The sequence below is a fragment of the Haemaphysalis longicornis genome, unplaced genomic scaffold, assembly GCF_048455015.1.
Source record: "Haemaphysalis longicornis isolate Haplotype H1 unplaced genomic scaffold, Haemaphysalis longicornis Haplotype H1 scaffold_9, whole genome shotgun sequence".
NCBI classification, from domain to species: domain Eukaryota; kingdom Metazoa; phylum Arthropoda; class Arachnida; order Ixodida; family Ixodidae; genus Haemaphysalis; species Haemaphysalis longicornis.
Window position 1 is genome coordinate 64,055,074 of NW_027526460.1, and position 144,179 is coordinate 64,199,252.

General features: G+C 45.4%; 4 protein-coding genes across 4 annotated transcripts; 1 reads left to right on the forward strand and 3 right to left on the reverse strand.

Annotated features, from left to right (window-relative positions):
- Positions 1 to 727: 727 nt before the first annotated feature.
- On the reverse strand, positions 728 to 62,842 carry LOC144151589 (fatty acid synthase-like). Its single transcript, XM_077682696.1, has 26 exons — positions 62,727 to 62,842; positions 58,305 to 58,443; positions 56,049 to 56,369; positions 53,927 to 54,127; positions 53,343 to 53,465; positions 50,209 to 50,442; positions 48,388 to 48,689; positions 40,842 to 41,231; positions 36,709 to 36,898; positions 34,564 to 34,793; positions 33,503 to 33,706; positions 32,362 to 32,619; positions 31,804 to 32,020; positions 28,820 to 29,074; positions 27,323 to 27,496; positions 25,602 to 26,823; positions 23,375 to 23,529; positions 17,484 to 17,711; positions 15,731 to 16,060; positions 15,372 to 15,491; positions 13,529 to 13,887; positions 12,490 to 12,843; positions 10,315 to 10,558; positions 9,052 to 9,288; positions 8,426 to 8,644; positions 728 to 939 (listed from the first exon to the last, which is right to left on the reverse strand). Exons 2-26 carry the CDS (start codon positions 58,435 to 58,437, stop codon positions 908 to 910), a joined length of 6,732 nt encoding a protein of 2,243 aa, XP_077538822.1. The 5' UTR covers positions 58,438 to 58,443; positions 62,727 to 62,842; the 3' UTR covers positions 728 to 907.
- Positions 62,843 to 91,954: 29,112 nt separating this feature from the next.
- On the forward strand, positions 91,955 to 107,808 carry LOC144151476 (uncharacterized). Its single transcript, XM_077682530.1, has 5 exons — positions 91,955 to 92,094; positions 97,351 to 97,502; positions 99,451 to 99,518; positions 106,420 to 106,503; positions 107,600 to 107,808. Exons 1-5 carry the CDS (start codon positions 91,978 to 91,980, stop codon positions 107,749 to 107,751), a joined length of 573 nt encoding a protein of 190 aa, XP_077538656.1. The 5' UTR covers positions 91,955 to 91,977; the 3' UTR covers positions 107,752 to 107,808.
- Positions 107,809 to 113,768: 5,960 nt separating this feature from the next.
- On the reverse strand, positions 113,769 to 124,384 carry LOC144151477 (uncharacterized). The gene is made up of 5 exons (XM_077682531.1): positions 124,229 to 124,384; positions 122,823 to 122,974; positions 121,921 to 121,988; positions 118,625 to 118,708; positions 113,769 to 114,006 (listed from the first exon to the last, which is right to left on the reverse strand). The coding sequence occupies exons 1-5, from the start codon at positions 124,343 to 124,345 to the stop codon at positions 113,882 to 113,884; spliced, it is 546 nt and encodes a 181-aa protein (XP_077538657.1). The 5' UTR covers positions 124,346 to 124,384; the 3' UTR covers positions 113,769 to 113,881.
- A 1,312-nt stretch (positions 124,385 to 125,696) lies between these two features.
- LOC144151475 (uncharacterized) lies at positions 125,697 to 136,294 on the reverse strand. The gene is made up of 5 exons (XM_077682529.1): positions 136,142 to 136,294; positions 134,293 to 134,444; positions 133,296 to 133,363; positions 132,041 to 132,124; positions 125,697 to 126,099 (listed from the first exon to the last, which is right to left on the reverse strand). The coding sequence occupies exons 1-5, from the start codon at positions 136,286 to 136,288 to the stop codon at positions 125,975 to 125,977; spliced, it is 576 nt and encodes a 191-aa protein (XP_077538655.1). The 5' UTR covers positions 136,289 to 136,294; the 3' UTR covers positions 125,697 to 125,974.
- Positions 136,295 to 144,179: the final 7,885 nt, after the last annotated feature.

Genomic DNA, 144,179 nt, shown 5'->3' on the forward strand with positions numbered 1-144,179 from the left:
CTGCATATTAATTTCCAGGCCCATGGTTCTACTCTGCTCGTCCTGTGCGGAAAGCATGCTTTCCAATTCGTCCCCCGATTTACTTAGCAAGGCAACGTCATCAGCAAATCTGAGGTTACTGAGGTATTCTCCATTAAACCTTACTCCGACCTGTTCCCAATCCAGCGTTCTGAATACTTCTTGTAAACATGCTGTGAATAACATTGGAGAGACTGTGTCTCCTTGTCTGACACCATTCCTTATAGGTATTTTACTGCTCTCCCTATGAAGGATGATGGTAGCTGTAGACCCATTGTAGATATCCTCTAGTATTCTTACATAATGCTCATCTACCCCCTGCTTTCATAATGCCTGAATGACTGCTAGGGTTTCGACCGAGTCAAATGCTTTTTCATTATCTATGAAGGCTATGTGTTGGGGTTCAGTATGTTCAGCGCACTTCTCTATCACCTAATTGTTCGTGTGAATATGGTCCATTGTTGAATAACCTAAACGGAGCCCCGCTTGTTCTTTAGGTTTACTGAAATCTATGGTTGCAGAAATTCTGTTAGCGATTACCTTCGTAAGTACCTTGTAGGCGTGTAGTAGAGGGAAACATCCGTCAGCTTCGTTTAAACAAATTGATCTGTTTTGATACTGATGAATATGATTATGATGATGATGATGGTGATTAATGACCTTAATGAGCTGCAGCCAAATTCTCTGATGATGAAACTGGGGTCTGAAAGACCTTTATTTCGGTAAAATAGGAAAAAATGTATTGCGAATGTAAACCACCCCTTGCAGATCCTGTGCGCTGCTAATTCTACCAACTTATGCAGCTTCGAAGTCGGTTGTCTGGCCTGACGTCTCCAAAGTCTGCTGTTCGGCGTCAGGCTTTCTTTCCCGGTGACATTAGACGATTCGGTCATCCAGATTTGTCGGATGAGCCGGTAGGCGCTGCAAGGAATTGAAATGTGAAAGTGACTATTTGAGAACATAACCTGATGCTTACGGATAAGACATCTAAACATCATAATCTGCAAAACTCCGCGAGACGCGGTTTCAGTTAGTGAAGTTAATTTCTCTGCAGACTCGATAGAAGCATGGGCTATTAGTGCATAGATTCGAACATGAATACTATCACGCCTAACCGTTTTTTTACACCATTGGAGTTCTCACAACGGTTTGCTTGTATAAATTACTAATGAGCTTGTTGAATACTCATTTTAGGAGAGTTAAAAGTTCGGTCTTGAAGCGGTAAATTGTTACTCCTGTTTTTACGAATAATTTAGTTACGTTAAGGCTTCAGAGTTTAGGAATTTTTTTTGCAGCCTAGATATTACTTACACGAATCCCCCACAGCATTACGTTTTTTAAGAGTGAAATGCAAGTGGGGGCTCAGTAGCCCAGGCACAAGAGATAAAAGCCGCATAGGTGTTCTACAAAGTGGTGAAAAACCCATTATTGTCACTCATGCACACTGAACCATTCACACGAGCTTTTTTTGTGGTATTGCAGTTCCGTCTTTTTGGTAAATTCAGCCAACTCAATATTTCCATTCACTTTTCCTTTACCGTGTTTTCTTTTACGAAAATGCGACGGCAACAGCGTAGAAGTGCTAGTTTGTATTCAACATAAACAGCTACGCGACGTTTATACTTTTGGGCTTGGAAAAGCCAATACGTGAAATGCGCCGGTCCTTGCGTTCTTCTCTCCATTGGTGTCGGTAGCTGTGTGCACATGCCCCAACTGACACAAGAGCAAATCCTCCTAATCTTATCGAGAGATTCCAGTGGCAAATCAACACGATGTAGTCTGCTGATTGCGCACATGAACCACAGTACACACACTTTTTTTCGAAACTTATGCTCGGTTTAAATGCAGATTTTCCCCCGTACCGAAAGTCCGCCGAAATGAAGTGGGCAGATCTCCATTACGAGCTAGTGTTAAAGCTACTAACGAGACAGAAGATGGTGGCTCAAGCTGAACTTCCTTAAAAACGCGAGACTCCCAAGCGAGCTGTACAAACCACCAAATTACACCACTTAACCAGCCTACAATGCGTTGACCAAGTAGTGATCGTTTTCCACCTATTGACGGTATCTTGAATGCGAAATATTCATGGCCTGCCTTTCCCGGTTTCAATCAACTGGCTGTCTGGCTGACAGGTTTGTTTTGCGGCCTCCCGCGACAAAAGCGAACCTATGTCATAACAGCTGTACTTGCAAACAAAGCGGAACATGCATATTCACTCTTGCACACACGCAAGTACTCAAGCACAGCTGTCATAAACGCGCTCATGACCTTTTGCTCTCTGACCGCGCTGCGTATTTCAAAGCGCTGCGCGGGGGGGGGGGGCATCTGTGACATCACTTCGGGCGATGCAGAACAATATATAAACGTGATCATAGGCGGCGCGCCACCGCAAACCTGACGTAAAGCCCACCAAATAACCATAATCAACGAAAACAACGTGTAGTACACCCGTTAAAAACGTTTTTTTTACTATTAAAAACACAAAAATTGTTAGACATGCTGGGGCTCAAACGCAAGTGGTCTCCAAATCGACTCTCGAGCTCGAGGCTAGGCGTATGGAACTCGAGGAAAACCTAAACCGAATGGTGGGTTCCTTTAAGCAATTTTTCAAGAGAATAGCGTGGGATGTGACATCACACATTTCGCTGGGAGTGAGGGGAGGATGGGAGGGACTGGGCAGCTAAGCATTTGGAAACACGCAACCAGGGAAACGCATGAAATTCCAAGAAATAATCGGCAATTCGTATAGATTTCAAATGTTTCGCAAGTACAGGTCTTCAGCCAAACAATGCGTCGGATTCAATGCAAATTATCACAGATTAATTCTGGCTCTAGTTTTTGAACAAAGAAATTGCTTTCAAAAATGTTCTTTTGCGTCTACCGCACTGGCGAAGCGTATGACCAGACACGGTAACTCCCCGCGATTTTAAGTAGACCTGATAGGATTTGAACATGTTTAAGAACTACAAACCATTGACGAAACAAATATACATTTTTAACCACGATGTTCACGAAAATTGGAATTTGGAAAGTGAGATACCTCGAAATACATTGGAAACAATGTGGCATCCTAGTTTAAATTAGTGCGTGGCCCACGTATGGCGCATACGGTGTTCTGACCGACCATGCATTCAAGATAACAAAATGCTTTCGACAGGTGGCGTTGCTTCAGACTGCCACTTAATAGTCAGTAACCAGTTACAATAAGATTATGCAGAGTAGAGATAAAGAAAACCTAGAATCCAATTCAGTGTCCACTTAGGGTCAGAAAAGTGCGTAGCATGTTGAACAACTCGATGACCACAATTGATCTGAAGAACACGCGTGTTCAATTGATTTATGTATTTTTTTTTCAATTGTACGCAAGCGCCGACAGGTACATGTTCCAGTGCCTTATTACAGAATTAAGGAGCAAATCCAAAAGAAATAAAGGCGGCCATCCAGCCCTGTGCAAGTGGATGTCCAGCGCAGGAGTTGTAAAACCCTACGCAGGCTAATGGGGGAGGCTATGAAATGTTCCTGGTTGTCTCGGCGGACTTGCCGCTTGCACTCTTCTCTTGCGGAAGCTGCTGTGTCCTGACGCATGCGCTCGACGTCTTGGGCGAAAACTGCCGGGTGCTGACTAGCGTGACGTACTCGCTAGCTTTCAAATGACGTCAAGCCCTCTCCCCTTCCGGCAGCAGCTGCCCCCCTAATCTTAGCCAGAAGACACGGGTTGAGGTGTGTTCCCATTGTCCACCGGCGCCTTATCATCCATCATGGGGTTTCTACACTTGTTTTGTTGCCTTTTCTTTTCACGAACACTGAGCTCTATGCTGCACGCCTGAGTAGCCTGGAGCAGCTCGGCGTCTTGGGCGAGAACTACTGCGTCCTGCATGGGTTTTTGTGTTTGCGACACATAATTTCCCGACCAACGAGAGGCTAACAGCTTCGCTGTGAAAATGAAGGGCAAACCATTGATAAAATCGCAGATTGCCGGTGAAAGCTTAGGTTCCCTTCAGTTGCCCACATTTACGAAACAAAATGTCCGAGGACGCCTAAACACTTCTTATGTGTCGTAAATGCGAAAGCGAGTGTGTTCCCTTGAACGCCCCAGACGCATTGCTGTCGAGGCACAAATGTGTTTCGCGATAGGCTTTAACGCTTTCCAATAGCTTCGTTCTGTCTCCTTCGCGTTGTGACGCTGCTCCTTCCTGCTACAGTGCAGTAAGAGCGCTGGCGACTATGGTAAATCTTGGTTCATCTCTTCAATCATTGAATCATCTGTTCGCTCGATTGTCAGCGTTCTTCCACTCTATTCACCTACGGCGTACTGGTGTGGACGGCCACCTCTTGCTTGTGCGGAGTTCGTGCTCATTTTATGGACAGTGTCGTGGTGGGGTACGGCGTATATAGGGAAATTCCATCACGATGTCGTTCTCTCTATCATGATTTAGGTTCAAGTCTATTTCTCGGCTCAGGTATTGCCGCTGAAGACTTATTCTAGGAATGCACACAAGATTTAGAAGTACCGCTTCGCTGTAAAAGCTAAATGCCCCGTACGGAAAGGAGACGCCAGCAAGATCAGTTTTTCGCGCACACTTGTAGCTCACGCGTTGAATTTGGTATTTTCTGCACCCGTATTGGCCTGTTTATTGGGGCGGTCGACGCTCTCGTGATATTGCTTTTCACCGCCTGTATATCTGTATCATAAAATCGTGACCAGCAGTAGTGATACATGGGGCGAAAACTGGCGATTCAATAGAAAATGACAGAGGGCCAAAAGAGTTCTTTGCCTCGGTCCAGAAAAAAATACAACGGATTGACGGAAAGATTGGGAGCAACCATTGTCAATGGTGGTAGTGAGGCAGCAAGCGAAAAATGATAAAGTCGTTTCTTATCAACACGCCATTTTCGCGAGGCTGTAGCGAGCGAATTAGAAACACGCACAAGTACCGCTAAATGGAGGTGACCCACGCCCGTTCTGGCAAAAAAAGCAAAACTTTAACTTGTAATTGGGAGTTGTGCGTGCCGATGGCATCAAGCGAGCGATATTTGTTTTACTCCTCCCTTGTGAAATGCGGAAGAACAAACAAGACGTGACCGCACACTCTCCAACGGGCTTCCCTTCCTTTGCAACTGGGCAGCATGCACATGGCAAAATGCCCAGCTCGATAACAGTGTATATGACCGTATTGTGAATTATGGTGGCCTATAAGATTGCACAAAAAGCAATTTGTTTCAATGACGGTCGACGAATAGGCATACCAGCGCCTTATCAGGGCACCTACAGCAGAATTAACTACAAAAAAAAAAACTACTGGTGAATCTCGTAGCAACACGACCAATTTCGGCATGCGTGTTCTACAAACTGACGTGCCCATCCTCGTCGGTGTCGCTACTTGCTGTCAAGGCGCGGACAGACAAGGGCTGAGAAACCCACTATTGTACAAGTTGATTGATTGTAGGGTTTTAACGCGCCGACGCAACGCAGGCGATGAGGCGCGCCGTAGTGGAGGGCTCCGGAATAATTTTGACCACCTGGGGATCTTTAACGTGCGCCGAAATCTCGAACACACACGGGCGTTTTTGCTTTTCGCCTCCATCAGAAAAGCGGCCGCCGCGGCCGGGAATCGAACCCGCGACCTCATGCTCAGCAGCGCAACGCCTTAGCCACTGAGCCACCGCGGCGGGTCTATTGTACAAGTTACGGACTGCTGTAGACCGCTAGGTGTTTCTAACGTAAGCCGCCGCAGCTTTGACACACGGACGTTCGGTTTTCGCCTTCATAATCAAAACAGCTACCGAAGCAGAGAAGTGGTCCCTTGTCGTCTGCTTCAGTGGAGCATGTTCTTAGAGTCTGTAGAGCACATGTCATCGCCCTTGCTTTATTCATCTAGTGGTAGAGGAAATGATTCAAAGGGGTTTACTCGCGTGATATGCCAAACCAATTTATCAACCCAAAAAGAAAACCATCATCCTTATTCCTAAAACACCTAGATGTAGAGAATACTGAAGCGTTATTTGGTCAAGAGCGGTATTCAAAAGAGGCGACTGGAGTATCATTCGGGAAAACATAAAGACAAGAAATAATGATATGATCATAATCATGTTTGTTTGATTATACAGTCCGACGCTAAAACAGAAAGATTAGGAAAATATGAAGAGCAAAACGTCTGTGGTAGGTGAAGGAAGTTTTCATCTTTTTTGTGTGTATATATGAAGGCAGTTTGGTGAAAGGTAATATATATCGACGGAACTCCTTGCTTATCGATTTAAGTTGCGCCGCGCTAAAGGAAACGCGTAATTGCTGACCAGCTGCTCAGCCCCTTACGCGCTATTTCGAATTCCCAAACATTGTATTGTACGATAGTGTTCTGGCCAACGTGCTATTCCGGCCTTTATCGCATCGTTCGCCAAATCACTGGCGTAACATAACAAATTGTTCCTTTGTGATCTTAGATAAGATCGAACAGAGTGTGGCTCGTCGACCTGTTCAATTTGCTGTAACTTTTTTGTATCAAGTCCTAATTATTCAACAGTCTATATTCACCAATATGTTCTCTACAAAATTAGTCCCCAACTGCGAAAAAACTTAGAATGTGACGAGGTGGACCCCCGCCGCTACCTGCCCGTACACCTCGGCCAACCTAGCTGCGTGTATCTACGAAAATATGCATAAGGGGAATTCGAAATGTTTTGCCCAATTTACGCCTGCTGTAAACTTTAAATTTTGTTGCTGGGAAGGCTATAAATCTTTCGCAATAAAATGTCAAATTTCACTCAAAGGCCAATTTGTTCAAACTTTCAACGTGAATATTTCAAAAAGTGCTCAATTTACAACGTTCAAATTTTACTCCCGTCTGCTTCCTGCATTTCTAAGCAAACGTATGGTATAATAAACTTATGTAGAATACCATTAAGATGCAACGCGACGGAAGTTTGAAGAAAAAACTGAAAAACGCGAAGTTCGGACGCTGTTATAAAAAAAAAAAACACATTTTCGAGTTTTCTGATATTCTCCCCAGATGTAGGCCTTTCCATGTACTTGCATTAAAATCAATAAAATGTTGTAAGATTTCGTTCCTGGCGCGCACAGAGCGCGAGAGAGGAGCCTTATCCGCCCGGATTTTCAGAACCTACTGTTGAGATAGCAGCTCGCCTCAGGTTCCTATAAATTATGTATGGTTTGCATAAAAGCCAAATGATTCCTCCACGCATGCAAACCTCAGAACGAAACTGAGAAAAGGGCATAATAATTGTCTACGTTGGCACCATAACAACCAATCTGCGGCAACTTTAATGTGTACAGTTTAGGGGAAAAACGACAAAACTCACAGGTCCAGTACCAAATTAAAAAAAAAATCACTGCCATTTTTTGCGAAGCTCTCCCAAGATGTTAGCGGCCATTAAATATACTTTGGTTCCCTTGGGTTAGTAGCGCGGACATTGTCTTTAGACAGTAGCACTTTGGACTTTGGACTTTAATGAAGCAGATTATGGACTTTGATTTCACTCAGTATACACGGAGGAAGCTTTTCTTTTTAACTATCTTCCTCTTGAGAAAAAGACTTTGTTTCTAACAGCGCAGTTGTTTCAGCTTGTGTTTTATTCGTGCCTAGCTCCTCTCACAACACAGTGCAGCAAAGTTGGGAGAGGAGAAAGCTAGGCGAAGAATTGCGAGGGAAAGGGGCGAGGAGGTTGGTAGCTGAAAAGCAGGTGTGGAGGGTGCGCGTCTCAGCGCAGATGTTCGTGTAGGGAGACGCGTATCGCGGATGGCTCCGCCTTGTCATAACGTAAGCCCTGACATGGAGGTGTTCTCTTAGTCGAGACGTGCGTTCTGTGTCCCCTTTACCGATATGACAGGCAGACCTAAGAAAAGGCAATTTAAAGCTAGTGAAGACCAGCACCTCTGCTGTTTCATCAGTCTTCGCAGCTAAAGTGCGAATTTGGCGGCAATTTTTTATTGCAGGAATTCACACATCTCTTTTTGCTAGTCTTTTACGCTGTGCAAAAGTCTGTTTTCTGAGCTCCACACATTTCTGTTCCCACATCATTTTTTATGCGTAAGCATTTTCAACAACCAAGAAAAAGTTCATAATTTATGCCTGAATTGTTGAAGCAGTTTGTTTTTGTTTTAAATACGAAAGCCGCTGCTTTAGTGAAAACCGCCGGCATTCGTATCATTTCACGGCTAATAAAATTGAAGTTGGCAATGTAATTACAATGCGGCCATGTGCAATTACTCTACGAGTGCCTAGGAAATTATTTTTTTTATAAAAGACGCTGCTTTCACACTTCTGAAAATCCCGCCGTTTTCTGAAACTGCAGGTGCCTCAAGCTCGACCTGCTGGAGGCAGAAATTTGAGACTAAAAGTTGCAAAGTGTTAAATTGTTTTTGAAAATGGGACGGGTTGGGCAGTCCTACCTTTCCTCTTCATTGCCGTAGGGTTCTTCTCGGACACCACTATCGCCGCATGGCTCAGCTCTTCCAAGGCTTTCAAATTAAGCTGCCGGACTTCTCGCATGGACAATACACGGCCAGTATGTCGCTCTATAGTATCTTGCACTGCCACTCCCGTTAAAGAGTCCAGGCCAAATTCACCAAGGGAGATGTGCGGCTTTAGGCTCGACGATTCTGTCATGCCTATAAGACAAAACGCAGAAACGTGAAATTTAATGGCGCGAATAATGCTGAAACATTACACACAAGGCTTTTCCGCGCTGTAAACGTACCAGTCGGTTTCTCGAACCGGTTCCACAGATGACTTCCTCTCTATATAAGAACTTTATATTTAGCAATACTGACTGTCTTGCACCCATTCAACATCTAGCCGCTTATATGCAGCCATTATCAGTGCACGACATTGAAGTTGTGGCTTCATACGGGGGGAGGAATAAAAAAATTCCCAAAATCTTATGCAAAACAGGGAAACAAAATGGCAGACAAAAGGAGTACGCACTTACATGCAGAATCACAATACAGTCCTGGTTTGACAGTCTAGACCAAAGAACAATGGCGTGAAGGAAAGACGGCAAATTGTCAGGGCGTACCAAGAATATGCGCAATGGACTGGACGAGATCTGGTTGATCGTGAGCGTGGGCACTTGGCGATTTGCCAGCCCTGACAAGGCTGGCCACGACCGGGACCTTCTGGCTTAGAAACCGGTCCAATACTTCCAAGCAGGACGATATTCGCTGAGGGAGCGTCCCACGAACCTCGATGTCTGAGCCCACGGTCTCGTGGAATATGCCGACATCAGCAACGGCACCCCACTGGATGGCAAGTGCTTTAAGAAAAAATATTCTCTCATTAGGTTCTCATGGGGAGGTACATTCGCAGCACTGTTTACTGCATGAGTGTCATTCAAAGGGACCCTAAAACCCTTTTTTCAACTTTGATTGAAATCCTAAATGCTTGCAGAGCGTAGTCAACCAGCACATCCAGTACTTATAGAAGGAGGTCGCAATGTATGTCAGTCAGAAAAAACTGCTCGATAGCCATCACATGACTTAGAAACTTGCTCAAACCATTTTTATCTCTGTCCTGGCCTTGGCGTTCTTCAACTGCTGGAATTACATCATTAGAGTGGTGCAGCGGCTATTCTCTGGCTTTCCTTCACGTGGAGCAATGAATGAATTCGATAGTCACTCTAAAAAGATATCCCCCAAAAAGCATAACAGAAACCGAAGGAGTATTTGCTGCGACGAGCAAATCACGCAGTGCCGCTCCGTGCTGGCAATAGCTATATCTTTCGCAGTGCTTCCACATGCGAAGTAAAGAGCCAAAGCGCTTATCGAAGTGTGGCTGAGTGTCTAAAAGAGAAAGCATTACGCATAGTTAATGCGAAAGCGGTGATTTACTCTGTATAGAGTAGGTGTGAACGCAATACTCCGATTTAGAGAACTGATTGATTGAGGCAGTTGTGGGGCTCAAGCGCCAAAGCCACACCAGGGATACGAGGCGCGCCACACTGGATGGGCTCAGTAATAATTTGGACGATCTCAGGATCTATAGCGTGCTCCGAAATCTATACACGCGGGCGTATACGGTATTGGTCTCCATCAGCAAGTATCGAACTAGCGTACTTGGGCTAAGCAGCGCAGATTTATATGAGCAGAAACCATTCCAACTTACATACATTATTTGGACTGGAAATAAACAGGGCAAGTTGGCGGCACTCTACTCTCAGAAGTCCGGAATTCGATTTTGAGTTGCCTGCTTTCAATCCCAGAACACCCCAAACAAACTGCTTGCATGCATGCTGTGAAAACTTAAACTGTACTTCAGAAATCCGACAAAGTTTACAGCTCACCAGGAAATCCGTCAGCGACGCGGCGTTCGCAGATGCGCTCCATAAAGGAGTTAGCGTAACCGTAGTTGGTCTGTCCATTACTGCCCCGACCGCACGCCACAGATGAGAAGACAACGAAGTGGTCAAGCTCGGGGCAAATGTTTCGAGTGAGCTGGTCGAGACGCTGAGAGATGTCTACTTTTGGCTTGCAGGCAGTTTTGAAATCCTCTAGAGACAGGTTTTCAAGGAGCGCATTCGCAAGCACCTGCAAAGAAAACCCAAAATTCAGTGTTAATTGCTGGCAAGGGTACAAGTTTGGGCCTGTTGGCGGGACATTGAAAAAGTTTGATTGCGCTAACAGACTGCTAACACGGACGAAGGGACTAGACACATACAGGGCTCTGACTTTCAACAGTTTTATTGCGAGGTTTTCAAATATTGACGTAAAAATGCCACACGTCATAATACGTGTGTAATCACGTGACGTTCTACGCAGAAACCGATCTCTTTCATAGGTAGTGTGACAGAGGCAGTGCTGACACACTGGTCCTCCACGTTTGTTATCTGTGCTTCTATTATGGGTCACGTGAGTTGATGTTTGCGTTTTACCAGAAATTGCACACGGAATAGCAGAATTGCTTCTCGTACAGAATGTTCTATCCACACTGCTAGCAGTGCAAGCCAAGCCGTCCTCCAGCCGTTCTCTACATCGTTGCTGTGCTCTCTGTGGCGGTCAATAAGGTACGTGTCATCTGGCCGACGTGCCTTTCTCCACGATACAACGGAAGGCTGTACATCACGCTTTCTGTACATGCTACAAAACGATTGTTGTGATTTTTGCTGCACCTAGGCCTCGAAAAGAGGCTAGGGTTCCTCAGTCTGCAAGCTTTTTTAGTTTATTTGGTGCTAAAGACACCACCTTTACATTCGACCACGCAGCTATGTTTTCCAAATTGTGGGAGAATTTTCGTACATATATGACTGTTATCTTCTCCCTGTCCATTAGCGTTGACTCAATGGCATCGTTTTCACCTTTTCTCACTTCTGAGGAGTGTTTTAGTTACGAAAGCTAACAAATGTTTGGGGTAGCTAGCTTTGGTCAAGTGTGCATTTCCAATGACCAACATCTTGTTTACTAAATACGGGCCGACTTTGTTAAAGCAATCTTGAAGCATTGTGTACTGATTGCGGTTTTCATCAGTTTTGAGTGCATCCAGCTCAAGGGCAATGGTGGCTCGTTATCTCTCGGTTTGTTGCATCTGCGATATTCAGAGATATTCAGAAGCCGGATAATCCCATTTCGAGGAAGTTCGTGTGTTATTTCAAGCGGTGTGAAAAACTACGTAACATTTGTTTGCGTCTCCACTCACTCAGTCCTTGCCTATGTTAGCCCAATTAACTTTTTGCAATATCAGTAGCTCTTTACAAGCAATTGTTGCCAACACAAATTGTGATTACCGTCACACAAGTTTCTCCACAAGGAGGTAGAATGTGTTAACGCGATGGAGGCGGGTATGATAAAGAACGTGTGGAGCAGCCTTACTCGTGTCAGTTTGCCGCCGGGCAACCAAACCGGATGCATCAATCATGGGGGCTGATTTTTGCCTGCAGCCTGAAGTGGCTAACATACTTCGATAAAAGGTAAAATGCCTTCCCTGAAAACGAACACAGTAGTGACAAAGGCGCCATTCCTTGAACAAAATTGGGTAGCCGCGTCATTTTTCAACGCTGGTCTGTTTTGGCTGATACAATATCTGAATCTCCATGCATTCGTACCCCTAATGACTCCTGAGAATAACTTAGTTCTCACCTCAGATAAATCCCAGGGAGTCGTGGGCCCATATTGAGAACAATTCCTTGTGAAACATTACTGCGGCTAAGTACTGCGCTCGCTGCGGTACAAAGTTTGAGCACATATCAGCGTGGCAGTGGTGACGCTGAGCTAGCCACGAGGTTTAAAAATCAGTTTTAAGTAACTTTCCTTGCGTAGCACCCACTGTGGAGCTGCTCATTCAGTGCACCTGCTGATCGATCGATGAACAGGAGCCGCACCCGCGAGAATTCGACAATCGAGTTTTTGCTCACTCCTTGTGATCACGATGAACAATGGCTTAACGTTGCTCTGCAGTAGAATTTCCTTAGCGGCATATTTGGAGCAACCAAACATACCTTTTTTTCTCGTTTTTCTGTACTTACCACTGCAGAATTGAAAACCCCGCCGACCGCTCCAAGTGTCATGGCGGTTTCGATGATTTCCCTGGCCCCACTCTCAGTTGAAGCATCTGCTGTGCTAACCAGCACTTTGGCACCGGCCTGCTCCAAACGATGCAGACAAAGTCGCTGGTATCCATTTCGCACGGGAGACCGGGAGCATAGTAGGAGTTTGCGGCATCCTCTCGACACCATCCAGTCCGCGAGCTCCAAACCGAAACCTCCCAGCCCTCCGATGATGACGTACGACTTGCTCTCGTAAAACCATGTACGCGCAACAGCCTCCACACTGAGTGACGGGGCTGCAACAGCCTTCCCCTCGCTCTTCTCTGGTCGTATCTGCAAGAAATTTTAGTATCCTGCAATCAATCAGGAATCCAAACTACGGCGTTTCGGAGAAACGGGAGAAGCTTGTAATAGCAGGCCGGTACGTACTCAATACACCAGCTCGTTCTGGAAACGTCGTTAGTGACACTTTTAAGGAGGAAATAAATAGGAGTTTCAAAGACAATCCGAGACTTTGATTTACTTTGAAATAGGAAAGAAATACTTGGTAACAAATATTTTATTCTGCTTGCACTGGTGTTTTAGAATATAGAGAGCTGTTCGCTCTAAAATCGTGTTGTTTAAAAGTGCTAAGAATCATATATTGTGCTTCCGTGTACCAACTATTTGTACCACGCTGTTATACATATCGCACGAGGCAGAAGCAAATAATCATACGTATTGTATATGGCGCACCGCAGTGATCAGGCAACGGTGGAAATATATTTCTTGCGCTCAGAAAATCCCATGGGCAGAATCCGACGAAATTTCTATAATGTGTGGTATTGTCTGCTCGTTACACAACTTTTACTTCATTTTGTGGTTAACGATGGTTCTAACCAACTCAAGCAATGCGGCCTTGCCGGTTCTTGCTTAGTCCTTCTCATCAGGTTGCTTTTCGGTAGAAAGTTTTGCATGTATGGTTCTCAGACGCGAGAAAGAAAACATGAAAGTAGTTGCTTCTTAAACGTCGGCTTACCTCGATGACCACTTTGCCGATGTGGATAGAAGATCCCATGAACTGGAAAGCTTCTTCGACTTTGTCACGACCGAAGACAGTGGTGTCCAGGGGCCGAACGGCTCCAGAGGCGATGCCATCACGGAGGAGTTTCGCCACGCTACGTTTCACCGCAGCCGCTGAAGGGTCGTCGCCGAAGAGGGAATACACCGGAATGTGGTGGAATGTGGTATTCCTAAGAAACATTGAATTCTCCAGTGGCATGTGTTCAAAAACGTCATCGAATCCGTGGATGTCCAGGAAACGGCCGTTAGGAGAGATGCAGCGCAAGGTAGACTGGAGGGCGTCTTGGGTCCGGGAGCTGAGCACCAGGCTTACACCTGGTAGGTTGAAGAAGAATAAATGGTGTAGGGATAAAACTACCGACTATACGTAGAGCCCTGAACAGAGAAGAAACCTACTTTAGTGCGGACTGTTCTACACGTTGCGAGAAAGTCACCCTTTTTTACACCGTATGGAGCTGCAATGTTATATGGCCAACCGAGAACAATAGCGTCCGTTATTTACTAGAAACCTGGGAGGCGACTCTGGCCAGCTAGGCCTTGGATGACGAGTGCCAGCTGATTTGCATAAGAAGTGTAGTAATGACTTTGCGTTGTGCTATTTCTCTATTACGATTGTGCTATCATGCTTAAATTTGTGAACAGACGTGTTGTTATGTACGATATAAATCGGGTGGCTGAGGCCTCTGTCAGGCCACGTCCGCCTTTAGTCTCAGCCTCCACTTGGTTGTTTCCAAGAAATAAAAATCAAATCAAATAAAAAAATCAATTGAAAGGGCTTGGGCCGGGGTACAAGCTTCTGCGTTCGTGAAAGGGGACTACACCCAAGTCCCCTTTTTTCTTTCCTTGACCTTAATAAAGTTTTACTGAACTGAACTTGACTAACGTAATTTACGTAACCTACGTAAAATCACGTCAGACCTTTGAGTGTCAAGTCATGGGAAAAAGGTTGTCCCAAACTGGCTGCGTTATACAGAGCTTCACTACGAGAACGCAGATCTTTACTGTGTGTACAGGGAGGGCGATGCAATGTAAGATGGTGTGTATTGCTTGCATTGACTGGCGAGGCGTGCATGCAGGCAACCACGTAAGTGCGCCGTCACTGGTTACGTCGGGCTCCGCGGAATGGCGGTACTTAACCGTGCTAAGCACATGACTGTGTTGCACGTCACAAACTCTACCTCACCGAACGCAAAGTACTGCCTCGAGTCCACTGTGGGTGCCACCGTTGAGGATCGGGTTGAAACGTAGCAGACGACGCACGCCGGTATTTCTTTTTTTTCGGCGTGCGGACGCAGTGGCCCAAGCCGCGCCATGCCTGTGGCGCATCGGCCATGTCCGTGGCAATTTCTAGTGTTTCCAAGCGAAGAAATTGACAGCTAAACTTTTCAACAAATACCACCTATACTATAGAATCCACAGTAAAGCGAAGAACCACCAAACAACTGCTTGGCTGTCGGCCTTGAGTGGTTTCTTTCACGTACCGCATTGCTAGAAGCAAGTTTGCGCATAGTTGTCCTTGTGTGAACTTTAATGATCTTTTGAAGTTTTTTGAGTGGAGGAGCTTCCCCTGCAGTTTCTATGCTGTCTTGTGCCGATACTCCCACATAAACTGCCCGAAGCTAGCAGAAGCGCAAAATTATGTCCTAGTGGAAATACTTGAGCAGGCACAACAAAACCAAAATTCTGCGGTTTAATTCATACTTCGCATGTGTGAAAATTTTTAAAAATATTTAGGTGATTAGCAGGCGCTTCTAGGAGGTACGGTTCTACCGCCTTCCCAAATCCCATACCCGACTCACCTGTGCCTTCCGTCTGTAGGAGGATGTGTTTGTCGAAGGACGTTTCTTTTGTATTCACGATATGCCTCTCCCCTAGCTCTGGAAAGCGGCATTTTAGGAACTCGTGCTCTTCCGCAGATCCTGCATGAAGCGCGAAGGAAACGATCAACGAGCTCCGACTGATAAAGTCGTTCTCGTAACACACCGTGACTGTTTCAGTTCTTGCATCATTGTCAACTTTACTGAACAGTTGCCGGTGTCTCGGCAGTATTTTCCAGCAGTACATTTATACATATGTATTCAACTGGTATTTCGGTGAAAATGCAGCCATAATGTTCTCAAAAGCATGGGTAATCTTCCGTACAATTGTAGGCACTTACCAACGGTTGTAAACACCATGCATCCCATTGACAATGCAATCGAAATGGCGGCCTGGCCGACATCACAGCCACCCCCAAGGATGAGAAGAGACTCTCCGCTGTGCATGTTGCCCCGTATCAGCAGAGCGTAGTAGGCCACGGAGTAGGCCACTGGAACTGTGGATGCTTCTTGCAGACTCCAGGCGGTGGGAACTTCCCAAAGTAATTGCGGGTCGGCCGCTACCACCGTCGCTATTGCTTCGGATGCCACCAATCCGATGACACGGCGTCCACACGGGTCACGACCTGAGAACTCTATTCCGAGAGCAGAGCCAAATGTGGCCAGGTTTTCTGAACAAGAAAATACAGAAAAAATGGTTCTTTAGGAATGCTTGCCAAGGCTCGGCCATGTATGCAAGTATGGCGTCAATGAGTGTAAATTGATATTTTATTCTTGTCTGTCTACAGCTGCAGGATGATCATTTTTTCTCCACTTTCGTTCTTTCCAAATTCGTTATCTAATTCAACGACCTACCATATCCTCCCCTTTGCTTTCTGAGGTTTTCTTGACTGCCAAACTTTATTTCTGTCTTATTTTCAACGAGCCCCTCATTTTCTATTCTGATTCGTTACATGCATAGCGACGGCCTCTGTTCTGGCAGTCTTGGTGCCATAGGAAGCTAAAGAGGGTTCAACGCTGGTCGACCACTCTCGACATGTCGTAGACACTCGAGTCACGTCCCGGGGTTAAAAAGAAGGCCCCCTTCACCCCGAGAAGTCGGAGTGGCGCTGGCTACCACCCCGAAGCACAGGAAAAAAATTACATTGACATAAATACCCCAGAAAGTGGAGGGTAAAAATAGCCCCGCCGGTAGCGTTGTGGTTATCGCACCAGACCGGTATTCTGGAGGTCGTGGGTTCGGATCCCACCTGGCGGGCATTTTTTCTCCACTTTCTTTCTTTCCAAATTCGTTATCTGTTTCAATGACATACCATATCCTCCCCTTTGCTTTCCGATGTTTTCTTGACTGCCAGACTTTATTTCTGTCTTATTTTCAACCAGCCCCTATTTTCCAATTCTGATTCGCTACATGCATAGCGAGGGCCTCTGTTCTGGCAGTCTTAGTGCCATAATAAGCTAAAGAAGATTCAACGCTGGTCGACCACTCTTGACATGTCGTAGACACTCGAGTCACGTCCCGGGGGTTAAAAAGAAGGTCCCCTTCACCCCGAGTAGACCGAGTGGCGCTGGCTACCACCCCCAAGCACAGGAAACAAAAAAGCTTAACATAGATACCCCATAAAGTGGACGGGAAAATCGCCCCGCCGGTAGCGTAGTGGCTATCGCACCAGACCGGTATTCTCGAGGTCGTGGTTTCGGATCCCACCTGGCGGGCATTTTTTCTCCACTTTCTTTCTTTCCAAATTCTTTATCTGTTTCAATGACCTACCACATCCTCCCCTTTGCATTCCGAGGTTGTCTTGACTGCCAACTCTTATTTCTATTTCAACGAGCCCCTCACTTCCTATTCTGATTCGAAATATATATATATATATATATATATATATATATATATATATATATATATATATATATATATATATATGTATATATATATAAGGTTGATTTCGCTCTCAGCGGAATCTACGTTACAGTCATGGCGATGTATATATACCTTTAGATGTAAAAGCATTCCTCAATAAACAAGGGCATCAGCATCTTCATTGCTTTCAAAAGAGGGATGTCGTGAAGATAGAGTACATATATGCTCACCCAGCACGGAAGTCTGGCGAAGGTTTCTGGTGGCAATAAGGCTGTCCTGGTAGTTGAGCGGGGCGAAATACACGTTGCAAAGTACTCGCTCGGTGCTCTCGGTGCTGGGTGCTCTCGGTGTACACGGGAATTTGTACGGCAGCGAAGACTCGTACCAGTGCACGCTTGAAGGATTACCGGGAGATACGTTCACGCACGCGAATTCCGCCGTCTTCTTCAGGGCACCACCTGTGAGGACCATTTAGAGAGCTATGACTGCCAGCGATTAGAGTTCCTGAATTGATGGCGTAACAATCACATTAATGACGCTGAAGGAACCTGGTTATATTGGAGGAATCTGATATACGATACCCGATAAGCGACATGACGCAATATAGCTACAGTCAAATGAATTAAGTCAACATTGCTTGTTGCGTAACCATTTTCAACCCAAGATTGTCCCATAAAAGCTTTTAAACCACCACGAAGAATCAGAAACTGCAAGTGTCTTCCACTGCGAAAATATATCATCCCCTCGTTAAAATTTACTGTTTTTTGTTTATTTTGTAGTAAATAATTCAAATACGGAAAAACGTATCTGCGAGGGAAAATGGTTATGGTCCCTCTGGAAGAGCCAAAAGGATGAGTGAGGTTAATGGTTCAGCCTGTTTTTGCGGAGAGTATATCGAGCATTGCCATCTTCTCGGGTTATAATTAGAGTGGAAAACATGCGTCTTTACTGTGACAAATTAACCAAGTCTGTTGCCGCTTCACTCAACACAACGACCGTGAAATAAACTGAACATATCGCTGCGATGTGCTGTTCCTTACCCAGCAATTCATTTTTATTATGACAGATTCTTAGCATATTTCAAATGGTAATATTACGCAGTACGTTATGGCCGAGACAATTTTTACATAAGCATGCGGCATCCTTCACCTGTTAGAATGCAATCTCCGCGTGTGGGTTTGCAGAACGCAACAAAATCCCCTCGGCAACAACTGAGGTCTTCACCACTTGCGACGGCTGGACTCAACTCTCCTCCTCCCGCGCTTTCCTTACGGCCATCGCTTTGGGGCGTCTTCGTGCCTACCACCGCAAGTTGGGAATGGCGCTGCTCACCCACTCTTGTGCCTGCGCCGCCAAGCGCGTTCACAGACGCAGTGTGTGCGCCGCAGCGCCGGTTACTGCCACATGCGTGACAATTTGTGACGGGGAAGTGCATGGTTGCACATCCTTCGACGAATACGCACTGTTGTCCGGTAAGCTGGCAGCATCTAACATAGTAACGTTAGCCAGCACTCATAGCGGCGAAAATTAATGGTGGAGCCATGAAAAGATGTCGTGAACATCGACCGCAACGTGGAGAAATGGCTTCGTGTTCTGCACGATCAATTGAAGGACTTAAAACCGCTACATTCACATAGTGACCACAGTATGGTAGTGCTGCTGCTTTAAAACAAGCTAGCCTAATTTGGTCAGTTGAAGCCTCATCGTTTAACTGCTATCCACTCAACAGTCGGATTTATGATTCGTCAAGGAGAATTGCCAAGCTGTATATAAATATCCAGGCGTCACCAATTTTTTCCGGGAAATCAACCGAAAAAACTCGCCAGCGGGGGAGGAACACAGCTAACAAGGAATATATATATTTTTAATATACACTGCAACTCAGTGCACATTGCCAGAAATGCGAATGCACGTTTCTTTTTAATGAGACTGTAGGGATAACAAAGCAGAAAAACCAGCTCGCAAGAGAAACCATTGGGACGTTATAGATGGATCACCTTCGTCACACTCGCATAACTAGGCCGTCATTGTGTTTATCGGCCAAATAAATTGCGTGTATTGCCACTGAATAAGTCCAAACGGCCGCACCCTGCTTTCTCTGCCTTGTTTTTTTTTTTCTTTTTTTGTGTGTAGTTCCGGGTGTCACACAGTTGTCGGTTGTTGCCTAGTTGTTATCTGTACTTAAGAACATGAGCTGTGTCAGAACATATTGCCATTTTGTCGCCTGACAGATGGTTATATACGCTGCGGGATCTATATTTTTCTGATGTGCGCATTTTTTGTTTAATATATGAGCGTTTTTACAAATAAATGCTAGCTGATTGGTTATGGGGTTAAATGCACCGACGCTACACAGGCGATTAGGCGCACCGTAGTGGAAATCTGCTTAATTTGGCCACCTGGGTATCTTAACCGTCCGCCGAAATCTGAAACACACAGCATTTTCGCTCTTCGCCTCCATTAGAAAAGCAGCCGCCGTGGCCAGGAATCGAACCCGCATCCCTGAGCTACGAATAACGGATAGTTGGAAGTAGCGCTTGTGCCTGTCGTCCTTGGTGTAATTTGTTGCGTTTTACACGCCTACATTAGGCATTTCATGTGGGGTGTCTTGCTTCTTTATTCAGGTATGGTCATACGGAATACGCTTCTTTCCGAAAATTGTATAAAGCTGGCCATAAAATAAAACATTATGTGTCGGGAATGTTGCAAGCACAGTATATACGCGAACAGCTTTTGCTCTGATCTTATTCTGTAAACAACTGCCTTCCGTATATATCGTTTTTATAAACCAACAAAAATATCTGGGCCATATCAGTTAGACCAGCTGCCTCATTTCATGCGGAAATGCCACAGCGAAAGCTCACTGGTCGTGTTGTCAACACTCAAGATGCGTTGCTCTTACTTTGCGCGGATAGGCGGCGACACGGAGCTTGCGGTGAGGTGGTGCTGCCCTCGTGCGGTCAGCTCCCCCAACTACGCGTCACAAAAAATCCCACGCGCCGAACCGGTATTGCGAAGGCCGTAAGGGGAGCGTGGGAGGAGGAGAGTCGAGCCCGGCCGTGCACTTGCTTAGTAAAAACAACACCAATCATTGCTATATGAATGTGGTTAGAAGTTGCTTTAATTTGTAGTGCTATACACATGCTGACTGCAATCCTGGTATTGGCACTAACGAGAAATCCTGGCAAAGCAAATGCTGCAGGACACTTTGACACTTAAGGATCCGGATGAACTTCAGAAACTCCAAAGGCATTGATAACGATTCCTTTTGCCTAGCAGCACCAGTAGCGCATACATTTAAAGCTTATACAAGTATACTATGATCAAAAATACAGAGAAAGCTATTTAAAACGGTGTACCAGTCATTCGAAGGTGCCAATCAGTTTTTTTAGGATCTATAACAACGGAAAATGTGGCTAGTGACCTTGTAAACGTAAATACGATGACAACCACGAGCACTTATATCAAGTATGCAAAAAGACAACATGTAGCGCGGTGGGACCTTGCCTGCGTCGCTAGCGCAAATGAGGATGCTCTATTTGTATTAGCGACGGAATATATACGTTCTCGTTTTATCAGTGTGGAAAACGTCACATCACAGTCAACACTGCAGCTCTACTACATTTTATTTACATATTAAAACCACCTCTTCTGTAGATCTGATGGCTTTCTTTGAAGGAACACAAATAGAAACAATCGATCTGTATATTTTCGGTGCCGTTAGAGAACGTTAAGAATATCGGTGTCTCTCTCTCCATCGAATGAATGGTTTTTGAGCGTAAAGAATTGAGGTAACGAAATAAAAATTCGGCAGATTAAAGACAAAAAATTGGCGCACGTTCCACTAGTGGAACAAGGCTGGAGAAACAGCCGAGCTGGCGGACCCTCTCCTTCCGTCAAAGACCCGGCTGTTGCACATCACATGGATTTTCCAACTTGTCGTTAAATGTTCTGCATGACTGGCAGGCCAGGATAGTTTTTTCCGCAGGCTTCCACGTCTCTCCCGAAGTGGACCCACGGGCTAGAACCCGCGGCAACCGGCTTCGCGAACTCGGCGTCTGTAGTGCCAACGTGATGGCTGTGCTCCTTACTTCAGGCGCGAACGCACGTAAACCGGCGAGCAGAACAGCACGCGAGAGATCGTGCCATGAACGCCGAGCAGAGTGTTTTTAAGGTCGAGCTATCGGACGCCTGGCGCTCTTCACAAGGCACATGCTTACCTGCGCTTGGTATTTTTTCTCGGTACTTTTTTACGAGCGCCTCACGTGGCGCAAGCCCACGCGCAAGCCTGGCGATGCCGGGCGCCCCTCACGAGGCGGACGCTCACGTGCGCTCGCCTCGTGGGGGTGGGGGCTGCCCGAAGCGCCAGAACTGCCCACCGCAGCCCCACCTGCCGAATCGCAGGGACAGGGCGCACCCATCGTCTCCTACTCGGGACACGCAAGATGGAACGCGCTCCCTGTACGGCTGCGCAAAGGGCGACTAGCAGTTGAGGACTAGCCTCCAGCAGAGCTCCCAGTGCGCACGCGGTAGTACCCAGACAACTGACGCGTCCACGAGTGGTGCCTATCCATACACCCACGTAGTGTTCAGGGCCGAGTAAAACCACTCGCGAACTCTGTCATATCAGACAGGCAGCTGGTCCCGGGGGACATTCCCCCGAACGCAGTCCTCCGGCGGATTGCTCACCGGGGTCCCGGATGGGGTAGAGGTCCGCCTGACACAGTTTGTGCATGATCCGCTAGGTGGGTAGGTCGAGTCCGTGGCCACCCCGGCTAGGCCGAAGTGGTTGTCAAGTCCGGGATTACCCGCACCCCAGGTATGTGGTGGTTGGACGCCGGGCTCAGTTGGCCCGGCGCCCCTCACACATTTGAACCCTTGGTTCCACCACACGGCCGCTTAGGCCGGTTGCCAGGCACACCTTTAGCTGTTCGACTCGTGAGTGCGGACGTTGCCCGTGGGGCACCACATGGAGGCGGGTGCGGGCAGGGGGGAGTGTACGCCAACTCCTACTACTCCCCCCGGAACAGATGGTCAATGCTCCTGGTCCTGGTAACGCACGGCGGAACTAAAGCTTAAACATCTCTGCTGCTAAAAATAATCCACAAACGCTGCAAAACCACACGGAATAGCAAACAGCTGCGCGGGACTGGCCCCACCAAAACAAAAGCCTATTTGCGGATTAGAGCGGTGCGTATGAGTGAAACTAACAGCTTTTGAAACAAAGGCAACTAAAACAGCTCCTTTACCGACGTGTACTGAAGGGGGGATGACAATGAGTAGTTTCTTGTCCAGGTTATTGTGGGATAATATTGAAACCAAACCGGTAACCAAAAAGTATTTCAACACGAAGCACGTTAGTATCAGCAACAACGCGGATCGTTCAATGGGTACAGGAAGAGAGAAAAGAGCACGACGTTTGACGCCGCGAAACATTCAACCTGCACGTGTTTACGTCCTCTTAAATTTAAAATGCTGCGGAGCGCCAAGCTAGAGCAAACTTTGCCCAAGCATTTCAGGATCATCAGCAAAGAAGGTTCCACTGATATTACGCATACAGTAGCTAGAGGATGTTTATCAAGGCATTAGTATCATTGTCGGCGCTCTTTTCGGTCACGGTGATTTGGCCCGCACAATGGGCTGATCCAATAGGTATAGAAAAAACCGGTTCTCGCAATTCCACGCGTACGGAGAGAGCCCGCTCGTATAGTAGTCCGTATTTTGCCTCAGGTTCTGCGGTCGTGAATAGCTTTGCGATGCGTGAATAGCTTTGCGATGAATAGCTTTGAACAAGCCCTACTCAGCGCTTTGTTCGCCAAGTCTAACAAGGCTGCCTATAGAATTATGCGGAACGCTTGCAATGAGTTAGAATACATGTCCCACCAGTTTAATGATTATCAGTAGATAAACCTTTCACAACTCGGGAAGAGCACGTTCTCAAAATTGTATAGAAGCTGTCTGTTTCTGACCGAAAATATTGAGATTTTCCACAAACTTTCGTGATTTCTTTGATCATACCGACTACGGGTTTTGTTAGCGTCATTTGTGATCAGATGTCCTGCCAGAATGCTCTAATAATAAATATTGCTAATATCTTAAAAGCTGCAATTCGGTTTCTTACTGGGCTGCATAGCGATGGGCCTGTAGGAGCCCCACTGTCCATCACAGTACACGTTCATGACAAGATCACGTTCAACGATGTCTCTGTATTCTGGGTTGCTTGGGCTAAATTCGGACAACTTCTTGCTTCCGCTCCGGCCTGCGTCGAACACGCACCTGGAAATTGAATAATCGAATAACAAAACTTGTATTTGCACAGCTACTGCTCGACTTTATTGATCCACTTTTCTTACGAAACAACAATGTGGCCAGATTTGCCACGAACCTTAACTCTTTGCTACCTGCATCGCGTACAAATTATGGGAAAGTGACCTCTGCTTTTTCGGCCATTTCTTTATAGAATGACCTGCCTCTTTCTTCAAAATTGATTTCTATATTGGCGTCATTGAAAAACTCGCCTAACTTCTTTCTGACAAATTATTAGCTGCCTGTTTTGGGATGTTTGGTTATATTATTCAGATAATTGTATTTTGATAGAAAATGTCCGCCGTTGAATAGAATATGTTAATTTCTTTTTATCTATTTTTTCCTTTTTTCTTTGCGTAGCGTTTGGTTGCATATCATGTCACTTAGCAAATATTCATTACTCACCCCAAGATATTGCATAATTGATTGCCATTCATTTTTATCACGTGTTGCTTGTTTGCTTGATCTAGTTCCTTGTTTGTTAGTAGTCATCGATGCTCCCGTTGCAGATTTTAACTTAGGGAACCTCGCCTGTACAATACTATTACTGTACTAATTTCTTGGTATCACTAATAAAGTGAAACTGAAAGGAAAGAGGACGCGCTTGCCCTTCTTTAAAAAATTGATACGAGAGCGCAGAAGAAGTGACAACTGGGCTAGCTGGTAGTGGGACATCTTGAAGGTAGTGCACTCAAACACGGACACTAGCGAAAGAAACGACAAACCACAGCGCTGTGGTTTGTCGTTTCTTTCGCTAGTGTCCGTGTTTAAGTGCGCTACCTTCAAGATATGAGAGCGCCAGTTTCTAAACACCGCCACGGTTGCTCAACGTAGCTATAATAGAACGACTATTCTCACAACTGCTGCAGCGAACATTTATATACACGGGCACCCATTACACTAGATTACCAGGTCTTGTGATGGTAAGCACTCTCAGGGTTATAAAATCTGCAAAATCACCAGTTTCGTAGTTTCTTGGCGCGAACTTTCACTCGCCGAGGCTAGTAAAAACGTCGTTGGCGAGGTAGAAAATCACGGGTTGTTCCAATACGTCTGAAGATTTCTGCAACTGCGAGCTTGATATACAACGTTAAGCTTCTGTTAGTTATATCTGCAATTACGGTAAGAACACGACGAAAAATACTACAGGATTTTAGACCAATGATGCCTTTGGTCTAATACACATACTGATTCTTCAGTCCCAGCAAATATGTAGCGCTTCACTAAACACTCATTCGCATCTCACCGTGAGGTCAGTTGGTAAACAAACTCTCCGTTCTCGTTTCGGATAATGGGTAGCTCACTGCTCTGTAGCATTCTTTGTTAATATTGCAGCAGCCTCTCCGACACTATTGTAGCACATAAGTTCGCGTACAGCACGATTCGGCCAAACTGATTCCGCAAATATGGCGTTAACGCAATTCCATTCAATATAGTCATGTCGTGTGAGTAGTGTGCGAATATCTACCTTCGTCTTCTGTGCGGTTGTTGCTTGTTAACTGATGTGAGTCCGGGGACCGGATGCGTTATTTGACACCAATTAAAAAGGGATCACTTTGGTCCATACGATGTCGCGCAAGGGGGGTTCTGACAACCGGAATGAAGGAAATTTCTTAGCATCAACGCCGAGCAGGTCATCAAAGGACAACACTCGTGGTACATGAATACTGGGAATAAAATTCACAAGTAAGAGAAAACTCTGTTTCGTGACACGTATAGGTGGCACAAGGGCTCGCGTGGATTCGAGATAAGTACAGGAGAGCGGGTTCTAAGGTTTAAGCGCAGAGTTGATATTCCTGGTGACGCCGTTATTGTGACCACACATAGCGATAAGTACGCTTGAGACCATTATATAAACGACAACAAGAAGTTTAAAGTTGGTTAGCCCTATGGATACAGAGAAGTTAATTCAGATATCCAATTGCGGAGAATTTAAATAGCTAGCCAGCCTAAACTTTCAGCAACCTGTTTGAGGCAAGGTTAAATTATAATACACCACATTTATAACAGTGAAGTTCACTGTGATCTTGCTAAATACCTACCTTACGTTCCTGCCGACACTTTCCTGCCGCAGACATGTCATAAGACCCAAGGTTCCGTCCAGCCCGCCATTTTCGCCGACAATCCATAAAGTTTGTCCGGGCTGCCCGCTTTCGCAGTTGAGTGCTTTCTCCTTTAGCGTCTTGACCCAGTCAAGGTTCGCGCTTTCTACCTTGACCACTTCTTGCGTGGACGATGAACAAGGGGGCGAACAGAGTCGGAACAGCAGCAGGGACGATAAGTTGTTCGAGTAGTGCGCGATTAGACGGAATTGGTTGTCTTCAAACGCCGCCTGTAACTCTTGACATGAAGAAGATTTATGTGGCGCTTCGCCAAAACTTTTTAGAAACAGTTCAGCCGGTGTCATGCATGTTCGCATGGCGATGAACACAAAAGCATTTCTTTTGCAGTATGATGACAGTTTCTCAAGAAGGGAATGGACCTCAGTGGGGTCGCCGGTGTGTATTCTTGCGACGATTAATTCGGCTTCAAAGAGTCCACTTTCGAAGGAAATAGCCGAAGCCAAGTTAGTTATCGTTACACCTTCCAGGGGTTCTTCCGAAATGAGGCTACCTGGAAATACGTGTCCTACCACGTACTCGATCTTCATCCATGTTTTGGACATGGACAACAAAGATCTCACCCAGGGTGCCAGCAGCAGGCTGTCTTTTTCCAACGTCAACTCGAGGACTCTGATTTTGGTACCATATATGTTCTCCGTGACAATGTCGAGAAGGAATCTCAACGGGTCTTCTTGAAATAGAGCTGTGTTCAGTATGTCCTGTTCGAGGTCTGTTTTGTTGAAAGATTGAGCTGATTTGACGCATGTGTCCAACGAAGATGGCGAGTCCTTTACTGAGTTGAGAATAGTGATGAGCGTTCGCAGGAGGACACAACTCTCAGCAGGATCCTCGGGAACATGGTCAAGTGTTAAAGCGATCCCGCCAGGAGAGGAGCTGAAGAGGTTTGTGTTGTGGGTGCAGTTTGGAGCGCAGAGGTCTAGAATGCGTCGGACAATGGCGGAACACATCTCTATGTAAGCTTGCATGGAGTCCTGCCGTTGTTGCCTGTTGGAATCCCTGTCGAAGAATGGCACAAAATTGTACTCTTCCATGAGCGGAACTTGGTCTTTCCAAATCGATATGGGGCTGAAAACAACATCCCGTATGACGACTCCTCCAGCACTGCATGTCTGCAGGTAGCGTTCGTATGCTATGTCTACACCTGCATAGAAAAATGAAAAATGAACGTGGGTTAACTACTTCCTTTTGCCTTCATTGCCGTCTTTTAAAAACATCTACTAGTCAACCCCCGAAAATATGTGCAGGGGATAATTCCCCACTTTTAGAGCTCCTCCCACCAATGCCCGAATACGAAAGCCCGAAGAAGTGCTTTGTCGGAAATACGTGTAACAAATACCAGCATGTGAAAAACTGACTCTTCCTTTGTGAGAAAGCTTTATCGCCTCCACAACGCTACTCTTCTTGACGTTTACACAGTGTAAAGGCGCTGCAGAAATGGTCGTACTTCAGCTAAGTAGACAGAAGTCATTTTCCGCCAAGTTGTGCCGTGTTAACTCTCAGACAACCACCTTACTCATGAAATGTCAGTACACCATGGGGACCGCACACTTGGAAGCTTTCCCATTCCGTTTATTTCAGTGATTAGTACACCGTTATATCAACACTTTTTAAAGTCTAAAATAACACTGATGTCAACTTACCGGCCTGTGCATTGTGTCCAATGACGTTGGCGTGGGCCTTGGGGTCTACACTGCAGAACTCAATTTGCACTGGTTGCGTGCTTGCTCGGTGATGGTTGCTTAGAGCAAGAAATTGGAGCATGGCGTCTATAAAGGTCACCCAGTTGTCCTCCCACTTGAGCTTGCCGCGACGAACTGGGAAAATGTTATTTAAACAACCCGTTTGTTCAGTCAGTGGCAACTGAGGGTACATATACTCAGTAAGCAAACTCTGCGACTGAGATGGTAAAGCAAGGATATAATTTTTCACAAAGTCTAAGCTCATGCACATCATGTAATTTTCTAGCGCTGCCTAGAGGTGCACATTTCCCTACTGCCATTTGTATAGGGGGTTGCAAAAATGAATGAACTTGTTTATTTTCCATGAAACCTCTGCTGCATCGAGCTCAAAGGTTGCACAAAAATCGCAATTTATGGCTTATGTTTGCCAACACATACCACTCACAATTACAGTTTTTACTTCGCAAGAAAATAAAAATCTGGCTTCGCATATTGGAGCAGGTAAGGACTGCTTCGTTTCTTACAGCTACATCGATAAAACAAATAATCTAGAAGGAAGCCATTCAGACTTCAAAATTGGTTTAATTTAATGAAACATGCCAAGAAAGCTTCTTCTTTCACTAGTATTGAAAAATTACGCGCTTTATTGGTACTTCCATGTAAAGTTTTCCCACACAGGACGCGGGCTCTTTTCCCTCCCGCTTTTCTGATGGTGGCGAAAAGTAAAAACGGCCGCGAGTACGAGATTTCGGCGTAGGTTGAAGATCCCAAGGTGGTCAAAATTAATCCGGAGCCCTCCACTACAGCTGGCCTCATCGCCTGCATTGCGTCAATGGGTTAAAACCTAAAACCAATAAATTACCAGTCGTTTCCAGACATATAAATGCTGCTGCTTTTCTTTTTCTGTTACACCAGATGTCCCCCACTTCACTCTGTAGCGCCCTTCGGGCCCTGAGGGTATTCAAATAAATATATAAATAAATAAATAAATAAATAAATAAATAAATAAATAAATAAATAAATAAATAAATAAATAAATAAATAACCCAATTTTGATCCTAAGATAGTTTAAAGTGGATGATTTATTTTTGCAACTGCATGGATGTCTAAAACATGCTTTTACGCTTTTGAATATATAGGCAGCACCTGAGTGGCCGTCGCAAGGTATTCTGTTTCACTGCACCTGCACAAATCATTTAGTCACGTGAATAGAGCATGAACTGAGCATTAGCCCAAGCACTGCACGTACACCTGATGGCCTAGATGAATTAGATCAAGGTGACTTGAACGTAGTCATACGTTGCGTATCGAACTTTTTGTGTTGTATTAGTTTCTGTTCTGCAGCGAATGTTCGAAATTAAGGTTCAAATGTTTTTCCATGGCCATGCATCTGTAACGTAACAAATAAATATCCGTAAATTGCAGACGCTAAGAAACCAAGAAAACCAAGAAACTCACACTCAACATCACTTCTCAAAATGCCCTGAAACATCCCCTTGCACTGGTATCCGCGCAGTCTTAGTTCTTTGTAGATGTCGGCAGCCTCCAGCTCGAATAAAACTTCTTCTTCAGGTGTGCAAGGTGGCCCGAGGTTGAGAGGTTTTACGTCTCCATCAGCCATGCGAATTCGGCCACTCGCCCCAACGATGTCATTCTTGCTGACTTGGAACCGTCCCGACTCGCGCATGACGTTCACCAGCAGACGGACCACACCTGTAGGTAACAGGTGAGCCTGTTACGTTGCCCTCCCGCAGTGAACTTTCGTTGGGTACTGTTGCACATTCCCTTGCCACCTACGCATTAACAGATGTACACCGCGTGTGCAGCTTTTCTGTGACACACACTTGGCCGCCGAATGCGTTGAAGATTCTTGAACTATCGTTCATCGTCTTGTGTAAAAAATCATACAGTGTGTATAAAACTAGCGATGTGTACTTTCATAAAGGTCCTCGAGGATTGTGTCTTCAAGCAGCAATATTTGTTTGGTATCAAAAGCAAGGAGTAGCTTTCACACAGACACAACGTTCACTGGAGGTAGTTAGGCGACCAATCAAAAACGAATATATTTGAGCCAAATATTAGATCAATACAGCCTCAGGAAATGAATGCGTAGCTTGCACAAGGTCGGTCATACCTAAGATTTTCATGGTGGGAAAAACATCTGCCTAAATTGGGAGGTCCCTCCGGTCGCGCGACACAAACACACACAGCACGATAATGACATTACACTCCGCTCCTTCCTTGAAGAGGTGCAAGACCGGGTCAATTGGCAGTTTATCATATATACCACTTCGGAAAAACAGGGACCATAGTGAACGCTTACCAGATGAACGCTGACTTCTACCTTAATTTCTACACCGAATCATATAATTTATAAGCACCCGTAGATACACATTGACAAAATTGGTCAACGCCCCAAATAATGATGCGCAATAGATAAAAACACAGAAGACGCCGTGAAACACTCCCCTGGCAAACAATTTTTGAGTCAACCTTATTAAGACAGTCTTCTTACGCCAGCAGAGATTTGTTTGTTTGAATGTTCAAGTTCCTTGTTCACCCTGGCTTTAGCAGACAAGCCTACCGATGCGTTACTTAGCTTTGGTATTTCCGCTGCCTAGAATCTTTCTTTTTTACCTGATCCCCATGTTACAGAACTTATTTTTCATTGGTCAAACTACAGAGTGCACTTGCAATAACGGCAATGCTGTATGCCAAAAATTTCCTCTCTCGCTGATCTGTGCATGGCAAAAACATTCCCGGATTCTTTTGTTCAGACATGTGGCCGTCTCATCCTCGTACTTTCTGCGACATGACAAAAAAAAAATCTCACGGGTTACCGACATACCAAATGCCAGAAATTCTGTTTTCTCCCCAATAAAGCACGCATGCGATTCTTTTTTTGAAGGCACAAATTTTGCAAAGGATTGGCAGTTTGTCTGGGGGCAAAAAAACACGCACCACTCCATCTAACGACACCGATAATTTAAGGCGACGCTTTGTCGAGATAAATTCCTTCGTTGTCGTTTGAATTTGGACTACGGCTCGCAAACGGTTCGGACTTTCAGTCGTTGAGATTTTACGATGACGTCCGAGCAGATTGAATATTTGGTCGCAGCGGGTTTGACTTTGACCCTTGACCACTTGATTTCGCGCGAGGAACTTTGCGCTCAGCAATCATCCCCTTTACAATGAGGGGTGCACAATTTTCTACCTAATTTCGCACGTCCATGCACCGCTGTTCAATTCTAGCGTTGTTGCCGGTATTGGAATGGCGGAATCGGATAGACGTCGGCTTCACAACGCAAGGGACAAATGCTCGATTCCCCCACGGGAAGCGCTTTAAAATTTCTTCACTTCCTCCACGATCTTCATAGTCGTCAGAAATAGATGTCTGTCCTGCAGTGCGCTTTCAATACAAAATAAGAAATAGGCTTAAAAACCCCCTTTCCATTGCTGGCATTAATTAAACTCTGTTGTAGAGGGGCTGGATCAGGCGCAGGTGGCAACAAAGTATGTGCAGGCGATCCTCATCTAATGCAGGCGGCAATCTGCAACGTGCCGACTCTTGCACTCCAATGCACATCCAAACCGTGTTGCTTACCGCCGCATGTGTTCAGACCTTTAACAAAAGGCTCACGGCCTCCTATTTATCATCGTCGAGGGAAGGACCGACACAGGCTCACCTTCCGGAGCTTTGTCCCTACCAGTTTGTGCAAAATCAAGTTTCTTCAGCATCATCCCTACTTCTCTGGACTGCTAATGGCACTAGAAATGCAGCAACTACTGCATTCGTGCCCGAGTTAAGGTCTATACATTTCCCGGTGACGTATTTTGACGTCAGTGAGTAACTGCAGCTTGCTTATGTGCAAAGGATACCCGTTGTCTACGTCCAGTCTCTAGGTGCGACGGTAGTCCCAACGGCAACTAATTACGCTTGACGTAAAAAGCCTTAAGGCTGAGACTAAATGCACTCGAAGCAGCGTGTTACTTACTGCACGTGAAATTTAACATTCGGGCGATGATGTCCATCGTAATACACTGTAAAATATTGAAGTTCACACATTTGGTACATCCGCCGAGGTAGGCTATCAGTGATTTTGCCCTAATAGCGAATTGATATGAAAGAGACAATTGTTTCTAAATTTTAACGATAGTTCCAGGCAAACGTATACGCCCCCCAAAAATGGCAATTTTAGGTTTTTTTCTCTTCCGGCAGCAGACTACAAACTGCGGTATGCACGTGAGATGTCGTATCATTACTAAAGTATTGCAAAAATACCGCCACGAAATACCTCGGGCTGCCATGCGGCGGATAATTAACCCAACATTGCTGCTTCACGAAATCCGTAAACTTTTGCTTTTAACTGTACAATTTTACTGTATAGGTAAGAACCTACGGCGTATCGTGAAATTAGAACACAAATAAACTTTCCGCTCACCGCTTTTTGGCAGTATGATGTCTTCATGAATAGTTACATTCTCGAAGATAATGGGGGCCTCATCAAAGGGCTTAGCGGAATGTTCTGCCCAGACCCTCCACACCAGGACCATGTAAGCGGCAGCAGGAAACACCACATTTCCATTCAACATGCGCTCCGCAAGGTAGGCGTCCCGGTCATGGGCTGTCAAATCCACCTCTACAACCTCCTCGGACACCTGTGAGTACGTAAGCACCCCGGCCATTGCAGAGTTAGTAAACGATTGTTTTTGTTTCTCTAATGTCTAATAATATATTCAGCATCCAGAAAGGAGCGCGTTTCTTATTGTGTTGACTTGGAAATCTATCATAATTATCAAAGGAGAAGATTAGGGTGGAAACATGCTGAGTGCTAGTAATCTGCACTTTGATCTTGGGCCAACATAGAATTTTTACCAGCTGAAATGGCAAGCCAAGCTTTGTCCGTGACTGACATCTTTAGACTTCTTAAAGAATGTTCGCGTCTTTTAGGAATTTACCGGCAGGGCGCTGAAAAGATTGGAATTAGAGCTCGTCTAACCTTGGTTTTGTTGAAAAAGTCCTTCCATCCGACGACCTTCCAGCTCTGCGAGTGGTCCCAGCCGACAAAATGCGAGATGCTTGGGGTACCTCGAGGAACGGGCCACGGCACAGGGGGGTAGAGTGAACGCAGATCGAGTTGCACACCGAGTGCGTGCAGTCGGCCCAGCGTCTCCAGGAAGAGAGTAATGTTGTCTGAATCGCGCTTCATAAGCCCCAGGCACGTGGCGTCGGAGCCCAGTACCCCGCAGACGATTGCCTGCAATCGATATAGTTTACAACACGCGTGGGATTTAGGTACTTACAAAACTAAACTTACGCCAAGAATGAGAAGCTGCTAACAATTCAAAGGGCATGCCTAGGATGCTGCTGATAGGAATTTGTCCGACATCCCAGCTTGTTAAAACGGTAGAGCAGAGAAGCTGTATTCGCGAAACCATGGTAAAACAGTACGAATACATGTACGCCTCATTTTATTGCATTTTTTTAAGGCGGAAGCGTTATCGCCGTCTCCACGCTGTGTCTAGCTCTCAGCGTCGCGAATCCCCTCTTCTATGTCTCCCGCGACGCAAGACTGGCTTAACGGTCATGATTACCTTCCGAGAGCTGTGGATGCTCTCCTTCTTTCATCGACACGTCGGCGAGCTGCGACGACGTCGATCCCGCGGAGTCGTGACTCGCACCGAAACGCAATCTATTGAAAGAGCGTAATTTTCTCCCTCTAGCTCGCCAGCTACGTCTTAAACACGAGGAGATGGCACGTTTCGGGGTGCAAAAAGGCATTGGCGAGACCCCCACATTCTCTCCCTCTTTGTGGCTTGGCACCCCTCCCACTCGATTTCTATCTCCCATGCGCACTCTGAGTTTGGAGCGTTTTCTGTTCACTTTCGCGGAAACGTTTCCGCAGGTATAGTCAGACCCACTGTCAAAGCAGTGCTTGTGTGGTAACAGTTGCCGTAAATGTCTATGTGAAATAAAAGGAGTCCAAAATATGGGAGATGTAAAGCCCTGCGACCAAGCAGAGAACCCAGTTATGTTAAGAACGTTAATTACGTTTTTCTGTGCCAGCTAAGAGTTGAAAGCCGCATTTTGGGGCCTGATTGTGCTCAAGTGAAGTGCAAAGTTTCTTGTTGTTTAATTACCTGCAGTAGACAATGGGGCGCAATCTCGATCACGATGGCGTCCGTGGGCACATGCTGCAGAGCCTCGTAGAAAAGCACAGGCGAGAGAAAATTGTTGACGAGGTACTCCGCAGAACAACGCTGAGCGATGGGCTTGTTCCAGCAGCTTTCTGGCACTGATGAGCTGACCCAGCGATAACTGCGCAACTCCGGCTCAGGTATCACCTTACCGACAGAGAAAAAAAAACAGCATTTTCACGAAAATGCCTCTCTAAATGTATTCTGTTTTCCCGATTCGTGGTGATTCCCAAGAATACGAGTACAGCTCATTCGGGGCTAGCCCCCGTTCAACGTACTTATATTAGGGGCCAAGCACCTTAGGACCTCGCTTTGTCCGTGGCTTGTCCCTTGGCATCCGTGTGCATAGTGTTGCGCATGCGCGAGGAACATTGGTATTCGTGTTGGATTTCGATTGGATTGAATTGGATTAAATTGAATTGTATCGGATTGGATTGGATTGGAATTTTATATACTGTACACACGCACTGTCGCTCATTTACATGCGGGAGTGGGCCATGCCACGCGTGATTTACGGTAAGAACGATCCCCGGTGCTTCGCCCACTCGTTTTTACTTCGCGGAGATGAGTGAAGTTTTTTAACAAAGTGCCTTTTTTTTGCCTTAGTGAAGGTAATTATCAGTATGTTTTCTCACTCAATGTTTCTGAAAAATGGCACGTTTTGACCGCAAAGTGAGGGCGGAAAAATGTTGTACACGAAATTCCTTTGGCTGCTGAGGTTGATGCCTGTGTAGGCGTAACATGAAGTTTGGTGTCCCCGTAAAGAAACCCACGTGCTTTGACCTATTCCGCAGCCCTCTACGTCTGCGATTTATTCCCAGTTGCAGTACGTGGAGTTCCAATCCAAACAATAAAATATTTATACTTCCGTGCATAATCTCCCTGTGACGAAGTTGTTCACAAAAGGGCCTTGCGATGTTAAACGACAGAAAACGCTGGTAGGATTGGCGTACTATGAAGAAGCAACATCAGGCGTACCGTGAATCTGCGAGTTACAACTTTACCTTTTCGAGCGCCTCTAGCAGTGCAGGTCCAATGCCCCGTATGCAAGCCGAATGGAAGGCCACGTTGAGGCTGTTCACTTCGCAGACAAACACATTATCCGCCTTGAGCTCTTTTACAAACTGGGCCATGGGATCCGCGAGGCCGGAGACAGTCACAAGGTCCTTGGCATTGTGACAGGCACAGAATATTTCACCTCGGCCGCGATATTCAGCCTCTTCCCAAGTAAGGCCTGTGGAAAAGATGTTCGCAGCTTAATTTATATATTTAGGGCATGGTGGATGGGATTACTACATAGAACGTTTGATGTGGTGATACATTTAAATGGGTCATGTGGTAAAATTTCTAAACTTTATCTTACGAAAGGAAGTGATAGGGAAACACCCACCAAGAGTTGGGACTGAGGCCAAGCCGTGCGATTAAGTAGATGTTTCATACCTTACCGATTCGGCTACCCAGGCGATGGTGTTCTCAGTCACTTTATGAGCATTTAAGCTTAGTAATTCTCCACCGTGCACTAGAGAGTGCTTGACAGCGCCGCTTTACAGTTAACCCTGGATACGACGAAGGTGACAAAAAACCTTCATTTTTTGTTACATGCAGGTTTTCGTTATATGCAGGTTTCGAGCTAAGGCTCCCCAAAATGAAGCAGAGACGAAAGCAAACTGCTAGACATCAGTGATGGAGAACTCACCTTAAAGTATTTATTTCAAAGTGAAAATTGGCGTTATTTGCGCCTACTGCTTTCCAACGAACGTAGTGACAACACGGCACTCCAAAGGCGCAAGGGCACTTGCCCCCGTATTCCCAAACGCAACTTAAGTATCACTTTTGCCTTTTGACACTTCTCGTTGCCTCACCCGTTTCAAGAACTAAACGTTTCCTGCAAGGGCGCCTTTAGGGAATTTGATACTCTTTGCCGCACTCAAAATCGTGGAGAGGGTGCTAGATGGGGTGCTATACGTGGCGGCGAGGTTCTTCTTTCTCGCCGGCTGAGACGGTATGTGAAACTGCGAGCTTGTCTTGAAAAGGCGAAACATGTCGTTTTCTAGCCGAAGAACTCGTCACCACCTAACTGACACCACAGATGGCAGTGAATACGTGCGACTACACGCCTGCAAGCAGGCCTAGCCCCTTACCGACACCTGACTCACACTGTAAACGCACGGTACTTCGCCGTGCGGGCGAAGCTCGGTAAATTGGTGCTTTTCTTCAGCCTTTTTTTCGAAAACGTGCAAAAGACAATTGCTCTGCAACGTAGCGAATTCATTTCATGAAAGTTAACCGTCGCAACTCCTTCGTTAAATAGAGGTCGCGAACACATGGGTTTCTATTGGGCTGTCAATGGGGAAATGAAAAACTTTGTTAAATTCAGGAATACGTTATGTAGAGGTTCGTTACATCCAGGTTTAACTGTAGAAGCTTATGGTGACTCGATATTCCCTTGAATTGCCAGGCTGTGGGTCGAACTTAAGAGCCTGTCAAGAGCCCACGACTGACAGGAAGCCTTGTTACGCTACCGTTGGCATGAAGTTTTAACATCGTTGGGTATGAGGAGCCTGTGCTTTTTACTCCTACAGGGTGAGTGCGTGTGCGGGTTAGGGCGGACTCAAGTGCCTTCGTGTGCGTGTGTATGTGTGAGCCTTTGTACGTGCGTGTGGGCCCTCGTAAATTTTCGTCATAGGAATAGAGATCTCACTGCCACGCAAGACCTGTTGGTCAACGTGCAATGGTCAGTAAGCGTTCTTCTCTTGTATGGCCTTGTTTGTCTGGCGATTTTGTGGGTGCTGAGTCTACATTCCTATCAATCTAATGAGTTGTAAAAGGGCTCACTACGAGGGGTTATGTTTCTACGCGAATCCATGTACGCCTTCACGAGATTTTGTTCAGAATAAGTATGTTAAGCTTCCCGCAGATATCATAACACAACATTATACAATAAGCCCTGGCAGAAGTGACGAAAATCAATGATATATAGATATAAGCCTCCCCGTTAACCAAAAAACCCGTGGAGGCCTCCAAATGAAAATTAAAGTAAAAAATGAACCTTTCAGAAGCGCTTCTAGAACTATACGGACCAGTGGCAGCACCCTCGCTCTAGTCCTAATTTCTAATTACGCATAGAGAAGAAATAGCTTTCAAGTTACCAACAACGGCCATGGATCCCTCGGGCACATTTCCATTCTCGACGCATCGTCCCCTCCAGTACGCGCAAAGTATGGCCTGGGCAGCGCACAGAGCCCCATCGGCGTACGCACACGCTATTTCACCCAAGGAGTGCCCCACGAAGCCGTCGGGGCGAACACCTACGGTGCTGAGCACGTCAACGAGCGCGATCTGTGTGCAAAAAAAAAAGAACAAAACACAAATATCGCTGAGATGCGAAATTATCTCCTCACCCAACATTATCGTTCATGATCACACAAGCCACAGAAAAATGATATGAGGGGAATTAGGGTGACAGTACTTATGCGGTACTGTTGATTTCAAAAATCATATAATCGTCCTAATTAGTTTTAAGGTCATTGCCTGTAATTCAAGGGTTTCATTTTGCCCAGTTTGAGTGGGTAGTACAGAGGAAAAAAGCTACCAGCGCCCTTAATACGGGTCTGTATAACTAGAACGGTTAAGATCATTTGTTGGCAGCACTTAAGATTGCCGATTCATTAGAACCCACAAGGCTCCAGACAAAGAATCAGTTCTGTTTTCATTTGTTTGTGACCCTAGTTTGGTGAAGACCTACCATACTACAAGTTGGAGTTCTACCGTTGCACTTGGCTTTTAATCCAGCGAATGTTAAGGAAATTACCCCGTGTAAGTGGCAGCGACAAATGTACTGTGCTCGCATCCAGTGTCCTAGGGACTGCTGAACAGGGCATAGCTCCTAACCCACAAGAAACACCTTCTTTTTCCCCTGACACATGGTTCCCTTCTATTTTGCTAGCTAGAAAATAAACGAATAATCACCGTGAACAGCGCAGTCGAAAGCTGGGAAAGTTGGTATACATTCATTACTGTAAAAGTTCGTTAATTCGATCTCGGTTAATTTCAAATGACGCCCTGGTCCCGGCACATCCCTGAATATTTCAATGGGGGGAAAACTGGATAATTCCAACTCATCGCTTTCACGAGGGGTTAATTCGAACTGGAATCCACTGGTTTTTGTCGCTGTTCGAAGAAGTCGATTCAGAATGATTACAATGTGTTGCACATCTAAACCAAACCAAATTTACTAGAGATGCAGAACTGCAAAACAAAAACAACAGCGTAGCGCACTTGCAGCGCTGCTGCGACAGCCAATTTCGCTTCCACAGCGGGCGCCGCGCCGCCGGTGCCCTTCGCTATTCACGTCCCATGAACATTATTTAAAAATCATGCTGCAACAAACATCTTGTAATGCGCGATAACGAATCCAGATATGTCTTTTTTTGTGTTCTGCCCGCGCGGTGTAGCGCGAAGTCCATTCATTCTAGAGCCCACCCAGTAATTCGAACTCCGATTAATCCGAACAATAATATGGTCCCCTGCGAGTTCGAATTAACGAGTTTTTGCTGTATGATTAAATAGCGCAAACTAAACGAGATGAGGGAGAAGTGCACAACACGAGCGGTGCTAACCACTGAAGATTAATTGAAAATCTGCAAGAACAGTAATAGCACTAATCAAAGCCGTGACGTAGACTACGCGACCAACAGACTCACGACCACACATATAAAAGTAAATGTCAAGTATTTTCGAGATAAGCAATTACACTGCTCATCCGTATAACCGAGCACGGAACACTACTCCATGCCATCTACCCAATGGTGTGACAGCCATGCTTAGAGCAATACGACCAAACGGGGGACGTTAGCGCTCCCTTTAACGTGTTGCGATGTTTGAGCAGGCGCTCACTGACGCACGGCCTTGTCCGTCCAGTGTATATTTTATCACATGACAAGGGGATGCAGTAAACAACGTTGCTTTTGCATTCAACAAACTGTTACTGAGGTTTTCTACCACAGCCCTCTTTTTGCGAAGATCCCCTTTTTTTGTTGGCTAAGTTTCTGTCGATCGCAGGACAAAGCTTTTAGGTGCTGAGCACATTAGGGGCTCGCCTTGTCGTCGTAGCTCACTCGCTGGACCCAAGTAGAGCCACACGGCGTTCTGTTATAGCGGCGACCAACAGAGGCTTCGAAAGCCAAGCGGTTTCGAAACTCGTGAAGCGGTGGTGCTTGTCATAGATATCGCCGTTGTTTAGCGCAATGACTATCGGCGTGAAATTACGCCAATAGTCACTGTAGGTAAGTACATTTGAGGCAAAATATACGTAATTAACCGGCAGCGCCCACCTTCACTTAGTTAGGAACGCTCGTTCGGTTGGTTTTTACGATAGTAAGCGACAAAAAAGTGGCGGTGCAATGCCGGCACGCGCGGGAGGAAAAGCAAGCACAAAAAGAACAAAAGACCCTCTGACAGAGTTAAGGAAGGGGCGCGCGAGCACTGCGAAGACGGGACATTTGAAGTGCGTCGGGCAAACATCAGCTTAATTAATCAGGAGAGAAATGAGACAGGGCGGCGAAGAGGGTGGTGGCTGGTAAGGGTGAGCGGATAAGACCGCCACAGCCAACTATGGCGAATCAGTGCTGTGTACTTCCGGCAGCTTCCACATTGAGTGGAACGGCTTTATTTTTTCTGACGTATTCTTTGCCGAAACAAAAACACGTCCGCGTTAAACCTGACAGCTATCTTTTTCAACCTTTGCGAAAGTGCACGCAGATACAGGATAACCGCAAATCACTGGAGGTTTTCTTTTTCCTGCCTTGACCTTCAAGAAATTTTTGATTTTGTGAAAACCTTCTTAGCGGCAGAAACAAGCCCATGATCTGGGCATGCAGCCAGTTTAAGCCAGCTAACTTGGCATGCGAGAGTGGAACCCATACTATGAGAGCACAACTTTGTTAGAGATCAATGAATCACCTCATAAATGGTCATTAGGTGATTATTCGTTATAATAGGGAATAATCATAAGGAATCACGGAGAAGCGAAGGTCGCGGTAGGGTGTGAGGTCCACAGTATGGTGAAATACAATGCCGATTGATTGATTATGTGATTTAACGACCCGACGCTACACGGGCGATGAGGCGCGCCGTAATGGAGGGCTCAACAATAATTCTGAACACATGTGAATGTCAAACACAGGCTGAAATTTCGACCATAACGGGCACTTTCCCTTTTCGCCTCCATCAGAAAAGCGACCGCAGCGGCCAGGAATCGAATCCGCGTCATGGTGCTCAGCAGCACAACACGTTAGCCAACGAGCCACCACGGCGGGTCAGAATGACATTGATGCATGCATGTTTATGCTTCTAAAAATAACTCCTAGTGGTGTTTGAATAAAAGTTCAAGAGAGGTGGTCAAATACGGAACACAGAAGCTTGTCATGCATTCTCAGAACATACAATAGCACAATGCGGTATTTTCTGACCGCAAACTCTACTGAAGCCCCGAGGCGCGCTTTTAGTAGAATGCTTGAATAAATTGAGACTTTCCGATGTTCTTTAACATGGCACAATTTTAAAATATTGCTATATAAGCACTCTTAAACATAGGTAATCGCGTTCACTCTCTGGAACCATCGCTAACATATCATTCGTCCCTTCAACGAGAACTGAGAAAATTTAGGCCACATTTCTCAGTTAAAGTGGTCGAATGAAACAGCTGTATATTGTGGTTTTTAGCTTATCCTTAAAGGGTTGGAGCGAACACACTGAAGTCGAGGGAAATGTGGCAAGCAGCTGCGTGGTTTCTACTGAAACAGGGCATGTTGGCTAAGACCCGCCTTATCGTGTACTGGCCGACGTGTCTGCTAGAGGAGAGGAGCCATGTGAGAAAGACCAACGGGACAACACGGGCCGAATTCTGTAAAACAAGGGCAGTTATTTGAAACGAAAATAAATGCTACTACTGTTTCACCAACACTCCAGCAGCCTAAATGCAAAGGCACTGCAAGTTATCATGCAGGTAGTCAGGAGGAACTGTTTCGTCTGTATATGACTTATGACCCTTTGTTGGTTAAAGATATGGCCCTATCGTGTTCGCAAGTTCAGGAGCATCTTAATGGTGTGTCAAAAGACTAGGTTAGTCTAACCCAAGACGCAGTTTTTAGTTTTTGCCATGCCTGGTTTGCCAACGAATATATTGAACGTGTTAGCGCGTTTTAAAAGACAATTATCAAAAGAAAGAAATACTACGTGCTATAAGAAATACTTCAGCGAATATAAACATTCAAAATCGCACCTGAACAGCGGTGATAGATACGAACGTAGATGTCACGCTCGTTCCGTCGTCCCCATCAGTGGTTAGCAAGCTCAAGAGGTCGATGTCGAACTGCTCCAACACTTCATGTGACCGGTGGATTGAGTGGGCAAATTCATCGAAGTGCATCATCTGCCATGCCATGCCGCTCCACTGACAGCCGATGCCGGTGAAAGCAAACCACACCGGCTTGTTTTTAAACGGAGTCTCTTGGGGGGAACTTTTAAGAAATCTTTTGCCATCTACGTCGGAGGGTACCACTGCAAAGCCTCGATAAGGAAACTGCTTCACGCTGGGCTGGCCGATGTTGTTTAGAAGGGCGTACGTGGAGTCAGGTTGTGGTCCGTCCATTTCCAATCTCGCCAGCCTGCTCTGCGAAAACAAAAAGCACATTTAAGGAAAGCAGTTGGGTTTGTGTGCGTAAAGCTCGACACGGTTTCTTCGCAGGATCTGTTGGTTTGGTATAATACGGGTCCCATTTTACTGATTCTTTGTTCATTTGTTATTTGTATTTTTATTTATTAATTTATGTAGACAATATAGCGGGCCACGAATGGGCCTGAGAACGAGGGGAAGTGTTACAGTGTATTTAGACGAATATACAATTTCTTGCAAAATGTTCAATCTCCCACTGATGAAGAAGATAAGTTTTATTGTATCGCGGGGTTTGCAAAAAAGGATATATATAATTGCATTCAACATATTCTTTCTGGTTCAGGGCGTTTGAATTGCTGAAGGGTGCTCATTAATGGGTAATTCGGGTATTATTCGTAACTAAGTTTCCTTTTACAGCCTCTTTCCGGAAATAATTTAGTATTTTGGAGTCCCCACGTATTTAACAACCGATTTAGCCCTGGCCGATTCCCCCTTGTGGGTACGTGCTAAAATCTTTGAGGACGTTATCATCATCATTGACATTAACATCATCACATGCGATATCATGTAGTGTCTTTAAAGTGTATGTTTATAGCTTCCGGCTCGTGTTCTTACAATGCTTCTGCTTCATCTAGTAAAAAAGTGATTCGAGTTTTACATTTTTACTTCTTCTTTATTCTAGGTAAATTTAGAATAATACCTTTATTCAAAACAATGGCATTATTATAAAAGCGCACAATGCGCACCCATTCAGGACGACTAGTTTGTATCGTTCTTAGACAGACGCATCGCTGCCTGCATAGACTCCTCGTATGAATGAAGCTTTTCAGAGATATGCGACTGTTTTATGAGTACGGTGAGCGGTCTGGAGCTCGACTGACCAGGGGCAAAAGTATGGCGGTGCCCTTCGGCACAGTTGCGTCTGGCCTGGCGGGCGACGTAGAATGGGTTATCAGTGTTCGAGTACTTGGTGTGGTTTTCCATTTTTCGGGCGAAGTGGCAAGTAGTACGTAGAAGCGCCTCCTCGAGACAGCGGATCATCGTCTTGCGGTTGCGTCAAAGTACAGACTTTCCCTCACAGAGCGCAGCTACGTAATAAAGTCGTCCGTCTCGGCGGCGCTTTTTTATGTAGCACGCGTAGCGAAACCGACGCGCCATTTCACCCGTCAGCTCGCCACGAAGTCTGGGTCGTTCTTTTGGGCGGGCAAGACAGAATCAGTGTCGCGTGCGCTGTTGATATTGCCCAAGTCAATGGGTGGTTTCAGTTTGCCTTGCTTGAAAACTATGTGTAGCGTGCTGGCCATAAGCGGCGTGTTCGACCTTGTGGACTCAAATGAGTACCCATGAAGGGCGCTGCTGAAGTGCGTTCTGGGAACTTCCCGCTCAATGTTTTATGACGAACGCAGCGCCGGTCCGTCTGCCGAGCAGTCACCGCCATTTTATGCCTATGTTGTCATAACACTGAGAAACGTCCAGTCTACCTTGCCAAGCTTAAATTTTAGGAAAATTACAGCAAGCAATTTGTGCGAAAAATTTGCAATAAACCACTCAGATAATCAACAGATTACAAGATCACGCGGAATCCGTTGGCATCAGCTGACATCGGCGGTACTTCCGTCTGATGTTCGGGATTTCGGGTGGTTGCGTGGCTGGGAAGTTCTTCCGAACTGTGACCGCCTGGCGAGATTCGGCATTGTGCGTTCCTCACGGTGCCCGCACTGCCGGCACACTAAAAAATTGGAACATGCCTTGTTTCAGTGTCGTGTAGTGGTAACGTTTTGGACCGTGCTAAGCAGGTTGTTTGGTCTTACACTTAGAATGAGCAGGCGTTCAAATGACGTGTTGGTGAACAACATCCTGATGTGTGCTGGGGCTTTTGTATTGTGGCGAAATCGTGGTGCCGCGTATCTCCGCGCCCGACCAGAACGGGCGATGTTTCCACCGCTGTGGTGTGTGCTGTAAATCCTTATGAGTCACTTGGAAAATGATTTGGCAGTGCTAGGCGAAGAAGCCTTCTTGTTACGCTGGTCCGTGCGTTTCACAGTGTCCTGGAACAACATCCTGAGCACCCCTATTGTGCCGTATGGACTTTCAAACACTTTCTGAACTCTTTCTGTGAACACATGTGGGCTTTTTATGGATTGATTTCGGAGTAGCTTGTTTCACTACCATAGACATTTGTCGTGCAAAGTGTTGACTGCCCGGAGTATTTGGAAACTGATTGGGTTTTTTCGCTTTCTAGGGCAGCGCTGATACTACTAGTCGCTGATATGTGGTTTATAATAAATTCTGCTTATGTGTGTATAGTAGGAGGATTGTATGAAAGAGTAAAGGCTAATGGTTGTAAAAAAGTCATGTCTTTCAGTTTAAGACGGCAAGGCTCACGCGTTTGAAAAAAAGTACCTTGCAGTTTTTCGTGCTTACATCACGTTGAACCGAAGTGTGTGTTGTGGGCTTACTAAACTTGGGGAATGAGAATGATACTTTAGTTTGAGACGGCGCCTCTCAAGGACTGAAAATAAAAATGACTTTTGATACTCTTGCTACCCCTCTCCGTGTCTGCGTAGCGTGCCTGCTCCTCTTTCTTTGCGAACATGAAGTACCTGACCGTGTGCAAATGCAGTTCAAATGGCTGGCAAATGCTGCCTTCTCTAAGGAGACGGTTCCATTTCTCACTGTTATTCTTATTAATATTGCCGTCAGGTGAGCGGGTTGGGCAGGTTCAGCAAGCCACGGCGCAAGCGCATGCATTGAGAGTGCAGCATGTTCAGCAGGTCCCGCAGAGCCTTAAAAAGGTTGGGGGTAAAATAGGCATACTCGGGTTTTGTTTTGGTTTCTGAGAAGTTAGCATTGTTTAGTTACCTTCCTAACAATAAAAAAGCAGCTCTGGCCCAAAAACGTCACGCCACACGCATTGTTGACCTTACGCGCAATGCTTTATGCACGACCCTTTTATCGCGCAACACGCTGTAAAGTTGGGAAAACTGCGCTGCCTGAACGGCAAACTCTAAGGGGCAGAAGTGCATTAGGCGAACTACAGCGGCAGCGCGCTGCTTGGCTTGAGCTGCTCAGCTGTGACCATTGTCCCTTATGCTGGGAGGAAATGTTCAGTGCGCTTCTATACCGCGCAAATCTAAAGAGACATGTATGAAGCTTTTAGAGCAAAGCTTTCCTACCTCTACCAGCCAACGGTTCTTTCGCGGCATGCGGGAAAAGAAATTCCCAACACGGCGGAGGCGGCGGCGAGGGGGTTCGAGCCGGAGGGTTTCACTCACGGAGCACACTGTAGATAGCGCGGCTAATTTAGCCAGCGTTCCCCGCGTCGAGGTGCCTGCTCGCCGGCGGAAACGTCGGCGGTAGAGCTTTGTCGTCTACTTTAGCGGCGGTTGTTTTGGGCCTGCTTTGGCGCAGCGTTGCGTCCATTGCGCGCTTCCTTCGCATGGCTTGATTAAATTGTTTGACAGCACCTCCTGGGTTACCCGGATCCGACAGAAATAAGTGGTCTAATACAAATATACGTTAAGGATTGGTTTGCAGGGCGGGAAAACAAGCAGTAGAGGCCTCATTGAGACATCTGGCCGCTAGAGAAACGCCATTTTTGGCGCACTGCTAGCCACGAATGGGGCTTTGTTTTCTAAATTGGTAATTACCAATTCGGTTCTGTTTTAAGAGGTATTACAGAAGGCGAGAGAAGCAACTGGTTCTGATAAATAGCGATCAAAAAAGTCCCCTCAGCTTTCTCGAAATTCTCAAACTTACTAAAATAACTAGTTTTAAACGGCATAAATGGGAATCACTAAGCTCACATGACGAATTGTTTCGGTGTCTGCGCTTGTGTCGCGCGGTGGTGTAACCCCGAGCTAGCACAGCAGGATGGCTAGGTTCCGCTGCCTTACCCTTCGAAACGCGCTCCTCTCAGTTTTCTTTATGCCGACGAACGGCCGGGCTACTGCGGCTGCATCCACCGCTCTAGCCGGGCCGTGGCCGATGTTGCTGCATTCGGGACGCCGCCCCGACGAATTCCATGTCACGGCTGGCGGAATCTTCCGTTAACTCTATGTAGAGCCGCGTCTGTCAACTGAAGTTACGTCGCATGGGCAAGTCTTATGGGTGTCGTTTAAAGCTTTGGTTTTTAAGCACTTAGCCAACGGAGATTGGAGGCAATTGTTTTTTATTTTCATTCCACGTGAAGTCAATAAGCGCGCGAGCAACCCCTCTCTGGATTTCTGGAGTAAGGAAACAAAGCATCCCTTGTTTTGAGCCAATTCTTGCATGTAAACCAGTAGTTGAGGTAAGGCGAAGGTCCCGTCTTGTTTTATTCGTTCAATGTTTTTCTTTCATTGCTTGTTAACACTTCAAAGCAAAGAAACAAATCATTTCGAGTCGAACGGGTCCTCTTGAAAACTAGTGCATAGGAGGTGGCGTACGTAACGTATAATCGCCAGAAAATCTCGAAGACAATGAGTCAAACGGAAGTACGCCTGTGGCGGACGGTAGTCACTATAACATCCATTAAAAGATGCTTATTGTCACCAATCGACAAAAGCAGCAAGCCCTCGCTGACTTCCACAAGAAGGCGATCAGCATCATCCAGGAATGGTGGAGCTTCGACCCGAGAGCGGCAACAAATGTTTTTGTCTTTCTACTGGTCTGCCCAAGTCACGTCGCACGTATATGTACGTTAAAACAACAAAAAAAAACAATGAATAGAGGAATATACTAGGTACTACCAGGTTCTTTGTTTTGGTTTCAGTAGTAAGTGTAAAATTGCTCAACTTTACTTTGCGTAGCGGTAGTACCCGGTGAAGGTCGCTCGTACTGTTATATTATCCTGCATACCACATATTGAGAAATCAATTTACACGCATATTTTGGCGAAAAATCCCGATTTGCCTGATTCAGGAGTAGCAAAAGAAGCCTAAAATTGCTCTGTAAAATTTTGTACGCATACCAGGCATACGCAAAAAACCGTTTAATAGCAAACGAACTTGCAACATAACCAAAAATATTCGGAAAAAAGAAGTTCCAGCCGTTTTCTAGCTGTTAGGGTTTGCAATAAAAATATACCTTTAAAGGAGCCATGAAGAGAAAACACAAATTTGGTTCATTCAAAAGATTGCCTCGTTAGAATCATACTGACACCACTCTTAGCGTAAACTTCGCTCGAATAAGCTAATTAATTAGGAAAAAAAAGGCAATGGTCATTGGACCACTAGCTTATTTCCCGCAACAGAACCTATGATGTCATACTGGTCATACCAGCCAGCCCTGCGATTGGCGGAGGGCGACAAAAACAAACGTAAATTAGGCAGAGCTTATACGCTTGCCGAAAGAGCTATTTGCGAATAAATTTAGGGCACATTCTTTTTAAAGCCCTAAGAATGGTGGTACAAACAGTGGAAGTTACGAAAGCACACGTAAATATTTGAAGTAGTGATGCGCACTGCTGTTGGTACTGCGCGCACTATGCTTGGTTTAGCTGCACAGGACGGCGGGGCTTTCAGGTTGTCTCAGACGACACTGGCCGATTGACACAAGCAACGGTGTCTAGCGTGACCATATTTGTCGAGTGAGCACTATGCTTCCCGAGACGATTATTTGCTCCCTGAACAAAAACAAGCCAGGTTTAAATACGGTCAAAAACAAAGGCAGAAAACGGCTTGCTATGGTATCTAGGTTCTCCAACGGTAAACAAGGCTTCCCAATTGGCTGATGTCATTGCAGACCACAAAAACGCACAATTTTGCGGGAAAATCTAAATTTTAGCCTAAATTAATTAATTTCGCAAGAAATAAAGCATCGTTTGCATTCGGAAAAGCGCTGGGGGCACGATGAAACACGAAATCTTTCGAATAACACAAACTTGTATTTTGTTTTCATGGCTCCTTTAATGAACTTCCACGCCACAATGCAATATTACTCCAAAAGTTCGAACACCCAAAGCCCACTATTTTGGTCTTTTTTGATGCCACGCTTTAGCCATGCTGCGATTGTTATGGTTGTAATAGTAGTAATGCTGCTCCACCTTAAACAAGCTTCTTAGCCGGAATCCGGGACTTGATTTCGGGTCATCTGACAGTTAACATATTAAGCAAAAGTCAAGTGGTTATAGCAACGGGCTGAGCACCACAGATTGGGGAATCCATCAAAACAGGCTAGTTACGCCAGATCCATACTCGCCCAGTTAGTGCTTGGTTAGGTCCAACATTGTTAAACCATCTTTAGAAGTTCGTACAAGTTAGCGATTGGAGTTGGCATTGTAATTTGAAAACCATTTCGACATCTTGGTGAATCTTCGGTAATGGATTATTTGGGACATTTTCGCCGTTTTAACTGCCTTACGGATCTCTTTTTGCGGACCGTCATATCAGCCTTTCAAAAGTGACGGGAAAGTACTACGGAAATTTGAATCCTCTAGGACCAGCCGGTTGGCTGCATGTCGATGGCACATGTTAGTACTTTTCCATGTTAGTACTTTTCCCGCTCTCTCGTTATACTTCTGAGTCCTAAATCTTTGAATTTGCATTGCTAACACTTTTCTGCATAGGACCTATTCGGTGTATGCCCAGGCCACCACAATATTGAGGAATTCGTAAAAATACACAATATACGTGTTAATTCATATTTTCTTATTGGGGTTGGCGAGGGAAAACTCTGAAGCTGATTTTCCGATTTGTGCATAGGTTACATATATGAGCGAAAGCCACTTGGATATCGCAAAGGTCTTGCGAAATGTACACGAAGTTGCAAAAATGCCATTTAGCGTCTGGTACTCTCTTAGATGAGTGATTTTCAATACTTCAGCAGTAGTGAGCTCCTGCGCCAGGATAGATAGGTGCTTCGTAATGTCCGTGTCTATAGACCGACCTGTTTCCGCTTGACGTTAGTGAGCCAGCCTACCAGCCAGCCGAAACTTCTCGTTACGATAATAGGGCTTTTACCTTCACTAGTTTCTCTTTAGACGCCAGCATTTACTCTTCAATTAAGTAGAGAAATTCATGGTGCAAGAGCAACCCCAGGCATAAATTATCTGCAGAATACATATCTGAATCATTGTGAGTGCATTCAAACAACAAGAAATGTGCCGATGCGCTAAAAGTATCTGCGGAAGCACGTAAGCCACAATAACACGCATGCCTTAATGCATACTTACTTCCAAAGCCTCCGCAGTCCTTGCTGCCATTAGTACGAGCCTGGGAAGCTCAGGTTGTAGGCGTGGGAGGCTTGTGACGTGTGGGCCGGAGTGAGCTTTTAGGATGGCGTGAACGTTAGCGCCGCCAAACCCAAACGAGTTGACACCGACCATTGCACCAAGTAACGGCTTGTTGCGGTCCACTACTTCAATGGTGCCATCAAGCAAGGAAGAAATGTCTGGGTTGGGTTCCTTAAAGTGCATGTTTCCGGCGATGGTCCCCGTCTCCATTGCCAGAATCACCTTTGCTATCGAACAGACTCCTGAAGTTAAAGGAAAAGATATCAGTCGCCTCAAGTAATTGATTGAGAACAAGCAAGAAGGTTGGAGCGCAAAACGCCGTGATTCGGAAAAGTGGGGACTGCCGAAGCGCGGAGCATATCAGGCGCCGAACCCAGTGGTCGGTTCTTTAGATATGCCGAAGGTGCTGTTTGGTGTTTAAAAACCGTTCAGTCGAATTGCTTTAAAGTAACTAGTACAACAGATTAATAATATTTACGAACACAATTTTTGATGCATTTGTTTTTAGATGGGTAGGCAGTTTAGATAATGCGGTCATAAACATCGCGCTTCAATTCAGTGTCTACAAAACTTGTCGCTATCTCCATTTTTCCAAGGCAAAAAGAAACAACTTCAGCGTGCGTCGCTGAAAAGAATAACTACTGCGGCATGCCTTCTTTTTTAACGTACGGCCCTCCAAGCCGAATGTTTTATGGCGTCCTCAAAATCAAGCTTTGACAAAAGGCAAAGAAATCACATAGATAAGCGCATGACTTCCAATAAATAGGCTTTGTGATGTTACTTTGCCCACGAAAGCTCAGGAACACTATTGCCTGCATTTGGGAGTGCGCTATTTAAAACATTGTAAAGTTGAAACTGAACACTCCTAGTACTCTCTTTCATTTTCAGTTTTTACCGACCAAATATCTTTTATAGAAAATCTAACAAGTTAGCCAGTCTTTTCACGTCATGAGATGACGGAGAGACGCATACCCAAGTCTTTACAACCGATGACCAGCAGTTGGAAATTGATACGAAGGAATTTAATCCGGCGTTCCTCTCAGCCGGTAGGGTATTTTGCCATCTTGCTCGCTAGTGTATCTCAGCTGTTCCAGGGCTATCGGTGATACCGGGCGAGATATGCAGCTTGTGGGGCACAAGAGTTTACTGATTGCTCGAAATTTCTGTATTATGTGGCATAGTTTTATTTTTTAATTCTTTCTACTAAACTTTGAAAGCGCGAAAAATCTACATTTCACTACCATAACGAATGCAAGTGTTGACTTTTAACCAAGCATGAATTTACTTTGCAGAAAGAGGGAGTCACGCGTTCCCACTGGGTCGCAAGCCAAAAATTGCGGAGTTAATAAAACCGCAAGAATAGTTATATATTAACTCCGTGCTCGACAAAGTTTTTTACACAGCTGGTTTGCGGAACCTCACCGCCATATAACACTCATTTTACTGTTCACAAGAGTTGTAAAAACATAGCGTGCGATTACAGGCGCCACTGCCGACCAAGTGACACTTGGTCCTTACAGTTCATTGGTGCGAACTACACGCCGATGAACGCTGCACCTTCACTGCGGTCCAACATGGCCCACGAGCAATACCGGCATATTCGTTCTCAATTCAACACTAGGTTTTCGCACTACGTACACCACAAGGAGTGCTTAGGTGTTCTTAAAATTTTACATTTTGTCTTGCTGGTACAGAAATGTCCGAGTTACGATTGATCAACACTGTAGGGGACACCGGGTGATAAGCTCAAAGGCCACTTACCAGCAGCACCCTCGGCGTGGCCGACATTGCTCTTTACAGATCCGATCATGACTGGCCTTTCGCGCGGTGACTGGCAAAAGAAGCTACTGATGGCGGCAACCTCCACCGGATCACCTGCTTTGGTTCCGGTACCGTGGAGCTCGACAAAGGAAACGTCGCGTGGGTCCACGTTGGCCGCAGCGTATACATCACGGAAGAGCTTCTCCTGCGCTTTTCCAGACGGGTAGGTGACTCCTGCGAGATTTGCAATGTAAGCGGCAACGCGGTTGTTCTGTTTTATGGAATGTGCCAATGCTGGTGACCTCACATTACGGGGAGAAGGAGGGAGAACAAGTTCTCTAGGCACGCTGCATTCAGCAGTAGCACATGATGGTGCCCTAAAAATGGTAATAAACAAGTTGATTTCCCACACAGTTTTCTACGAATTCAGGCTTAGAAACAAGCCGATTCCACAACTGGATTCCGTCAACCTTTGTTCATTATTACAAATTAATGGCTATGAACATGGTCCTTCCCTCTTCATTTACTCGATTTCCATGGCCTTCGTTTATTTGATTGCTGTTTTGTTTGTTCGTAATAAGCCTATAGAAGGTTGGTTGGAGCAGGATTACCATACCAACACCAAAAATAAAACGTCCACTATTCGAAAAACTGAAAAGAAAACGGACAACGAATGGCTCACGTATGCTCAAGAAAGGTATACGCCGAAGCCTGGGCCCTTTAAATTCTCGTAGGTGTTACAGCGGAGAAGAGACATGTGGGCGGTAATAAGCATGAACTTCAACTGCTTTATTTTCATTTGGAAGCCGGTGAACCATGTATAGGCGAATATAAGAACAATGTAAGTGTAAATATCGATGGTGTGAGGCCAGGAGGATCCCACATATTCATTGCGTCTTGCAACGATTGAAAAAGCTAGCCGAAAAGTTTAAAGTAGATGTGGTTTTCTCAACAACGCAAGAACTAAAAGCATGTGTTTCAAACGCAAAAGATATAAGGACGGTGGCAAAGGTTTCGACGCGTAACGTAGGCAAAAATTGTTGTATGTCAGCAGTATGTGGTCTACGAAACCCCACTGTCATGTGGGAGAGCCGTTGCTGGAGAGTACAGACGGAGAGTAAATGAACGTTTCGAGAATACCGATACACAAGCCTTCCGACACAGGCATCGAAAAATTATTCACTACTTGAGGAAACCAGTATGCGCATTACATAGTTCCGTAACCCATCCGTATTTCCTGTGAGTACATGTAAACTTTGGGCAGAGCCAAGGAAGCGGACGGGTGCCACAGAACACTTTCCATCCTGCTGACGATAAAGATGACGACTTCCCGCAAGACATGCTTGCATCGGGACAAAAAACGATGAAGAAAATTCACGCCAATCCACCTCGTGGAGGTTGTTGGAAAGCGAAGCTGTAAACGACACCCACAACGATTACCCATGCGACGTCACTTGAATTCACAAACGTGGCTCTACAAAGAGTGAAACCAGAGACAATTAAAAGCACTTAACAGCACCCTTTATTACTTTAATTTAAGGAGGTATTCTTAGCTAAGGTTGAATCAATGCATGATTAATGAACAGTGGGAGTTGTATCGGGGAAGCACATGAGCGGAGACTCTTCTTTTATAAAATAAAAGAAAGCTCAAACCCGGTGTTAGGCGATATCACTTCTCCACCGTCTCTGCCGTCGCCGACGGAAGTGACGAGATCGGCAGCAGAGACGGAGAAGTGAGATGCCATGCGTTGGTGTGAGCTTCCTTTAATTTTGTAACTTCTAGCGCATGCCCAAGGGGTGAGCATGTCCGCTACACGTGTCGCGGGTGGAGCGTACAACGGCGCGAGAGGTGGCGTGATGCTATCACGTGGAATTCAACGAGAACGCAGTGGGTAAACAAGCAGATGTGCTTGTTGAGAGCACCGTCGGTCAACCCGGTCTCTGCGTGGGCTGTTAGCTCAAACGGTAAGACAAGAGGCTCTCGCTCCGTTTCTCTATTCGTTCCAGGTTTGATTCCTGGCGGTGCCGCTAGCTTCTTTTATTTGTTTGCAGGAGGATTTTCTTTAGGCCAATCGTTTCGAAAGAACCCCTAAGGGGGGGGGGGGGGGGGGTGGAGGTAAAAAGCTTCGCTTTAAAGCAATCATGTCCACTGTCACCCCACATGCCATAAGCCTGCATTGTGGCTGTGATCCTCTGTCCTTCGTGTGTACACTATTTTTGCGTTCCATCTTGCCGCGCATGAGTAACAATAACGCCTCCCTATTTAAACTTCCCAACTTTTGGTATTAACGAAACAGTTGCGTGTTTTTGCTACATCCCGTCCGTTTGCCATCATTCCGTTGTCGTCACGCCTAGCGCAATTCTCCATGATGTACTACCAACTTGCCCCTTTCGTCGTCCTTTTAATAGAAACTGTGGCTGAGGAACTTCGAGCTGGAACATTATTCTGTGACGCCAACATTATTTCACCATCAATATTTCAACACCTTAAAACGATTTCTGCTGCATATAGTTGTTTTCAAGCAGATAACGTGTTCAAATGGAAGGCATAATGTGCGGTTAGTATGCGTTTCAGTGCATTTTTTTTAAGATTCCATGAAAACCAGTGTACGTCACCTTGACCATACTTAGGTACGCCAACGTCACCTTACCGCCTAAGGTGTCATGTTTATTCAAGATCCTTCTTTTGCACAAAACTTGCAATAAATTGATCTTAATTGATGCTGATGTGAAGGGCAACATTAAAGGTCAATTTAACGACTGAGACCCTCAAGATCATCTACGATCTCGTACAATCGGCAATGTACAAAAATGTTAATTGTCGACTGCAACAGGATATTTCCGTGCGAAGACAGCCGAAAAACATATAGAAAGACAAGCCAAGTGAAAGCGCTACCAATGATCACTCTCGTAGTTTACAAAATATAACTTAACGAGAAAAAGTATTACCTACTCACAAACTTAACGCGCCCGCAACTGTCTCTACCGTCGAAGAGCTCACAGAAAATATCTCCTTGTTTTACAGTTCGGAGCTCCCTGCTTGCATTATTCCTTACAACCGAATAGGTGTGCTTTAACCCTCACTGCGTAGATGACCTGGCAGTAAACAAGAAAGAAAAAAAGAAACACGTTACCTTCCATTTTGTAGCCATCCGAGTTAGAACTGATGTGGATCAACTTGGCGTACACTCGGCGGGCGTTGGAGGCCAGTTGAAGAAAGATGGCACCGACGGTTTCGCTTCTGACGTAGCCATTAGCTGCATAAAAAATGGGTGTTTCTGGCTACATTACAATGCTTTGAAACTTCAGGATTTTTGTTCTAGGGCTATGCCTTTATGAACCACTGCGCAGTGGCGAAATGCACCGTATCGTGACACTCTTAAACGTCTGTGAAAATCTTGAAAGTAGAGGTGCGTTTCAATCATTAGCACAGCCGCCATGTTTTGAACTGAAATGTGCTAACTTTACCTAAAGAAATTGTTTTTCCTGCAAGGCCACCGAGGATGGATGATGCTGTTGCTGATGGGTGCAAATAAAAAAAAGTGTTTGAAGTGACTAAAGAGATACGCTTTCTCAGGCAAAAAACATTCAAACTTCTTGCCACGGTCTGCACCTTCCATAATTGAACGTTTTTTCACATATTTGCTGTGACCTTCCAAAGCAAAACAAGTGTCCACAGTGTATGGATAGAGTTCAATGTTCACAGCTAAGCACTCACCGCTGGCGTCGAACACCTTGCACTTGCCGTCTTCGGAAAGCATGTTCATACGGCACATACTCTGTGAAACCGCAGGGTTTAGAATGAGGTTGCTTCCTCCCACAATGGCCGCCTCGCATTCCCCGGCACGAATGGCCAGCACAGCGTGGTTGAGAGCAGTCATTGTAGAGGCGCAGGCTGTGTCCACAGTTTCGCTTGGCCCTGCGTTAGGCGTTGTACAAATGGTGAGGCAAGGAGAGAGAAGCAATCACGAGCGAACCCCGTTGGTAGAAAATGTTCCGCGCATGCGTGGCCTGAAACAAACATTTACAGTGGTCAGTTACTTTCTCCATCGCTAAGGGTGTTTTTGAATTCCAAACATATCAGACACAAGTGTCCAACCAAGCCCTTACCCTCTTCTTCTGCCACCCTCCCCCAATCGTGGTAATTTCAGCACAATGTAATTTCAGTCTTTAAGAGACATACTCCTACGCCGGTGTGGCTTGATGTCAGAGATGTTGATATTGCCGGACATATATAAAAGACTTGCTAACAGCAATATGAAGTGCATATTTTTTAGTTCATAGTTTTAAAAAACTCCAGCGAGGCCATCACAACCAAGTTTTGATAGACAGCTGCTTACTTTTAGACAAGGAGTTTATACGTTCTACTGTTTACTAACCTAACTGTGGCTGGTCAGATGTGGTGTTTTCATAGCATGCCACAGTGCATTTCTAATATGCTCTGACACACAGACACCGAAGTATGGATAAATACGAATCATATGCCACTATCAAAAAGTAGTTAATTTGAACCGTGAACTTTTTCAGGTGTTCATTGCGTAATCAATATCAAAGGAAGGAGGCCGACAATCCAGCGGGCAATTTTATGTTGTACTTAAAAAAATCCTTAGGCGAGATGTTCAGGGCATAGATAGTGTGCTGTTTTAATATGATCTGGTCCCATAGTGTACAATATTTTTTTGGTAAGGGCTCCCAGGTGTGAAGTAGGCTTGGGTAATGCCCCATCGAAACGGCTTCCAGCTGGAGGACGTGCCATGAAGGCTTTTTTTAATGAGAAACTTTATTCCACAAAACATGAATTATCTGCAAAACACTGTTTGGGCCGATAGCTGCAAATGCTAGTGGCCGGTCCAATATAAAATTACAAGCAATTCACAAGCAATTAGGCCACAGAGAGTGAAGGGCTCAAGAAAAAATGATATGCAGACAAGACTACATGTCATACAACTGTTTTGTACATATTCGCCGATACACACAACCAATACCAGAATAAAAATAATGACACTGTAACGAAGGTTCACAGAACAAGAATTTCAATTAAACTTTCACAACACTTGTAATGCTATTATTTTAAAATTTCATTTTAAAATAATTTCATTTTGAATTTCATTTTAAAATTTTAAAATTTCCGGCGGTTGTCCATTCTATCGGAAGTTCAGCTCTTATTTTTACTCCGCTGAACTCGATCAGGCGTTCACCATATACACTCTTGCATTTGGGAAGGTTGAAATTAAAATTGGAGGCTTGCCTTTTACTGCGAGAGAGGAAGAGGAAAAGGCTTAACGGAAGGGGGGGATTGATGTTTATTATATGGTTGATCAAGAGCTAATTTTTTTAGTTGCGTTAGGACCAAAACAACATTACATGATTATAACAAAAAACGTTGCTTCTGGAATGACCTGAATCAGTTGTCATCACGGTCAATGCTCAATTTTGCATACTAAGTAAAGGTGGTAGGTAGGTTTTATATGTTTGCCCTCAACATGCTCAACAATAACTGATATGTGAATGACAGAAATCATAGTAGAGGGAGTGTTGTACATCGTAGGAAAAATAATATCTCGCTTTAAGAGCGCGTAGCATCCAAAATTATCAGGCAGTGTTGAATACGCTACAGCTTTTTATATTCGCCGTGAATGACTGAGCAAAGCTAAAAATTGGAGGCAGCAACCTGAATGTGCTGCTCTGTATTCTAAAGCTTAGTTTTCGCTGTCATGTAACAGAAAGTATTTTAGCAGCAAATAGAAGAAAAGAACAGAAGCGTCGTGCTTTATACTCATCTTCAAGATATCTGCATACATTAGCGGCAACGCAGAATATACAAAGGCTGGGCCACCTACCATGGAAGTCGAAAGAGTAAGATATGCGGTTGGCAAACATTGAGAGGCTGCAGCCAAGCATTGCGTAACCAGAGTTCTCTTCGGTAACCAGTCCTCCAATAGTCTCCGACAAGCAGCAACCGATGAAGACGCCTATCTTGCGTCCGCGTAAAGTGGCTGGATCGTACCCCGCGTCGAAGATGGCTTCGTATGACGTCTCCAGCAAAAGCCTCAGTTGGGGATCCATCACTTGTGCCTGCTTCGGGTGCACCCCAAAGAATTGGGCGTCGAACTTGGACAGGTCTTGAATTTTGCCCATGCGATCCGGGAGGCCCAGGATACCTGTGAGACAGTTCACGCCAGAACGCGCTTCATAAAGGCGTTATATGGCTGTACTATTGCCTAAAACTTTTGAAAATGCTTTCAACATGCTTCAAGGAGCACCAACGTATTTGGAGGTTAGTATGTCTGATATCAATTTCCCATTTGCAGTTACCCCGGGATGCTGCTTTAGCTGCATTACCAACGCAGCGGAAAATATAGATCAGAATAATCGCAGAGGAACTGACTGAGGTCGTTTATAGCCACCATGTAAAAAAGAAGCGGATAGCGGTAATAGGCGTTTTGCTAGTCCAAAGACTTTCAGAAGTGGAGCGCTTCTAGGCCGAGCCTTTTCGTCCGTCTGTTCCAGGTTCACAATTTACCACTCCCGAGTGCAGTGCAAAAAATATATATACGCATGTCCACGAACTGAATCATGACGACTGGGTTAAGCACGGGGGATCTTTCTTATCGTAAATCACCCGTGGCATTGCCCACTCTGACATGTAAATGAGGTTCCAGGTTCCAGGTTCCAGAGCCACCAGCGGGTTCCAGAGCCGGTTCCAGAGCAACCGGCGGCGTCTATCGGTGGGTCTGAAAAGCGCCTCGCCGGCGGTTCCCAAACCCACCGATAGAGGGAGAAAAGGTATCGCAACGGCGGGTTCGTGCCCCTCCCGCTAGGAAAGGGAGAGGGAACGAGCCTCCAGCCTCCGATGTTTAGTTGAGCTTCTTTTGCGCGAATAGTAGAATTTGCGCGGCGACCAAGCTCCCATTTTCGGGCAAGCGCCCGTTGACGTTCGAGCGTACACAATAGAATAACAGCTCGGCGGTTTCAGCAGGTATCACATTGGGTGGAAAGGGATTTATTTTTTGCAAGAATAATGTCTAATTAATGCTCAATTTCTCTTGGCTGTTATTGTGTAGGCCAGCACCCTTTAAGGTTGGCAGTAGGTTTTCCTCGTTTTTTTACGCGATTTCCGGTGGCTGTAGATTAATTTACTAAGTAAATGTCTAACCAAATTTTCTCTCTACTTTACCTCTGCCGCATTATCCTAGATCGAATCCTTACTGAATAAAGGATGCAGAAAGGTTTCAAAAGAAACCCATGACTGCACTATTTCGCCTGTCCTCTCTCGGAGATTCCGTGTGTTTCAGGGAACAATTTTTCATTAAAGGGACTCGCTGTGCCACTTTACCTTTGTTTATTTCCCTACTACCCCCTGAAATGGCGGAAGTGTATCTTAGAATTCGTGCCCACCTAGGAACGTGCCCAGGCATGCGTACGTTCAGGATTGGGCGCACTAGATTGTGCCCCTGCATTTTGAAGGCTTTCAACAGTGTTCAGGAATTCCGAAAGGACCGTCCAAGTAAACTCAAATGTTTAGTGTAAAAAATTGGTATGGCAACGTAGTTCTCTTTGGCAAGAATTCCACGGGAAAGACATTAAACTCCAATGCAATGTTGACGCTACACATGTCGACGCAACAATCTACGCTAAAAGCAAACCACACAAGGAACACATTTCTAAGCGCAACAAATCTCCTGAAAATGGTGAAAGTAATTTAATATGATGCCAAAGGGAAAAACCTGCTGTCACTACAAGGTAATCAACACAGTTTGTTGATTTATTACGCTCGTGGTGGTGCAGCCAGCGTGATAGTACAGCCTTCATTTAGAGCTGGCGTTTTTGGCGGTAATATACATGTACGTTCCTATTACGCTTTGAAGCATGTTTCAAAAAGTAGGCTACTTTCGATTTACTTCGTTGGAAGAGAAAATCCTGGAGCAACCGGACATCTCAACGACAATTTGTTCACTCTTGTTTTATTAAGCAACAACAAATGAATATTTTTCTGTCTGAGAAAACATTTGTCGTAACGAGCACATCCTCCTCGAAAGAAATACTAGATAAATTTGGTGCATTAATAAAGGCTCAGTCACCTTGAAACCACTCACCTCGGGGCCATCGGGTCTCGTCGTTCGTGATGAAATCAACGCCTCGATAAAGTTTTTCTCCGAACACGGCGAGGCTCTCGGCTTGGGGAAAGCGAGCCGAAAAGCCACTGATCACAATGTCGCAATCAGACATAGTTTCCTGTAAGGAGAGAAAACAATAACTGGCCCATTCGTAAGTTCATAATAAAACTAATCAACTACACATAATGAAATGCATAATGCTATGGGTGCTGCTGAACAGCTGCCATTTATTGAATGTAAACAAATTTACTACAGAAGCCCGACGGTTTTCACAGCCTTTGGGATGTCGTTATTGGGAATGACAAACTTGTAATTTTCTGGTGTAACTATAATTTCTTAATAATTCTTAATGTTACAATAGGCTCGCAAAAAACATCAAACAACTCTAGTGAAGCGTGCGGCACCACGCTCAACCCTTACTCTGTGCTTGTCGGCACACAAAAAAACTCAAGAATAAAATTTTGATGATAACAAAAGCTTCTCCTGTTTCCAATCTTCCCTCAGCAATGTACTCTAACGAGTAAGTTAGTTCTGGCGAGATAATTACGTGGTTGCTGGGAGAAAGTAGCAAAATACTATCCGTGCGTGCTACGTGTTTCTCCGAGGCATATATTTATGACGCATGTTTTCATCAGAGAGTATAAATCCTTCAGTGCCATCGGAATGCTTATGCGCTGTAGTATACTCATAAGAAAAGTGCACTGATATATTTTAAGGGTTTATATACCTAATCAAGATATTTTAGGTATATTGCCATAATAGTTTGCTTAACTACCGAGGCCACTCCAAGTCTGCCGACTTACAATTCATTGCATAGCCCCCGAAAATATCATAAGGCCTTCTACTCTATGAAGGTGGACAGCTAGACAAACTGTACAGCACACGACAGAAACGACCAAAATCTTGAATAAAAATAGGAACTCGTGTATTGTGAACTCATTGTGACAACTATACGAGACCTGGGGTAATGTTAAAATCGTCTTTTATCTTTAAAGAAATTTTATTACACGTTTTTGTTACTAATTTGTGAAATGTTTATTTACGAGTTTCTTGGTTGGAGATCTTGCTACTCGTATCTGTGCCTAATATTATTGCTCCATCTTTGCAGAATAAAGTTTGCTATCTAACGCAAAGATAGGCTGGTTGTTTGGATGACTACATTTATCTAGGGCATTATTTGAAATGGGCTTGCAAATGCCTTCACGAAGAGTCAACAAGTCGTGACAGCAAAAACCTGTTATAAGGGGTCCGATTGTTATCTGACACGTGTGAAAGTTCAGTTGTGCTGCACACCTGGGCTACCTCAGATTAGTTATTTTTCTTACTGAGAAATAGGCGCAGCTTGAACTAATGGTGCAAGGCTGGAAAAACAGCGTAGCTGGGGGTCGACCTAGCCTTTTTCGGTTTTGCTAAGTTTTGCTAGGTTTTTCTAGGCTTTGCTAACTTTTATTAGATTTCGCGACAATATTCTTGCTGGTCTATGCGAAGATTTGAGGGGCGAGGCCAAATTAGGCCTCAGTTTACAAGGCCATTGCGGTAGGGGTCCGAGGCTGACAGCGGATCCCAGAGGGGAAGAAGCTAGGTCGACCCCCAGCTCCGCTGTTTTTACAGGCTTGCTCCACTGGTGCAAGCTGCGCTAGTGTTGGTGGTTTTAGTAGCCTAATAAAGACTATCACCTTTAAAACCGTATAGTAAGTGGTGCGCATACGGATATTTCTCTTGTGCTCATACTCGAGCAGGTGCGAAAGCCGTTTTTTGCTGTTACATTACTCTATCTGAGAGGATGCATCCTTTACAGGCACAGTTTTTTTCTTAGTAGTTTTTGCGAACACCACCAGACCAAGTTTAAGCTAAAATTGTTCCTCTTATAAAAGCCGGTAGTTGCATATGCTTGTTCTTTGACGAACATGACAAGATCGGCTCATCATTGAACTACAGGTGTTCCTTTCTATGGCTGAGTGGCTGAGGTGCCTCTTTCGCGAGTCACGAGTATGCGAATACAATTTTCGAACGCTGTGGGCGATTTGAGGGGAGGTTCATGTGTCTTTGCGAGGACATTTACGAAAGGCGCAGAAGTAGAATAATGCGCCACAAGACCAGTGGTAATTTTTCCGCGAGGAAAGATGCAAGACAAGACACTGCCTCTTTAAAGTGTTTAGAGCCTGTCTACAAGGAGTGCAAGCGAAGCTATGTTATGACAAGTCATGGGCATGAGAAAATGAACCAATTTCGCCCCCTTCAGATTTGAGGACGGCTTCACCTTTTTTAGTCCGTGTGGAGATGACCTGCAGCAAATGCTTCACGTATAGTACTTAGGAATTTACATTGTACGGCTTACAAAATGCAAAGGAATCGAACGATTTGCAAACAAACCAGCCGAACCCCTCACTTTTAGCAAATATAAGGAAATCTTTGTAGCGGTAGATAATAAGGTTTTAGGCAGTTTATGGCTGAACCCAAGAGTTAGAAAGGAATCCGGTGTAGGATTGTTATGAACGCAGGGGGGCGTGTGGCTAGCATTCACATGAGAAGTTGGCTAATTCTTTTCTTCAAACGAATGGTATAAAACGATTGCATACTCCCAGAGATGGCTGATGCAGAAACGGCAATTCATAATTGTCTAAAAATGACCTCAATTCAAGAAGCCATGAAAAAAGTATCTGGACTAACACTGAAGCATAGGAAATGAGCGCGTTGGATTGGGAAACAAAGTCTGGTGGGAGATATAGCTCAAATTGAAAGTTTGAAGTGGTATTCAGTCGGCCATGCAATGGAGAGAACTGACGACATCGGGAAAACCCGGTAACGGAGTGCCATCTGAAAGATGGCACTAAAATAGAGGAAAGTGATGAACTCTTCACAGAAATACAATGAGCAAATCCAGTGAAAAAGAACCTATGTCGACACCGTAACGTACGTGTGGTTAGCCCTCCTTGTCATACGATAGACAGAAAATTGCAATGGTATTGGTCATGATTATACTAAGGATTGGACAGAGGGAGATTGTCAGTAGTGGAATAAAATAGAGACGTTTGTTTTCACGCATCCGTACACATCCTATCCGTCAGAAGAAATACTAAATCGATGTGATTCCTGAGGAATTTAAATAAACGTAATTGGACAAATTTTAGATCATTTCCCAGTCTCAGCGGCGCAATTTCCAGAAAAAGTTGTGTTTATTTGTAAGTAATTATCCACGTAGCCTACACTAGGAAAGGGAAGGTTAGCGCAGCGCGTTAGGAGTCCCTTGTAACAGCGAAGCCAGCATCGTCGGAAGCGTCGACCGTGAGCCAGCAATCGGCGTTCGCGAAAAATTTCGTAGCTTACCTTGCTGCCCTACTGACACCTCCGTGATAGGGAGGTGCTGCCCCGCAAATAGAATACGCAAAGAGGAGGACAGAATTTATCACTCGCGAGTGCAGTGCAAAAAAAATAAACGCATGTCCACGAAGGGAATCATGACGAGTGGGCGAAGCACTGGGGATCGTTCTTACCGTAAATCACCCGTTGCATTGCCCACTCGGGCATGTAAATGAGTGCAAAGCATGTGTACAGTATATAGAACTCCCATCCAATCCAATCCGATACAATTCCATTTAATCCAATCGAATACAATTTATTTCAGTCCAATCCAATCCAAATCTAATCCGGTCCAATCCTATCCTATCCAATCAAATCCAGTCCAATCTAATCGCGCATCCGCAACACTGTGCACACGGGCGCCAAGCCCCGGACAAAGCGAGGACCTAAGGTGCTTTGCCCCTAAAACATGTGGTATTACGGCCATTACGTCACTGTGAGGCTGAACAGCATGGCGAACAAATGATAATGCTGGTTCGCAGCTTAAATGCAAGTTGAAGCATTCTTTTATTTTTATACCTGAAGTGCATTCTTCTTAGAGATTTAAAAAAACAAAATAAAGAAAGCGTATTTTGACCTGCATTACAATACACGTGTTCATGCAGAAATATGGGGCAAAAATATTAGCTGAATTTTATTTTGGCTAAACCCCTTACGCGCGAACTTAACAAGCAAAAATCATTTAGTTCATGTAGAAGCTTAAGCAATTCAGATCATTTTTATAAAAAAATCATTTAGCTGATCTTCAAACTCCTTGGCAAGTACCTTACAGAAATCCTGCTTTACCACGCGCTTAAGTAATGGGATCATCTGTCCATGATATCTACGCAAAACGGTTTAGGCTAAACTATGAGTCCGTCAGTCCATCAATGGCCTGAAAGGCTAGCAGGTACTTCGGACCAGCGGTTGCCCAGTCCCAGGGCCTAGTTTTTTGGTTTGTAAGCGTACCGACTGGCATTGTTTCATTACGAACTAATAAATAAATGGTACGGTGCTGAAGGCCCGCACTTCACATTTTTCTGTTGATTTATTGGTGCTTACCTTTAGGACCTGTCCAGGACAATAGCTGTATCGTTCAGTGTACTCTTAGGTCGCCCATGCTAGTTGTAGTTACAGTCAGGATCAATTCAATTTGTGGCAATACCTGTGCATAAGCGGCGACTGCTCCGGGCTTGGGCTCTTTTTAGAGGCTGTTCCCTTGCCGAGAACAATAGCTTGCAGAGGGCATTGTCTTTGTTTGTCAAACATTTGGAGGACAACATCTGCCCGTCTTGCGGATTGTTTTCTTATAAATGTTTTGTAAGTCAGCAAGAAACTACAACCGATTTTAAGCTGCCCTTAGCGTAGCTTAGCCTGTTTCTTTTGTTTGTGTGTATCGAACAATAGCAAACTAGCTGAAATTGACCGTAGGCTGGTAGAACTGAAGGAGCGTTCTTCAAAGTAAAAACAGTATTGAGGACAGCAGGTTACAGCCACAAACCCTGAATGCTAAATAAATACAAATATCAAAGGCACCCAAGCATATTAGTAGCAAATACAAAACGATCGCTACGATTACACTTCGCTCAGGGTTACTTCGTTTTTTTTTCTATGAGTGGAACTTTCAAGAGTTTTATAGCGGGGTATGTTCTGCTAATGTCCATGTTGCGACCACCGACGATGTGGACGGTCTGTCTACGTTCTATAGCAGAACGGTCCGTACTTTCGCCCACGGTGGCGTGGACGACTTACCTAGGCTCGTTCCCTGTTGTGTTGTTCCCGAGCTGTAAGCCAACGTTATTTATATACTGCGGAACGCACCATAGCTATTTGGAAATTCCTTCCAATTTTGTTTTTCCAGGCCAATGTTCATAATTGACGGGTTATTCCCTCGACATTGAACCTAGCGATGTTTCAGACAACGTCAGACTCACTGTACGTCGACATGCGTGTAATTGTTTGACGTTTTGGAGTGCCAAGGGTGCGACGCATTGAGTGGGTCCATGTTTAGTCAGCCAAATCCAAGGGACCAGAGTAACCTCGGAAATGAACGCTATTCTCCCATTCCGCAGGCATTGTCTTCGATTCCTATGAACTCCCAATTTTCGTGCAGCTACTCTGCAACTCAATGACAACATTTTATTCGCTTCGCCTCTTTAGCCATTTCAGAGCCGGTGAGGTGTTACGGACGCTCACCCCCTGAAGGTGGCTTTCCTCCTGGATGGCGAGTTGAAGGCGTTTGCCATAAGAGGAGCGTAGGCCAGGTATGCAACCTGGAATATCTCCCTTCGGAGCAGTTGACAGCATAGAAAATCACAAATTCGGAGTCGCTGCTAAATCTCATATGTGGTTACGTGGGAATCACAAAGATCAATCTCCGCAACAAATGCGGGTACAGGAAAAGAAGTAGCGAAGCCATTTCAATTCAATTGCCACAGGTGTCTTCTAGTGGAAGGTAGGACTCAAATTTCCAGTGACGACTCCTAGCCTGGACACAGTGCGGAGTGCATAGATCGTTGGCAGATCTTTGATGCGAGCAATAGGGATTACTGCACCACTCGCAGCCCGAAAGTTATCTTCATGGTTAGCCGTGGAGTGTTATTACGGGGACCCGACAGTGCATGTTCTATGTACTCACCAACACTGATGCCGTCACAGTGAGTGGAGGCAACTGGGCGCGCCTTGTCCAAGCAGTGATCAGTAAAACCGACATTGAGGCCAGTACGGTAAACAATTGCTTCGTCATGGTTTCCCAGGCCACACTGCATTCCGAAAGTGCAGGCGCGATAAAACAGATAAAGCGGCTAATAATTTTCCTGTCTGTCTGGCTATATCGATAGTTGTAACTGCCGCGCCACGGTTTAGGCAAATGTCGAGCTATCAGGTCGAGAGAAAGGAATCGGGATGACGACGCTACACTGGTTTTGGGCATAGGAAGCTCTTTTGGCAGCCACTTCATTCCCAATCACCCCACAATGCCCAGGCCGCCGCGGTCGCACAACCTCGTGGAGCAAGCTGGCAGGCGGTGTATGCAGAGACTATTTCGTGGGAAAGTTCCCGCAGAAATGAGATTAGCTGCTGAGGTGGCGTCTGTGAATCCGTAAACATTACCCAGAAGCTTCTGCCATAGAATGTACTGCAAAGTAGCGCCCAAAGTAGCAAGTTCTGCGGCCGTCGACATTGTTTCGTGGCTTAACCTGGCCGCAATTGCGGTCGGCGTCGATAGAACCCATATTTTCAGCGTATATGATGTGGCCTAGACCGATGAATCGGTGTAAATATTCTTGTGGTTTGCGTAGCAGCTCCAAATGTGCTTTGGAGTAATGTACTATAGGGTTGGAATGCGGAAACCTGGATTTGCTGTTGATTCCCGGTGGTGTGTTGATAATTCTCGGGGGGAGTACATCCAGGGCGGGAGATGAAGCGGCGCAAGGTACTTCTGACAAAAGGATGGTAGAGAAATTTGTACCCTAAGGCGGAGCTAGAACTAGACGGGTTTCCAGGAGCCCTAGTTACGAGCCACAGATATGGCCGAAGCTGCTGCTCTTTGATCAGTACACTGTGTGAGAAGCACCCAGACTCTCGAAGATGAGAGGGTTGTCTTTGCAAGGCCAAGAGAGAACTGCAGGGCTCAAGCCTGCATATTTTCTAGCAACTTTGTGTTGGTCTTGGCAATGGGGACGAGGGCGTTTGTTGTTGTAATTGCAAAAAAAAAAAACAGCTGCAGAAGGCGAGCATGGTCAAGAACCCGGATTCATGAATGCTCAAAGAAATCGCCATGGATGAAAATATAATACAATCTAAAACATTACTCAAACCACCTTTACTCAACTTACAAAACATTACTCAACTTGCGCAAGCATGAAGATGTAAATCCGTATCATCTTACTCTGTCCTTCTGATTTCAGGACGTTTATAAATCTACGTAAACAGTAGTAGACGCCTCAAAAGTGCTACCAACGGGCGCTAACCGGAAAAAAATTCCCGCACTCCACGTAGTGAATCATGACGAGTGTGCGAAGCACTGGGGATCGTTCTTACCGTAAATTACCCGTGGTATTGCCCACCAGAGCATGTAAATGAATGACAACGCGTGTTTACAGTATTTACAATTCCAGTTTTGTTCAATCCAATCCAATTCGATACAATTCAGTTTAATCCAATCCAATCCAATGGTCCTCGCGCATGCGCCACACTACGTACACGGACGCCAAGCCCCGGACAAAGCGAGGTGCTAAGATGCTTGGCCCCTAAAATTCCCAGTCAAACTAGATCTACTTTCGTGTTTTCAAGGCGAACGTATAGCTATTATCAAACTTGTTTACGTCTACATCGTGTTTGTGTCTCTTTCTTGGCTATCGTGTCTTCGTCATTTGCCGCAAAATACTCCGACTGGCAGTCGGGCCGCAATTCACGCGACAGCTTCCCCACAATAAAATTATCCGGGGGATGGTGATGGGCTGCGTCCACGAATGGCATCACGGCGTCAGGAAGACGAGCGGTCGCGTCGGCGGGACTAGCCAGCATAATGTGTTGAGCTGTGTCGCCTCGTCGCCGCGACAACGAGTTGCTCCAGTCGTTCGCACAGGTGATCGATATTGGAAGGCGCCGCAAACGCACATTCTTCGGCAGGAGCTGGCGTCGTGCGAGGGGCGGGTGATGTTGGCGTCGCGGACAAAGCAGCAATAGGTGAAGCTGTGCTGGCTACTTCCATTACCTTGTCGGCCAGGACGCGAGCGATGGGAGATCCATGGATGAAGCGGTTGCGAGGACCATTTGCACGTTCGCAGGCAGGCGCTGCAGAAAGAACTCGCGCAGGAATGCGCCGTCCATGGCTTGAGCATGTGATCCGAGGAGTTGGGTCATGCGCCGCAGGAGTTGGCTCGGTCTCCGGTGCTAAGATGCTTGGCCCCTAAAATTCGAAGTGCTAGGATGCTTGGCCCCTAAAATTCCCAGTCAAACTAGATCTACTTTTGTGTTTTCAAGGCGAAAGTATAGCTACAGTTGAACACGGATATATCGAACACGGATATATCGAATTATTGTCTATATCGAACAGTGCAAACATAGGGCTGTTGTGCGCGTGTATCGAACTCCTGATCACGGGCAAATTCGATATATCGAATTCCGCGCCGAAGGTGCCCCTGAAAGTTTGCTTCCTCTGATGGGGTGGAGTTGATGATAATGTTGATTCATCGCAGGAGCTGCCTGGCTTGGTGAGACAGATGCGGCGTTCGCAGCATTATATCGCTTCGATGGCCTTCAACAGCTGTTTTCACGCTGGCACGAGGGGCAGCTCAATGATAACTAGAACGCGGATAGTGGTTGGGGTGAAAGGACATAAAGGAGCAAAATAAATTGACCGGAGGCACTCTTTTTCTGTGATTGAGCAGTTTGGTGGCTCGTGCAGGGTGACCGATGCGGCGTTGTATGTTTGTTTTGTCCAAGGCATTCATTTCGGAGCAACGAAGGCTGGAATTCATCGGGTGCAGGCTGCTGAAAAGATGTTGGTTGAAAAGGCGTTCGGAATTCCTCGCAGTAGTTTTGAGGGCGATGCACGCATCAACGTTGACGTAAAGGCGAATGCAGCACAACCTGCCCCGGCTATTCCGGAGCGTGTCAGGTGCAAAGCGACTTCGTCGCACGCCTCCAGATGGGGGAGGTGTTCGATTCGGGTACTGAAGATAACGGCACTCAGTGCCTGACAACGTTCCCAACCGCCTACTGCAGCCGAGGTTATGTCAGCGTTATTCGCCTCTGTTGTTGCACAGTGTACAGCGTTGATTTTCTCATTTCTGCGTGTTTGTAATCTTGAAGACAATTTGGCGAACTTTACGACGCAGACGAAAAAACAAGCGAAGCTCAAAGACATTTCAATGATAAGTAACGAGCGGTGGTCATCATGCTGTGGTTTGGATTTTCCGTGCTTGGAGGGTCAAAACGGTAAACTACCATTTTCCACGACTTCAGAAAACTCTCAGTGATGTGCGGAGTTGTCAGATAATCTTCAGATAGGTGTATTTTATGTATCGAATTATCGATATATCGAATTATTTCGCGATCCCCTTGGAGTTCGATATATCCGTGTTCGACTGTATTATCAAACTTGTTTACGTCTACATCGTGTTTGCGTCTTTTTCTTGGCTATCGTGTCTTCGTCATTTGGCGCGAAATACTCCGACTGGCAGTCGGGCCACACTTCACGCGACACCTTCCCCACAATAAAATTATCCGTAGCTGGCGAGTAGCAGTTCTACTCACATGCAGTAACGCTCGCCTGCCACGCCGCAAGCACCGGGCTAAGTCGTCTTCCCACTCTGGAGGGGAGCCGAGCTTTAGGGCCATGGCAACATACTTGGATCCTGCTGTGAATACACCGGATCACACCCGCCTGAATCCAAGTTAGTGTTCATTTACGCAATTGCAGCATACTAACGCGCCCTCGATTGTAACGCGCAAGTATGTTTAAGCAGGAACATTTCAAAAAATAATTTATGCCGATTCTATCGCGAAGACCTTAAAGACATGGCACTAGTACCTGGCAGAAGACATTTCATTTGGCGCATACACATGTGACAGCAAAAAAGCACTTGTGATCCATCATCATCATCAACAACATCGTTCTCACATGCTATTTACGCCCACTGCTGGGCAAAGGTATCTCCCCTTAATCTCCAATTATCCCGGTTTTGTGCCAACTTCGACCAATTTATCCCCTAAAACTTCTTCATCTCATCTGCTCATCAATCTTTCTGCCGCCCCCTGCCAAGCTTGCCTTCCCAAGAGATCCACTCTGTTACCCTTACTGACCAACGGTCATCTTCCCTTCGCATTACATACCCTACCCTCGTCCATTTCTTCGTAATTTTTACTAACATTTCCTTAACACGCGTTTGTTCCCTGAACCACTCCGCTCTCTTCTTGTTCCTTAATGTTACACCTATCATCTTCCGTTCCATTCCTCGCTGAGTCATCCTGAATTTAAGTTGAAACATCTTAGTGAGCCTACAAGGTCCTGCCCCGTAGGTGAGTACCAGTAAGATGCAGCGGTGATACACTTTCCCCTTCAGGGCCAAAGCTAAGCTTTCATTCATTATCTGAGAATGCCTATGAAATCTACTCCACAGCATTCTTACCCTCCTAATTATCTCTGCCTCGTGATTGGGATCCGGGGTCACTACTTGGCCTAAGTAGATATATTCAGCTACCACATCCACTGCCTCGCCACCTACCTCAAACCGCTGTGCTTACCCGATGGTATTGATCGTTACTTTAGTTTTCTGCATATTAATTTTCAGGCCCACGTTTCTACTCTGTTTGTCCAGTGCTTATGGTGATAAACTTGCTTATCCACCTCCTGCTCGAAATAAAGCTGTGGCGCACATTGAAGGTATTTGCCATTTTAAGTGCCTGACCTCCATAATTTCTGAATGTGACTTGCTCACTGCAGCGGCAGGAAAGTATCAGACAGCTCACTAATTGGTATGCCCATTGAGATATGGGTGCGGAAAAATTTGCGCATGTGATTTTGACGGATTGTTTTGGATTAGATGGAGTTGTATTTTGAGAGCAGTTTGTGTCCATTACCGTGATGCCGGCCGGTTTGAAGCCAGCTTTGGTTTTTAGCCCGATTGTAACGGGCACACAAATTTGAAGGATACTTTTAACAAAAAATAGTGATCATTAGAGTCGTCCAAATGTGGCACGCATTTCTTTTGCAGCGAAAGTGAGTTTTTTTTTTCTGCTCAGTGGAGCATGTGGGTGTTCGGAATTATAGAGGACCAGTTTAATTTATTGCCAGTCCACGGCGAGGCGCAGTTTGGAAAGTTGAGCTACCAGCCGTGATCACGCGCTGGCTTTCGCGAAGAAATGTGTGATGCAAAACACACCGTTATTTTTTCCTTAACAGCGCACCAACATAATGTTTGAATTGTATCGTTTAGTTATTTAAATTGAATTTTACAATGCTCTATATACCTATGCACACGGCTCAATTTAAGGAACAGCTGTCATTACGCGTGTTGAAAGCAGGCCGTGACCGTCGGTAATCGAAGCTAAATCTACACCAAGTTCAAATGATTCATTTTGTTCAACAATTTCAGAGTGCTTGACATGCTTTGGCAAGAATTCGTGCTGCGAAAAAAAGAACAGCTGAATGGGAATCCCGCTATCTGGCGGCAGCTTCGATGGAACAACATGTTTTTCTCTCAGGTTAGGGAAACAAAGAGCTTTTGTTTCATATTTCAGCCACTATATCATAATAAATTCACAAAACACGTAGCGATACCTCGGACATCTCAACCACTGAATATTTCTAGTGCCATTGTTATGGAGCAATAGGGAAATGCTTCGTAAACAGAACCACGCAGTAACAATTGTACGTGAGTATACCTTTATTGTGAGCGAGTACAAGTTGTGAAAGAGTCAGTGCCTCTGTATTTGCACGATGAAACTCTCAAGTTTGAGGGACGGCTTGGTGCTTCACAAAGGTTGCGGCGTTTTGTAACAACTCATTTTAACGAACGTAATCTTCTTCATAGGGAACTCTTGCCTGATAACAAACTCTAACTGAAAAATATTCATTGCTTCTTGATACATTGTTGTTATCATCGAGGGTGAAAATAAATACCTACGAACCTTCCTTTCCCAAGTAACTTGCGCTTCGCTGATAAGATCACCTCACTCTCCCAGATATCGTGGAATCTCGCTGGTTCATAAATACTGGCATCAGGAGCAACCTACCTCTGAAAATGCGTTTTGCCTTCTGTGAACAGTTATCGCACATTTCATAAAACACAGAACTGTCCGGATGCTCTTCTTAGAAAATTTCGCTCAGAAACGTCTGGTCCAATCATTAGCCTACAGTTCAAATCAATTTGGTACCGCCCTCGCTACACGATATCCCACATGATCACCCAGGTTACCACAAGGACGAGAATGGTTGCCGCCGCTGCACCCCATAGCGTATTCGCACGATTGCAATGCGCAACTTTTTAATAGCGAAGCTGTTTAACCCGGCCGTAAGCTGTCCAACGAGATCAGAAAACCTCCAATTGGGAAGAAGAAAAAAAAAACGCTTTCCCTGGTAGAAATCGAACATGGGGCCCCCTCGTTATGAAATCGGTGACTATCCACTTGGCCTGTCATTTCTGGCTTTACTCCATTGAAAACTGCACTTATTACAGGGCTCCCCCCAAGAGAGCAGCTGGTGCGATGCTCTGATGAATCGAGCGTACATGACGATCGCCGTGGTGTGCAGACACAGCGGGAGGACTCGTTGGGTTGATGTCGGCGGCGGTGACGAATGCCGGCTTCACGCGCTCTAGGGCTATGGTGTCGTGAGAGCCATTGATGTCGATGACGTATGTCGACGAGTGTCCTTATACCACAGGAAAAGGGCCAGCGTAGTGTGGTTGCAAAGGACGGCGCATGGGTCCGTACCGCACAAACACATGTGTTGCCTGTTCAAGGTCCGGAAGCACATCAGGTCCTCTGGGTTTTCGTTCACGTGTAGGCTGCGGTCGAAGGTCAGCGAGGATCTATCGCAGAGATTTCAGGTAGTCCGCGGCGGAAGGTGACTGAGACGGTACCTCGAACAGGTCGGCTGGTAGCTGAAGCTGGATTCCATAAACGAGTTTAGCCCAAGAACACGTCAGGTCAGTCTTGAAGGGGTGCGTATGCCCAGAAGTGTGAGGGGCAAGCGCTGGATGCACTGTGTTAGGCAATCGTGTGCTGTGAGCGCATCCTTAAGTTGCCGGTGAAAGCGCTCAACGAGTCCACTTGTTTGTTGCCGGTACGCTGCCGTACGCAAAACGAGTCGTGCCGAGTAGGTGAACGAGCTCGCCGAACAAAGTAGACTCAAACTGCCGTCCGCGGTCCGTGACGATGAATGATGGGCATTCGAAGCGCGCTACCCACGTCGACACGAATGCTGACGCTACCGTGGGCGTGGAGATGTCGGGTAGCGGTGTAGCTTCAGGCTGGCGAGTGAATCGGTCCACACAAGTCAGCAGGTAGCGGTACCCCTGGCATGCGGGCAAGGGACCGACGAGGTCGATGTGCACGACGGCAAAGCGTTCATCAGGTTGCAGGAACGTGTTCGACGGCGGAACTGGGTACCGGTGAACCTTTCAACGCTGGCATGGTGCACAGGCGCGGACCCAGTCGCGAACATCAGCGTTCATGCGAGGCCAGACAAAACGAGCCGCGATGAGTTTCTGCATGGCAGGAATCCCAGGGTGGGCCAGGTTGTGAAGGGCGTCAAAGAGCTCGCGACGGCTGGTTTTGGGTACGAGCGATCGTGGCTTTCCGGTCGACAAGTCGCATCTGCTGTCCGTCAAGTGTCACGTCTTCGAGCTGCAGCGCAGTGGGGGATGTGCGAAGACGCAGCAGCTCCGTGCTGCGTGTTTAGTCAGTGTTCAGTCAGCATGTTTAGTCAGTGCGAACTCTGTGAAAAAAATTCATCTCAACTCTTCAATTTCTGACAATTGAACTCTCTAGGGTTAGATACCGAGAAAGATGGAGTGAAAGCTCGTTAATTCGAACTTCAATAATTCGAATATATGGATAATTTGATATGTATTATTTTGCCCAGCAAAGGCTCCATAGAAGCCAGTGTATTAAGGAGCCCGTTAATTAGACGCCAAACAGGTTTACCCACGTATAAGGCGAATTGAGCACCACAATGCCGCCGCTTGACGCTTGGAACCCTGCCAGAGAAAAACACGATTTGTGCTTACACACAAGGCTGCGTAGAGCGGAAAAGGCTAAATAGGGTAAAACCAATCTATTATTCACATGAGGGAAGTTTTGGAATACGCATTTATTGCGAACTACGTTGATAAGGACGCAGTGGGTCGCTGACAGACGAGGACATCATATCTGAGGTAAGAAGCGCAAAACCATGTCGCTGCCAACGATGGCAAAGAGGAAAAACATTGGCCGCGTACCTATTCCTTTCTTAGCAAATGTCGACAAAAACCGATAGTCTTGTCGACATTTGCGAAGTAAATGCCTCCCTTCGCTTTCCCGCTCCCCTCTCATGCTATTCCTCTTCCGTCGCCCTCCTCCAAAGGTAAGCACGCTAAAGGTTTGCCTAAGTCAATTTAAATTTACCGCGTTCCACTGATCTAAGCAGGGTGCCTCGATGCGAGAGCTTCCGTACGGCAGAGACGCGCGTGAATCGAGGCGCCCAACTTCAACGTTTATAGAACCACGTTGCACTACTCCAGAACGTGGAACTTATCTAGTGGAACCTTTTGCAATTGTTGCCACTTGATTTCTTTAATTGCCTCCCAAAGCTATAGTTGCGCGGCCCACAGCAGGTGACGAAGTGATTTTTTTTCTGTAATGGGCGTAGTATTTCATTTTGAAAAATGAAGCATCTGTGAATTTTTTTTGAAAGAAACACTGTAAATATCACTTGTGTATTAATCTTCTGTATTATATTTGCGTAATGTCTTGTTCTTGTTCAACAATACAGACAAATATGAACACTGGGCCGCACTTAGACGTTTAGATTTGGCAGTGAGTATATACAGGGTGTTTCATGGAAGACTTTAGTAATTTTTAATAAGTGGCTTTTGGATGTAAAATTGTTTTTCTTGTGCCAAGAAATAAGGGGCCGTGGCTGCCGCTATAAAACGGGTCCAAGTGCTATAGGGGAGAGTTATTATAAAAATTTCACCATCATCCCGAAGGGGAACCGTGAGTAGTATGCGAAGCAGCCATGGGGTCGACTCAAGTTCCCATCAGTTTTCTGTTCGATCGCGGCATTGCGGGAGGAGAATGAGGGGAGCGGAACGCGCGCGCGCGTCATTTATACCGCGGAGCTACAGTGGCGCCCCGAGCGGAGTATGCAGCGACTACCGTCGCGTCTCGAACCCTAAGCTGCTTCGCATTATCGCGCGCGGAGCCGCAGGTGTTGCCATTCGTTGCGCGATCCCGGATAGGACAGGAGCTTCGGAGAGGAGAGGAGGAATGCCGAAGAGGAGAGGAGCGTCGGAGAGGAGAGGAAGAATGCCTCGCATACTACTCAGGGTTCCCCTACGGGAAGATGACGACGATGTTCCCCACACGAGCACAGAACACATGCTCGCTTTGGGCGTACACAATACGCTCGAAGAAATCATGGAAGCACAACGAACAGCGCAATACCAACGCCTGGCTCAAACCAGAACGGGGCGAGCCATCCTGAAGCGGATCGGCATGGAAATCCCACACACCTCGCCAAAAGAAGCGGCCGCTCTACCCCGAGACGTACTGCGCAAGATTCGGATACCACCTGTACCGAGACACATGCATCCACAGAACGATCAAGAGCGAAGAACAGCAAGGGCTGTGGCTCTAACCAAAAGCCACGCCAACGATCCACATGCTTACTATGTGGATGTGGCCAAATATCACAATATACGGAACGCTTACGCGGCGGTGGTCATCAACGCAAGCACCGGAGAACTCGTCACCTCAGGCAGCATACGGTGCAGGACGCCAGCGCAGGCAGAAGAATACGCCATCGTGCTGGCGCTGCACGCACCGGATTGCCGCACGATAATAAGCGACTCGAAAACGGCGGTCTCCAACTTTTCGCAGAATAACGTGTACCCCACTACGGCAAGAGCACTAGCCCCAATCACACAGAACAGAAGACTGGCAACCAACGTCACCATCAAGTGGTTCCCGGCGCATGCTGGCGAGCTGGACGAGTCGGCTGGCCCGAATCGCAACGAGGAAGCAGACAGGGAGGCGCACGCGCTAACAAGACGCGGGCTCCCGTCATCGCTCCCCGCAATACGCGAGGCAAACCCGACAGAAGCCGCTGCCGAGAACGAGAACAGCGAAGAGTATGCCATCACAACGTACGGGGAAGTTCTGCAATGGTACAGAGCGAACCGTAACAGATACCCACCGCCTCATCGGGACCTAACACGCAAAGAAGCGACCACCCTACGACAACTACAGGCAAGAGCGATATGGACTCCGGTATGGGCGAAACACGTCTGTCCGGAGATATATCACACAGACACGTGCCAACGGTGCAAGAAGGCGCGAGCCACCCAGAGCCACATACTCTGGGAATGCTCGCCCCCTGCGCCCAACACCCAAGACAACGAGTTGCCAGACGAGATCTGCAGCAAGCTCATCAGCACAGAACTCGGTAATCAACGGGCCGTCGTCCAGCACGTCCTCGAGCTCCTGGACCGGCAGAAACCCGGGACGTCGTCTCGCTTGCGAGACAACGGATAGGGTGAACGCGGGGCTAGGACGAAGACATGGAACACCACAACGAAGAAGCAGCAAGACTACCCACAGAGACAAGGTCCAGCACGTGCCACGTTCCCCTAGGAGCGTGAGACGACCGGTGCTCGCCTTCGGGCTCGCAGCACGGCCGCCGCCTCCGTGGAGCAAGCGGGCACGCAAGAGTCTCCCCTCCCACGCCCCCTCCCCTGAACTGCCGGATCGATTCAATAAAGTTGTTTCTCTCTCTCTTGTACGCGAAGCTATCTCGTGGTGGATTCTTTAGTTCGCCAGTCCCTATAGGGCATCCTGCCACAAACATCATCAGCGGTGCCTGGCCAGGCATGCGCAGTGGGGGTATGGACGCCGCGCAACGGCGCCCATACAACGGCGGAGGGAACGTGCTCGACCATAAGCTGCTTCGCCTTTAATTATAATTTCCTAACTGTTGAAATATATTATAGTCATGTCTTCGTGGTAATAAGGACATTGTGGATGAACATAAATACATCCGGGGTCGTTTATTACACTTCCGAAACTGTAATTGCGTGCAGAGCCACAGCGCTCAGAATCTCAGGTATACAGATACGCAAAACGGATTCCGGGCGGCATTTGAGCGCTGCAAAGCCACGCCCACACGCTCATATCACTCGGAGATGTACACGTCACACGCACGCCGCACTTTTGCTCAGAAAAGAGGCAAGCGGCATCGGGTGCATCACCCGCTGGAAGCTCCTCGCCCACCCAAATATGACTAGCCATCCCGATTGCCGAGTGCGCCCGCCACCTGCCGCCGTTTGCGTGCGGCGACCACGGTTTATGCACAAATAACGTAAAAGGAAATAAAATTTAAAGAAACTAAAGACTTTGTAATCCACAAAACCGCCTATCAAGTGCCTTTTGCCTGTTCAGGTGCCCCTTGCCTCTGTTCGAGCCGCAGATAAAGCGCGGCGAGCGTGGGATGCGTGGGAGATGCACAGATGCGACTTCCATTAGCTTGTGGGCGCGGCGATGGCGCGGCTTTGCTGCTCTCAGATGCCGCCCGCAGCCCTTTGCGCGCATCTGGGAGCTGATCTTCTGAGCGCTGTACAATCGGAATCAATTTGGAGTTGATCGCTCGGGGGGCAAACAACGCAGCAGCACCGTGTTAAAGTTGAATTAAGGTGGTATCATGACATAGACAACCAGAGGAAGAAGGCACTGCTACCTGTATCTCCGCAGTTCTGGAAACGGCCCCGGTGTAGTTTGGAAGGCCGGCTAATCGATGCTACCGTGATCACCTTCAAATTGATCCCTACTCTACCTCTGCACGAAAATTAAAATATAGGAAATTTAAAAATTGCTACCGGATGGACTCATCATCCTCTACAATTTCCTCATTACATCTAAACACCTAACTTAAAATATTTAAAAGGTAATGAATAAAGTCTAGTACATATTCCCCTAAATAGCAGTTGGAGCCGAATTTATAGCACACGCCACGGCCCCTGATCACTTAGTGCATGAAAAACAATTCAACTTCAAAAATCCCACTTTTTAGAATTACTTAGTCTCCCTGAAACACCCTGTGTACATACGCATGTATTTAACCGATTTTTATTTACTAACCTTACTTATATGTTGTCGCTCTGTATACCTTATATCCCTCATTTACCCAGTGCCTCAACCGAAAAGCCACGCGCTGTTGGTGAGCACTTCATATAAATGAATAAAATAGTGCGTGTTTGGACACCCTAACAACCGTGAATGTAGCCGCCTTCTTCAATAAAATAAACATTACTTAAAACAGAAAAAATCATCTAAAAACGACGCTTTTTCACATAGGTATGATAATTTATCAATATTTTTGGGAACTTTTTTTGCGCTGCGAAACAGGAGCTTCAGTGGTAAAACGTGCATAAAAAGTAAATACGAAAAAATACACCATTGCGCTTTATTCAAAATTTACACGTCAGAAAAACTTTCGAAACTTGGTAAAAATTAACTTCCGGCAATGCCTTCAGTAATTACCAGAAAATAACGCACGAACCAAGAGTGGAAAGTTGCGCTGATCTACACATAAATTTAACAGAAAACAGCGCATTAGTCGGAACACGAGAAAAACTTGACAAACACTTGCGCAAGTGTCTGTGATGCGCTCTGATGCGCTCTGGCTTTCTTTGGAACCCTGGAGAGATCCATGCAGATGAATTGAACGCCTGCCACGAATGAAAGATTTTCTGCCTTTTCCTTGAAACTGCCTTTCAACGTTCTGTTGACCTTTCACTGTAACTGTAAATGGACCTTTTACTGTAACAGACAACACAATCTGGACAGTCTCCCGCTTTGCCCAAGACTACATGACCCAGCGTTATCAACTGCTTAGGTGGCTGCGAAAGGCGCGCATCGCAGCGAGCTGAGGTAGCGGCGAGATAACGCATCCGCGCCTGCTGACGCTGTTATTATAGAGTTTCTTAGTAACTATGGCTGTGACTACACGGTGACGTCCGGACACGGTGTACCATGTATATGCATTACGTCAACGCGACCTGCACTGCGCTCAGTGCGCTTTAAAACAATCAAATATTGGGACTAACACGCTGCAGCTACACATGAGATATAAGGCGCGCGATGGTGGTGGGCTCCAGATGAATTACGAATTACAACGACCTGTAGATCATTACCGTTCTGCGAAATCTCAACACGCGAGCGTTGTTGCTTCTCGCCTCCATCTGAACAGCGGCCACCGCGACCGGGATAGCACCGGCATCTTCGCAACGCTTTTGTCACGGCCACGCAGTAACGGGTATCTGGATAGTATATTCGCTTAGGCTGACTGGCTGTGAACGGGTAGTTGTTGCTAAGCGAGTCATCAATGCTTATTGCTTTTCGTTTTTTTTATATTGCTGGAGCTTTCATCACCGTTGTGCAGAAACTATAGTCAAGCTTTGTAGTTATGTTTTTCGCTGCTCGCCACCCTAAAACTCACGGCGGTCTTACACTGAGCAAGGGGCACGCACTTCCCGTCGCTTCTGTACGTGCCTTAGACACACTGTATTCGCTGCTCCCCGGTGTGGGGCGAGCATGCTGCTTACATATTTTATGAAGTATTTCCAGATACAGGCAAGGCCCACGATTCTGCTACCAAATTGATCAAGAATTTTGGAGTAGCACTCTGATGTGTTCCGGGCGGGCAACTCTCATTCGTTAGTTATATGGGCTTCGTAAAATGATCTCGCAATTCTAAAAGAAATAGTCAAGAGTGTGCAGGAAATACAATGCGTTTGTGGGTACGTCTGTGTATGTGCGTAAGTACCCGCGTCCTTGCGTTCGCGTGCTTACTAGTGTGTGCTTGCGTGTGTGTCAGTGTCTGTGAGCCCCCTGCAATGTAGGCGAATTGATTAAATTCAGAAGCCGGCTGTGTGAGAGCGGGAATTGTGAAGTATGGCACCGGAATATAGATGCACCATCGTAGCATAATCAGTTACATACCCGACCTGTCCATTAGATGTTCCCAGAATCACATGAATGTGCTACAGTTAGCTCTAAAAATGGTGCGGCTGCACTGAGCCTGTCAGGTAGCAGCCCAAATATATTTACTGGGGGCGGAGGTATCGAAATTGTCTCAAGAATCTGAATGATTATCGTCAATGCATCTCGCCGTCCCAAGTGCGTTTGAAATGGGGAGGATAAGCCACAAAAAACACACCCAAGACATTTGCATGGTGTGCATACACAGAATAAGAAGCAATGTGTTGTCCCTAGAAAAGAAACAAGAACAAGTGACCACATTTTACTTGAAAGCGAAAACGTCTCTCGGAACAGGACATGCCTAGCATCCAAAATCTCTCGGTTAACATGCAGCGTAAATTATACATTCATGTATTGGACCACAATGAGATTGAAGTACACGCGAAAAGGAGGGAAACACGGAGATATAATACCTGCAACCTTTTTCCATTTAAATACAATTTAAGGCTTCTTCTAATAGCAGTGCTAAGACTACAATGGCAGTATTCAATGTAGCTGTATCAGGGCAGAACATATGCTGAGTTAGCCTATGTCATGGCACAAACATGATGGAGGGGCCCAAATCAAACAAGTCACCGTCAAGGCATGCCGGGAGTTGGTCCGTCGTCTGTAACAAAAATTAGCCGAGCATGCTCCGATGGAATATGTATGAGTCAGAGTGAACGAAGTACTCGCTAAATAGAATTTTAACAAATACAAATCACTCAAATCTTTATTTCAACATTAACAGCAGCAGTTCCTGATGTTAGGGGGGGGGGGGATAAAATAATACAGCCATTGATCTGCTTGAAGAGGAAAGGGCCGCGTAAACAAGGCAAGTGCTGTTCGTAGCGAACGGACTAGACATATAAATACATACGAGTTACAGCAGAGTAGTGATTTGGGCGAGTTGGTACATAATAATGTGTCGATGAGCAGCACAAGACTAGGGACAAGAAGACAAAAGACACAAAGTGCGCTGTGTGTCTTCTGTGTTTTTGTCGCTCATCTTATGCTGCGCTTCGGCACGTCGCCACAAGTTACAATTACATACAAGTTACACTTTCGTATAAAAATACTTATACGCAGATGCAAGAAAACACATTGGAACAGTCATGACTCATTTGTGCACAAACGGAACAGTCTGTAAAAATCAATGAAAGGTGTATGTGCATGGACTGACACAAATAAAATTTAAAAAATAATAAGAGAAGGCGAACACCGGTGAACGTTCATGGGCGACCAATCGTTTATTCATGCTTTAAAGGGATCACAATGAGCGACGAAACCTAAACGTAATAAAAAAAAATGGCTCCAATCCACGTTGTTAAGATGTTTGGAAAGCAAAGCTTTAAACTACACCCACAATAATTGCCCATGAGACGTCACTCGAATTTACACACGTGGCTCCACCAAGTGTAAAACCAGGGGTTCTTCCAACCGTTACTTCGAATTCACGGAGGCGGCGTCCCGAACGCAGCAGCGTTGGCCAGGGCCGAGCTAGAGCGGTGGAAGCCCCCGCGGCCGTAGCCCGGCCGTGCGTCGCCAGAAAGAAAACGGAGATGACTATCTTTCGAAGGGTGAGACAGCGGAACCTACACATCTTGATGTGCCAGCTCGGGGCTACACCACCGCGTGACACAAGCGTAGACACCGAAACAATACGGCTTATGCGCTTAGTGATTCCCATTTATACCAATTTAAACTAGTTAGTTTAGTAAGTTTGAGAAATGCGAGAACAATTAGGGAAATTTTATAACGGCTATTTATCAGGACCAGTATGAACCACCTTTTGTATACCTTTTTAAACACAACCGAATTGATATTCACCAATTTAGAAAATGGCGTTCAATTCGTGCCCAGCAGTGCGCTAAAGGTAGCGTTTCTCTAGCGACCAGATGTGTGTATGTGGTCATTTTGTTTTTCCCGCCCTTCAAACCAATTCTTGGGGTATCTTTGCCGTACTACCACTTAATTTCGTCGTGTCCGTGCAACCCAGGAGGTGCTGTCGAACAAGTTTTTCAAGGCGTGCGAAGGAAGCGCGCATTGGAGGCGAAACTGTGCCTTAACAGGCCCAAAACAACCATTGCTAAAGCAGACGACAAACTCGTACCGCCGACGCGCCCGCCGGCAGGCAGGAACCTCGCCGCGGGGAACGCTGGGTAAATTCACCGCACCATCTACCGTGTGCTCCGTGAGTGAAATCCTCGGCCTCCCGCTCGCGCCCCCGCCGCGTTGGGGGTTTATTTTCCGGCACGCCGCGAAGGAACCGCTGGGTGTTTGAGGTAGAAAATTTGCTTGAGAACAACGGATATAAAAACAAAGTCAAAATAAGGAAAGACCGCGCAAGCAGGAATGTAAAAGAAAATGGAGGATAAATAAACAGGAAAAAGTTTAAAAAACCGCATTTCCTTCTTTCAAAGACTAATCTAAACTTCCGAGCGTGGCTGTCTTACCTCTACGCTTTATCAATGTATCCTACAGCAGACTGCGCAATTCTTTGTCTTGGGGAATGAAAATGTGACGGTGTGAATGGTAATTGGGGTGGAAATTTGGAAGGGCACATTTAAACTGCAGAAAAATTGAGCTTCATACCGACAGTAAAGATAACTCATTTGTCTGGCTGAAGAACTTTCAATAACTTCAATATACGAATGCTGATATTTTTACTTTAATATCGTTAATTATTGAGATTAACATTCTATGCGTCAGCACAGTTACCTCTGTCTGCCCCTTTAAGCGATTTCGGCCTGCAATGGATTGTAGTAATAAAAAAAATTACGCCCAACTCCCCTCGCGGGAACCCTGGTGTGATGCAACGCATCTCATGGGGGGTTCCATTGGCGTTTTCAATCGTATTGATTACGCTTATAGCAGGGATTCTAACGCGAAGGGGAGGTGGCCGTAATTTTCCATTTTCACCATGCAATGCACATGCAGTACACGTATGCTCAGGTACGGTTTTTATTGCAGACGAGAATGAGTGCCTTGTGGTCCGTAAAGTGCACAGTTAGGGGCTCGACGATTGCATCAAGCAATCGTCGAGTACTGCGAGAGTGTGCAAGCGTGACGCGGACGACCGTCGACCGAGACCGTCGGAGCGCGGCATGCCGCTTTATATTCACAGCGCCCAAAGGAGGGGAGAGCGCGGAAAGAGAAAGTACTGCCCATGCGCAGCGCGCGCAGCGCCGAGCACAGCGCCGCCCACCGGCGCCTAGCAACGGAGTGAGAGCGCGCTGCGCCAACCCGCAGCTGTTTGGAAGAGAGTGTTCGCTATTGGAGAGAGGAGACGAGGAGGAGAGGCGCAGCTGTGCGGACAACGCCGGACAGACGCAGGAAGGACCGAGGGGCGAGCATGAGATGCGTTGAATCTAAGAGGTTACATTTTACGAATTCTAGAAAGGCACCCTGACATTTAGGTAGATTGCTACGAAAGTGAACAATACAATGTTGTGGCACACCAGCTTCAAATTAGCGCATGAGTCGCCGAGTTTACACATTACTCCGCTAAGGTACGCGTGTGCAGACGCCAGTGGCGGTGTAAGCTCAGTCTCCGTTCGCACGACTGCTGAAGCTGAAGCTAAAAAACCTGTCCCCGTAATCTGAACAAACGGCTCTTGAAACGTCTATTGCTTATACCACGCGAAGGAGTGAGAGAGAGAGGGAAGGGAAGAGGAGGGGAGGAAGAGAAGCAGGAATGATCACACTGCAATGCATACCGACTTGCTATCACAGCGGTGGTGGCACCCGCATGAGTGACGGCAATCTTTTTTTCACTCTCCCGCGCGCACGCCGCATGAGCCCAAACGTTCGGCGATCCGCGCACATAGCAAGACCACAGCGTGTACGCGGTCAGTGGTAGAGCTTAGTAACATTTCGTCGTGATTACAAAAGATTTTTTTTTTTGCTTAATTTTTTTTTTTTTTTTTGCTTAAGCACGAACAACGGTGGGAAATTCGATTTCGGGCGCTGTCAGGCTGCGGAACTTGCCTAGCGCTAAAACTATGGGCGTCAGAAGAATTCTACCGGCATGTATGCAATCAGAAGATCCAAAAGGAGGGAATGTTGGGAACAGAATTTGGATATTTGGAGATTTTTTCAATGCTTCGTGCAGAAACACGGGCACCCCGAAAACCTATGTTTTTCCTCATATTCCACACTCGTTTGTAAAAAAAATCAAGGACCTACATAAAAAATCTGTATGCAACATTCCCCCAGTTTTTGACAGCGCGAAAAGGTGATACTAACCGTATAAGGCTAGGCCAAATATTTGGCGTGCTATGGATTCTGAAAGTGTCCGTGTATTGTCTACAGGAGGCCGGCACTGCTGAACCCTCTTAAGGCCGAGGCTTGTCCGGCGTCGGGTGTCCGTGCTCACGGCACAGCAGCGTGTAAATCCAAACATCTGTGAATAAAAGGTTCACACAAGGTTAACAAGAACAAAATAAATGGTTCCCAAAAGGTTAGAGAGAGAGGGTCGGGGGGGGGGGGGGAGAGACACGCACAGCACCCTGTAAATCGAAACATCTGTGAGCAAAAGGTTCCCAAAAGGTTAGCAAGAACAAAATAAAAGGTTCACAAAAGGTGAGAGAGAGAGAGAGAGAGAGAGAGAGAGAGAGAGAGAGAGAGAGAGAGAGAGAGAGAGAGAGAGAGAGAGAGTGCTCCTGAAGAGCGATGCTGCGCATGCGCGAGGAGAATTGGATTGGATTGGATTTGAATTTGAATTTGGATTGAAATGGATTGTATTGGATTGAATTGATTAAATTGAATTGCATTGAGTTGGATTGCATTGGATTGGAAATCGTTTTAGCAGCAGTAAGCACTCTCACTGGTGATTTACTGTAAGAAGTAAGAACGATCCCCAGCGCTTCGCCCACTTGTCATGATTCATCTCGCGAAGATGCGTCAATTTTTATTTATTTATTTATTTTTTTTTGCTTAAGCCAATGAAGCAAACTCAAGCTTGTACCGCACGGCGGCAAAGAAATGCTTTCGTTCCGTAACACAGTGTTGTGCTTATCGACGATTTTTTTTTATATTTATAGGCGTTAACGTTTCACCGCCCTTTCACCAAAACCTCAGCGTCGGCGTCGTCTGCGCGACTACTATTCCGCAAAAAATACCCTTGGATGTAATGCCAGAACGCCCAACTTCACTTCTAATCTCATTGGCTGTGGAGAAAGCTATGCCCCTGCCTAACGTCCCGTTGATCGCTAGGTACCTTGTGCCGCGGTAATGCAATGGCCTGATATCTTAAATAGCTGCAAAAGAGTTGTGCGTCACACTGACGTCATTGTTCTAGGTGTGACGGGCCGAAGTAGACCGACGGATACCCCTAACGCCCTGATGACTTCTTAAAAAAGTAGCCGCCACTTGGGGTAGAGCGAGTTTGACGCCGCTTGACATGTCCCCAGGATAAGCATTGAGGCAACTTCACAATAACTCTGAATATGTGCTCAGGCAGAATAGCCACTGGAAACAGCTATTATCCGAAGGTTACCGCGGATTTACCAATTTCCTTCTGCGGCCGCGTGTACATAACCGCCGAAAATATTCACTAATATACTCTAGGTCATTCATTGGTCGATAAGGCAATAACGCTTGTAACACGTTTTAAGTGTCTGTACGTTTTTCGGCATATCGGACCGATAATCACTACCACAGTGCCAATCTGAAAATGAAAATATGTCTACTCAGTGGCGTAGAGGAATTTTGCTGCGGGAGGGTGGGGGTGTGGGGGGGGGGGGGGGGGGGGCTCACATAAAAAAATAAAAAAAGAATAACATTATAAACAAAAATTTGAAAACGTGAAAAATAAAAACCCACTTTCAGGGTGTAGTAGCCGCCCTCTGCATAACCCTCTGGGTGTTATCTTTATTGTTGTATGTCGGCAGGGGTTTTAAATTGCGTTGCTGCGATGGCGGCAAAGGTCCAAGTTGGGTAGCGTTTTCATAGGGAACCATTTCATAGAGAAATAGTACCGCCTAGATTTTGTAGTTGAACGAGACAAACAGGCTGCTCTGGAACCAATCTGACAGTCGTTTACTTTGCGTAATACGCTGTCTTTTGTAAAGTTCTCACGTGCTTGGTCACGAAAGCGAGCCACCATTTAACAAGGCATTTGTTCAACGGAAACAAAACAATGGAATGACGGCTTTCACAGGCGAACAAAATCTGTCATAGTTCTGACTGGCAGTTTACAATGCACGCGGCGAAAGACCATAAGGAATTCCCCTCCCCTTCCTCCAAGACAGTATATTGTCACGAAGCCAAGGACGACGCAGTTGTCTTGAAGGAGAAACAAGTTTATTGGAGCGAACTTGTGCTCCCCTAACAACTCAAAAGAATACAGAGGCGGCGAAGCCGCGGTCAACAAAGTGACTTGCACAGACGAGTGTCGTCGAATCGAATGCCGCGGCGTCTGCTCTGCAGGCTTTTGTCTTTCGGCGCAAGTGTTTCTGGAACCGTCGAATCACATTCAGAACATTGTAGATCACAGAAGATTATTCTGGGCTAGTGACGTAAGGGCGAAACAGTCTGCTTATATGAATGTGATAGCCCGTGCGGCATAAAAGTAAAGACTGTAAGAGGCGCTTCGTTTGGAACGCAGATAACACAGCCGGACGTGGCCCGGTACTAAAAACAAACAATAAATAAACAAACCCATACATAGTTCGCGGCAATATAAGATAAAGACTAAAATGCCTACTCTGGTCCACGTGGTTTTTCTGCACCCACCAGTTCGGGGTGGTCCACTTATCCTTTCCCTCTTCTTTCCAACACACCCAACAGATTTTTTCTGAGCAGCTGCCTTTTCCGCTTTAAGATTTAGGAGCCGATTTTTTTGCCTCTGAGCCCTGCCGCAACCACACAGACAGAAATTTCCTTTTACCTGCAAGATTAGCCTGGTTACCACGGCTATCGTTGGCGCTGTTGCGCTCTCCCTGGAAGTGGTTACTTGGTCAGGTCATGTGGCCGGTGTTGCGGATCTGGTAGCGTGTCCAGTGATGGCGCACGTTGTTCCTGTGTTGGGGCAAACATTTTGGTGGAATACAGCAAAGAAAGAGACGTTAAGTACAACAATTTACATTGTTTCAGGCTGAGTTAGCAGGGCGGCGCGCTCTCGCGCGCGAGAGATCAAATAAGGAATTTGGGACTTTCCCCTTTCCTCTTTTCGTCCGCCGTGTTCAGAAACGCACCAACTACAAAAATCCTTGTCGCCTAAACTGACGCCCACACACTCACAGACAAAGGGCGGGTTTCCATCTGACACAGGTGGACATCTTGTTGGCTATGGAGAGGCGAACTGCCTAAGGTCGAAACCCTTTGGACCACCGAGGCTGGAGCGTGAGGAGGACGCCTGGGACCCCCTGTGGTAATCCAGCGTTTGGCGGCTCTTTGAAGATCGCGTCTCGGACGCGCCGCAAAGGTTCCCACGATGAGCGGCACGCCGCCGGAAAACCCAGGAACACTCACCATTGAATGGAGGCACCACGCAACGCCTTTGTGACCACTCTCAGTAAACGTTATTGGTCATTAAATGAACAGAAGACCGATTTTTGTGGAGTGCACGTCGTCTACCTCATGTGAAATACAGTGTTTTAATTACTGGGATAACCGAAAGGAATTCCTAAATAAACAGGCGGAAATAATTTTATTTTGCACTGACATTTCTGAAGATTAAAAAGTGGCCATCTCTAAACGTGACGCCACGTTACGTGTCAACACAGCTCCGCCGATTTCAACGCGCGAGTGCAAATCCGCATAAAAAAATATGAAAGGTTGCCCATGATTGTTTCTTAATCCGGGGAACAGTGATTAAATAAATGTTTTAATCTGAGGCGCAGTTCAAAGTATGTTGCCACATGTCTTACGGTCATGGTGGCCAGCATACATTCTGGCAGAACACGTATGGATGGTAGACCACAAAAATTCAGATTTCGAACGGTCTAGGGCGCTATCACCAAAACCGTTCCGGCTTCAGGTATAGGTATTTTAACTGACGCCTTTTAATAAGTTATAAGAAAAATATACGCAAAAAAAAGACGGTTTTCTGTCTCTTTAAGGCAGCCTTCTCAGGTGGGTGCTTGGGTGGCCATGAAGTCGCCGCTAGCGGCTTGTGTCCAGCAGCAGCATGGCTCGCCCCCGCGTCATTGTGTCGTTTCCCGTCGATGTGGGTGGGCCCCAGGACGACAGAAGTCTTGGGTGGTCAGATCCGAGAAAACCGAAGACGGGTTTCGCAACACCTTGCGTGGATCACGATACTGGGTATTTCAAGCGCCCGGGTTTCCACAAAAATCGGTAGACTCCGAAGAACGGGAATACAGCCGTTTATTGCGAATGGAGAGGTCAAAATTCGACGTGTCTACTCGCAGTACACTCCTATGTGCAGGATGGGGGCTGCTTAAAGTAGGCTCGAAACAGCAAAAAAATAAATAAATAACGCATCTCTACGAAGCACATCATGACGAGTGGACGAAGCACTGGGGATCGTTCTTGCCGTATATCACCCGTGTCATCGCCCACTCGCGCATGTAAATGAGTGACAACGCGTGTGTACAGTATACGCTATTCCAATCCAATTCAATCCTGTACAAATCAATTTAATCCAATCCAATCCAACCCATTTCCATCAAATCCAATCCAATCCAATGCTTCTCGCACATTCGCAACACTGTGTACACTAACTAAAGCTCCGGACAAAGTGAGGCCCTAAGGTGCTTCGGCCCTAAAACGCGGGCAGAAACAGTTTTTCACAAAACACAAACACAGCTCGGAGGCCGGACGCCGTTAAGAAGTACGTCCCCAGGGTGCCTCTCACAAAAAGTCTACGAAGAAACGCCCGGCCCGTGGCATCGCTTTGTTTTCAACGGTTGCCGGCACCACCCTGGTGTCGGCGCGCTGGCTTGAAGTCGCCATCGAAGGAAATAACTGGGTCAGCTACAGCACGCAGGCGTGGGCTCAGCACCCGTCAGCACCCGTCAGCACCCGTGGACGGTAAAACCTAACCCCACTGAAGCGCGGGTCCCTCCACTAAGGAAAGCGAAGGGCCGAAGTCAGACATTCAAGATTCGTTGCCCTTCGGCTGCTGCATTCAGTGTCCACACAGCTTCATTCTTTTCGCCGACAGTAGGTACGCCGGAAGCCCGCATGTTTGCGTGTTGGTAAAGTCGCAACAGATCTCAATCAGCCAAATCCTTCTCAACACTTGCGGCTAAACTGATTTCCGTCGATGGGAACAGTACTGACACCAGGTGGCGTTGAGGGGACAAAATGAAAATTTATTTTGCAGTCGTTCAGCCGGCACTGCTTGATGCGCGGCCGGTTCTGCGCCGCACCAGTCGAAACAAAGGAAAGAATGAAGGGGACGAGCCAGTGCATGACAATCATGACCTATTCGACTCTATGAATGTAGATGACCAGCGCAGCTTTTTAGCACCCAACGCATTAAAGGTCACATAAATACTGCGTCCGAGAATAATATGAAAGCCTTAAGCAACGATTGGAGAAGAGAAGCAAATTCAAAATGGATGGAGGAAGTTGTGTAATGAAGGTTTATTTAACGCGGGAACAGCCTTAAAGGGGTCATGAAGGCAGTATGTAAGTTTGGTTCATTCAAAAGATTGCCTCGTTAGAATCATGCTGACAGCACTTTTAACGTAAACTTCGCTCAAATAAGCTACATAATTAGGAAAAAAGGGCTTGGCCATACGACCCACTATTTCATTTGCCGCAACAGAACCTATGATGTCATACCAGCCAGCTCTGCAATTGGCGGAAGGAGGCCTGAAAAAGCAAACGCAAATTAGGCAGAACTTATCATCTTGCCCGACGAACTATTTGCGCTTAAATTTAGGGCACATTCTTTTTATATCAGTAATAATGGTGGGAGAAACAGTGGAAGTAACGAAAGTACACGTAAACATAGAAGTGTGGATGCGTACTACTGTTGGAACTGCGCGCCCTCACGGCCCGACTGGAGGAGCGGCGAGCGCGCACTTTCATATTGTAACGATGGTTACAAATGAGGACTGGAAAAGGTTTATTTACAAGGCGAACTTGTGCCCAGAAATGATACGCTGCTCCTAGACTCAGAGCTGGAACGTCGTCTACCTCCTCTTCTTTACCTCTAGTGCCACTCGTCTTCTTCTTCCTTGCCTTTCACTTGTTCGCTGATGCGTGACGTCAGTTTCCAGTCAACGCGTAATATTCAAACATGTTTCATTACCAGGTATCATTTACCAGGTATCATTTACCCGGCTCCTCCACCACTTCTGTAACGATGGTTACAAATGAGGACTGGAAAAGGTTTATTTACAAGGCGAAGTTGTGCCCAGAAATGATGCGCTGCTCGTAGACTCAGAGCTGGAACTTCGTCTACCTCCTCTTCTTTACCTCTAGTGCCACTCGTCTTCTTCTTCCTTGCCTTTCACTTGTTCGGTGATGCGTGACGTCAGTTTCCAGTCAACGCGTAATATTCAAGCATGTTTCAATATGAAAGTGCGCGCCCGCCGCTCCTCCAGCCCGGCCGTGGCGCACTATGTTTGTTTTAGCTGCACGGCACTGCGGCACTGTGGCACGGCACTGCGGTCTCAGACAACTCTGGCCGATTAGTGCAAGTGATAAGGACCCCCTCCATAGTTTCAGCGATATCCTTGACCATTTCCGCCAGGATCAGGCAATTTTTCTACCACCGCATCCATCGCTCAGTCGAAGGCACACAGTCCTTCTCAGGCAGCTCCAAACCTTATAATTCCCCACTTCACATCTCATGTCCATCATACATCCTGGCGAGTATAAGGACGCTTGCCCCTTCTGTTCTGTGGAACGAGCATCACTTCACCACATCATTTGGTCATGTCCATTAATACCCGCATCACGTAGAAGAAATCATCCCACCCTTCATAACATATCATCCTTAACAGAGTGGGAGGCTACCATCTCTAGCCCAGCTCCCCATGTGCAAGAAGACCTCGCATAGTTGGCTGAAGACACCACGCTCCCAAACACCGGGAGCCCCGCTGTCTAGATGACTGAGCGAACAGCTCAGTGGTGCAATCACCACAACTTTTGGGCAAAATAAAGTTGTTACTACTACTACTACTACTACTACGGCGTCTTACGGGACCATATTTCGTCGAGCGAGCACCATGTTTTCCGAAACAATTATTTTCTCCCTGAAAAAAAACCAAGCCAGGTACAAACACGGTCAAAAACAAACCAAAGGCAGAAAAGGGCTGAAGGTGGTGTGGTGGCGACATCTATGTTGACTAACAGTAAGCAAGACTCCGCTCCACGCCAAGTTTAGCTGAAAGTACCGTTCTTATGATGTCATTGCACGCGTCGTTCGAACACACGTTTTGGAGCGAGAATCAAACTTTTTGGCTTAAACTGGTTAATTTTGCAGTGAATAAAGGATCGTTTGCTTCCGGACAAGCGCTTGCGTCACTATAGAACACGACATCTTTCGAATAAAACAAACTTGCATTTTGTCATCATGGCCCCTTAAAAATCATCCCCTATCCCAAAAAATTTCCCCCAAGTTAGCCAATCCCCTCCCCCCCCCCCCTCCCACCCGTCTGCATACGCCAGCGTGTCTACCCATTCACTGCTAGTGCACTGACAGCCAACACCAAGCGCTGATTCTCAGTAATTATAACTCCGCTTTCACTCTGGCAGAGAACTCCATAAGCTGAGTGCCCACCTTAAAGTATTCATTATTAGCAGGGCCGTAATGTCTATCACGTACCTTATAGAACCTACTTTACGTATTGAGCCTCCAAAGTAATTATTGCATTTCACGGTCCGCAATACCTCTAGGCACGTAGTTACTCAGACGGGCATATAGCCATTTATTATAGAGAGTATTTATTGCCGCGGGCAGGAACCAGGAAGGGAGGGCCAGTGATACCGCTACAAGACAAAGAAAATTGTCTGGCAGAGATGAAACGTACATTCTGAGGGAGTCTCCACATTTTGCTGGCGAGGATTCGGAAAAGACGGGTCAGCGCACATGGCCTCCTCTTCAAAAACCTGCGCAGGCACCCCAAGAATAGCCCCTGTGAACAACTGCTTCCAGAATCTAGCGATTTCTCACACGGGATGCCGATATTATTGCCAACGACAAACAAAGGCTATGCTTCAGTAAGCGCTCGTGTCAAGGCGACGACTGCTCATTTAATGCGAGATGTTTCTAATCAATGCCAATACAAATAACAATTGGTCGAGTCTGCAAGCCTTTTGCAGCGGCACGCCTACAAGCCGGCGAGTTACACCATCTTCCCAAACACACATATTGCCCGCGTACATCCGCAGATATTTGTCGGGCAGGGGGGGGGGGGAGGAGGTGGCAGTACAACCGGTGAGTAACGTATGGATCAAGATGCAGCAGTAACTCAGTAAGAGCCTGACAATAGCGACACTATAGTTCAAGTCGCCCGGTCGGTGGCTTTCTGGTACGCCTTTATTGTGGAATGCCAGTTCAAGTACGAGAGTTTGGCAAGTCTCAAAATGCTTAAGGGATACTTTGTTCTGAATTCATATGACCAGTTAGTATATTATTACGTGGCAGGATGGCATCAAGTGGTAAATGTACAGCATATATACAGTTTATTTACATAAGGAGTAGCGGCCGTCTTTCCAGGGAGAAGGGGAAAGAGTTGCGTTATTCACCGGCTGGAGCGGTAATCGTCGTCCTCTACTTCTTCGACCGGCTGTCACTCGTGCCAGTTTCCTTAACTAGGCACTTTCTTGTTATGCATGTACGACACCCAAATGATCTCACTCGCAAACTGTCCCTTGTCGTCGGACATCCCAGTTGGGTGTGTATTTTGGGTCGTTAGAGTCCACCTTATCTCTTACAGCACGTGCGGAACACTTAATCGAACACCGAAATAAAACAAGTTCGTTAGCTAGCAGCGGTCGCAATAGCTCCGGTCCTTTGATGTTCCTTGCATCAGAACAAGACCATATATGGCCAACTTGGAACCTTCATCCCCTGCACCTAGAGTGCGGTTCAAAAAATTGTGCCGGGAGTTGTTAGACTTTCTTCTCCTTGAATATAGCGTTGTACGATATCTATTCTGTGTGAATTTACGCGCCTAAATGTTTTTGCATAAGTCCAGAAAAGCAACAAAAGTGTTAACGGTGGCACGGGGACTTTTCTTTTGGGGGATTGTAACCGCTAACACGCAAACATCCAGGCGCCAACAAGGGAGCATTATGCCCGTGCCTGGCAGCGCAGATATAATATTTAAGAGCGCGTTGACGACCTCATGTAGAGACATTTCGCACGTACAAAAGTAGATAGTTAGTCTGAATGCAATCGGGCGAAATCTCCGGCCAACAATTATTCAGGGCCAACAACCTCAAGTTTTCGCTATACACACACGCATACACTGCAATTATTGCCTGTGTCTTGTCACCCCAAGAACGTTTGTTGCTGCAGAGAGAGGTTTATGTCTCATTCAAGGACAGCAATAAACATTATCAGCGCCTGTTGGCTTCTTGTAACAATGCCCTCACGGCTACTTAACGGAGGTGCACACAGCGTTACTAGCCTCAAGTGTAGGACCTGCAAGAGAAAACTATGATTTTTGCTCTATCCTCTGTATCGTTTACGTTGAAGCTTCTTTTGGTCGCTGGTGGCGCCCATGGGGCTGTAGACGCCAACGCACTTTTAGGCGAAGCTCCCGACTGCTTCAAGGTAAGAACAATTCAGAACAAACAAACTTTATTTTGACGTAAATAAATATTTTCTAACAGTTAGAACAATGCACTCTGTATGTAGCGTTTCCCAAAAACCTCCGCAGAAGTGGAAGTGCGGACGCAATCCGTAAGTCCTGCCCTAAAAGATGCAGCCAATAAATATATGCAAGCAACAAAATTAGGCTTACGCTCACACACATTGGGACACTTTTTCCAATGATTGTCAAAAATGACATGCTTCCGCTCTAATAATAACTTACCTTTATCAGACACACGCAATAGTAACTAATGAAACCGCCGGTTACTTTTCCTCCACAAAACGCTGATTACTATGCTTCTTCCCTTTTCCTTGTTTGCGCTGTTTTTTCGTCGTATAGTTTCCACCACCGACCATAACCAAGGATGTTAAGGCAATGTAGACAGAGTTACTTGCCAATCCAATAAATCATTCTTAGTCTTCTTTCCCGAGGCCCATGTTTCTAAATTGCGAGATAGATCATTCTGTGGTTGAACTGGAGAAACAGGCCATCGGAAGTGCCAGCAAATTATTTTCATACACTTCATCTTCAGCGTATTACTACGCTGGTAATGCGATAGCCTGCATTCTTTTCCCAGTGGGTTCTATAAATAAAAACACAAATTAAACACACACACAAGCAGTACTTGGTAATGTACTGCGTATTTAAATTTAGCTTCTTGATGCTGGGTAGCTTTTGCAGAATGCATTTTATATTGTCCAGAACGACTCGCACGAGGTGGAATCCCCTACTGTTTATCACAGTGAGGAGGATGGGCCACAGTTTTACTAACGGTTTTCTGTACCTGTGCGTGCGTGGAAATCGACTTCACTGTTAGGTTATTGGTTTTTGCGGATATTTTGCTTTCTCCCTAAAAGAGACGGGATGCTTAAAGACCATTTTTCATATCTAGTCGATGTTGCTGCCACAAAAACATACGTCAAGAAAAATATCTCACATTTTATATCCATGTAGAAGTCAATGACCTTCGCTTGCTCTTGTGAGGTCCTAATGTGGCAGGTTATTTTGAGAAAGAAGCACGCCCTGCCGCCCATTCGCCCCCTCGACATAGAAAATACGGATTCGAGGAATGTTTAATTTAATCTTTAGAATCTTTAGCCTTCTTGTTCAATAGCTTGTTGGCTTTCTGGGTCGCTAAAACAGAGGTGGAGTCGAGGACATCTAAAACGAATGCCTTCCGCCATTTTATTTGTTGTTGAGAGCACCCGCCTGCACAGTGGTTGCATCGAACACGTTTTGTTCCTAAGACATATTGTTCAAAAATTGAAACAGTGTCCAACTTTTGCATTCTTGGTGTTAAGACGGCACAGACAGTGCACAAAACATTCTTAAAATATTACCGATGTCTCAAATGGGACAGCTGAACCTGTATGGCGGGTAAAATGCTGTCGCAGTAGCCAAGCACAAATGAGGCGGGACATGCCAGAACGCTTCCATCACGTGAACGCCAACTGGGGTGGGCGGTTATTCTCCGCCCGTGGCTGGCGTACTCATCGGTGTTATCTCAGGCAAAGCACCATCGCTTTTGTGGACTGTACATGTGTGGCAGCAGTCGGATGTGCGTGTTGGGACACCGCCACAATAATACCTGCCTAGTGGTGGCAAACATTTATACGAGCAAAGGAAAAGAAAAGAGGGTGGCGGTAAAGCGTCTCTAGGTCAACATGCAACCTTGGCCCGAGGGCCCAAGAAAACCAGGCCCTCCGGAAGGCTGAGTCAGGGCTAGTCTGCTCAGTGTCCCACTGCTCCAGGGCGGAGGAGGGAGAGGGGCCTTAGGGGAATAGGACGGCAGTATATAGCGTGAAATTCGGAGAGCGGGGTGTCACAGCGGTGACATTGACAGGGTAGAGAGAGAGAGAAACTTAATTGGCAAGTGAAATTGATTAATGACAATGGAATTCCTGATGATGGTGGCGGGCAAGGGGATTAAGGTCCGCCCCCATCTAGACGTATTCTCTTTGAGTTAGGTTGACGATGTCGTGGTCGCTGCGCAACGGTCCATTCCGGCGAACTTTTCCGCCCTCTTGACCAGGTGGACCTATAGGCCCAGAACAAAGCTGCGAAGTGAGGCCTCCCACTTATCCTCGGAAGCGATTTCGAAAAAGGGCCCTCGGGCCATGCAGAGATGGTTTGGGCTGGTTAGCATGGATACCACATAAGTGTCCAACCGAGGTTGAGGAAAGCCTGGGGTGGATATGGATCATGGTTGCAGAACAGGAAAGGATTTCCGTCTGGAGTTGGCGGGAAACGTGACATTGCTCTATTGCATGGTGTAAAAATAGTTTTTAACCGTGCTCTATTGTGACGGAGGTATTTGCCTGAGGGGGGATCCAGCTTTAGAGAAGGTAAGAAGTGGTAATGTTGTGGTATCCACTCAGACGGTTTCACGCGGACAGGGCACCGTGTTAGCGATACGGGCTCCGCCCAGCCCTGATAGTTAGTCCTCGGGCTAGGTCATGGGCCGCCTGCCCGGAATGCGCGGGGGTCCAATTAGGTTGTACTGGGTATTGCGGGGGGTTGCTGCAAAGTATTTGAGTGCTGTTGACGATATATTTCCAGTGGAAAAAATATGAAGAGCGGTTTTAGAATCTGTAACGATCCTTGCAGGGGTAGGGATGAGTGAAGGGTCACCGCTAACGCCTCCTCGTCCGCCGGTTATGAGATGGGCGTCCGGACTGTGACAGAATCGAGGCTGTTGAAATGGGACTGTTTGCAAACCTAAATTGCCGGGAAGACCTCGTGGTGTCTGTATTACGCTGCTTTGACGTATAGGAGTAGTGTATTGTTTTGTGCACTTCTTCTGCAGTGCGCGGGCTCGCAGTTCGCTCCGATCGGTATGGTACGTGTGATTCATGTTGCAGGGATTGTTGTTTGGCTATGATGTTATGACGTGAGCGTGGATACCTTAGAGAATAGTCGCCTCCTAATTAAGGGTGTGGTATCCTATTCCCAGTGACTGAATGACGTTCCTTCTTGTTCGGTTTAAGCGAGGCATTCGTGCAGTATCATTGGTGGGCTTTGGCAAGTTCGCTGGCCTTGCTGTGAAGGCCGAACCCTTGTAGTCTGGCAGTAGGCGTGTCGGGGGGCTGATGTAGCGCCGTTTTGTAGGTGCGTCCTAATGGTGCATCTCACTGGTGACTTTATTGAGCAGACTTATCGTTTGGTTTACATGCCATTACATTGTCTTGAGGAAGTTGAGAATGATTCTGGTGGATTGTATGTGCAGCCCTAGGGGACATTGGATGCCATGCAAGGAGGTGTCGCGCCTTCTTCCTTCCGTAGACGGAACTGGCGGACTGCTGGTGAAGTGGCCATAATATTGATCCACTGGGTGGCTCTTGGGAGGAGCAATTCCCGACACATTGCCAGGGTCATCATCATCACCAGCCTATCTACGCCACTACAGGGCAAAGGCCTCTCCCATTAATCTCCAATTACCCCGGTCCTGTGTTAACTGTGACATATTAATCCCCGCTAACTTCATGATCTCACCAGCCCATCAAACCATTTGCCGCCCCCTGCAACGCTTGCCCTCTCTAGGGATCCACTCTGTTACCCTTAATGACCAACGTTTATCTTGACTTCACATTACATGCCATGCCCAAGTCCACTCCTTCCTAATTTCTACTAATATGTCCTTAACACGCGTTTGTTCCCTGGCCCACACCGCTCTCTTCTTGTCCCATAATGTTACACCTGTCATCTTCCGTTCCATTGCTCGCTGAGTCGTCCTCAATTTAAGTTGAACCCTCTTAGTAAGCCTCCAAGTTTCTGCCCCGTAGGTGAGTACCGGTAAAATGCAGCCGTCATACACGTTCTTCAGGGACAGTGGTAGGCTTCCATTCATTATCTGCCGTTTATTGCCAGAATAACACCACCTGATCCAACAAAACAACCATCAACAACCACCACTATCTCGGACTTTGGAATGTTAGACCTCTGGGTTGTCTCTCCCTTCGATCCGGAGTTTGGTCTTGGATAGGAGTTGCGCAGGCCGAGCCGACTCTCCTCGCCTTCTTCACCATCACCTGTACAGCTCTTTGCAGTGGGTACGATCTGGTGGAAGGTTACGAAAGATCTGGAGGAAGCTTAAGTAAGTGCCGGTCCGAAGGTGGCGACTAATGATGGTTCGCTGGTTGGTGTTCTGGTGGTGTGGAAGGGGTAGACGTTGCGGGTAAGGGTGTAGTGAATACAAGGGCGAGTGCTTATTATCCAGTAGAATTTCGAGGTCGTGGGCGGTCATGCAGGGTGGTGGGATCACTTCGGTGGGGAATGCCCAATAGGCCAGTGTATGGCTGCGGCATTGGCCGCTTCATTCCCGGTAAGGCCGGAGTGGCCGGGCGTCCGGATGATCGTGATGGCGTTCTCTTCGGGCAGACGTTGGAGGAGAGGTATGGCCTGTGTTGGGGCTAGGCCCGCTTGCTAGAGACGGCATGCTTGATGAGAGCCAGAGACTATACTGATGTGGGGGGTGTTGTTGGCATGGGTGGTGGCTGCGAAGCCGATTAGTAGCGTTTTTGCTGTATATATTTTATTGGTGTGCGCGGTTACGGTCGTGGAGATTCGGCCAGCGTGTTTGAGGGCGACTAAAGCTGTGCGTCACGTTCACAAGACTTAGATAAAGTCGGTGTGTACAGTTCTGTAGGTCATATTCTACCTTCTTCGTGAGAGAGCGTACCTGCGCTTCCCGGCGGCCTTGGTTGAAGTTTAAATGCATATGGGGTGGCATGGGGCAGGCTTGGATGTGGTGCTAGAAGGTAGATGGGGGGCGTGGTGGCCGGTCTTAATTTGGCGGTGTACGGTATCTGAACGGGACAAGAATGGCTTGGCTAGTTGGCACAGATGGGACGCGTTGTAGTTAAGATTTTCTCTCCAACTCAATAAGACATCCAAGAACGTTGTGTAGTCGTAGTTTAAGTATTTAATCTATGGAGGCGTAGATGGGGAAGGAAGAAAAGAGCCGTCCCGTAGGCTGTATGAGTGAGGCCTTCTATTTTAGCGGTTTTTTGTGTAGTATTTTATTAGTACGTGATTTTAATGATCAGCGTGGCTAGGACCAGTAGACAAATTTTCTATTCGTTGAGACCTACTAGTCGGCTACGGAATATGAGGATAGGATGGTTTTTATAGGCACAGTTGTCATAAAATAAAATTAAATTTCTTATGCACAACCGCATGATCACAATTATTTAGAACATCCTGTTTCTGCCGTGCAGATTTTCGACGCCATATCGAACCCCGTTGCAGTACGCGACACAAACCATGACGACATTCTAAAATGTCTCTCGGCGCCCAGAACCTATTATGACCCCAAGGGCAAGAACGCCACGTACGTGTGGTCACTCCAAAAAAGCCCGGGGGAAGGACGGTAAGTATTTTTCTGTGCGTGATTTTCTCCAAATCATCTTTTCGTATGTTTCAAATTTTACATGAGCTATTGTACCAGCCCTGGTGAAAATATATTTTACTCTTTTATAATTTTACGCACAATTTCGATTAAATAACTCAGCACGGCTCCTGTCAAGAAATCACTGAATGAACAGGAAATTTTCCATTCCCATTGTTTATGGAGAGAGGCCTGAAACCATGAAATGCTTTGGGCCTTGCGAAATAATGCTATCGTAAAAAACACTGCGAGAGTACCACCGCCTTTGTGGAATTTTGTTTTGTGAGGCGCACATAAAAAGACATTATTATTTTGTTCTCGCATTCACTTATCAAAACGTACATCGTGCTTCATCTGAGGAAAACCTTGAGTGGCTTAGGCTTCCCGCTCTGTGCCTCAAGATGACACTTTTTTGTTCACAACGGCAACCAGCCAATATCTGTATGAAAAGTGCCCTTTATTCTCTCTCGCAGTAGGCGGATGGAAGGAGCCACATGCTTTTCAAATTTCTTTCGCTCTTTTCCGGAACATGAATCGTCAAAGAGGTTTCTGATTTGTCAACGACACTTCAGTCAACTCATTCTTTTGTTTGAAGATGCGCCTACAAAACAATTAGCGTTGCCCACAACAAGGTTTCAGGCGGCTGTGGCTACCGAACATTTTTCAAAAGAACCAAAGAATGGCTGACCTTATTTACATCATTTTTCATCCCTAAAATTACCAGGAAAAATTGGGTTCTGCACTACGAGAGAGGAGACAGGGTGGAAAGGATTTACCGGTAACGCCCTATAAAAGCCGCTTCACATGTATATAGTTTAGAAGAACACAGTACTAACAGTGAGGGCAATATGTTATAGCTGATAATTTGAGAACCCTTCATTTATTCAAAATGATGATTGAGATGTAGGTGAAGTGTAGCTTTGGTAGGTTTAAAAACAAACTTCAGTAACATACCTCTGACTCCAAAGATACATTAAAGTGTTTATTTTAACAACGGAGGTATTCCAGGTGGAACCTTTTCGTAAATCTCCTGAATGGCGCGCGTCACGCAGGGGCGGGAGCAGGTTCCGAGACGCGACGCCGCCGTCGCAGAAACTGGTTCGAAAACCCTCTGATAGAGGGTGGAGTGGCCTCCCAGAGGCCACTTCGAGGCTACTCCTCTCTCACTTGCTCGGGAGATAGGGTGGAGGGGGCCTTCTGCCGCTGACGTTTATACGCCGATTCCCTTGTGTGAACCGTAGAATTTGTGAAACGACAGCGCTGCCATTGTCGGGCCAGCGCCCGCTGATTTTCGAACCGATAAAAGAGAACCTCAGCTCCCTTTTCAGAAGATTTCACACTGTGTGGAACTGAGTTTAATTTTGCACTTATCCTTGCGTCATAGACAGTCTACTCATTAACTCTTATTTGTGGTGACGTCAAACCCCACATCCTGTGCGTGGTCGGGAGTGGTTTGCTTTATTTCATTAGAAACGGGACAGAGGGGTCCCCGCGTGATTCCGTAGACAAAATTATTTGTTCACAGGGATATTTGCTGTTTTTGCGATAGATGTATCACGCATCTTTTTCTTCTTTCTGTCTGACACAATTATTGAGAACATTTTGGGATATGCGGTGCGCTTAGTTGTGGAAATGTGTCCCTTCAATTTTTCCCTTGCAGTGGCGCAGCTCCAGTACTTCTCGGACTTCCTCCTTCTGTCCATTTATCTCTACCTCCATCTCTGCTGCTCTGTCTCTCCCTTTCTTCTCTTTCCCTCTCTCTCTGTCTCATTTCTCTTGGTCGGCGCGTGCAGCACAATATTGTTTGGCTTAAAAAAGTTTTGCGTCCAAACGCTGTTCTCTCTCGTATTTTTCGCTCTGTTTTTCGCTTAGATATGAACGTACTGGCCCAACTACAATCGGTGTTGCCGGTCATTTGTTTTGTTGGTACATTCTCAGCCCCTCTTCACTTCACCCCTGGTGACACCCCTGAGAAATGTCGTTACACGGTCGGTTCGAGTAAGTATATTTGCTTATTTTATCTATGTGGAGCAAGTGTTCTGCGGAAAATATCCCAAAATTTATTAACACAAAGCGGCGCCTTTCTTTCCGCATAGAGTAGGCTTTTACATTTAAATGGCACTCGCCACTGGGTCTAAATATCAATACTGAGTGGGCACGGCGAGGCGGTAGGAGCAATGCAGCGAACGAAATCGTCCCTGCTTTTTGTGCAGGTTTGCTCAAACATTTCTACCATCCGAAGTGACGACCGTATGTTACTGATTGTGCCGTGCCCACGGAAGTGTATTCTGATGGCGTACAGTTGTTTGTGTGTTTGCAAGTTGATTCTTTGCGGCGATGTTGAACAAAATCCCGGACCTACAGTAGAGGAAATGTTCAAGCAACTTCAAACGGGCCAATCAACAATACTAGAAGAACTTGCCGCTATACGAAATAGACTAGAAGCTACCGAAAGCACCGTAACTGCCCTAAGCAATCGTTGGAATGAACTAGACAAAATAGTGGCAGATATTTGTGAAAAAAATGTGCAAATTCAAACCCTTTAGGAGCAAATCGTCACACTTGAGCAAAAAATAGGCCAGCAGGCTGAAAAGATGGTAAACCTTGAGGACCGTAGTCGCAGATCCAACCTCGTCATTTACGGCATCAGTGAACAAGGCGAAGAAGATGAGCAGATTTTGAGAGAAAAGGTGGTTAGCGATCTTTTTGGTAGAAAACTAGGGCAGACTTGCAGATCCGTGGCCATAATTCACCGTCTTGGTAGGCGTCAAGGAAATAGGCCAGTCATTGCCTATTTCCAAGATTTCACAGAAAAGGAGGCCGTGCTTCGAAATGCAAAAAAGTTAAAAGGCACTAGCATATCGATCAGTAATGATTATAGTTATTCGACACGGCATAAGAGGCGGCTCCTGTGGCAATCTGCGAAGATTGATAAGGATAACGGCAAGAAGGTGATTCTTACCCACGACAAGTTAAAAGTAGATGGCGTTCTTTACGCATGGAATGAAGCTAGAAACGATCGTGTTGTTTTATCACCGAAAACGTTTACCCGGGATAGCGTGGGGGCAAGCAGTAACTCGGAAGAACACGGCCAGAGCCCAGAGGCAAGGCAGTCGTGAAAGCATGCATGCGCCAAGCAAAAATGCCTTCGAGTACTAAACCTTAATGCACGTAGCATTGTGAATAAAATAAGCGAACTTGAATGTCTCCTCCTTACCCACGATCCCCATATTACAGTAATAACGGAAACTTGGCTGCACGATGGCATACCAGACGAAGTAATAGTTGATGATGCATATCATATTTTCCGACGTGATCGTATTTCCCGGGGGGGTGGAATAGCAGTAATTTTAAAAAACACGCTCTCCGCTACGCTACTACCCCAGATAGAAAACCACGAAAGCCTATTCTTGAAAATAAGCTGTTGGGGACATGCACTTACATTAGGGGCTGTGTACAGGCCGCCTTCTTCGCCCCCTGAATTCTTGTTTGCCTTATCTAATCACATGTCTGTTCATATGAATGGATCGTCGATTATGGCTGGAGATTTTAACCTGCCAAAACTTGACTGGTCTAGCAACATCACATCCCACCTACTTGACAGCACATTGCAAGATATCATGCTTACAAATGATTTAGCTCAGGTTGTTCATGAAACCACCCGTGAATCTGAAGGTGGGGGCACAACACTAGATCTTGTATTTGTCAGCAGAAGTATTACTGATTATGCGATGGCATATCCGACCATAAGTTAGTCCTTTTTTCGTGCACCTTAGGCAGCTGTGTGAAGAATCGGCCAAAGAGTAAAACAGTTAAAAACTTCAGTAAGTCAAATGACAGCGCGATTCTCGACGAGCTCTGGTGGTTTGTAGATAACATGCAAAACGATGATGCTATTGATCTGTGGAATAAGTTTAAGGTAACTATTAGAACATGCATTGAAAATTTTGTTCCTTCGAGGCGTATAAAGACAAATCGCCAGAACCCGTGGATTGATAGGAACATTATTCATTTGAAACGCAGAATTAGACGAGCAAAAAAGAAAAAAATTACAAATGTTGAATCACTTCGCCTTCTTCGTGAAGAACTGCAGAGCGCATTGTCGTGTGCAACAAACAAATATTTCGAAATTACCTTGCCTAGTTTTATTAGAACAAACCCTCAGAAGTTCAGGCGCTTTCTAAGCTCGAAATCTAAACAGACAAAATAAAGAACGCGGATGTGCTTATAACGCAGCCGAGGGGCGTAGCTGACGTCTTAAATGAATATTTTCATTCCGTATTCTCTCCGCCTGATAGTGACATTCCGTCGTTTGGTGATTCCCTTTTTGATCAAAACTTTATTTCCGTAGAAGGCGTCTTTTCACTTTTACTGAATTTAAAAGATAAATCTTCAGGCGGACCGGATAACATTCCAAATGCTTTTCTGCGCCGGTATGCCGAGCTCGTGTCACATATTCTCGCCGCTATTTTTCGTTCATGCTTAAAAATGGCGATCATCCCAGACGATTGGCGTATCGCCCGCGTAGTTGCAGTTCATAAAAAAGGAGATCGTTTACAAAAAGAAAACTACCGCCCAATATCACTGACTTCATCTTGCTGCAAAATACTGGAACACATCATTGTACATTTCATAGCCGACTTCCTCGAACGTAATAAATTGCTATCTGATTACCAACATGGATTCCGCAAAGGCCTTTCAACGACTACTCAGCTCACAACTACTATTCACGAGATCGCTTCAGCCCTTGATACATCCGGGCAGGTTGATTTAGTGTTTTTGGATTTTAGCAAAGCTTTTGATCGGGTTTCCCATTGTAAACTTTTAATAAAACTTCAAAGATTTGGCCTCCACTCCTTTATAATCAATTGGATAAAGCAGTACTTGTCCAACCGAACTCAGTTTGTGGTGTGAATGGGCACTTCTCCGGGCGTTTACCAGTTACGTCTGGCGTGCCCCAGGGTAGCGTCTTAGGACCAATACCTTTTCTCATGTACGTAAACGATATCACTGCTGCTATATGTCCTGATGTTGAGATTAGATTGTTTGCAGATGATTGTTTGATTTTTAAAAAAGTGACATGCCAGGCCGATCAAATTTCTTTAAACTCCAGTCTAGCGAAAATACACGAATGGTGCACAACCTGGTCAATGTCTCTGAACTGTGAGAAAACTGTGCTTCTGCGCGTAACAAATAAAAAGCAACCATTTTCCTGCACGTACAAAATTAATAACGATATCGTAACAGAAGCCACAGAATACAAATATTTAGGTGTAACAATCACGAACAAACTTACATGGTCTACGCACATTGAAAACATTTGTACAGCAGCCACTCGGAAACTTGGACTTCTTAGACATAAACTGCGTAATGCGCCATCCAATGCAAAACTTCTGGCATATAGATCCTTTGTTTTGCCTAAAATTGAATACGCGAGCGTCGTGTGGGACCCCTACTATCAAAAAGATAAGCATAGACTCGATATGGTACAGAGACGGGCGGTTCGTTTTATATTTAACAAATATAAGAGAAAAGATTCCCCGTCATCCCTTATGCTGGTAAATAAGATTCCTTCCCTGGAGCAGCGTAGGAAAATAGCCCGACTTAAATTTTTGTTTTTACTTTATCGCAACAAACTGAACGTAAATGCGCGCGCATATATTCAGCCTTTCTTGAGTCGCACATCCAGAAATCGGCATGCGCATAACATCCTTCCTTATCAAACTCGCATGAACCTTTTTAAATATTCATTTTTTCCCAGAACTATTGTTGATTGGAATTCGTTGTCTGAAAAAAATGTTTCATCGGAATCTGTAAGTGTTTTTGAGAGTGCACTGCTGACTGATCTGGAAACGCAGTCAACCAGTTAGCGACCTTGTCACATTTCCTTTGTATTTTGTCTTTTTTGAAATGCTGATGCTTTATTGATGCCCTGTTATCTGTTGTTAGCAGTAAAGTATTCTGCACACCTTTCATTGTTTTCGGAGACCTCTATGGTGTCTTCTTGATGTAATGTGTATTGAACCCTCCTGTAAGGTGTGTTATTTTGTTCCTTGGCTGGGTTAAACCGTTTTCCATGTTTCTAGTTATGCCGATAAGTCTATTCCTTCACTATTTGTTACTTAGGGTGCTTGTGCGCTATGTGGCTACTGCCGTGCCACATATATTGTATATCTGCATCACCATGTTCCCACCTGCATGGTCCTCCGTGACCGCAGTATACTGTAAATAAAAATAAATAAAAAAATAAAAATACTGAAGTTAAAGACCAGCACTTTTTTTAGGCCTAATTCATCATTTAAATGTACGAAAAATAAAACATTCTAAACAAACACAAACCGTTAAATGGTTTAGGGAAAATCGGTTTCTTGCGTTCATGGTGTTCTAAGAACAGCCTTAGTATATAAACCACACGAAAGCGGCTTTATATTTGGTTGTACTGAATACGCTTAACGCAAGTGTAGCCAGTTTTAGCTTACAGACCATAAAAGTATACGATACCCTTTAGCAGTGTCGAAAGTGCCATTCTTGCTTGCTGAGAGGATACGAAAATTGTAACCTGGCGGCCACACATACATTCCGAGCAAGGGTTAAGGCTTTGGCGAGTTGGTGCATCATTACAAAAGGGGAACAGCGGTCGTGTTTGTCACCTTCTTTGCCTTGTGTTTTTGTCTGAGTTTGCGCTGTTCCCCTTTTGTAAACATACATTCCGAGGTCACGTGGAACCTGTTGCAATATATTTTTTCCTTTATCACCGGTTTTACACCAATTCAGGGGTGCGAGAAAACAATAAAAAGCCAATGAGCCGTTGCCGAAACGGGTACTAAATATTAAATACAAAAACCTAAATAACGAGTAGGCTAAATTTTTGTTCAGCGATTTTTGAGCCCCCTTATTCTCAAGGCTCGGCAGTTTCAATTCCGTATTTGTAAGCTACTATTTAGGTACAACTAGATGATGTGACACCTGCTGGTATCGCCGCGCCTCGTGTTGCAACCCAACACCAAAACTTGGGACGGCACTCTGACACCTTACGTGTAAAGATGCAAAAACATTATAGTGTAGCTCTTGCGCGATGAACTTTATTCAAGCCATTCTACATTTTTACCTGGTCCGGGAGCTCACCAGAGCTGCGCGACTGGGTTGTCACAGGCATTCGCGTGTGTTAGTACGAGACCTCGCAAGTAGCACATCTAGCGCTGGGGCGCTAATGCTTGTAACTCATTAGCCCGGCCGCACCATAATCTGGTAACTTCGATTGTTTTAAAGAGGATAGTCTGTTTAAATACGGTCGTCTTTCTTGGGATACTGGAACGCGGAAATTGCCTCAAAGTCTGTCTGTCTGTCTGTCTGTCTGTCTGTCTGTCTGTCTGTCTGTCTGTCTGTCTGTCTGTCTGTCTGTCTGTCTATCTGTCTGTCTGTCTGTCTGTCTGTCTGTCTGTCTGTCTGTCTGTCTGTCGATTAAGGCGCCCTGGCAAACTTAATACAGTGATTCAACGATACTGTGATGAAGTAGAGGACGGCGGATGTATGTAAGGTTCGACGAGCTCGTATGACGAGAAAGAATTATACGAAGTTGCACAACAGACTCTATGCGTATGCCCCAGCAAGATGCCACCTGAAGGGAACCCACGGCCATATCGAAACATCTAAGTCTGGTGGGAATGCTCATACTTTTCAAAATTGTTGAGAAAAGAACCAAGCATTACTCACATATTGAGGCCACTCGTTATTACGTAACATTTGCACGGTCCCTTTAGTAAAAATATATGTATGCTTGATTTATTGAAGAGTATGCCCAGAAAAATACAAAAGAGGCTGACCGCGACGCCAAATACAACGAAAGGCCCCAATATATTGTTCCTGAAACGGGCGTGATGTAGCGTGTAGACGCGTTGCCTCGACGCACGCGTGTCTCCCTCGTACGGCGGCGCTGGCATAAAGGCTGCTTTTGTGACGCAGTTGAACGCGAGAAGTTGAAATTGCCTTGAGCCACCCTCTACCGTGTTTGTCTTGCGAGGAGCGAAACAGGACAGCAACAGCCTGAGAGGTCAGCGGAAAAGAGAATGGTGCCCACACCATTTACTTGGCAGGGGAGCCAGACGACTACCATCTTTCGGTGACATTTGCAACGAAGTGAGACGAAACACGGTTACTTTTTTTCTTCCGGCTTCAATTGTCAACCCTCACAACTACTCGTCTAATCGTGGCCGCAAACAAAATTTCGTCCCTTTACTGTAAATATATCTTAACAGGGCTTATAGCACACTTAGAAGAAGAGACACGGTGAAATAGAGGAAGCTGTTCTGTCTCAGTCCGCTTGTCTATGCGCGCTGCAACTCCTTTTAGGATGCCTTACCTACTAGCGTACGAAACCATCCCTCTAAATATAAAACGCTGCTTGACTAGCTTTGTTGGAACTCGTTCCTATACAAATTGATAGAAAAAATTGTGCATAGCTTGTCCATCGAGAGCGTTGTTAAACTTAAATCACTGACCAAAGCCGAGTTTTCACATAAGTATTGGTTTTATTTTTTACCGGTTCCAAGTTTTCCGAGTAATGTAAGGAAATGGAGGCTTAGCCTAAAAGTACAAATGTTCAAAATAAACGGGCTTTCTTCGGACAGGTTCAACGTTTATGACACTAGGTGCGGACAGTGTTGGTGAAAATATTGTATCGACAAAGGTGAATATTTCTTAGAATACGCAATGCTCAAAAGACCGGAAAAATCTCCAATTCGCCAGTGTTTTTTTTCATCTTTGGGATTTCCTTGCTTCGCCTTTTGAAACAGCCACACCTTATGGTGACTACTGCGGGAGCTAACATACGTAAACAGCAAGAGTCATTCTTCAGGGAGCTACAAAATGTTTCGTAACATTCATATGTTTTTTTTTTCAGATACCGGAGACGTTAGGGTTGCTGATTTCGTCTACACAGACTACCAGACTTGTGCTGTTGTGAAGATGAGCCCCTTCGGAAACCGTAACGATCCTTCCTACTGCTTCGAAGTTGTATTTTCTCGCTGCACTGGTTGCTGATGAACCGCAATGCGAAAGTTCCTCTTTTTTGCTGCAGTATAGTAGCAAAATTTCCGTTCGTCAGCATAAAAAAATTAAAGCGAAAAGTAAAGTTTCGCCTGAAGAACTATTTGCTCGTAGATCAGTTCACAAATACCGCTTCGCACACATGCATAACGGAGTGTGTATGAGTGGGCGTTTAAATGTATAAATCCCCATGATATGTGAAAGGAGAGTCGTTTCTCCAGTCTCCTGTTTTTAAGGATGGCTCAGCGTTTGTGGGCCAACGCCAGTCCCAGCATATGGCTTGGGTAAATTACTGCGGTCACCGCGCACGAAACAAATTGGAAGGCGGGAAATGGCATCTGAACTGGAAATTTTACAGGAAAGCAATTTCTTAAATGAAATATAATGTAAACTTTATTTGTAACTTTATCTTTAACTGTGGCTGTGAAAAATGAAAATCGAACTTGAAGTTTCGTCTAGCACTTTGCCAGACTTGAATTTTCAGGTGCAGTCAGAGTGAAGCAAAAGTGAACAATCACATGTTTACTAGAATACGGTTTGCGAAATCTGACACTAATAAAGATTCAGTTGTTTTAGTCTGGGCATTCGTGTGCTGCATCCTCCTGTGCATTAGTGAAGGTGATGATGCAGTGGCATAGATGCACAATACTCGGTTCGGGCCACCGAAACCAAGGGTTGTCGCGACATATCAAAACAAGGAAAAAACAAAAAATAACCAATTACACACACGCAAAGCCTACTGCACAACACCACTTTAGAATATACAGTCTAATAAAGTATAAAAAGCCAATTAGATAAATAGCAGCCTAACGACACCATTCACACGAGCAATACGGAACAACACTAAATAAGAAGGCAAGGTAACATGTGGCAAAGTTTGTGTACGGTGCCGTTTACCCTGCAGAATTCTATATGATATTTTTGTTACACGTGTAAAAGGCCATCAAAATAACCTGAATTTTATTTGTTTCGTCTTTTCTTCTGGGAAATGTAATATGTGTTTTATGACGGAAACCTTGTTTCTTGTTTTTCAGAGTGCACTCTCTGGGTTGCGAAGGACGCAATTCCCGATGGAATATCTGAAGAGTGCCTTACACAGTACACTAACATCTGCGGGAATGATTCTGTACCTTTGTACGACGAAAATGACTGCGCGAGCGCAGACATATACGCCATTTTGACGTGAAAGTGGGAAGTTCATTGTAAAAGGGAAAATGTGCTTAAATAAAATATCTTTGATAGAGTTCGTTTGGAAGGAAATGTGGCAAAGAACACAATATTAAAAAATATGACGTGATTTCTGGAGGAAAGTAGCATTTTCATTGCAAAAGAGTGTCACTGAATGGTTATTAATTAATACTTCATTTTGAAGTAGGGTGATTCAAAGTGTTCTCAGAAGTGCGTAAGGCGAACAGACAAGGCTGGGGCGCCTATATTTTTTGTCTATTGCCATGGTACTTGCGACAGCCCACAGGGATATGACCGTCTTCTTCAGTGGTATGTGTGAATAAGGAAGCAATAAGCATCCCATTTGGCGAAAGGCCGCCATTGGTCGTTTATAGAAGATGAGTCCCTCATAAGCACCCACATTATTGTGCCGGAAGCGTAAAGAGATCGAAGTGACGGAGTTCGAACAAGAATTATAGAAATTTACGACTCGAGGGAAGGGAATTATACAAGGGAATTACAGTTCCACTACGTGCATCCTACGCCAGCATGGTTTGACCCGACGAAAGGTGAAAATAGAGAACGCATTATCGGCTTTCACATGTACCCACACCTTAGCTGTATGCCCACAGGCCCGCATGAATAATGGTAGCATGCTAATTACACAAAACGCAATACCGGGCGCACCATTTACACCAAATTTATGCTTGGCGATGCTAACGCCACTTGGCGGTTAGTGCAGCCATCACGGGGCATCCACTGAAACCCTCAGCAGTACGGCGCTGCCCTAACAGATCGCGCGAGATGAGCGCGGAGTACGGCCTAAAAGTGATTGAACAAAAACTAAAAGTGTACCGCACGGCTGTAGGTCGATTGGAGTTAATAGACCATAGCAAAACAACAAATGAGGCAGCGCTGGGAAACTCCATGAGCCTTCTTTGAAGTGGGAGAAGCGCAGAGCAGAATAGGTTTTTAACAATGGTCTAATGGAGAGGCGCGTCTAAAATGTAGGTACATTTACAGAAAAAAACGTGTACGCGCCCTGCAATAAAAGATCCAGAAGACTTCCGGCGAAGTACATGAAGCCTGGAAGCGCAGGACAAACAATAAAGCAAGCCGGACAGAAAGTAAAAAAAATCAGAGATAACGAACCGGGAAAAAATATTTCCACAACGAAATCCTTAGGTATCTAGAGAATCGGGCAGCGAGAGAGCACGAGGTAAATGTTCTTTCATAGTACTAAAGCGAGTACATTGTTTTTTGATGCCCGGAGGTTGTTTTCTAAAAAACAGTAATTCCCCAGTAGGTACATTGTGCGCAATATGCGGGCGGGAGGCACAAGAAACCGTGCGACATATTGTAGCGCAGCACGCAGTTATCCGACGACCCCTAAGTGATTGAGGCGTCCAGTTCCCAAATACTTCGGCTCTAAGGTTAACCGAAAAGTGATTTGGAGAGCCTTGGGGGCATTAAAAAACGGCAGAATGTTGGTGGGAAAAACGAAGAAAATCTGAAAACCTTAAGAGTTCCCTTAATTAGAACAGTCACGTGGACTATGTGATAAATAAGGCATTTCGTTGTTGCTGTTTGTGGTTTGAGGCGAAAGGATAGGAAGTGCACCGGGGACACCTTGAACTTCGCAGGAAGCTCACGTGCATTCCACCCAGTGCCGAGGTAGGAGTAGGGAGTGAAAGGATAGTTGGGAGTTAGGGAGATAAACCGTGAAGAAAGAATAAAAGATAAGGCCAAGTCAGTGCGGAACATCAGTCATCAAGGCAGTCCGGTGCTGTGCGAGGCCGGTTGTTCCAGGTAATAGATAAGATGTGCGTAAGACTTGCCTTTGGATTGCAGGAGGCCTCTTCGGGGAACGAAAGCCCTCCTTTCCGGCGCAGGGAAGGAAGGCCCGGACGAGCTTCTGTGCCCGTTGGCGCGTTGTAGGAACTGTGATTCGTAATATCAAGTGGAGTTAAAATATTGCTCAAGCAGTTTCACTTTTTGTCTTATCTAAATTGTTATCGACTCGTCTAAAGTTATACATCCCAGACAATTAAACAAAACATTCATGTTGCAATTGAAGTTGTTGACAGCATTTTTAATGCTAAAATTGACGAATCTGTGAAATCAGCGTTGAAAATATTTAAATTTACGCGATACCCACTTACTCATGGCGGAATTTAAAAGTTTCCCTTTAACACCAGCAAAATAGTATTCTTCAATTTGCTAACTTTACCTAGCGTAATATAGTTGATTGTGGACGACAACCTCACAAATTGATCGTAGAAAGCCCCAGAAGAAATCATGCCTAACTGCTCTTCTCCCCTGTTCTGCCATCACTGTTGAACCAGTTATGTAAATTCAACATCAATCTCGTGAATTTCAATTCACAAGACAATGTACTTTGCCAACAAGTTGAAATCAGATATATGTAAATGTTTGCTTCCGAGGGACCTACAGCCTCCCTTTGGCTTACGGTTTTTTTTGTCATATTTTACATTCTGTTATTGGAAATGTTGAATCCTGATCACCATTGCTTTGTTTTGTACCTGGCGGGGCCAAGGGCTAGCCAAATACAACTCCTTTCCCCAGCCCCGCTACTTTATGCATACACATGTATGTACATTGTGGAAATAAACAATTCATTCATTCATTCATTCATTCATTCATTCATTCATTCATTCATTCATTCATTCATTCATTCATTCACTGATGTAGACAGCAAGGAATTTGAACAAAGCAAGTGGGACGACTGGCCCGGAAGTTCTAGGAAAGTTACACTTTGTGTTTTTCTAAGGGCGAGGTGATTGTGCAACGGCGTTCTTACTTAGGTCTCTAAAGGAACCAGCTACAAACAGACATGGCTAAAATTTATCCTCGCGATGTGTTCGTGAGCCCTTTTAGGGCTTTTTAGGTCTAAATGCCTGAAGTTATCAGGGCGTTCAGTCATGGAAAACGTTCGCTAGCTCTTTGTTTCTTTGTTTTCCTTTTTCACGTTTCTTGACTTTTCTTGCTTACATGGCGGTTCTTGATTGTGTTTGCACATTAATTGCAATTGTTACCACACATAGTCATCTCTTCTATGTCATGCTCTCAAGGTATTTTGAATTTCTGAGTAAATAAATAATGATGATGAATAAACTTTATTTCAGCCGAGGTTCTGATGTTTGGTCACCCGCCCCATGGGAGCCTTCCTTAGTCCGGGATTCCTTGGATTTTCTTGGCCATCCGTGCCCTCTCCACCAATCGCCGCTGGTGTGATGTCGGAGCTGGTCAGCATCTCCACCCACTGCTCATATGTAGGGCTATGATTAGGGGTGAGGGAAGGGGATTGCTGGAACTCCCATACCATGTGGTACAGGGTGCCTGGTTGGGGGCAGGATTTGCATGTGGCAAGGTAGAAGGTAGGATACATGGCATGTAGAAGGGTGTTATGTGGGTAGGAGTTAGTCTGTAGTCCCCGGAAGGTAGTAGCTTCATCACGAGAGAGGTTCGAGTGGGGGAATAAGTTTTGCGACGCGCGTTTCTATAGCGGGCGAGTATTTTGGTGTATGTTTGCAGTGGGGTGGGTTTAACTGTTGCTTCAGATGGGGTTTCGTGGCACTCGTGGGAAATGGCCCGTGTGAATGAGTGCGGGCCGCGGCGTGTGCCGCCTCATTACCCGTGACGAATTCGTGACCTGGAGTCCAAATTATTTGCAGTTCTGTGGTTGGTTTCGTTTGATATAGAATTTTCAAGGCGGGTTGCGATATGAGTCCTATTAGGTAGTTCCTGCAAGAGGCTTGGCAGTCAGTAATAATGGTTAAAAATTCTTCGCCGGTTGTGGCGGCAAGGGTGATGGCCACCTCTTCGTCAGTTTCGATGGAGTTGTTGAAAACAGTCACTGCAGTGAGCTCAGTTCCTTTGCAATTGATAACACTGGCGGCTTGTGCAGATTTCTCGTTGTATGGCACGGCGTACGTATATCGAGTGCATGGCACACATAGTTGCGGTGACATTGTTGTAAAAACGTTGTCCACCATTGATTGAGCTGAGTCCTCGCAGGATGGCCTGATGTTTTACGTTGTCCAAAGCACCTTTGATGCCTAATGCAAAAATACAATATTTATGCTGAGTTGACAACTTGCCGTATATCTTCTTTCATAAATTTGTAAATATTGACCAATAGAATTTACGCCACATCGTGATTGGAAACTAACCCGGGCGATCCTTTCAAAAAGTGTTTTCACCAAAACCAAAATTGTGCAAAGTAAAACTCAACTTGTTCTTTCCAACAGCCATCCCTACATTGGTCACGTACCCACCCTTTGTTACTAAAGGATAGCTGATGAGTGGAAAGCCTGACTTCCGTTAGCCTGTAGTTCGCCCTATATACACAGAAGACGGTTTATGAAAGCAGAGAGGTTGGTCAACGAAATCATTAAGGAGAAAAGTATGTAGGAAAAGTGGGCATTTTAATTGTGGCCTGTTGTGAAATTTGATTTACTGCTTGGACTTCATAAATTGCATTTGTACACGTGGCTTCACCTCGGAATACTTATTGGCCTTTGTGTGTTGCGAAGCGATTGACATGTAAACTAGAAAATCTTCATAAATTTCATGCAAACGTTATATGACCGAGATAAGCATCCCAAAAGAGGTCGACATGTTTTTCAAAGTAGTGCACTGAGTACTGCTGCTAGTATTCATTCTACAGATTGGGCTAGTTCGTCAGTGCACGCGTAGTTTGAAGAAGAGGAACGTACGGAAAAGACAGGACGAGGCTCTAAAATCATAAAATATGCCCTTTTCCTGTTTACCCTGTTACTTATTCCTGTCTAAACCGTGCTCGGATGATTAACTCCTTCGTACGCTTTCATCGTAATTTTTCAATATTGAAAGCGCTCCCTTATTCATACTATGTTTACATATAGCTTCAATTTGAAGGTGGCAAGCCTATTTGCAGTCTTCCGGAACTTAACGCTCGCTAACGTTGGTAATAATTTTGACAGAACGTGTATCAAAAGTAAGGGCAATTTATTACTCAGTCCTTTCAGGGAGCAGGTTTTTTTACTACATTTTTGTGATGATTTGGCGTTTGAGCGCGTAATATCGCTAGAAGGCGTAGTGCCGCGGAGAAGAACGATGTCCTGTCTTAGACAAACGGAACGTGAACACCAAAATATGAAACAAAACATGCAAAACCGAAGGATATGGTTCTTAGAGATCATGCAGTGGCGCGGTTGTGTTGTATTTGGGAACTCTGACTACCAAACTTTGTCACTGTTATGGAGCCGTGGGACAAGTTTACTTGCGTGAAAAAAAATTTAGCTAGTTGTGTGATACGGTTAATATTTTCGCGTCGCAATTTATTTCTCCATGATTGTGAATGACGAATTCGGCGAGGGGTTTGGCGAGTTTGAAGGTCTTCATGTGTCTCTGAAACGCAAACAGCGGTTGCCCTCGTCGCGACAGAAGCGGAACATAATTTGCAATTAGTTCAACTTTAAAGCATCGCGCACCGTGGGCATATTATACACATTGAAGAAGAGCTCGGTGGCACGGAGGTAGTGTACCGTACGCGTATGCACACGAGTAAAGCGTGAATACTGGCGGTCTAAAAAAACCATGCGTCTCTTCAAGAGGTCCGGCCACGCCTCGCATCAGAACAGAGTACCTCAAACAAACATATTGTGGCTGTCATCGCTTCCACGTCACTTTGTTCTTATCAACCGGAGTTTTCGTTTGTGCCTGAACCGTCGGGAAACTAAAGCAAAGAAGCTGACCCCACCTACCTCGCCTTTTCAGGTGCCTGCCTCCCACTTCAAGACGCGCTTTTTTAACTAAGGCTAAGAACAACAGAAAAAAATTACGCGGAAAGAAGGCCGTCGTAACAAGCTGGTCTGAAGCTGCATTTTAAAAAAATGCACACATGCGTATTTTTGGAATTCAACCAGCGTTTGCGAGCTCACACCCGGCGGCGTAATTGGTATAACAGCGCTGGTTAGTACAATGGAAGGGTCCAATTCAGAAACGTATCACAGTATTAAAGAGAGGCTTGGGTTTTCCACATAGCATTTATACAACAACGAAAAATTATTTGGAGCACAGTTGGCGGGTCCGTGTGAATGCTATACTACGGTTCCAGGAAACCCCAAGTAGCCATTTTCCTGTTTCTAGTCGTCCGGACACAGGTCGCTGTCTCGCAAGGGAACAATGACGCCGCAGATGTCGTGGAAATGTCTGAGGCAGTACGTGGGCACCATGTCTTTATACTCCTCAGAAACCCATAGGGTGCACACTGCGTTCATGGGAAAACAGGCACGTCACATTATACATCCAACTGGCACAACGCACACGTATGTAATGCTCTTTCTAAGCACTCTATATGAAATCGCCCTTAGAGCCGCTAAGGCTTTTCTCTTACAAAGCACAAAGTTGACATCAAATATGTGTACCTGGCCTTCAGAAATTGTCACCAGGCGGACGTGAGTAAAGTTATCTAACCAAGCTACACCACAAAATATTGCGTTTCTTAGGGTATGCTATGCAGATGTAGGCTTTATTTAGAAAATGCTTTTGGCCCCAGCCGGTCTTCTATTCATCTCGTTGCAAGCAAACAAGAGGGCATGGTACTACGAGTACTTCTTCCCAGCCTCTTTGTGATGCTTGTCGGTATAGCTTATCGAGAACATGGCGGATTTCTGCACTACGCAATTATCAGCGCGATAAGATAGTTGTTTGCGAGCTGAGATGGATAGCATATCAAATCTACCCTGTGGTAAGGGCAAAAAAGTTTGCGTGTTATCTATTCACGCTATTGGCCTAAAGAGCTCTCTAATGGTGCGCGGGAAACAGTTCAGGATAAAATTTGAACCTAAAGTATTTATGGTCCTCTGGCATTAGTCTTCGGGTCATTATTATTGTACCAACAGTTGTCTTCTCATGCGACTAGATAAAACTGCTGGCCTTTAGAGCTTTGACTCTTTTGAGCCTCCGAAAAGGTACTACTATAAAGGACCTGTTGACGTGTGCACGCAGTTCTCGCGGACACCATAAGAAAAGGTTCAATAATTTTCTTGATGCATCGCGGACTTTATATTACTGACACCTCACCCCACCAAGGTGGTTCTGCTTTGCCTTTTTTGTAACACGATCCAGTAACGAAGTAAGCCGATGTTTGCCAAGGAACAAACTCGCAGTGTGTGTTTTAAGCGTGGTCAAAACTGTGTTGTTTATTTATTTTAACTTTATACAGGCATTTTAGGAGCCATATCTTTAGATGAAATCGTATCTATTTAAATCGTATCAATGTCATGCGTATCTATTTCATTTAAATTATTTAAATCAATACGCATGACATGAGAACATCAGGTACCTGTTTGTATTTTCCGCCTTCTCACAGAGTAATCTTTTTCTCCACGCGTCCAAAAATAAATCATTTGTAGCAAAATTTGTGTAAGAAGGCTTTGGCTAGCCCTGCCACCTTCCTCATGACTTGAGGGGCATTGTTATATGGCCTATTCAAATTTGTCGCAGACATATTTACTCACAGCGTTGCTATTTATCGAGACATGCACGCCGATTCCAACGCTATAAGTCATCAGGATTTTGCCGAAATTGTTGATGATGCATCAAACTTTTCCAAAAGCCCGCTTCGACGCCCTTTAAGAGTGAAACATTACCAATGAGAGCTCAAGAATGAGTTTCACGTACCGTAAAAACCCGCGTATAATACGAGGTTTTTTTCCAAATTTTACTATGTAAAATTTTTGCCTCGTATTATATGTGGATCCCAAAGTTTTCAGCCGAAAATTTGCACTTTTGGTTTCGGTTTCTGCGGAGGGTAGGCCATATTGCGGTGGCGTTAGCTGGCTGCTGCTTCTCTCAGCCAGCGCCATTTTGATTTTTTTGACCACGCGAAGGATCGGCACGTTCACCGCAAGTCTATCCCGATGTCGGGTGCACGAAGGTTGTATTCAGCGGAATTAAAAGAAAAGTTATTTTATGCGCCGAGACCATCAGGAATTGCGCCGCAGGACGGCAGTTCGGCGTCACCGAAGGCAGCATTCGCGGGTGGAGAAAGCAACTGGGGCTTGACTGGATAAAGTCCCTTGTAAAGTCTGTGTGGTGTCGGCGGTCTGGAGCACTGTTGGGGGTTCCCGTCAGTGCTCGTGTTGGACGCCTTTCGCTGCCACCTGGCCGATTCCGTGAAGAAGTTGTTGCGCGAACCCCGCATTGAACTCATTGTCATTCCAGGAGGAATGACATCCCAGCTGCAACCGCTAGACGTTTGCATCAACAAGCCTTTCAAAGACTGCATCAGGTCCTGCTACGAAGAGGGGATGAGGTGAGGAGACCCGTAAGTGACAGCTACCGAATGGCTGACGCGGGCTTCTCCAGCGGTGCTTTGTGGCTGGATAGCGGATGCGTGGGCCAGCATCCCAGAGGAGCTCGTCGGTCGCTCTTTTAAGAAATGCGGCATCTCGAACGCCCTTGATGACACTGAGGACCACTTTCTGTGGGAAGACATTTCCAAGGCGACTTCAGGAGACAGCTGCAGCGAACCTGACGATGTCTGAACGGACGTCGGAAGACAGTGCCAGCGAAAAGTGACCATGACTGAATGGTAACTGCAGTGCAAATAATTTTTTTCTGTGCTCTTTACCTCGTATTATATGCGGATGAAAACTTTTTTCTGATTTTGCTGTCCCCGAATTACACCTCGTATTATAAGCGGGTTCGTATAATACGCGGGTTTTTACGGTAAATTATGAAATATGGTTCCCCTGCACTACCTTCTGCAAGTCCTCACTACCCAAGAAATTGGGAAGAAGTCAGTCCGCCCAATTTGATACTTATGTGCGAACTAACTGAAACAGAACAGGCTTTAACATTCAAACCACAACAAATCTGCGTGTTACCCACTGCGTCAGTTTTTAAATCACACAATTTGTCAAGTCATGCTTCGTTCTTACAATACGAAAGGTCAGACTTTTGTCTTCGGTTTCTACATAGTTGAAACAGTACGATCTACGAAAATGCTGAGGAAGTCTTAATCGCCCCTGTATGTAAGCAAAAAAGACTGGAAATACCTAAGCAGACTGAACACTACAAAACAGCTATATAAAATAAGAAAAAGGGCATTAAGAAAAAAGAACTCGAGAGCCAGGAATAGCTCAAGCTGAAGTCGTTCTGGAATGCTGGATTTTCTTCATACCAGATCAGTTTTAAAGAGCCAATTTCTACCGAGCCCTGTATGGTTACAGCGATGCAAATGCATGCAATGAACAACACCAAAATGGGGCGTTGCTTTCTCTTCAATTGTTTATGTTCAAGGCTTGACAAGTTAAACTAGGTCCCATCTTGAAACGTGCCAAAAATGGACATTTTCGTAACAAGCATGGCTGAATGTGTTGCTCAGAAAAAGAGATTGTTTATATTGCGGTTTTTTGGTATAGTTGCAGGTTGTGAAGGTTTAATTTAAACGCCCTCAACGAAAGCTATGGCGTCACTACCTCTTTGTTCTATCCCTTATGAGTATGGCTATTATCTATCCCGTTTCGTCAGCATCTCGATTGATGCGAGAATATTAGAGAAAGAATCACTTATGGCATTTTCAGCATTTTTTGTCGTGTACATGTAAAATCCGAGGTCTCGTGCGGACAGCTACAGCTATGCGAGGGAGCTTGTGGCTATCACCACTTTCACCGTCGTAAATGTTCTATTATCTTACTGGCTCCATTTATTACTTGGATTGCTTGTTCAATCATCTCATGACCTTTTATAGTTAACTAGTTTCCAGAAAATCCTGAAGACCTGTGTCGCTCATAGCAAGCTTGTGCGAAGTCCTAAGATGCGTACACACCTAATTTCGCTTTCGTCTCTGGAGCAGGCTGTAGTTTTTTTTTTTCGAAACGTCGACTTCGCGGGATCCAGTACTGTTGGGAGCAGCGTTACAATGTGAACTGCTTGCGCCAATTGGGTCGTGATGAATGTTTTTGCGGTTAGTTCTGGTCATGAGTGAAGTATAACGTGAAATGGCGGCAATGTTGTTTACTCATATTACGAACGTTCCCGTGATGCGGAAAAGCTGAATTTATCGGGGGCGTTAAACGTGAAATGAGAAACCTGTAGCGCCACTCTGCGGCTCATGCGGAAGCCATTTGGATTCTTTAATCACTGCCGATCAGGTACCGTTCGAACGAAAAGTTATGACTGCTAGCTGGTACCACTTGGGAGTGTGATGACGTCATCACCAAACTTTAGTGTTCTGTTGTGCCCGCTAATCTTGATACAGGTGGGATGTACGCGCTGTCAAATATATGTGACGTGCGCACTGCTGTCTTCCTTGGCATCGAGTACAGTACCTTATAGCATTCCAGGCTCAAGGGTTGACTTTGAGCGTTGTCCATTTCTATATTGTTACGCTTTGTAGAAGTGTGTTGAAACTCACAAAACATTTTACTTCTCGATGTGCGGGTTTGCCCAACACAGGCAGTGTAATCTTCCGGTGCGAGGCGCATCAAGCCTTCTATAGAACCCTTAGCACTAAAATCAGTACTTATTCACGAAGAAGGCGAAAGGAGAGTTGTTGCACAGTTTTGTCAAATCCTTGAAGGTGTTCTCTACTTTAACACTGTTAAGAATACTTTCAACCATTTCAAGCTTTACACCCTCTTCTGAAACCTCAATATACGTTCCGGTATCCCTAGTACAATGGCCCAACATGTCTGAAGCGGCCATGTAAGACCACTTCCACGAAAATACAATAAGAATTGATGGCACGTGAAAGCAAGAGCACGTGTTTGCAGGTTTTGCATGTTAAGCATTGTCTCTTATTTTGCTTTCCCTTTTCGCAGTAATCAAAGGAGGTGTACTAAGAAGCACGAACAAAGTGTGGCTTCAAGTTTACTTACGCTCTTTGTTTCTGAAGGGAAATTCGGTGACAGCGCAATTCCCGTTGTCGTTGTAGCGCACGTAACCAACGTATACTGTGTCATCTGCATGGAAAAGTATACATTATGCCGCAGAGGCGAAGTAACAAGGGCCTGCTGTACCATTTACGTTAATTTTTCTTGGCAGGAGCAAATTGTATTGCTCTAGGAAATTATAAGGATATTTGGTTGATGAATACTCTTGTACAGAGAACAAGAGAAACACGACCAGGAGACCTGAATATGCTGCTGTTGATACAATACATGCGATTTAGGCGGCGAGTTGGTTTTTTAATAAAGTCAGTGGTTCGCCCCACAAAAGTCAAGAAAAACGACAATTACTCTCGCAGTCACTTTTGAAGTGCGGGATTCTAAGAAAAAAACTTTTCCGCACACCCTTTTCCAAGTAGGAGTTGATAAACAAAGGAGTGAATGTACATGCGTAATGCGTGCTTGTTTGTAGAGGAAAGAGTGTAAAAACGACACCAAATGTCCCACAAATTTACGTAAACCTTTACTAAACAAATGGTATTTAATCAAGGCAAAGCTCAGCTGGCATGCATTTCTGTTTCCATTCTGTTGCTATAAATACATACATATCCAGCTCTGGGACTGCCGTGATCGGAACAGAATACCTCACAAATTTGCTACCATTGCTTACAGATTTTATGCATCAACGAGATGCGGAAGCTAGTAACTAATACGTACTTAGACGACGTAGACGAGAACAAGGTTGCTTGATAACTTTATTAAAGAGATAGTGTTAGGCGGACCGTAATGCGAAAAAGCCGCCGTCCGCAGTGACACCTGCGACACAAAAGGGGCTACTTGAGGAGCGCAACAGGGCTTCTATATGATTACCGCCTTTTCTGGTGCACTGCTGTTCGCCTTTGCAACACTTTTCGAGATAAGAGCACCCGATCAGTGAAGTTCAGTGCCACGTATGCGCACTCCAGCATAGTAGCTACACTGACTCAAGTGCAAGCCTCCAGCTTCGCAATGGAGTAAAGACCATAGCTAACGACCACGCTGCTAGGCAGCGAAGAGCGATGTGGACACCGGAAAGTTGCAGCTTAATTGTGCCTGTGAGTGCTGTGATCGGCAGCCTATCAAGCATGAGCCATTCTGACCTAGAACAGTGAAGAAACATTGACCATTACTTCCAGCAAAAAAACTGGAAGGAGCTCTCAGCAGCCTTGAATTGGTCGTTAAATCTCACATTTTCAAATCACAATAACTGCTAGCATAAGAACTTATTTTGATATCCATATGTGTCGGCATTGTTGGCACCGCTCCCCTGGGGGCCACAGCACATTGGAGGGGGCCGCAGCACAAACATTGTCATCATCATCAACGGCTTCGCTATGGCCAGGCCCATGGAGGAGAGACTACTCAGGAGAGGCCCCTAGCATCCCAATGCATTGCAAAAAGTGTGGAGGAAGTGACGTCATTTTTTTTTGAACCCACAGACAATGTTGCTTACTTGTTTTCAACTGCGGCGGCCAAATCTGGGCGAAGAGAACCGACAAATTTTCAAGGCACTTGGTATGTGGCTGCCTCGCTACGCTTGCAAACCAGCGCAGTCGCTAGGACAAACGTTTTTAGATTAGGCCAGTTTGAAAACTCCGCCGTCGGAGGCAGCCTTAACTGGTACCCCTGCCGCAGTGGCACTTACGTCGCGTCGAGATCGGCGGAGCGAGCCGCTGCCGCCACCGGCGACCTGACGGTTTTCAAAATCCCCTTTGCTCAGCGTTGACAAGAGCCACAGTTCGTTCTTTGCTCACTTTGTGTTTTTTTCGGTGTGAAGTGAAATTTATCGCTGCTGAGACGTAGCGCACAAAGACCACAGTGCTGTACGACCCCAAACAATGCTCCCGTCGTCTGCGTTCGCCATCCCGCGACCCTGTTGCTATGACGACGACAAACGCTACTTTGCCAGGCTTAAAAGCTGAAAAATCGTCCTTCTATCTGAGAAACGATGGCCGTTTTTTGATTGAAACTTTAGGTGAGGGTTAGAATGGGCAAATTGAAGGCGAAATCAACAGCTTAGAACCTGACATTGCACCGAGGAATCAGTGGCGAAGCTGTTTTCGCTTCGAAGCTGGAGGGCAGGGCGGCGCCATGTTAGTCAAATCAAACCGGAGACAGCAAAAGATGATGGGATAGAGTGCTGGGCTCCGTGGGCTCAAGTAATGGCGGGACTCGGCTTCACAAATGGGACGTCAGGGCCTCTCCTAACCTTTTCTTTCCTCCATGCCTAGGCCCAAACGGGAGCCCTGTCGGATGGCTCTGTTTTTGTATTTCTTTTCGCGCTGCCACCTTAACAAGAGCGGGCTTAAAAGGCTGTATCTGGTCAGCTGTTAATCATTATAAAAAAAGTTATTACCAATTATAATACGCTCTTGGGATGATGGCGGCTATCCTAAAAAAAACTTTGAGGTAGGCAAAAATCTCCCACAGGGCACTTCAGGACATGCTGTTTAGATAACTAGCTTGATTGTTATCCCAACTTGACTGTTTTTCTGCAAGCAAGGCTCCGTTCACAGTTTCACAAAATACGCAACAGGTACAAAACAGGTCAACTTTCTGCGAAAACCGAAAAGGTGTTAAGGGTTTAATTTTTTCTTAACAAATAAATTGAACGGAAAATTAAACTCACATTCTGCTGGCAATAAATCCGTTTGGGATCACTTTTCTCAAGTTTCCAGTTATTTCAAGGACTTACTTAACTTTCTGGGTCCAAAGCAGGGTAGTTATGAATAGTTTGAGCACCTCTCCGCAAAAAAAAAACCCAAGGAAAAAATTCCCCAGTACAGTAAATTTCTATCCTTTCGCTGGCTTTCTCCAGAAAGAAAATGTCTTCTTTTATTTGTTTGACTACCATTTGCACCCTTAAATATACAATATGACAGCTTGTGTCCTAGATTTGTCTGTAGGACAAATAGGCTGTTTTAAAACTACTGAAAACACAAAAGCCGAAATTAGCTGCAATACACCATTAGCCTCTCTGCTTCTCTGGGTCTCCCAGTAATTGCGTAATTGATAATAACACCAGGGCTCCACCAATGCCAGCGGTACGGGAGGGAATTCGCGGGTCGTTTAGTACTTGATGTTTGGGACCTGTCACTTAAAAGCCGTTTCCTGGTATCGCACACCAGACGCAAGCCAATGTGCAAAAGTGCGCATGCGTGACTTCTCTGCTATGTTATATGACAGAACCAGCTGAATTCCTTCTTATCACTCCGGACTCTATAAATGAAACAACTTGTTCTACTAACCATCGCCAATAGTGAAATTGGTGGCGTCTGGCGTTGCACCGGCACTGTGGTGCAGTGAAACAATCTCTCTGCGAGGCACATGTAAATAAACCAAAGTGTTTTGGTGAGTCAAGGCAGTTGGAGCCAGAGCATGAAGACAAGAAAATTGGTACACCATTCGCTCCCACGAGACAAAAAGATCGGAAATATTTGGGGTGACGCCTTCCATCCTTCCGCTCCCGGAAAGTGAACATTAAGAAATTAGGGGCAAAACGCTGATTAGAAGCTGGCTACAAGCGCCATGAATATAAAATAGGATTAAACAAAACTGTTTGAGTTCACTGGTGCAAGACATAGAAAAAAAAAAGTGCACATCTAAACACGCGGGGACAAAGCACGAAAAGACAAATACAGATGCATGTACATTCTGTGTATTTATTCAAAGGGATTCACGCTATATGCATGCATGACATATAAGCAAAATAATAGTGATAACCAAGAGGCGTAACCACATGGCAAATCAATCGCAGGCATATGTACATCAATGCACATAACATAACTACATAACTGTGAATGCTTCAACAAAATTATAAAGGAGGACAAAAAAACTGCGAGTGTATTACAGGCGCTTACCCTTCTGAAACAAGCTGGGAGAACTGCACGTTCCAATTTCTGCGATTAGAAGCTATCATTTTTGAAAAACCTTTCGCTTTTACTACGTACTAGTGACAACGGGCTAAGCCATTTCTCGTTTGGTGTTGTAATTTTTTAAAAATCAGCCCATGTTTTATAAAAAAGGTAGACGATATCTGCATTAGCCGGCCGCTATCTTGGAAAGCTTATGGGTGTCTAACCCATCAGTAAATAATTTCCGAAAGGAAGTTTCTAGCTACCATTAGTGTAAATTTTATTTCAATGCTTACCTTTCATTTTCAGGACCGTTGCTAAGGGACCAATCATAAGTTACGGTCTTAGCTTCAGGATCAAAGTCTCGACGCGTTGCAGACAGGCATTCAAATATTGTGTCGTTATCGTTATCAGAGATTGCGATGGCAAACGGATAATCCGAGAAGGCCTGTAGAGAAGACGAAACAATTGCGTTTAATAATGACAAGATACGTTGTGTCCCAGTTTCTTGGTGTAACATTAAAATGTACCTGTGGTATATCTGTAGTGATATAAAAAATCTGTTTCACAATTTTTTAGGAAGGAATGTGGGTGTTATGCACACAACAATAGCAACATTCTTGTATAAAACTTACTCTCTCAACATATTCCACGGGAAAAGCACGCATAAAATTTCCGGTTAACATAAACTTTCCAAGCACTCTCCTTTACGCCACAGTTCTCGCCGTAAAGGAGAGTTCTCTGCAGGCTCTCGCAGCTGTAGCTGTGCTGAGAGAGCTTGCAACATGTTTCAAATGGTAGTTTTCAGTGGTACTTTTTTCAAAGCTCTAGGGGGAGCAGAGTATCTATGGAAAAAAGAAATGCCCGCGTATAAGACGACAAGGCAGCAAAATTAACGAATGTCGTACTGGAATCACACGAGGCTGTCAGAAACAAGAAGGCTGTCTCAACAAGAATGAAAAAGACAGTTCGTCTTCCATTTATTAAAAATGCGTTTAACAGAAAGATTTGGTTAGAGGTTCCTCGCTATTAATTCAATTGAAGATGCATTTATTTCAGGGAAAATATGTCCCTTTTAAATAAATTATGCAGCCCTTTCTGGCTGCACACTTTAAAATAATAGCTGCAGGGTGAAATCAACACAATCCGGTATATAAAAAGCGTCAATTTCATCTGTTCGGTTACGACCAAGTGAACACCACCGTCGGGTATGATTCCGAGCCTACTCAAAAACGCAGGTTACAAAATTATTCTTTGCGTCTTACTAACACCCCTCGCAATTAACATTTTCTCGTATGCCGGTTAAAACGAGCATTAGGAAACCGAAGCATGGTTCAGTGATGCCAGTGTACTTACGTGCTAAAAGTCCCATGTAACCTGGCAGTTTGTACAAATGACAATGCACGAAAAAACACCATTCAACAAAAGCATTCCGTCTCCACTGTGTATGATACAATGCGAGCACGACCTACATTCTTCAGTTTGGGAGACCAGGCAAGGTGATGAAATGCAATCATTATCATGAAGCTAAATAGCGTGGTTGTGTTTGACTGTAAATTTTTCCTTCATAAACATGCTCATGCAATGCTCCCAGCTATTGGCGAATCTATGGGATGGTCGTAGGGAGCATCATTAAATGCAAAGGTCTAATATTGGTTTAACTAATGGATACGTTATATTTGTCGGAAACGTCGTTACATACCTCAAAAACATCTGGAACGTCACGTTTGAGCTTATTGGGCCCCGAAACTCCGTCGGACGACGACGAAAGGTAGAGGATTGCAAGGCCAGCCACGACTAGATTGAGTCTGTTCTCCATCGCAACAGTGACACGTGTGCGTAGGCTGTTGGTCGTGATTTTATAGCATCTCTTGGAGGACAAACTCGAAAACTACATGCTTCAGCATGGTTTTGTGAATTGCATTCTTTCAGCTGTGCTTGATTTCGACAGTTCACTGACCTTTTTTTTCTCTTAGTAAGATACTGTCAGTGTCAGCGGTTGTATCGTGTCATGTGACCACACGTGTAGACCACATATCCCATTGTTTCCAGTACATGCTATTATAGGGCAGAAAAATATGGGATAGCACAACCAGTCGAGCAATGTTGATTAGATTTAAAAGTAATTGTGACATTCTGCTATTCAACTGAGTGCCTATGAAGTTGCACACCTGTAATGCGTGTATTACCTGTAATTGGCTTGTCAGTCATCTATGGGGTTCAACGCCACTTAAAGAGAAAAGTACTTGGACACCTAAGCGGTGCTTTTGATGTAGCGAATAAGCTGCGGGGCAGGTATGTAGCAAGTGTGGTAGAAAGCAAGTTTTATAGCTGCAGTTGAGGTAGATGGTTCAGTGTTCGTTGTCGTATACACTACACTTATTAACTTGAACGAAAACTGTCAGGTGGAAGGCAGTGCGTTTAGTTTATGCACAATATTGACTTCAGTCGAATTGAATTGAATTGAATTCAAGCTACAGGCTTGAAGAGAATACGCCTCGTTGCTATACGCAAAAAACATTTTGTGGGCGCCTCCGCATTTGTAATATTCCTCCGTGCCAGTAAGCCGCTTCGACAATCCAGTATTTTTCAAAGACGATTCAGCAGCTGCAAACTGAGAAGAAACTGCCACTTTGGCGACAAATCGAACGTGAACAAAGTTATTTTGGGGTAATTTCCACCCTGTTACAACCAATGTTTACACTGACGCACTATATTCACTTGAGCCGGCACATTTAACTGATGCTCCTTTTTATTATAACGCGAGGAATACCTTGAGCGTATTGGCATAAATTTTAGCACCCATTCCCGTCGATCCAAGTTCATACCCTCAGTAGATGATGATTATGTGGAAGCAGTTTCTTGAGGTGTCGCCAATCGGTCAGCCAGTGTATTTCGTGACCTACCTCATAAAGAAACTTTTGCTACGTCGGATGTAACACATTTACTCTACTAACCAAGCGCAATCAACGCCGAAATTCTGCTGATGCCGAAGCACAAGGGGCAAAGAATGCAGCGAGGACAGCCAAAATACCAAGGAAACGGAAGAAATACACGCGTCACTGTCGGATGCAAGGAATAGCATGTCGATACAGCTCGTAGTTACACAATGTAGCAGTGATGAAACCATTGATTACCAGGGAAAGCCGTCTCGCTTTAGCATTCATGGCACGTGACAAGCTTAGTTCCGTGAGGAAATGTTTATTGTGTACTTGCAGCAACCAATTGCTATCTAAAACATGGTGAAAGCAATGGCATTACTGCTGTCATTTAAACAAAAAACAAGCTATTCTCCAGGCACACATGAAGGCTCTGCTTTGGCTGGCTCCACCTCAATTTTTTCTTAGACACTCTGTATACAGCAGAGATAATTAGGTGCATAGTAAGCGGACAGTGTGAATGCCAGTATGGGTCTTCAAAACAACATATTGTTGGGAACTCCGTGCTTCTAGTCGTCCGGGCACAGGTCGCTGTCACGCACGGGGACAGCGACACCGCAGATGTCGTGGAATTGTCTCAGGCAGTGTGTGGGAACAAGGTCTTTGTACTCCTCAGACACCCACAAGGTGCACTCTGCGAAATTGTGAAAACAGCCAAGTGAGAGCCAATATCGACGTCAATAACACATGCTTATAAAATATACTAATCCGTCTACGTGGAACCTCCCTTGAAGCTGACACGGTCGCTGTGCTCTCGAAAAGTTGAAGGTGCAAATAGGCAGGTGACGTTGACATCTAGGAGCTGGTACCATACCGCCATATTGAAGGAATGTAAACAGGCGTAGTTGCAACTACATTTAACGCTTCTCATTGTCCGCAACGTATGTACTTCTTCAACTTAGAGAAGGCGTTACGACGTCGGCAATGCTGTAGTTACATTTATTGCAAGTAAACTGGCCAGCATAACGAGACAAGAGGCAGTTTTTTTTTCGGACTCTTAGTTAATTCTGGGCTATTTTACCTAATTGGTAAAGAATTCATCTTTACCCTTCGTAGTTTAACGCGAAACAAAAGCTGTTTTAAGGTGCGACCGATATGCTTCAAGCAATCGGCGCCTAAAGGACAAAAAAATATCACACGCTATTGTGGTTAGCCTAAGATGTAATGCTCTGAGGAGTTGGGGCATAAAATTTGAAACTATAGCAGTTCCCATCGTAAGTCCTATAGCTATCATTCTTATTGCTACAGTTTATTTTGGCGCCTGCACGGCACCGGATGGATGTAGGGCCACATTTTTTGGTAGATCACAATATAACACTAGGTGGATCGGCGGCTTCGACCCATTTTTGCCTCCAATGTACACCTCAATCCCAATGCGCTGCTTTTACCGAACACGTCTCCAGAAACAATCCACCACTTGTGTTTGCCCATATCGTTTTGTTTAGGACGATCGAACACTTGTCAAAGCCTTAAACTAAGCGATTTGTTTCTTAATGAATCACTTCAAGTATCTGTGAGAACCTTATTCCTCAGCCTTGATTACATAATTTAGAAATATTAGAAAGCTAAGCATTCTATGGCGAGACGATAGAAAAATCCGGCGGTCCGGGTATTCAGAAAACTCCGTTGGATTAACCTTTGGCGCATGTGGGAAAAAACAGAGGAGTGAGAAGTAGGGGAAAGGGATTGACTAGGTTTAAGGGTGAAATACTTACACTTCCGCGCTTACCAACAATTATAAGTGGTAATGGCGCATCAAGGGGAGTGAAGCGCACTGGTAAACACCAGCCATTCTTTCGAGCTTCGCTCGCTAGCGATATGTACGCATTTTTTACGACGCTAATTCTCAGTTAACTCTGCTGTCATCATTTACCCATTTTTGAGAGCCCGTAGTCGCAAAGGCCAGGTGATATAGAAAGAGCATGGGCTCACCATAGATATGGTTTACAAAGAATTGTACAAGACAAGGGGCGCTCGGTAAAGCAGATTCATAAGACAGCCACAACTCAGCGTGCATAAAACTGGAAGCGTCGTACCACTGCGTGGTTCACAAAACACGCGGGCGTCGTTTTACAGCGAAGCTGTCTTGATATATGTTCTGACCATCATTGGGCGCGTCTGCCGGGTCGACAAAGAACCCACACCGATCGCTCCTTAGCTAGTTGTCAATCCTCTAAAGCTCTCAATCTAGCCTGTCATAATACGGGCTTACACCTATTCTGAACGATTTTATGGAGTGCTAATGCATTAGTTGATTGTCTGCTCACGCCACTTGGATTGTTCGGATTTCGCCTGGATATTTTTAACACGAGCTTAAAAAGGAAGCACAGACAGGAACAAACGCTCACTTCACGCTTTGAGGTTGGGCTAGCGGGGTGCCAAGAATCTCTGTTCACAGAGGCCGCCACATGGGCTTGAACAGCGAGTGGCATGAACGTCGAATTTGAAACCCGTTAACGTGTAAAAATTCTGGCATAAAGGAAAGCATCGATAGTTGATGATTTTACCAAAGGCCCTGTTACGGCATCACCTTTAACCTGAGGCAGCAAACGCCGGCAGTCGGCTTACGAGCTGTGGCAGACAATCGATTGAAGAACATCTCATTCTGGAGGCACAGCGACCAAAACAGTTAAGCGTCTTCATTCACAAACGTGCGCCGAAGAGACCACCAATGGAAACAGCTGATGGAATGTCGGTGGTGGGACGAGTTTGGAAGAGTACCCTGTTCGGGGAGTGCTAAGTGATCTCAGCTCACGCATCTCACTGTCGGTTTTCGCAATTACGAAAGTACCACTTCGCAGCAAAAAAATTCTCGTTTCATTTTCCCTACCTCTATTCTGAGCGTCAGTAACATAACTGTTCGATATGCACTGCTATGGAGCCCACTCAGCGTACTTCTCCGGCAAGATGCGGATCCACTTCTCTACTGATTCTCCGCTAACTAAAATAACGTTTACGACTTTTACAAAGCATGCCAAAAGAACATTTTCATACAAATAAGGTAATGTAAACCCAATGTGTTTTCACTCATTCCGTATTCACGATGATTGCTATGCAATTCTGAAAGCTTTTACATGCATGTGAAACGCCCATGTCTGTAGCATTACCCCGTTACATAGCATTGGTAATCCGTGGATGAACTGCTGGCGTGAAAGCTGAGCCACTTAAATGTTTTGTGCTCTATATGGTCCTTGTAAAGCTTTCATACAAGCAAAGGTATCAAGTGTACAAGAGAACTCTCAGTGTGGCGAGACATGAAAGCAAGCTTCAGCTGCCTCTGTAGGTTTCTCGATAGGATGTTCACATTATCGTTTTTGCATTAATTAGGAGAAGAGTAGCATTAAGCAGCGTTGGCGTAGAGGTAGAACACCCGCCTCGCGTGCAGAAGGACCGTGGTTCGAATCCCGGTGCCGGACAATTCCCACCGGATTTAAAAAAAAATCCTCGTATGATGGAATTGCACAAAGGGGCTTGGGGTGCGGCCTGACCCCGGCGACCATTGCCGGTAATGCACTCCCTCACCAGAGCAGGATTGGCCACCCTGGTGTAGTAACGGTCACAACCTCCCATGGATACGCCAACTAACTCTCGGCCCTCAGTCCCCAGCGGCTGCGAAGCAACTGACCACGGCGGCGGTCAGACCTGTGACGCAGCAGAGGGTGCTAAGAATCCCTTGATCCGGACAGGCCGCCAATGGAATCTGAACCTGGCAACGTTTAACGCACGAACCTCATCTAGCGAAGCAAGTCTCGAGGTGTTGATCGAGGAACTAGAGGGCATTAAATGGGATGTAATAGGGCTTAGCGAGGTTAGAAGGGCAGGCGAAGACCTTACGGTGCTGAAAAATGGACACGTCCTATGTTACCGTGGTCTAGAGGACAGAAGAGAACTGGGAGTGGGATTTCTAGTCAATAAAAGCATAGCTGGCAACATAGACGAATACTATAGCATTAACGAACGGGCAGCAGGTCTTGCAATTAGGCTCAATAAGCGGTACAAGCTCAAGGTGGTACAGGGCTACGCGCCCACATCCAGCTACGACGACCAAGTAGTGGAACGCTTCTATGAAGATTTGGAATCGGCAATGGCTAAAGTAAAAACATAGTATACCGTAGTTATGGGGAACTTCAATGCTAAAGTAGGCAAGAATCAGGCTGGAGACAAGCCAGTTGGGAACTTTGGTCTGGGCTGTAGAAATAGCAGGGGGGACCTACTAGTTGAGTTTGCAGAACGGAATAACCTACGCATAATGAATACCTTCTTCTGTAAACGGGAGAGTCGGAAGTGGACCTGGAGGAGCCCGAATGGGGAGCACAAAAATGAAATAGACTTCATAATATGCGATAACCCTGGCGTCGTGCAGGATGTGGAAGTGCTCGGAAGGGTAAGGTGTAGTGACCACCGTATGGTAAGATCTCGAATTAGGCTAGATTTGAGGAGGGACCGCAACAAGCCAGTATGAAAGAAGCCGATAAACGAACTAACCGTAAGACGTAAAGTAGAAGAATCCAGGATCGCGCTGCAGAACCGATATTCCGCCCCTAACGAGGAAGCCGAGCCTACGACCCAGGAAGCCAGCGACAACCTTACACGCATCATCACGGAGTGTGCAATAGAAGTCGGGGGCACTATGGCTAGACAGGATACTGGTAAACTTTCACAGGAGACGAAAGATCTAATCAGGAAACGGCAAACCATGAGAATCTCTACCGCAGCTGACAGAATAGAACTAGCCGAGCTCTCCAAGTTAATCAATAAGCGTAAGACAGCTGACATACGGAAGTATAATATGGAGAGGATCGAATACGCTGTAAAGAACGGAGGTAGCCTGAAAGCAGTGAAGAGACGTCTTGGCGTGGGGAAAACTCAGATGTATGCGCAAGGCAATGTCATCACAAATAGGGATAAAATAGTCACATTGGCCGAGGAGTTCTATAGGGATCTGTACAGTAGCCGGGACGTACAGGATAATGCCGAACGAGACAGCAGTTCAGAGGAGATAGACATCCCACCAGTAACGACCGAAGAAGTAAGGAAGGCTTTGAAAGAAATGAAAGGGGGCAAAGCACCTGGTGAGGATCACATAACAGCAGACCTCTTGAAGGATGGCGGAGAAATTGTACTTGAAAAACTGGCAAACCTGTATACGCAATGCCTAATGACCGCAATGGTACCGGAATCTTGGAAGAACGCGAACATCATCCTAATCCATAAGAAAGGCGACATGAAGGACTTGAAAAATTACAGGCCGATCAGCTTACTGTCAGTCGTCTACAAGGTATGTACCAAGGTAATCGCTAACCGAATCTCTGCAACCTTAGATTTCAGTCAACCTAAAGAACAAGCAGGGTTCCGTAAAGGTTATTCAACAATGGACCATATTCACACGATCAATCAGGTGATAGAGAAGTGCGCTGAGTATACTGAACCCCTATATATAGCCTTCATAGATTATGAGAAAGCATTTGACTCGGTCGAAACCCTAGCAGTCATTCAGGCATTACGGAACCAGGGGTTAGATGAGCATTATGTAAGAATACTAGAGGATATCTACAGTGGGTCTACAGCTACCATCATCCTCCATAGGGAGAGCAGTAAAATACCTATAAGGAAGGGTGTCAGACAAGGAGACACAATCTCTCCAATGTTATTCACAGCATCCTTACAAGAAGAATTCAGAACGTTGGATTGGGAACAGGTGGAGGAAGGGTTAATGGAGAATACCTCAGTGACCTCAGATTTTCTGATGACGTTGCCTTGCTATGTAATTCGGGGGACGAATTGCAAAGCATGCTTTCCGCACTGGGCGAACAGAGTAGAACCGTGGGCCTGAAAATTAATATGCAGAAAACTAAAGTAATGATCAATAACCTCGGGACAGCACAGCAGTTTGAGATAGGTGGCGAGGCAGTGGAAGTGGTAAGCGAATATATCTACTTAGGCCAAGTTGTGACCCCAGATCCCAACCATGAGGCAGAGATAATTAGAAGGATCAGAATGGGGTGGGGTGCATATGGCAGACATTCTCAGATAATGAATAGCAGCCTACCATTGTCGCTGAAGAAGAAAGTGTATGACAGCTGCATCTTACCGGTACTCACCTACGGGGCAGAAACTTGGAGGCTCACTAAGAGGGTTCAACTTAAACTGAGAACGACTCAGCGGGCAATGGAGCGGAAAATGATAGGTGTAACATTAAGGGACAAGAAGAGAGCGGAGTGGGTCAGAGAGCAAACTGGTGTTAAAGACTGGTGTTAGTAGAAATTCAGAAGAAGAAATGTACGTGGGCAGGGCATGTAATGCGAAGGCAAGATAACCGCTGGTCATTAAGGGTAACAGAGTGGACCCCTAGAGAAGGCAAGCGTTGCAGGGGGCGGCAGAAAGTTAGATGGGCTGATAAGATCAAGAAGTTTGCGGGGATAAATTGGACACAGTTGGCACAGGGCAGACGTAATTGGAGAATAATGGGAGAGGCCTTTGCCCTGCAGTGGGCGTAGATAGGCTGGTGATGATGATGATGATGATGAGCATTAAGCCCAATCAGATAATCAGAAGATATCGTTCAGTTGTCTTACGATCCACGTTCTTCAATGGCACTTCGGTGACAGCGCAGTTCTTGTAGTCACTGTAGCGGACATAGGCAATGAATACGGTGTCACCTGCGTAGAAAAACACATGTTATTTGACACAGATGAAACGAAGGTATTACGCAGCACCTATACGATCATAGAGTAGTGGCATGAGACAACTTTGAAGCTTGCGAGAAATTATCAATAGGTTACGTGGCTTACAATTTATGTAGCCTACACAACAGAAATACGAGCGCCACCACTGCCAGGCCAAGGTGGAGTATAGCAACTCCTTTTTGATCGGCTTTAACCTTTCGCAACAACAATGAAAACCAGTTAAAATAGTTTTGGTAATGATGGTGACGGTTTGTTAAAGTTTATCAGTGCTCCGGATTTCTCAAAATGTTTTTGAACAAACTTTCTGTTGTCGCAAAAAAAAGGAGTGCGACAGAGGAAGAAGTAACCGGGATGTTTTTTTGACAAGCAAGACGTTGTTGGCCATTAGTAAACGTCGAGAGAGCTGCGGATCTTGCGTCCTTGCAGCTAAAACGAAATATATGCACCCTTTAGAACCCGCAACTGCTCCTTAGAAAGGAAACTAAAACCAATAGTATCTGTAGAAATAAATTCACCGAGTATCAGTTTTCTACTAACTATCCTTTCCTGGGATGGTGAAATTGTCTCCTATGCGTCTCTAACGATGGTGGCTCAGCCGAACAGTTTCATTTGTTGCCAGGCATGTGTCGTTCTCCAGAACGCCAGTTGTCGCCTTTCCGTTATAAATACAAGGAAGGCATTCGCCAGCCAGCGAAAGCATCACCCGGGTATGGTTGTTTTAAAGAAGCACAGGATCAGTGATCCCCTAGCGATGATCTCGTCTGGAAAATTCCAACGGTGTAAATTTTTATCCATGCTTTGCTTCCTCATAGTAGGATCTTTTCAGAAACTGGTGTCTAAAACAACAAAATTAAAACTTATTTTCAATGCCCTGGTTAGGTTTTTCCTTTTTTGAATCTCCTGGCAATGTAAGATACAACACTGCTCTGCCAACACGCGTGGTACGGTGAAGTAGCGAGTCGTTTACTCTATGCGATAGGGTACCTCACAAAACAGGGACTTTCCTCATACAAGAAATCAGTTAGCAGCTGATGTGCCAACGCCTGCATTTGTGGCTTATGTTTCAGGTCCTTTAACATGAGAAGCTGAATACCACCACAGGTTTTCTGAAGTTGAACAAATTGAACATAACTTCCCGACTTACCATCATTAACTGTGAAGGGTGCGGCGTCCGGCGTTGCGCCCGCAGTGTGGTGCAACGAAAGAAGCTCTCTGCAAATGAATGTTGAATTAACAGAGGTGTTCTGGTAAGCCGAGACAGTTGCAGCCGAGAGCACTGAAGACAGTAGGTCATCATCACCTTCCATTAAGCCCCAAAGCCAAACATATTCGCGGTGACGCCACCGCTCCGTTTGTCGGGGGAGCTTTGTATGTTAATAAAGGATATCAAAAAGCTTTTAACGTCTTCTATAGAGTTTATTTCAATGTACATATCCATTTGGAGCATTTTTGTTCCCAAGTTTGTTAGAAACATTCAGGCTCTCTGGAGTGCATTGCACTTCAAATTGCCAACTAAGCTTGAACTGCTTCAGTGGTTAGCATGGTGAAATGTTTCTGTTTATATCTGACGCAACTTACTGCTGAAATGGTAGCTGTTTAATTTTTCAGTGCCGGTGAAATCATTACTACGAGATAAGGCGTACCGCCTAAGTTGGTTCGGGGTGCATCTTGGAACAACAGAACTAAAGAACGGTAATAACGCGTACGCTCTGGCTAAAACAATTGCCGACAACATACCACACATTGCGTACCACCCAATATGCCAGAAAGAAAACTTTTACTAGGTCTGAAAAAAACCCGACCTCAGGCAGAACAGCAAGTACACGAGGTCATAGCTTCCCACATGGGTGTAGCGTTCGAGCAGAATTTACCACGAAAGAGCACGTCTATACTAGACTTGAGCCCAAATTAAGGAAATAATTTTTCGTGCCCGAGATTACATGCAGATGCCAGACATCACGCGAGAGACCCAAGTAATAACAGAGTTTCTAAAAAATAGATTTACCAGTTGCTCCACGGAAGGACCCTGCCCATGGAATGATGTAAGTACAAGAGATAAGACAGGACTACGATGGATACTTCTTTTGAACTACCTTTCAAGGTTTAGTTTCAATCATTGCAAATTTTGTTTAAATATTTACCTTTCTTGTCCAGGACCAGTGCTAAGGGACCAATCATACGTGACAGTCTTGGCTTCAGGATCGAAGTCTCGGCGCCTCGCAGTCAGACATTCGAAGATTGTGTCGTTGTCGTTGTCTGAGATTGCGAGGGCGTAGGGGAATACGGCGAAGGTCTGGGTGAAATTAAAATAAAACGTTTAAACACTAAAGTTCACGTTATGGATGCACACTTTTACTGTCGAAAAAAAAAGTTAATTTGTTGTTTTATTCTCTACTGATACTCGCAATTTTCGTTTGAATGTTCTACGTAAATCTCCACGTAATGTAGATTTTGCCATTGCTCTATTTTGAGTAACCCCTTATGACTCGTATCTACCATAATGCAACGAGGGCAACTTGTTTTAGTGAGCGATTTACTGCCGTGCGTCTACCCTTCGTAACTCTTGGCTTGGAGGATAAACTACGAAGAGAATACGCGAAAAGTTTCGAGACGAGAAGGCATGGTTGAGTAGGGCTCAAATTTTTGTATAATTAGAGGCAGTGTAAGTTTTCGCCAAGGATGAAGAAGACGGGTGCATCTTTTCGTCAAGGGCAGAGCGCTCAATATAAATATTTTTCTTTGACCTCTTGACTATCTAGCAATGTTGGGGTAGAGAAATTGGGTAGCTCTTTTTTGCTACATTTGGCAAAAAAATTGTGCGCAACGTATTTACGAATCGTTCTGGTCTTTTTAAATATGTGATTTTGTCCGTGAATCCGGCGGTCGATTATACGGGCTGCCGTATTCAGTTAAAATTACGCGAAAGCTTGGTACGCTGTTGAGCGCGAGCGGTCGGAGGCAAACTGTGGCGAAGGAAAATGCTAAAACATTTAAAGGTCCGCTCATTAAAGGGACCCTGCAGCACTATTTTCAACATTTTTTTTAATTTTAAATGCTTGCAGAACGTAGTCGCCCAACACACCCAGTATTAAGATTAGGGTGTCCCAAAGTACCTCAGCCAAAGATTACTGTTTTATGCCCACAGATACCTTGAAAGCTCACTCAATTTTTCCCTCTCTTTTTCCCGGTCTTGACGTTCTTCCACTGCCCGAATTACGTCACTAAGGCCTTGTAGCGGCTGTTCTCTGGTTTTTCTTCAGTTGCAGCAATGAGCGCTTTTCCATAGCAGCTTTCGAAACAAAGCCACAAAAGCAAAACAGAAACGGCAGACGTATCTGGTGCGACGAACAAAACACGCAGTGCCGCTTCGTGATGGCGATAACTATAGATATCGCAGTGCTTCCAGACGCCAAGTAAGGAGGGAAAGCGTTCATCGCAAGTGTTTCAGGGTCCCTTTAACTTTGGTCAAGCCAACATAACAATCAAATCTCTCTGGTGCACGGCCTCTAAATATCCCTATAACCCAAGGATTTGTTAAAGAGGTAGAAAGGGAGCGAGTTTTTCGCGCCCTCCCCCGCCCTAGCTTCACCTCCTAGAGAATACCAGGGTATAAAAGGAGCGAGCCTCTCGTCCCCTCCTCCACCTAAGCGAGCCCTCGTTCTGAGAGCGAAACCTTTACCCAAGTGATTATCACAGCAAATGGTGAAGGTCGCAGCGCGGGTCAGAAAGTGTAATCAAACTGTCCTGCTATTCGCAGGGAGTGAAGTTTTTTTCTGTAGGACACGCCTTTGAAGACGTCTTAGCGATGCTGAATTTCGGAGTTGTTGTTGAATGAAAATAATTTTTACATATCTTTCTCCTCAAATGTTCCTACTTAACTGACCTGATCAGCACAAGGTCAGTTGAGGGTTCTACTGAGTTATCCTTACTGTAATGGTCTACGAAGTCTATTTTTAAGGTACATAATGAGTCTGAAACGCCATCTCATACCTCAAAAGCATCTGGAGCGTCCCGCTCGAGCTTGTTGGGCCCTGATCCTCCATCGGACGGGGACGTAAAGAAGATTGCAATGGCGACCACGGAAATCATGAATGTGTTCTCCATCGCAACTGCTGATATGAGTATACTTTTGGACATGTACTTTTATACTCTATGCTGCGAAACAAACGATTTGTTCGCATGATTCAGACAGGCTTTGTGATGCGCCTTGTTTCTGTTGTTCGTAATTTCGATTGGTCACTGAACCGCACAACCTCATCATCAACGTTTGCGGGCGCATGCATTTTTATGTCAAGTGAATTCGCAGCCCGTGCCACCCTGATTTGCCGCAACAAAATATATGTGCCTAAACGTAATTGGATTCGGCGGTAACTCCAGCTCCATGGCTTTGTTTTTCAGTGTGACAGTTTTGACAGAGAACCACGCGTACACCTAGTTGTACTGTCATAGTGTGCATACCAGAGTAAATTGCTCGGCACTTGTCCTTTAAGTTCAACGAAACCTTGTCAGAAAGGTCACTGCACAAACAATGGCATTTGTGGTTCGCGTCCCTGTAAAGGATTAACAAATTAGCTTACACACAGTTTTAACTAAGTTCCCGAGAATAATGCAAGAGTTGGCGAAATTACATGTGCTGAGAGAAAATAGTTGATCACTACGCAGATTATTACGATTTTCTGTTGTTTGTGCATATTTCACAGGTGCCAGCAACATGTTTCGGGTAACAAATATTTTCACCAAAAGGATGAAGCGGCGGAAAGTTCTCAAGCTATTCCAGTGGCCACGAGCAAGTTTCCATAAAGCATGGCGCTTTTTTAAGAAGTTCCATCTTGTTATGGATACTAATCCGGTCCTCTTATTCAAGACAATACTTAAAACATTTTTGTGGGGAAAAGTTAAAAAACAAGTAGGCACTAATGTAACACTTTTTGCGGTTTACATCTTGTTGCTAAAAGACAATAAAATTAGATGAACTGATTTTAACAATTTTTCGCTACGGTGAGAGTTAGCTTACCTTCAGTAAAGTGCGTGGTTCAGGTAATAATAACTTTACTAGAAATTGTTGTGTATTCTCAGGCCGCGGGGTGAGGAGAAGGCGGAATAAAAGAACAAGATGCAGACAGTGATGACAAAAGCGAAGGGGGAGCTGGCCTTGCCATGTAAAGCTAGAAATCTTATGGTGATTGCCGCGGGGCTTAACCATGTCCTCAAGGAGGAGGAGGCAAAATTTGGCTTGGAGATAGCGAAGGGTGTAAACGACCTGCGGGCGACGGCCCAAATGTGCTCATTGCAGCCTGCACAGTGCCGGAGGTGACAAAGCAGGGCGTGCACAGAGAACGGGCAGTACTCGCTGCTAACAGGGAGATCAGGAGGCACGAAAGAAAACTTGGGATTGGAGTGATAGACGTGAACATGGTAGCGAGAAGCATTGGACGTAGGCAAACTTTTCAGTGGAACAAGATTCACTTCAGCATCAGGCTAGGAAACGAGGTGGGGTGGAGCTTACGTAGGAGAGCGGTAGCTTTTTTAGGGAGCCCCGCGAAGCTAAGGAAGGAAACCTTGGCGACAAATGAGAAGCGAGGGACGTATGCACACTCAACGCTGGCAGGCAACCAGGAATAAGGCTAACCGAAGAACCTATAGACATAGCTGAGAACGTAGACAAAGGCGATTTAAATGGAAACTGTCAAGCGAACAATTTTATAAGAGACAAAAATAAACCTCATGAGTGGAAAGCGAAAGAGAAAAGAAATGCCATAAATATTTAATAGGCTACATGAATATGCAGGGAGGCAAAAATCCCGATAAATGGGTAGAAATGCAAAACCAACTTGATCGGGAAGAAATAAACACGTGCGCTCTAGCCGAGACTCACCTCCGAGATATAAAAGCCCCACCTGTCATAGACAACTATATCTGGGAAGGATGCAGCGGGACCAGAGGAATGAAGAGAGGGGGATCCATTGGTATGCTTATTAAACAAGAGTCTGACTGGCAGAGAGTTCATGAAAGCTGTAAAGCGCATCAATGGGTTAGAGGCACGATATCGGGGAAAAATACACGGTGAGAAGATGTGTGTGTGTGGACCGGAAGCAGAGCTAGGGAGGAAAATGTGGAAATGGTAAGCTGTTCGAGAAATTGAATAAACAAGTTCAAAGATATCGGTGAAATAAGCTTAGTTGTAGATAGGAATGCCAACGTAGAAGATTTGAATGGATACACAGATCACGACGGTTCTCTAGTGATAGATCTATGTCAGGAAAACCTGTTTGTAGTAGTAAACACAGAAAACAAGTCTTACGGACAAATAACGAGGGTAAGCGGCAACAGAATGTCTAGCCTGGACTATAGCCTAGCCCCGAGACAGTATAGAGAAGGTTGCGGGAAATGAAGATAGATGAAAACCGAACAGGCAGCTTAGGAAGCCATCACAAGCGGCTTACCTTGCACTTTGGAGGCGCACCCCAGACAAATTTAGAAATCGGTACAGCGGAGTAACTAATTTGAACAAAGAACACTTAATGATTATTTCTGATTTGTTCGAAGACAAAATCAATACGTACCCAGACAAACATTCGTATTACGACGAAATGATCGCGTTCATAAAGCTTAAGATGAATGCAGCCATGCAACGAAACCAATGGAAAGTCATGAGAGAACCAAGTCGCTGGTGGAATAAGAAAATAAACGAGGGTATTGACCAGCGAAAAAAAGGTGTCGAGAGCACATAGAGAGGAAAAAATAAACTTGTATGGAACAGTAGATAGTGAAGGAATAATGGTATATCTACCGAAAAAAAAAACGGCAAGTGTAGAAAATGGTGCAAGCAAAGGTCGATCAGAAAAGCGAACAATGGATTGCAGAAATCGGAAGAAGGACAAAAACGCATCCAAGAAGTTTTGGTACCAATTAAAGTTCCTTTGCTCAAGAAACCATATCCATCAAAAACTCATGATTGATGATGAGGAGAAACATTTAAAAGGAGAGCTGGCGTTGGCGCATATTCATCGAGTGATTAGTGAGAGGGTTAGGGAAATAGAGGTAGGGAAGCCTGCACCGATAACATCAGCGCCACAGAAGACTGTGTAAAGTGAAATAAGTTTGAGCAACTTGATTGGAATAACGCAGGGCAAAAGGTTTCTCCCCCAGCAGCAGTGGCACCCGACGGAATACAAATGCATCTGATAAACCTGTTTGAACTTAAAAATAAGGCATCGCTTATAAGGGCAGTACATAAGGTGATATAAACCAAACAAATACCGGAGGATTGGCTTGAAAGTAGGAAGAATTTAATATATAAAGGCAGAGGCAACAAAGCCACTATTGATTCATACAGACAACTCACAGTTACATCAGTAGTGTAGAGATTCGTATTCCAGGTGATAAAATCCGAAATTCAAGCATGGATGGAAGAAAATAAAATTTTTAGAGAACCGGAAAATAGATTGAGACAAGACAGGCCCTTCTTTGATAATTTGTTCGTGATCATACAATGCATTGAAATTGCGAAAGCGCAGAATAGGCCATTATAAATTACGTTCTTGTACATTTAAGGGGCATATGACAACGTAAATCGAGAACTGCTGTTTCGAATGCTGAAACTCCTGGGATTAAATGACTAGTAATACAGTTCCTTATAGCTATCTAAACGATAATAAAATGCACCGGCCATGGGAAGGGCAGAAATGCGCAGAGCAGGTCAACTCCTATCGGGCACTGAAACGAGGATGCCCTTCGAGCCCAATACTGTTTATGCTTTACATGGCACGGTTAAAAAAGAAACTAGAAGAAAGACAATGAGAGTTCAACCTAACACATGTGTTGCAAGGCGAAGTGGTACAACAGCTTATGCCGGGAATATTCAACGCCGACGACATTGTTCCTCTAGCTGATAAGCTGCCCGATATGCAAGGGATCTTAAAGGAGCCACGAAGACAAAAGATAAGTTTGGTTAATTAGAAAGACTGCTTTGTCTCGATAACAATGATACCAATATCATCGCAATCTTCGAAAAAATAACGGAGATATTAAAGAAAACGTGTGAAGCAGTCGCGACCACCTAGCCAATTTCCCGCAACTTTTCTATGACGTCACAGAACCTTGTTTGTACGATTGGCGGCCGCCTAACTGACCTGTCGCGACGACACATGACTAGACGTCTCTAATTGGGCCTCTAGTTCCATTTGACCGCATCACCTGAATGCTAACGTGCAGTTAACGCACTGAAAATTATGTTTTAATGTTGGCCCGTATGACGTCATTCTTGCTCATAACACGTCATTATGGCGCAAACTTTGAAATTTTAAATACTTCTGGCTTTTTTTTTCGTTAAAAAACATCTTTTGTGGCTGTAATGGAGCTGAGCGAGATACTGAATCCTAGTTCTTTCGAAATAAAGGAAGTGGTACTTTCTTTTGATGGCTCGTTTAAAGAGCGGTCAGGAAGCCACCGGCCTCGTGTTAAATGTTACAGCAGAAAAATCGGGAGTAATGGTTTTTAATGACACTAGCACTGACACAGTGTCAAGACAGCATGGCGGATTATCCAGAGTGAAGGAATATAAATATTTGGAAGTGTTGATATACGAAGGGTATAACTATGTACTTAAGAACTCACGTCGAGCAACTTTACGGTAAGGGAAAGCGAAATGCAGCTATAATGAAGCGTAGAAATCCAACTTTGTAAGGTCATCCTTCTTCACAGAGTGGAAGAGCACTAATTTTTAATGTATTTGTTTTGTCCGTTCGTTGTTTTCGTTTTCTAATAGCGGTGTATACCGTACATAGTCCTCATTTTAATGCTTGAATGTTAAATTGCTTTTTTAAAATCTTTATTTGTTTGTTTTAAATGGCAGTTACACATTGCAACTAGACCGACAGAGAACCTGAACTCCGCAGCTGTTGTGTTCAAAAGGGACATTTCCTACGCCCAAGAATGCTTTTCATTTCACGCGCACTCAAAATAGATTAGCTTGTCATTCAGCCTGGGGGCATACGTAGGTCATTCCCCAGATTGTGTTATCATAAAGTACGTAGCTTAGGTCACTCGTCCGCCTAACAAATTACGCTTTATAAGCAAATGGCACTGTCATATTTTATTTCTTTTTAAAGCCAGCCAGAAAACTTGAATCGGTGTGTTCTGCCGATTTTGTATCAGGGGAGAATTTGCGCCGCCGGATCGGCGAGCTAGTAATAAATAACTGAAACGTCGCTTTCGCGGCATCACAAGAAAAACTGTTGAAGTTCACGCAAAAACAGGTTGGTCGCTTTAGATGTTTGGAGTATTCCTTTACGTTGCAAATTAATTTCGTTTTCTAATGAACATTTCTCGGTGTCGTAAGTCAATTAACAATACCGGACGCGGTCCAATTTAAGTAATACGCATTTCAATTCTGGGAGATGGGCACAGTTTAGTGTATGAATTTTATAAAATTTTCTATCGCAAATATTCAGACAGGGGGCGAACGGGACAGAGACAAGCGTAATTTTCAATATAAATTTTGTTTAGAAGACGACATATATAAATACAACAGTTCTAACAAAAAACGTTAAAACAAAGTATGGGCGCAGTGTACTAAAACAGAGTATGTGCGCAGTGTACAGGCGCGCACACGTTCCTCATCCCCTATGTCATGCGCGCACCCAGGAAGGCCAGCTCTTTCGCTGTCAAAGACACGGAGGTCATGCTGACGAAATCTTCGCTCCCATGATGCATCGCAGCGGCCTCAATACTCTCACGTGTGCGATGACCCGTGTCGCGAAACACAGCCGTATATTCGTTAAACAGAGGCGAACATTTGCAATGCCGACAATGTCTAGCTAGGTTCCCACCTGTGCCTTTTTCCACTCGATTAGCATGTTCACGGATGCGTTGCCCCGCCCTGTTTGCCCAACTTAAGCCCTGTTGCACGACAATGGGAACTTGTACACGACTCCCGTAGTACAGTCAACGTAGTGATTTGGTGCTTAACCCCGCACTTTTTCTTTTCTTGTGGAACCGGGCATGTATCAGTGCATAGCCATTACAGTTTTTCTGTTGCAGACGTCACAACTTCGACACCGACCCTCCCTCCAATCATTTTAAGGTTGTGAGAAATGCCGTGCAAGTAGGGAGCAACCACCACCTTGTTAGGTTGGTGGGTCGCCAGGTTATCTTGGTCGCCTAGCCCGATGCCAGCCCGTCTTTGCTTTGAGCGGATTGTATCAACCACCGCTACTATAACGTTTGTGGGCCAATCAGCGTACCTAAGCCGACACATTTGCAAATGGAAACTGGTGTCCATACGGTGCTCACATGTTTTGTTCAAGGAACTGTTGAGACAGTTGCTGCCAATGGCTCGTTTCGCCAGTTTTGTGTGAGCAGGCCAGCGGCTTCGGCAGCGGGGGGTCGTACATCAAAATCAAATAGACGTGTTTTCCCGAGAACTGAAGTCTCAGGTCCAAAATTCTTTCGGGTACGGTAGTGGCATTTCAAATTTGTTCCTTGCCTAGAAGCCGAAAGAATAAAAAGCAGTTTTTTTGTGTGTTTTAACGTTGTTGCTATGCTGAGTCGAGAAACATCAAGGTAGTTTTGAGCAACAGTGTGCTCCTGCTGCATGCGAATTGCTTGCTTAAATGAACCGTTAATACAACTTTTATATTTTTTGTCCCTGAAATCACAATTATCGAAAGCAACAACAAACTACATTTTGCCAACAAGTAAGGGAAGGAGTCAGGATTGCGATTATTACGAAAAAATTGACCACATCTTTCCGCGGGGGGAAACCATGGGGTGATGCGACGCAACTGGGCGGTGCTTGTTACGGTTGCGCCGACCATCGCGGTAGCAGACCTGTTAGTCTCTATTCAAATCATCCGTGGTCATCGGATGTCATCGGAGCGGCGGCGGTGGAGCGACTGAGCGGAGCGGCGCAGTTATCGCGTTTATATGTACCGCGCGTTAACGGTGAGTGGAATCAGAGAGAGTAGCGCATGCGTTAACCGAGCGCTAACGCGCGCTGACGCACAGCTGGCATGGCGAGGGGAGCGAGCGCTAACGCAAGATGGCGCTGTGGTGAGAGCGGCGTTACCGCGCAGCTGGCGTGGCGAGGAGAATGGGGGAGATGCGTGCGGACTACAGATAGATGGAGGGACAAGGCGAATCACAGAGATGCGTCGCATCTAAAACTGCCGATAGGAATATTTTTAAGAATCATTGCTTGGGGCTCTCGGAAGTATTCCGAGGACAATCGACGTATTTTGACCCAGGATACGTATATCCAAATAAAATGTTCCTTACAGCGGGCACATCTTATATCTGGTGACCTTAAACTCTTGTGTCCATTGTGACGCAACGAACACTATATGAAGCGTGTTCTATATACTGGCTTAACAAACACAGTTTCCCGACAAAATGGATTGATATCATGCAGTGAAGAAGAGTTAAAGGACGTGCCAAGCACTTTATCTTCGGTCTGTCATTGCACCCGCTTCATCTCAAGCCTAGTTCTAAATTAAAAATGAGGAGATAAAGTGTTACGATGGCATTTATATCTCTTCACAAACCAGTTAAAGCAGAGACGCTTAGGTGCCCCCATATTCGAGCGGGCAATATTTCGGTGAATGCAAAGAAACACATGTGGTTTAAACTATTTTGTAGCCTTCCCCTCTAACGTGCCTAACAACCTATTTATTTTTCCGAGCGAGAAACACAAATACAGTTTCAATTTTAAGAGAACGTAACAAGCCACAGTAAACATGGACTTCACTTAGTTTCTGCTGCTGTTTTGTGTTGATTGAAAGAAACGTTTATTACTCAGATCAAGGAAAGATTCAAAGAAGTGAATTTTATGTGATACTGAGCGGAATTGTGGAACCCCGCGTTATTTATTCATCCTGCATCCTGGGTTTGAAAACCTGAGATGGGCCCAATGCTTAGAATAAAAAAATAAACGCGGTTTGAGGGAGGTCTGCCAGTGCGATGACTTGTTATGGGTTCATTTTATTATAATATTTCAAGAAATAAAAAAATAATTCAAGGGGCACTAACT

Excerpts from the sequence above, each read along its gene's own strand:
- LOC144151477 (XM_077682531.1), bottom strand. The coding sequence starts at position 124,345 with ATGGAGAACAGACTCAATCTAGTCGTGGCTGGCCTTGCAATCCTCTAC. Across the intron at positions 122,975-124,228 it reads ACGTTCCAGATGTTTTTGAG|GCCTTCTCGGATTATCCGTT; the intron begins GTATGTAACGAC and ends TCTTCTCTACAG. Across the intron at positions 118,709-121,920 it reads CAATTTCACTATTGGCGATG|ATGACACAGTATACGTTGGT; the intron begins GTTAGTAGAACA and ends TTTTCCATGCAG.
- LOC144151476 (XM_077682530.1), top strand. The coding sequence starts at position 91,978 with ATGATTTTTGCTCTATCCTCTGTATCGTTTACGTTGAAGCTTCTTTTG. Across the intron at positions 92,095-97,350 it reads AAGCTCCCGACTGCTTCAAG|ATTTTCGACGCCATATCGAA; the intron begins GTAAGAACAATT and ends TCTGCCGTGCAG. Across the intron at positions 97,503-99,450 it reads AAAAGCCCGGGGGAAGGACG|ATTCTCAGCCCCTCTTCACT; the intron begins GTAAGTATTTTT and ends TTTTGTTGGTAC.
- LOC144151475 (XM_077682529.1), bottom strand. The coding sequence starts at position 136,288 with ATGTCCAAAAGTATACTCATATCAGCAGTTGCGATGGAGAACACATTC. Across the intron at positions 134,445-136,141 it reads ACGCTCCAGATGCTTTTGAG|ACCTTCGCCGTATTCCCCTA; the intron begins GTATGAGATGGC and ends AATTTCACCCAG. Across the intron at positions 132,125-133,295 it reads ACCCTTCACAGTTAATGATG|GTGACACCGTATTCATTGCC; the intron begins GTAAGTCGGGAA and ends TTTTCTACGCAG.
- LOC144151589 (XM_077682696.1), bottom strand. The coding sequence starts at position 58,437 with ATGTCTGATTGCGACATTGTGATCAGTGGCTTTTCGGCTCGCTTTCCC. Across the intron at positions 41,232-48,387 it reads GGACTGCGGAGGCTTTGGAA|AGCAGGCTGGCGAGATTGGA; the intron begins GTAAGTATGCAT and ends TTGTTTTCGCAG. Across the intron at positions 23,530-25,601 it reads AGTGTCGGCAGGAACGTAAG|GTGCGTGTTCGACGCAGGCC; the intron begins GTAGGTATTTAG and ends TTCAATTTCCAG.